The sequence below is a fragment of the Haemorhous mexicanus genome, chromosome 5, assembly GCF_027477595.1.
Source record: "Haemorhous mexicanus isolate bHaeMex1 chromosome 5, bHaeMex1.pri, whole genome shotgun sequence".
Taxonomy (NCBI): domain Eukaryota; kingdom Metazoa; phylum Chordata; class Aves; order Passeriformes; family Fringillidae; genus Haemorhous; species Haemorhous mexicanus.
The window spans coordinates 68,410,237-68,532,339 of NC_082345.1; the positions used below are offsets into that span (position 1 = coordinate 68,410,237).

The following is a 122,103-nucleotide window of genomic DNA, read 5'->3' on the forward strand; positions in this document are numbered from 1 at the left end:
ACAAAACTTTAAAGTCAAAAGTGTCAAGAAATAATTTTACAGATAAAGTGGTGTGCTGGTTTTTGGACACAGCAGTTTTTCTGTTGAGGCCCGTGAGGAACAGCTGCCATCAACCATAAAGAAGCAGGGGAAAGGACAAAGTAGAAATATGTTGCAATTTGAACTACCACAGTTTCAATCCCAGACTAAGTCAAGTTGGTGTGGCCTCTCCATTCCAGCAGGAGGATCAAAAAAAGGTCTTAAGATAAGGTAAAGGAGTACAGTAGCCTCCTCCTTATCTTCTTTGTTGATTAGATATCACTATTAAGTTCCCTGATTTGATTTAAACAGTATAGTTCTTGTCTGCAGGCAAAAATAGGAACTAAAAAACTTCTGAGGTCACTTTGGAGCTTATTGTCTGCAGGATGTTTCATGGCTGTATTTCCACTTGCCCTTCATACTAGAAATATTTGGGATATTTAGTCTCCTTGGGATGCCATCTTGTCACACTAATTTTTGGGTAATTGAGTCTCCTTGGGATCCCATCTTGTCACACCAATTTTTGAGTAATTGAGTCTCCTTGGTATCCCATCTTGTCCAACTTGCCTCCACACACACCTGTGGCTAAGAGAATGAGTTGAAATTTTCTTGCATGTGAAAACTAAAAACAGGCTGCTACAGTGCAGCAGCACATAAAGACTGTTTACTTACAAAATACCTAAATGTTATATATCCTTTGAAAGTCTGTTTAGCCTCTGGGCCAGATCTAGGAAAATGTTTACCTGCTTGCATTCCCTCTGAGAGAAATAGAAATCGGGCATGCAAATACTTTGATGTATCCATTGCTGTGTGTGATCCACTACTTTATATAAAAGAGCCATTTTTTTTAATAGTTCTTCCACCTCTTGTACTCCTTACAGTGAAACTATGTTTCCAGGCAATCCAAGGGGATTTGAACTACAAGCAGTCAAGGCTTAAGTTTAAAGTGCCAGACCTGGAAGGCAAGCCCCAAAATTCTAGGTTAAATTGGATCATCTTGGGACAGATAAGGGAGGAAAGAGGACACCAAGGTCCAAGACATCAAATCAGACATTGAAAAATAGTTGCATCTGAAAATTCAGCAGCTGTTGAATGGCTAAGATTTCTGTGCAGTTCTCAGGTGACTCTGAGGAAATTGGAACTACCACACAGAACCCTAGAAAGGTTTGTGCTGGAAGGGGCCCTAAAGATCCTCTGGTTCCACCCCCTGGTTGTGGTCAGGGACAGGTTCCACATGTTCAAGCTCCTCAGAGCCCCATCCAGCCTGGCCTTCAACACTTGCAGGATTTCCCCACAACTTCCCTGGGAAATCCTAAACACAGCAGAAATGAGCCCATTTCTGGAGAGAGGGGCAGATCTGCCTGCCTGCCTTTGCAGGAAGCACTGATGCACATGAGGAACCCTGAGCCTGTGAGCAGCCCCACAGAGTGACCCACAGACAGAGAAGAGAGGGAATCCACCTCTCCTAATCCTGCAGAACAGACTTTTCACCTGAGCTGGCTGCCTGAGGCTGCCTTTGGAAGCAGTGGAGAGGAAAAGACACCCTCAGAAGTCTCTTCACCTCATCCTTAGGTAGACATCTAGAAAGGAAGATTCAGGTGGGTAGCTCACAAATATGCCTCCATTATAAATACCTGTCTTTAATCAGATGAATCCTGCCTATTCTCACAGTGTCTTCAAACAGAAGATCAAACCAAGGACCCAAGGGAAATCAGATTTTGCCCCTCTCAGTGGTGTGGGAGCTGCCATCTCTCTGTCTGCAGGATTTGCAGGTGCAGAGTGAACATTCCACAAGCTCCCTGTAGCATCCATCGGGTGTAAAAAGCCCTGGGGAAATGGATTTGTGAAAGGTCACAGGCAAAGCAGATTTGGATGAAGCTTCACAGCTAAGGCAGGAAATGTTTAGCAAGCAGATAATTATTTCATTGGTGCTTCCCCAGGAGGTGGAGGCTGGCTTATTCCACACTGTGCAGCAGCAGGTTCCAGACACATCCAAAATGAGGTGCAGTGAGATGAGATTTTATGAATAGCAGAGGAATTTGCATTAGATAACATTTGTATATCTTCAAAGCCCCAGTATCTGCTTGCAAATCTCATCCCCAAATCCCCAAAACACGCAAAATTAATTTCATTTGAATAAGTCAAGGCCTTTAAAACCTAAATACTTAGAAGTCTCCTATCCTAAAATAACAGGGAGTGATGCAGTCACCAACCCTGGAGGCATTTAAAAGATGTGCAGATGTGCATTTGTGGACATGGCTTAGTGCAGGACTTGGCATTGCTGGGTTAATGGTTGGACTCTGTGATCTTAGAGGGCTTTTTCAACTTAAATGATTCTGTGGAATAGTAAATTTTATCACAACATCATACCATTTTGCCATGATTCCCATGGTAGCAACTTCCACATTAAATAAGTATGAAACTGGAAGGATTTGTGTAGGGGAGCATATGTAAATAAACATAAATAGGGTAAAATGGGGCCATGCTGGATCTCACTGTTTTTATGTTTGAGAAAACTGTAATTCTGGGGGCAGAGAAATAAGTGAAGAATGCTTATTAAATAGAAATTCACTTTTTTTTGAGATGAGTCCAGTTTTATTTTGCTGGGTTTGCAGCCTTTCACTTGCACTGTTTCCTAATAAGTTTCTCTCAGACACTAGTACTATAAACCTCTGAGATGCTCCTCATACAGCAAAGTTCATTTTCCATGCAGTCACCTGCACCCTATCCCACTCATCTTTTATCACAGGTATGTATTTAACATAATTATTTGACAGAGTTTTAGCACTGTAATAAATAACATAAAGAGAATTTATTCACAAAAATATGTTTTTGCTGAGAGAATGGCCGTTAGCAACATTAAAATTTGAACATGTATGTGTCAGTCAGAGTAAAACAGTATACAAAAATATTTTCTGCTATTTCTCTAGCACTAATAAAACAAAAAAAAAAACCCTCAAAAAAAATTCTATCTGTAGCTTTTATTTCCCATTTCACTGTTATTTCTCACACTTCCTCTAGGAATATCTACTGTCACATTTTAGATTTTCCAAATCCTAACCAGACATTTTTTTCACACCTCCTTTTTTTTTTTTAAATTAGGTTTATAGGTATACAATTCAACTTTACAGTGCAGACTTTTACACCTCCAGTTGGCACAAAAAGATTAAATACATGAGAACAACTAGGATGCCACTCTATAAATCAAGGTGATGCTGGCGTGTCCATTCCTGCAGTCCTCTGCTGCCCCGAGGCAGAAAGCAGTAGGGATTTTCTTTATTCTTTCCTAATCCTCTCAGTTTCAGTGACTGACAGTGCTGGCAGCACTGCAGAGGAAAGGAAGGTTCCATGGCTGTGCTGTGGGAGCTGCAGGGCTGGGAACCATGGGGCTGCTGAGGTGACATGAGGGAAGGATGAGCATTGCCACAGGGACCCTTCTGCAGACCTCTCTGACCCCCCACCAGGGGCATTTGGGGCTCAGACACTTTTGGGGCTCAGACAGACATCATCAATTACAACATCTGCAGAGGTGTTCATCTGGCCAAATGTCTGGGGTGCAACCAAGACTCATTTCACAATTAGCAGAGGGAGACTGGCACTTTAAGGATGTGAGTCATTTAACGCCCTACATATAAAAAGAGTTGTCAAAAATGGGTAAGAGCAATTGTACATCTTAAATTAAAACAAAGAGGAAAAAAAATTGTTACTTCTCTCCTTGGAGTATAGCCAATGATGTGCAAGTGGCCAATCCACTTTACCTGCTTATGCCATAGACATTTCACACTCTTGAGGTCTCATTTTCTGTGCCACCAATCACAGCTGATGTGTCAACTGGTTTCAGACCTTTTTCATTCTGTCTCAGTTGCCTGGATCATAATCTACAGCAAGTCAAATCTTTCCTTTGCCTGTCTCATCTGCTTCATCAGTAGCAGGTGTTTATCTAGACTAGCAAATTCAGAAAGTTAAAGTTATTCTGACAGCCACCCTCTGAGCATGGGGCTGTCTCAAGTACTTAGCAAGATGTGTTTACATGCTGGGTACAGGTAGCTGGGGTTTGTAATAAATCTGCCTGGCCTTTTGCAAGCACTTGGTGCCAGCTTTCTTCTTTCTCTAGTTGAAATATGCCAGCAAGTCCCATTGAATTGAAATCAGAGGGAAGTGTCTTCTCTTTGCAGACGTTCTCAAGCCTTTTTACTCTTTAGTATGCACAGGTTTCCTTTGGGTCTACCTAGACTGAAGTAAAGAAAGTTAGTTGTAAGCTGAGAAACCACCTAAGCCAACTTCATCTTTCTACTGTAGTGTAAAAAAAGACCTATATTGATCAGTCAGATATAATAGGTTAGACATTTCACTTCATATTTTCCTGTTTTGCTCCCATAAAAGCAATTCGGGAAATATGAAACAGAGAGAGAATCAAAAAAGGGGGTTTTTACTGCAAGGGTAATATCTCTGACTCTTTTAATGTTTAGAAGCATGACCAGAAAGGTGAAGAAGTCAGAAATGAAATTACCAGTCCAAGAAATGAGAGTTCTTTTGAACAGTGTCAGCAAAGTATTTCCCATTTACTTCTCCACAAGACTTTCCACAGCTAGCCTGGACAGCCAGGTAAGAATTGATGAAGTAAAACCTGTGTGGCTGCCTGATGGAAGAGGTAGCTGCAAGGGTACTTGGATATTCCACTAAACTGAACTTATGAGTCCTGGCATCTACCTCACACTTACACAAGTCACTTCAGATGCCACCCAAATGCCACAAATATCCATGTCTTCACAAACAGCTGGGAAGTTCATCTTCAGTACAGCTCATTTACATCCCTCCCTCTTCTGCAGTCAATGGCCTATTGGTCTTAGAGACAGTATTTAGGCAATTGCTTTATAATCTATAAAAGCTTCAGAGTCAAACATTAAACAGGAAGGAGTTTTGAGGTGAAATGTGAAAAAAAAGAAATAGCACAACTACCAATGGCAATTTTTTTTTTACTTTACTACCTCAGAAGAAAGCTGGCAGAGTTGGAGGAGCAATAAATAGCCCAGGTATAGAAGAAGCACTGAAGGATGTTAAGGCTATAACAGAAAATACAAATTTTTTTTTTGCATCAGTGTTCACCATAGCCTTTCTTTAGAGGTGATCTGTCTCAAATCTAGCTGTCAAGAGCAAGAATATATAAAAAAAAGTGATAAAATGAACAATAAAAAACGTTGAGTCCCAAGTGATAGAGAGATTCAGATATGAAACTGCTGATCTGTGATCTGTAGCCTCTTTCTTACTTCAGCCCTGTTAGCAGAGGAGTAGAATAAGTCAGCTGTTCTTTAACAGTATTTTGGGGGTGATCTGGAGAAAAAGAGATGAAACCAGAAAATTGCTAAGAAAACTAGCAAGGAATGGCCTTTAGTAATGTGAGGAAAAATCTGTTGGGAATTGGTTCTCCATATGGGGAAAGCTGTGCTGCACGTGGCTGCAGGAGCACTTTGACCCTATAAGATACAAGTGAGTTGTGGCTGGATCTTTGCAACATTTCTGACAAATATCTTCATAAAAGAGTCTCAAGGAAACTTAGCAAGAGCAGGTAGAAGGTGCCTGAAAAATGAAGAAGCAAAGGGAAGAGATTCATGTTCTATTTTCATCATAAAGGAAGACCTCCCTCCCCAGTGAGTTCCCCAGTTGTCTGCTCTGGGACTAATATTGATTAACATAGCCTGGAAAGATCTGGAAAATGGTTGACAAATGAGACACGAGACTTACTTATATAGAGAGAGATTCAGAATGGTAAAAAGCCAAACTAGCAGCTGCAAGGCACAAAAGGATCTCACAATATTGACTGACTGGACAATAAAATGGCAGATGAAAATCACTGTCAGTGAATGTGAAAACTGCAGATTAGACCAAAAAAAACCTCAAGCTCTGCATGTGATACAATGGCCTCTAAATCAGCTACTACTCCTTATGACAGTTTCTCTGAAAATGCCAGCTCAGCTTTCCTTTGTCAAAATGACAAAGAAAATGTTAGAACTTTTTAGGAAGGAAAAGAAAAAAAAATAGAAAACCAATATCATCATTATGAGACTGTAATAATAGGTATTTCTCCCACACCTGGAGGTCTCCAAATGGTGGTGTGCTGATATCAGAAAAAGGGAATGTAAAGTTCAAAAAGAACAGAGAAGGGCAAAAATGTGGACAGAAGCAAATCATGAGAAAGGAAAACTGAATAGCCTGGGATTTTTCATCTTTTATTCAGGGGAAGGGTATGAAAAATGTCTAAAGCCATGAATAGATGGAAGAGAATGAGGAAGGAAAAAGTATTTGTGGTTTCCCAGAACACAGTAGATTAGGATTCTTGCTGAGGCAGGATCAAAATTTTTTTAAAAAATGGAAGTGCTTTTCACGTATTTTTTTGGTGAGGGAAATCCCCACAGCAGGGTTTTGTAAAGGCAAATAGAATAATGGGATCAAAAGAAGATTAAAGTCCCTAAAGCACAGGTTGCTGGAAGCCATAAGTGGTATATCAAGAGAAAAATGTTCTATTTTGTCCAGTCCCCAAGTTTTTCTAAGTACATGCTACTGACCAGGATTAAACAGAAAATATTCTCCTTGATGGACATTTGGTGGGATCACAAAACACTGTTCTTAAGAAGCTACTTCTGTTCCATGGCCAGGATCTGATAACTGTCACCACATGAGGTGCTCCTTCTACACCATAAGAGAACTACCAGGCCAAAACCCATCTAGAATCTCTACTTTGGGAATCTTCTTTTTCTCCTTTTTTTTTCTTCTTTTTTGTCTCTTCTCTTCTCTTCTCTTCTCTTCTCTTCTCTTCTCTTCTCTTCTCTTCTCTTCTCTTCTCTTCTCTTCTCTTCTCTTCTCTCCTCTCCTCTCCTCTCCTCTCCTCTCCTCTCCTCTCCTCTCCTCTCCTCTCCTCTCCTCTCCTCTCCTCTCCTCTCCTCTCCTCTCCTCTCCTCTCCTCTCCTCTCCTCTCCTCTCCTCTCCTCTCCTCTCCTCTCCTCTCCTCTCCTCTCCTCTCTGTTAGAACTCCAGGATTAATACCAAGCAGCTGTCTAATTACTGAGCATTTCCCATGATGAAGCTCAGCTTACAACAGCTTACACCCTTACTAAAATTTTATTGTGGAGATTGACTTTCCCATGTTGATTCTCTGCCTCTCTAAATAATTTCATACAAAAAGATTTAGTCACTTATGGCAATGAGTCTAAGAAAACCATAATGTTCTCCTAGTCAAACTCTAGGAACAGATAAAAACCAACAGCTGGGAGCACAAACTTAATACAAGATGAGCACCAGCCATTGCTTCAAGGTATCATGTAAGCTATTCTGAAAGTGTAGAGCTCCTAAAAGTGGAAAATCAGGTATTAAGAAGTCACTAACACTTTCAGATTTTAATGCATATGTCTTACCTGGGAAACAGAAAACCAATGTACCAGCCCTACCTCAGGAGTGGAGTAATAACTAAATGAAACAAAAAAAGTTTCAAAACACTTGAATGTTTTTCTGAAAAGAAATGGACCATTCTCCCTGTAATGCAGAGGAAGATGAGTGCACAGTATACACAGGGCAAGGCAGAGGCACTGAGCAGTGCAGGGAAATCAAATTATTGACAAAACCCCATTTCTTTAGGGTGCTGAATGTGTCAGGATTTTCTGAAAGAGAAAAAAAGACATTGTTAAACCAATTGAAGAGTATTCACATGCATGAGGGAGCTGAATTAAGATTCCACTATCAATGTTGCTCTCATTGCTTTGCAACTTTAAGTTATTCTCTTAACCACATTTAATGGTGTGCAATTTAAATAGAACAAGCTGAAGAAAAACATACAGATCTCACAATCTGCCTGTGTTTCTTGTCTTTTCTTAAATTAGAGAGGACAACAGCATTCTGGAGGGGAAAGGAAAAAAAAAAAAGAAGAGGCATTTAATAAAAGGCTTTTAAACAGCTCAAGTGCTATTTTAGTTACCATCTGCTCAATTATATTTTATGCTAATAGCAGTTTTCCAAGGCCAGGTATGTCTTTCCTGTTAGAAAATGGTTTGTCTTTGTTAAGGGAAAGTCAAGATCCTTAGCTTGTGACTGATTTGGATTTCTTGGCTTTTTTGTTCCAGTCTCATTTCCAGGAACTTCATTCCTTTTATTTCAGCTTTCTAATTCTGGACTCACTGTTCCTTCCAGGGGTGCTAGCAAAATTAAATGGTTGGGAAAAAGAAATAAAAAACAACACAATAAAAACCAAAATGCCACTAACAAAAATCTAAGCCAAGATAAACTCTAGAATATCTTTCAGCTGAAAAATACAATAAACTTCCTGTTTATAAATTTATCCATTCATTTTTAACTAGCGGCAAAGCAGAATCTCAGCAGGACACTTCGAAAGTAGTATATCCAGATGGATTCTCAGTGTGAAAGAATTCAGAAATAAACTCACTGACTTAATAAAAACAGGGTTTCCATGCTTGCAAAGCAGTAGTGTAGGGACTGTGAGTAAATTTATTTCACAGGAAGCCTGGATCTTGTGCTAATGGGAAAATGTAGATCTCTTACGTTGCTCTCTATGTGGTAGGTCATAGATATGATGGGATTATGGAGGAAATGGATCTGTGGGCCACAGCCCCTGACAGCACTGTGCTACATTTCCTGGCCCTTGCCCTAATTCAGAGTCACAAGTAATCCCTCCCATGAGCCAGTCAATGCTTTAAGTGGTTCACAGCTCGACTGTGTCACATCACCCCCCAGGGGCAAGGCAAACCTGTCAATAATTCCTAAGCACCTTAAACAAAATATGTAAATGCAGTAATTCCTACAGTGAAGAGCTATGGGTGAAGGAAACTGATTCACAAAGAAATGTTAGGGGATTTTCAGGGAGGAGGAAAAGTAGTTTGAAGAAGCCAGACTGCTAGCAGCTCAGACATTAATAAAGAGAATAATAATGCACAGAAACATAAAGATGACTTAAAAGCAAAATATGTAGGAAATTCTGATATCTGGTACGCAATTATTCACATGGTAAAAGAGATAACAGTCAGTATTTTGTAGAATGGGGTCATCTGTTCATGTTCCTTTAAATATGGCAGAGAATGTGCTACTGTACCATGCCCTGTCCCCTGCACCTCCTGGGAAAGGCTAGAGTGTCCTCTCAGGAGAGAAATGAGACAAATAAGACAGATAACACCTCCTATATCAGACACATGGAAAGATGGAGTGAGGAGATGCAGAAGGGTGGTGGACCTTGGACCCATAGTCATGAGCTGGTGCAGATTTAAATGTCCTGCAAGTGTCAGGCAGATCCTGTGTTATGTTCATCCCCGCACCAACTGCAGCAGGAGTTTGGCTAGGGAAGGGCTGGAGGATGCAAGTGGAGTGTGTACACTTGTATATATTGCAGGGACCTGGAGGGACCCTTGCTGCTCATGTATTTTTATGAAGGAGCCCCATTTGGACAACATCTGGATGTCACGTGTGTCTCCAGCAGTTTGTTGGGAAACCTGATTTCTGAGAAGGAAGCAGAGGTGGAAAGAGGGCAGCTGGTTCCCACAGTGAAGCCAGACCTTTTCGCCTCTTGTAGCTGATGAAGATGAACAACAGCTGCTGGTTTTTTCCATGGAAAGAGGTTTCTTTGTGGAGAAGGGGCAAGGAGACCTTGGGGTTAACTGCAGACATGGCTAATAGGCATGAGCAGGCAGCCAGCTATCTGAAGAGTAAAAGAGAAGAAGGTGAAAAAGGCCGAGGGAGACTGAAGGAAATGGGAAAATTCCTGGAGGAAAGGTGAGGAGAAGAGACAGGTAAAGGCATTGATGGCCATGGGAAATGGAGGCAGAGGGAGAATGCTGCTGCAGACAGTGTGGAATGCAGTCTTTCTTCCTTTTGCCAGACCATACCACATGAAACACAGGTTTTTATTGTGTTGAGCTTTATAGTCAGAGTTGTCACTGTCCTCAGGCATGAAAAAGGCTCAGAATGCCCCAAAAAAGCCTGAGTATGTCATGGCATATTCTTCCCATTGGTACTAGGCCAGTATCCCCTCAGCCAGCTAAGAAAGACATCCCAGGACATCTGACAGGGAACAGCAATGTCACTGAAGGTCCAAGGGATGCCACATGAATCAGCCATGAGAGGAACAGCACTGAATGTACATGAGGACTTTCTGCACCATGTGTACTGACCTAAAATCTCTTCAAAGCCGCTTAACAATGAGAAAGGAAGACATTCCATTTTGATGATGAACTTCATGATGAAGACCATCAGTGTTGTTTGCTAAGAGAAAAGGAAGAGCCTATTTTTGTTGTATTTTCTACACCCTGCCCAGCTGAGGAAGTGGAGGGGCTTTGTTGGGGGCTGGTGTCCAGCCAGCAACCACAGCAGTGCATAATTTTCCACAGCAATCCATGAGGTCCTGGAGTAAGACAGAGCAGCACCCCTTACACTCTTCATTGCAGTAGATCTTCCCAAACTCCTCTGAAAGCCAGGTGCCACTGGATGGTTCCTTTGGAGTATGTCCATGTTCCTCACAACTGGCAGGTAGGGATGAGTCAGAGAGTGTGGGGTTTTGTAGATCCCTGCATCAACCATTATGAACATTTTGCTTTTCTGTCCCAGGAGGCAGAGACTGGCATGGCTATAGGGTTGTGGAGACACATCTAGACCCCAGTCACTACTACCACCCAAACAGGATTTTGTACCCTGAGACTGGCAGACTCCCAGGAGAGCATGGTATCATCTCTAGGTGCTCCTGATGTGTGCCCCAAACCACAGAGGTAAGCCAGGACTGGCCCTGGGGTGATGAGCACAGCTGTCAGCAGAGCCCCAGAACAGCATCCTGCCCACTCACATGTCACTTCCACACAGGAAGGAGATGCAGAGCTGCTGGAAATCAGGTGGCAGGGAGCAATTTGCTAGAAAAAGCCTCATTGATCTATGGCCCCATTCCTGCCCATTTCTGTGAGGTCCCCAGGAAAGGAGGAAAGACCAGAAGCCTCATGAATTATTCAGGTAGGCCAGGCCCGATCCATAGGTCACTCACTCTTTCTACAAGCACATTTGCAATTTTTCTAAAGCTTGCTTTAGTCTTTAATCAGCAAATAACTTGAGTGTGTCCTAAAACAGATGCTTATAGCAAGTTAGGGAACCCTACAAAGTGTTTTGCTGGAACAGTATCTTCCTATCAAATGTAAAATTGGAAAGTTCCCATGCATACAGTCTTGAAGCTCATGCTAAAATTCTGGGTAGGAAAAGACATGCATCTGTTTATTTGTGGTGATAAGCCTGTTAATCACATTCACAAATTTTATAAAAACAAATGATTCAGCTCATCAAAGCTTTCTATGAACTCAATTTGGTGTTATGTGAGATCTGAATTTGAAAGAAATAGATCTTTTACCTAGATATAACTACTATTTCACTTATAGACAATTCACAAAGGCAAGATATTCCTATTTCAGAAAACTTAATGCTGCTTTACCATCTTTGTTTCACAGGCAGGAAGGAAATAAACACATTTCATATTAAAACCCCTTCTTTGGATGCAGGCCATAGACATTGAGGGCTGTTGATTGTTTTCTCCAAGCTGTCCCCTGGCAGAAGTTACACAGCCTCGTTTCTGTGTCTGACCGTGGGTGTATCTACAATTAAGTGTAGCATGAGGTGCTCAGTTTAGCCTGAAATGAATGACTGGCCAGTAGCACCCAAACACCTTAGCCCAGAACTCCCCTGACACCTTTGTATTGCCTTGCACTGTCCCACTGTGTGTAAGCCTGAACCTCTGACAGACTGAAAACCGCCCTCAGTACACGACTGCATCCCCAGAGCACCCTACATGGATGCACCACTGCCATCCCAGAAGAGAACTGAGGCACAGCTGTGTTCCCTACAAAAATACAAATGGTTTTCTCCAGGGTCATAAACTGAAATGAGGTCTCCAGAATCCTACTTCACAAAGACAGGGGTAGGTTGTCTTATGGCTAAAATGAGATCCTGTTGTGCCAGGAAAACTGTCTGAGGAAGAACCCTGGAAGAAAGTGGGAATTAAACCCTTCTGCCTTTGCCTACATCTTGTTTGCCTGTTCAGGTTTATTTTCCTGTTTCTCAGTAGCCATGAATCATGTAATGCAAGTAGCAGCAACGTTAGGGACTGACATCAGACACTGCACAGCAGCAAGGCATGGAAAGGGAGTAAACCATCGGTACCACTGATGTTTTTTGAAGCACAGAACAAATGACTGGGTCACCTCCCCTGCTCGAAGTGACCTGCTGCAAATCAGACAACACATCTCAGCCAAATTTCACTTGGTGCCTGTGGTGGCCAATTTCATACACAGTGGGTTTTACATCCTACCCAATGAAAAAGTTACTTTCATACTCACTTTGAGGCATGATTGCTATGTACAAAGCAATGCAGAATCAGATCATTCTTTTCCCTCGTCTTTCCTGGCAATCAGCCTGAAGGACTGTGAAAAAAATTGTACTCTGAACCTATTTGTCAATTTATGGTACGATTCAAAAGGCATGAGACTGATTTCCTATTCATTCCAGTTTACCCTTATGTTCCTGTAATGTCTCATGTACATTTTTATCTAATCTGAAGTAGGGTAAACCTGAGAGAAACTGCTGTCTTTCATTCTGCTCCCTGCTTAACTTTAGCTCTTAATGAAACAGTTTTAACAGGCACATCTCTGCAAATGTCCTTGGCTTCCAAGAAAGAAAAAAAAACCTCATAGAATTAGCCAAATAGCTCAAATATAATGGTAGATCACAAAAGTAAACAGACATTAAATAAATAAACATAAAATATTACAAAGCAGAAGCAGATTATTGTATTTCATTTTCTTTTACTTTGGTTTAACTCCTTACTGGAACTGTGGCTGCTGAAACAATAGTGGCCCCATGTGAGCTGCTGGATTGCAGCTCCTGACTGCAGTGTCTCTTTCCCTGCTTTACTTGAGCACTGGTGGGGAGCTGCCTGGGGTAAAGTCCAAAGGTGGAGGGAAACATTCAGGGAGAAGTGGACAATGGGCTTCTCCCTGCTAAAGAATGAGAAATTCACAGTGTCCCAACTGGAGCTGTATGGAAAGAGAGGTGTTGGGATTTTACAGACATCCTCTCCATACTACACCCAACCAGCAGGAAGCAGCTGCTCACTGTCCCCCATAGCAGAGAATAAGCAATGAAGCCACATATAACACCAGCAATGCCCCATGCAGCATGGCTTAAATTCACCCTCTCTGAAGTCAATGCATCCATCCTCTCTGACTCTTAAATCTCACTCACCTCACAGGGTTTAATTCTTTAGGACCACAACCTTCTGTTAAAACTCCAGCAGATGTAAACCTACTGTTTTCAAATACATACAAGCCAAAAAGTAGCTTTCTTTTTCCCTTTGCATCCAGCTTTGCTGAACCCTGAAGTGATCTTTTCTCAGTAACTCTATTTCTGCTCTCTTCCCAGTTACAATATAGAGAGATAATATAAACACTATGGATAATACATATACATGTATCTGTACATACAAATGCATATGTGTATATGTGTGCATATATTGGTATATTTTCTTTGTATCTATCTATCTACCCATCCACATACATACAAACATACATACATACAAACATACATGTATACATACATACATACATACACAAATACATTCTTTTTCTAGGAGATGTAGAGCAGAAGCAAACTGACCGAGCCAGCTGGAAGCGAGAAGGCAGGAGGACTGTGCTACAACGCCCTGAACTGCCTCGGCTCTCCCGGCTGCTCTGTGCTCACCCTGCTCGCTCCCGGCTTTTTGAGGATGCGACAAGTCGCAGTGCCGGGGCGCAGCATCCTCGGAGGAGCGTGTGTGCTCCCCCCGCCCGGCCCCGTCCAATCAGGGCGCTGGGGGAGGGATGCTCGGGGCAGGGATGCAGGGTTGCCAGGCGACAGCAGCGTCCCCGTGTCCCGTCCCCCCACAGCCCCGTCCTCCCCCCGGGGCCGGGCTGCGCTCTGCCCGCGCTGCCGGCGCAGTTAAACAGCCGCGGGGAGCCCCGCAGCATGGGGCGCGCCTCCTTCCCACGGCTTCTGCCACAGCCCCGCTCCCGGCCGTGCCAGGAGCGGTAGCCAGCTCCGGAGTGAGAATTAGGAAGGCAGTCAATGAATAAATGGTAGGGATAAGGCTCAGCCTGCCCCTCCGAGCAGCATCGAGCGCCGGGGGAGGCGGTCTGCGAACGCCAGCCAGCTCCCACTCCCTGTCTTTGCAACTCTAGGTCGCCTCCTAATTTAAAGCTTTGCACCAATCCCCTTTGCCCGGAAAGGAGAGGAAATCTAGAAAGATGCCAGGCTGCGAAAAGGGACCCCAATTGACAGCGCCGGTCCCAGGCGCTGCCTGGCTAAGCAGAGCCAAAGTTGGTCAGAGGAACGGGAAGCGGGCGCTCCAGAGGAGAGGGGAAAGGAAGGGGATCATCGCTTGGTGATCACTACCTCTCCGTCCCGTTGTCCCCCTCTTCTCCTTCCCTCGCAGCTTACCTCTGACCACTTAGGAGGCCTTGATGAGCTTCCATCGGGATCCGATCCAAGGCGGGGGGGAGAAAGGGTGATTGTTCCCAGAGGAAGCGGCTCACACAAGTTTGGGGAGTGAGACTCCCCGGTGGATGTTTAACGAGCACATCGGGAGGCCCGCGATGCCCGGGGGCAGCTGGAGACCCCCACCAGGACCTATCCTCATTGCACGGTAAGAAGCTGGGCACGGCTATCCCGCGTCCTGGTCCCTGCATCCCACATCCCCCCTCTGCATCCTGCGTCTGAATTCGCGCATCCCGGTCCTCACATCCCCGTATCCCGCATCTCAACGCTCGCATCCCACTCCCTGCATCCCACACCCTGCAGCCTGGATCCCTGCATCCCGGGTCCCTGCAGCCCACCCCGCCCCACTCTGCCCTCCGGACCAGACGCAGCCGCTGCCCCGGGGGTTGCGGGTTGTGCAGCCAGGAAAAAGTTTAGAGAGGCGAAATGCAACGAGGTTTCCTGACGAGATTCGGGGGGCAGGAGAAACGGGGAAGGGGGAGCAGAAGGAGAACAAGGGCTTTTGCACTTGCAGAGGAAGAGTAGGGTTCAGGGGCACCCCTGTGGTGGACAGCTGGGGGGATTGGGGCAGTGTGCAGAAAGGAGCTGTGTCCAGATGTTGTCCAGAGGTTCCTGCTCCCACAGGCTTTGGGGGTGAAAGGATGAGATCTCAGCTTGCCATCCTATGCCCTTCCTTATCCTGGGGTGGAAAGTGCCAAGCCAGCAGCTGGGAAAGCTGTGCTGAGTGCCCAGCTCATCTCCCTGGATCTGCTCCTGGGAGAGAGGGGGAGAGAGGTGGGGAACCTTAAAGAAATTGGAAGTGCTTTGCTGCTCTGGGAATATCTCCTCTGCAGGGACCTGGCTCGCTCCAGGATCCTAAAATTGGATTATTTCAAAAAGGAAGGAGAGACTAGCAGGGATGACATAGCCATTGTAACTCTTCCTCAGATATAGAATCTGTGTGTCCATGTGAGTACACAGCCAGCTGTGCAGGGGTGTGTGTGCTTCTGGAGCTGCCTGTGCCTGTGGATGTGCCTTGCCCATGTCCCTGTGTCTCTGGGTGTGCAGGTGTGTGTATCTGTGCTGATGTGTTTGCTTGGATTCATGTGGATGTTTTACATGTACAGATTCATAGGGATGTGTTTTTTATTCCCAGACAGGGTTTATCTAACCCTCTGTAGACCTAGAGGTGTGTGGGTACGTACACACATCCATGTGTGTGCCTGCCACACTGGGACACACATGTGGGTGTGAGAAAGTGCATCTTTGTGCTACTGTATAAGAAGGGTTTTGGGGGGAGAGTTGGATTTGGGGGGCTTTATCCCCCCATGGTATCACAGAGATTCAGTGGATCATTTTATGTACACATCTGTGTATTCCAGCAATCTTGATAAAACTCAAGCAATTGATAAAAAACTAGGCAGGCATCTCACCAATACTGCATTGAGCTGAACTAAGGATTTGCTGGTAGTTTGTGAGTTCTTTGGCTTCTCAGTTTATGCCACCTGCTGAAGATGATTTTAGTTGTTGTTGTTGTTGTTGTTGGTTTTTTTAATTAGTTAAATCATCTTCAAAAAACATTCAGTTGGAATACTGTGAAACAGAACAGCCTGGGACACAGACTGGTACCTATTTCAGCTAGCATAATTATATGTCTCAAGCTGATTAAATATTCATGAAAACAATTTGAAAACCACACAACCCACCTGATCAAATACATCTTTTAGAAAAATTATGGTTTTCATTTTCTTGAAATGCACCTAAATCATTATAAATTCTGCTGTTATTTATGTTGATAAATGTATTATAAGAAAATTTAACTATTCCAGTTATATTGGGAAAAATTGCACATTAAGCTAATTTTATTCTTAGTTTAGGTAATAGAAAAATCATACTTCTGTACTGTTCATCCTTTGAGTGAAATCAGTAACAATTCATGCAAATCCTTCTTAATGAACTGATTATTTGAAGAGCAATGCAAGCTAATTTTCCCCTACTAGAATATTTCATACTTTAATTTCAGTGAGTTTTTCCTTGTTTGTTTGTTTGTTTGTTTGTTTGTTTTTATGGGTTTGTTTTAAGAATAATGCTCTCCACTACTCTCAATATTTCTAGAGCCCTCCATTACATATAAAATACATAACACACTCCAAAATAGAAAATATATTAGTTGTTTTACTGCTCTGTAACTTGAAGACAAGTAAAATGGCATTGGTATGAAGTACATTAAAACTAGACTTTCATCCTGGAGCCAAGATGCTTTTCTAATCACTGTTGATGTTTGCCTGGGTTACTTGTGTTGATGACCTACTTATAAGCTTCTACAAATAAAGGAATAAAGTTTTTTTTAGGCAAATGTTGACACCTTGTCTAGGAGTAAGATTCTAATTTTATCATTGAAAGACTGGATCTAAAGCAAGATGCAGGAAAAAGGTCTCTTTCTGGATTCACATAATGTTTGTACAGTTAAATAAATGTGACAAAGCAAAGTACTAAATCAGACTGGAAAGCCAAAATAAAAGAAATACATTACAAACAATGCTATCATTCAGTTCAGTGGTCTGTGTTACATAAGTGGAGCTGAATTTGGAAATGAAGGCAGTGTAGGGACATGGAGTGGCATTAAAGAAAGAACAGTTTGGATGTTTTTTGTGAACACAACTTGCCCATGGCAGTGTCCTGCAGAACATAAATTGTCCTGTGGCTCACAGAGTCTTGTATGGAATACTATAAGACATGTAAGATCTGGTTCTTATGTTGCTTATGCAGGGGTCAAATTGCAATTTTACCTTTAAATCCAGTGTGCTAATTTCTCTGTTTGCCTACAAGAATTCAGGTGGGTACATGAGTTTTGCACCCACCAAAAGTCTGGTTTAGCAGTGCAGTTTGATAAGCCAGCCTCAAGATTTCACATGGGTTGAGGTCCTGTCTACGAGGCTGTTAAATTTGCCAACATCCTACTGAAGAGACTTCATTCTCTGATCATTTCTGAAAGCTGTCTCCAAAGTCCTTCAAAATTTAACAGGGTTGCTGCACCTTGTTTACTCCAACTTGTTGTACTATAGTTATTGATCAGTTAGTATGAATTTTTGTTGTTGCTAAAGTCACTCTCAAGATGTCACAGAACACCACCAAGATGTTTGACACTCTCCAGGATCAGAGAGCATTACTGTCTAGGTGGGAATGTGTATAACTATGGCAAGCTACATCAGCTGTTGTGAAGGTGGTGTAGTATTGACTGTTGATTTTTCTGCTTATTGGTATAAAACTGAGAGCTGGTTTAAAGCTTAACCAAAAACTTAGTCCAGGTCAGAGAGTTAAAGGGAAAACTGTCCTCTTGCTCCCTCCTAGTGTGGAGAATAAGTCTTAATTCCATAGTGGGTAGTATTTGTAATGGAGGGGTATCCACAGCCAACAAAATGAGATGACCCGAGGGAGAATCAGCCACCCTGCCCCTGCAGCCAGCCCTGAATGTCCAGACAAAAATCCTGGTGGACCTGGGGTCCAAAGGTGGCAGGAAAGGAGGGCAGTACCCTTCAGTGGTACCAACCTCCTAAGTCTCTGCTTGTGACTGTTTCTTGCAATGAATTCTAGCTGATAGTTCAGCCCTGAACTGGCAGAAAAAAAAACTTGGAACACATTTCATTTTATGAAAATAAAGATTGACTGAAAATCCTGAGTTTAATTTAGCAGCAAGAGTAAAATGACAAAAAAAAAAAATTCCCCCAAGGCACAATGCTGCCTGGGAATAGCCTCAGTGCAATTGTCAGGTGCTTCCACTGGGACAAAACCACAGTTCATTGTTAGAGTGCTTCAGCTATTGCAGATTAGTGCAATTTCTTCAGGTCTCTTTCTTCAGGTAAGCCCAGAATGCCATATGTGATCTCAATGGATTTGCTGGTTTATCTATTGTCTTAAGAGGTTTTCAGACATTAATTTCAGGGATGTGCAGATTTTCAAAAATACTGCAAGAAATACACTGTCTTGTTTCCAGCTGCCTCTTGAGAGTAATGCAGTCAATTTTCATGGGGGATAAATCACTGTGAACCTATCAAAGCCAGAAAGTTACAAGAGCTACAGCAAATTACACCAAAATAATAAAAAAAAAAAAGGCTGTAGAACTATATTGCTTTTATCTTATATTGGTCCTCTCACATATAAAATGATGCAGTTGGAAAAACTATCATGCTCGTTTTCATAGCCATGCTGAGATTATGGGAGTATTTGCACAGTCAGCAATGATACTGCTTGGGTAGGAACATATGAGCTCCTCATGTATATCAACAGGCTTTCCCAAAAATGTAAGAGTCAGGTTAGCAGCTTTTCCAAAGTGGCTAAGACCCAACATACCCACATGGAAAAACACGGCCTTAACCCCAGTTTCTGAGGCAGCCTTCCTTCAGGACACTTTAAAGTCTAGCAAGTGGCTTGAACTTGATAGTACTGATGACCCTGACCTTCAAAGTCACTTTCCCAGTGCATCCAAAGGGATACAGCATGATCACCAAGTATAAAAACCTGATCAAATATGCATCAAGCAAGGTGCGGAGAGAGGGAATCACTGATAAACCTTTCACAGATGAAATGGGAACTTGGGCTTTTGGTGGGTGCTGTCAGACCTTGAAATTCTCCATTAGAAAAGTGAATAGAGGAGGGAGAAAAAGTTGTGAAACATAAAAAAAAAGATTGAGGAAAATATCTCTGCACAAGACAAAATGGGAAAAATAAAGAGAAGCAAATTGCTTGATAGGAAAGGCAAAAAATATCAGTAGAGATACTCAAATTACTATTCAGGCTGGAAGAGAAGTAAATTAAATGATAAGTCAGTTGTGGGAAGAAGAGATTTTAAGGCAGATGAAGGTGGTGAAGTCAATGGAGATATTGTCAGATTCCAGAGGAAAATCATGCAAGTCTGAACAAGAGAGAACTAACTCAAAAGCTAAGTGGGAGACCACAAAGTCAACAAATTCATAGGAGAGAACTGTATTAGGAGAAATCATGGGATAATTGGTTTTTCATGTGAAGAAGGATGAACACATTAGTTTAGAGTACCCTTTAAGGAACAGGGTACCTGAAAGAAGGGTTGCTCAATAGGTGAGGTAGAGTATGCCAGTGAGAAGAAACAAAAGTGCTCTTGAGAAAATGAGAAGTGCTTGAGGAGAGAACAAAGGGAGGAATAAAATAGAGAAGCAAAATGAAAGGATTGGGACTGGCATGACATCAGAGGAAAAGCTCTGACAAAGGCTGGAAGAAGGGATTGACAAAAAAAAAAAAAAAAGGAAAGAAAAGAAAAGAAAAGAGTATCAAAGGGTGTGGGAGGTACAGAAAATACAGAAAAGTCAACTCTCACTGGTACAGAGGAGGAGCTGGAGCCTGGGCTTGCCAGGAGGAAAGAACTGAAGGGAACCTGGAAAATGAGAAAAACCTTTGTCTAGAACATGACATGCTGGTGGAAGACAGAGAGAAGAGAAAATGTGCAGAATGTAGAGTCTGACAGCACCCTCAGCTGAGGGTAAAACATACATTAGCTTCCACTCCCATGAAAAGCTCCACTACTGAGCCCACACACAAACCAGGGACAATTCTTGTGTTACCTGGATGGTGCATCTGGAGAAGGGACACACAGCTACATGACTGCATGAGCTGGGGCTCTGCAGAGCCTCAGCCCCTGTGGGTTATGGTGCTGCTCCTCCAAAGGACACATTGCTGAGCTGACAGAGATCCTGCCCTGTGCTCTGGGAAGGAGGATGCTGCAGGCAGCTCACCAGGTCTGGGATTCAGCAGCAAGGGGGATTCTTCCCTGGGATGAGCCCTGCAGAGAAACTGGATGAGATAAGTGGGCAACAAGGGGCTGCCTGGTTGTATTGAGAGATTCTAAACTGCTTCCAGCAAAATTAATGTGTCAGATGCCAAATCTAACACTAAAGGGACATTAATGGCTTGCAACAGGCTCTGAACACTGTGCAGTCCAACTGATGCTGAGTTGTAGGATGGGATGCAAGTTGAAAAGGGTTTGAAAATCTTACAAAACATTGTTTCACACCTAAATTCCTAAAATTTATCCCCAAATATATTCCTAAATTTCTTTCAGCCCCAAAGGTTCCTAAATATTGTTTCATCAGTGGTGTGACTCCCTGCTCCACAGACATGTAACAGCAGGGCTACAGAAATTGTCTCTGTTTTAGGAATGCAGGTTAAACACACTCCTCCTCCCTGGTGAGGAAAGAAGCCCTGTGGGAAGCTAATCTGGGGTTCTCTGAGAGCCTCCTAGACCAGTACAGACCTTTTTGACCTTGAGCTGTTAAAAGTACAGCTCACCTGTACATCAGGATGGTTATTTTCCATAACATGGCTGTGATTAAGTCTCCTTAGATCCCAAACTGCCCCCAGCTTGTGTGTGCCAGGGCTCCACTGTGGTGCACCTGCAGCTGTGCTTGAGGGAACATTTCTACATGTGTGTTTTGTAAGAGATTTTTGGCTGAGGTATTTTTGGATCCGGTACTTACTGCCTTGCAAATTCCGTATTGCTTTATAATCATTATGTATTATATTGTTATTACTAATTTAATTCACATTGATTGCATCATCTAGGGAAGAAATTATCAGGAAAGCATGAGAAGACAAGTTCAGCTAGTGTTTAAAAATATCACATTTGTAATGCTTAGCAGGAATTGGCTGCCCTACTGTTAGACTCACATAGCAAGAAACGTGATAAAAGTCAAGAAGCAAATTTTAGGGAGGGTTCCAGAACTCAAAATGATTATTTTTCCACTTTTATTTATCTGTGTTTTCATGACAAGAGAAAGCAAATAAATAGACAAAAGGATAGAAGCAAAAAAGAAAGATATTGTTCAGTCACATATGTAGGGTTCAGTGCTGAGGTATTAAAAGAGTATGCATGGATCAGCTCACATGGCTAAGAAATGTCAAAAATTATATTTCTCTGCAAAACTATTTAAAAATTGCTATTTTTATGCAAAAAATATAATTGGTCTTGTCATAACAAATTTAAAAGTTTTCAAAAACTTCCTTAAAAATTTTGATGAGATTATGTGTGTATTTGAGTGTTCAGTGCCACTAGTCAGGAATATGACTATGGACTTCTTTGCTTTTTATCATAGGTTTTTAATGGCATTTTTACAAATCTTTAGTCAGCCAGAAAGACATCTTCACTGTATGTCAACTGAAACTGCCTTTGGTTCCTTTGTAAAACTTCCAGATGTTTCTGTAATACCACAAATTGTCTTGATTTTACCTTGTTACAGGTATATTTTACCAGTATTTAACTCTGCCTTGCAAAAAGCAGGGGAGAAAACCACCCACATGGGGCATCAATGTGGTAATATTGGATTAAACTTTGGCAAAATCATGTGAAAAGGATACTTTACAACAGTTAGTAGATTTTACAGTGCATTATTTGCATAGAGACTTTTAAGTTTCTTGTTTTCCTTATTATGAAATACTTGTCCATAAAATAATATTTTAGTAGAAAATTTGTAAAGTTTATAGGAATCTTCTTAGATATTTTCCAAGCACTGTAAGAACACAGCAAAGTATACTTGTTAAATCTATCTTGCAAGTGTTTCATTGTGTTCCCTTGGGATCTCTTAATTGTGCTGCTCATTTTGTTCCCTGCAGCCACCATGGCTTTAGAAGAGCCCTGACAATACCAGAGATCAGCAGACAATGTCTTTTATTAAACAGGTGCAAGCTCATCCTACACTGACTGATGATGAGGTTGAGTTATCAGGAAAGTCTTTGCTGTCAGAAGTTGAGGAAAAGGAGTGTGGAAATGGTAGACCAACACTCAAATCTCTTTTAGCCAAATACTCCCAAACCATACAGCTCAAGCTTCTTTATCACACCATTATTACAAAATGCATTTACCTTTAAAAAAAGGGCATTTGCTTCATAACCAAGAAAAGAAATAAACTATCTACCTCAGGTCCTAAAAGCAGAACAAACCCCACTGCTGTTCCAACAAAAGCAACATGCAGCCCATGTCTTTTTCATCCATTCACTTGCCTCTGTAGCTGTCATAAGGTGCATTTACAGATGGCAAATCCCACAGCTGATTCATTAAGATGATTTTATGGGTGAAAAGAGAGCATGACTTAATGGAGTCACTCCAGGAATACAAATAAAATCACATAATTTTCAGAGGATAATATCTTTCCTTTCTGAAGTGGACTTTAAATCTCTAAGAGAACAGCTCTGCTTAAAGCAATCTTTGCTTCTTCACTCAGGAGTGATCTCCAAATAATTGTGCAGTTTAGCTGAACTTTGCTTTCCTTGGTATCCTAGGAGAAAAGCTCTGACAGACTGGGAATTTTAACTTGTTTGTAATGTAAACTCAGTATACTGGTGGTGCTTTTCCAACACTCCAGAAACTGCTTGGGAGGAAAAAGAAATAAATAAAAAGGCTTTGATCCTCTGAGCAAACAAAGAGGGGAGAAGGAGGTTAAAAGAACCATCATTTGTTAAAGGCAGAGAAGGAAAATGTGGGAAAGGTGTTTCTATTTTAACAGTTTCAGAGACTGAAAGAAATATCAGACACTTCAACAGCTTTAGAGGGTTCTGAGGAATAAGGTTTGATGCTTTAGTTTTATTGTGTCATTGACATTTTTGAGATTTCTAAGGATTATGAAATTCTCAATAATATCAGTTGTCTAAACAAGATTTTTTTTCCCCAGAAGCAGATATCCAGGACAAAGCTTAGTGATTAATGCTAATACCTTGAGTATCAAGCTCACATAAACATATTCCTAGTGGCATTATTCAGCATGGAGAAAGGATGAATTTAGTCTGGAAGTAACACCAGGTCCTGGGAGCTGAGATTTAATTAGTATATCAGGAGTTTTGGCCAAAGGGTGGAATGTAAATTGAAGATTGCAGTAGCAAGGAGGGGTGTGTCCCAGCTGTGTCCTGCTGGATGCTTATCTTTGAGAGATGCTTCCACTCCCAAAATGTAGGTATTTTGACCAGTAGGTAAGATGAAGTTTAGTCTTTCATTACTTCAACTTATCTGCCTGTCTGTTTCACATTTTTTTAAGGAAGGAAGCAGACAAATAGTTCCACTTAGACCTAACTACCTTAAATCAATGTCCAGGGAGCTGCTGCAGTGTAATAGGGTTTCTTAGCCCTGTGATTTCCTGGCGAGGGCACAAGGTTCCAATTAGAACTTACCCTGAGAGAGTGCAGGGTCCATTAGGATAGAAATGGATGGAAAGAACCCCTTTTTATGTAAGATCCTTCATTTTCAAAGATTGTACACAGTGTTCCCTTTGCCTGAACACAGCATTTATAGTTCCACAGATAATGGCACCAGAAAGGACCTCGTCTGATCCATCTCCCCCTCCAAAGATGGCATAAACTGTCTTTAAGTGTTTATTAACTGATACTTGTTGAATGATTTCCTTAAAATCTGCAATGACAGACGTTTCACAGCCTCTTGCAAAAGCATATGTCTTAAGTGCTTCACTGCTCTTATGTACAGAAGGTCTCCAAAAGTTTAACTGAATCCCACTTTTTGCAACCAAGCCTATCACTCTTATCCTCTCTACTATGGAAATTTGAAGCAATTCAGTATTTTCTTTTCCATTCCAACCTTTTATATTGCAAAGGGATTAGATTTTGGCTGTTAAATGTTCATTTAGGTAATGTTCTCCTCAGTCATCTCCTCCTGACTCAGTGAAATAACTGGTTTTCTTTTGACATTTGCTTTTTTAAGTAGCTTGTTTTTCTTGCTGCTTTCCTTTTTGCCTTCTCCAGTAGCTTGTCTGGACCCATACCCAAAAGATGAGTACAGACGATGAAGGCCATGATTTCCCTTGTCTTGAATACAGCATTTCTCAAAGAAATCTTTTGTACCATTTCTTTCTTCTGCTCTTCAAGCCTCCCTCCAGCCAACATTTTGCCCAAAGAACCCTCAGGAGCTGCACAGAGCCACAGTGATGCTCTTATCCTGTCACATTTCAATTTGGTATATTTTTTCTTGACCTTTTGTGGTCATTCCTAGTTTGCACCCACATCACCTCCAACCAAGTAACTGTCAGCCCTCACATCCACATTAATGTTTCAGAAGGAAGTTTTTTAAGGCAGTTTGAAGAAGCTGTTGCTCTGTCTTTGCCAGAAGGGTCTGTGTGGGCCACGGCGCCTCTTGGCTCAGTCACTGCTAAAGAGTGGAGATGCTTGGCTGCTCCATTGTCTACCAAGTGTCATGTGCAGGAGGGGAATCCTCCAGACCAGCTCCAAGCATAAAATACACAGATGAATGTTACAGAGTGATGATACAGATGTGTGGTGGGTACTCCTTTGGGTATTCCAGCTGTAGGAAAGGAAGAAGCTGCTCAGCTCTCAGGCTCATAATCACAGAGCCAGGAGGTCTCAAATGAGATGTTCAACCTTGCTGCTGGCAAACCCACACAGAGTTCATCTACCTTAAGCTTGATGAATGTGGCAGTAGGCGAGAATCCAGAACTTCATGACTCCTAGACATATTTTGTGCCTCACTTGCTCAATTTATCTTCTTTTATTAAGACTCAAACTTTTCCCTGGACAGCCTAGAATATTTCCCAAAATGTCCAGGACATGGATAATGTCAGAGAGGTCCTAATGAAGCTGCCACAGGTAATTGCCCCAAAGACTCCTAAGAGAACCCTTTACATCTGTTAAGTTCATGCATAAGAGAGTATTAGTTACCACTAAAGAACAAAACAAAACAAAAAAAACCCCAAAAACCAAAAAACAAAACAAAAGAAAAAGAAAAAAATTCAGGAAGGAAAAATAAAAAGCTCATGTATCTGTAGTAATTCATGGAACACCTTAATATTCAAAAAAAAAATGTTCCCTCTAGCCTTCAAATTAATCAACATGCTGTTTTAATATACCTCAGTGCATTAAAACACATCCAGTCCAACTCACTTTTTCCTGACCATTAACTTCCAAGCCTTGAATTCCCCTGAACAGGTAAGCAGCTGCTTTGAAGATTTGACTGGCCTGACCCTACCATAGCACAAACCACCATTATGTGTGAGAGAAGTCCCTTTTCTCTAACTTGGTCACATTGGACAGCTAAATAATCACTCCTGGGATGCACTGAGTGAAAGGGAAGATTGGTGTCCATGTGAGACAGAAATATTTTTGGGATAAGCAGACACAGATAGGCATATTCAGGGAACCCATGGATGCATCTTGATGTTTTTTTTCTCTCTGCTTGTAGCATAGACAACCCCAAATGTTAGCGTTCAGGAACACATGATCACGAGAAATGATTATATGCAGGTGCTTTTATTGAAGAGCTCTGGGTGTCAGGGGTAAAGACCCAAATCTGACTCTGACATAGGTTCGGGATGGATACGCTTTTATATTCTATCGTTACATAACTTTCATGTTAATTATTAAACTTACATTGTTCTATAGTATACATAGATTTCAGCCAAGCATGGCCACCCTAGACTAGGAACATACAGTTTCTCATTGTTTTTCTTATGATTATACAATAATTATTTTAATCACTAAACAATCATTTCAGCTAGCAATTATACTACTTATGCAGGTAAAACACAAGGCTTAACATTTCAGAGTTTATCTTAGCATTTTCCAGGGCGCCACTATCACAAATACTCATCTGATATGTTGGCTCTTGAACCTAGATCATACTAAATAAATCAAGTACTTAAGATACACTGTCTGATCATGGTCAGCAGGGCCTGGCATTGTAATGCCACTTATTGAATAGCCAACAGTGTGTTCCCAAGGCCTTAAAAAACAGTTTCCAGGTAGAGTCGTCTCTATTTAATCAACAGGACTTATCTCACTAGCATTTTAGAGTGCTGCAATTTTTTGCAACACTTTTTTTAAAGTGCCAGGTAATAGGTCCTCTAGCATGTCCCATTTTTGTCCATTCTCATTTATGAGATGGTTTCCATGCCAATGATTATAATTAAATACTAACATAAGTAGTTTTCAAAAATAAAAGCACACTTGGAATGATCCATGTTTATCTTTGGAGACTAAGAGCAGCAAAGACTAATGGATTGAGAGGGATTAAACACAAGGCTAATTGTTCATTAGGCAACCTAAGACCAATTAAGTGTGCTAATCCATTCAATATTTTTTCTAGCTATTTCCATTATTATCCATGTCAAAATTATTTTGCATGTATTAATTCACCTATGCTTATTTATTAATAACAAAAACTCACTTGAAATGCAGGTCTTGCAAACTATAGCCTTTTCTCAAGCAAAACTTCCATGATAGCAGTAGCAGGAGTTCAAGATGTGACTGGAACTCTCTGTTCTGCTCTTCTCTTAAAATAAAATGTAAATTCTTTCAACAAGATTAATGTGAGTGCATTCTCCATCTGTATTGATTCCAGATACTCCCCATGTTTAATTAAGACATATTTTTATGCAAAATTATGCATAGTTCTATGCAGTGTTCAATGAAAGTGGTCCAGACTGTACCTGACCAAAAGAATTGATCTAAAAGTTATTGCTGATTGCTGAATATAATTATGTATTGGTTTTTACGTTATTTTGATGGGTAATTGGTTATCTCTTTGCCAGATAAGTAGACAGAGAGTTATTGATAGCTTACTTGATCATCATGTCTTCCAAGTTCTAAAAAGTAATTTTTTTTTCCTGCTCCTTTACACATTAATATTGTCAGATTTTGGCTTCCAAAATAATCCTTGGGGGAAAACAGACTTCATGAAATTATTCACAAAGATGTTATCACAAATACAGGAAATGAGCCACAGGCCAGGTAGCAGTGCAACAGGAATAGGTTTAAGGCTATGGAAGCTCAGAAGCAGAACATGACTCAACACTATGGTATCATATTGCTGTGAAAAAAGGAAATTTTCCACTAGGATTAATTAACAGGAATATTCAAGATACAGAATGTAAACATTAATGTCTACTCAACACCAGTAGGGCCACTTTCAGAGTATGGTGCCTGGCTTTGAGAAATATGTTTTAAGAAAGAAAAAATCCCTTTATAAATCCCTTGGAGTGCACAGAACATAGAGAATTGTGTGGAACAAATAGATTTGTCACAGGTAAGTAGAAGGCTTAAACTGTCAGAAAGACTAGACCTCAGAAAAGCTTTTAATTGTAAGGAATGGGAAAGACAGAATAAACTGCTGGGAAATCGAGGAAGTCCCTGTCACCAAAAAAAAGTTACCCAAGACATGAGTTAGATTAGACATAAATAAAATTGATCTTGATTTGGGTAATAGCAAAGGAAGATCAAGATTTTCAGGATCCCTTCTAACCCTCTTCTTCTCTCAGTGACCTGAACATAATTGAGGGTTCCCATCCCAGGGTCTGTGTTTTGCAAACCTCTCGTGGTGAGGAGCAGCAGAGGCAGTCAGAGCAGAGAGCATAACACTCCTCTTGTGGAAGAGAGGGGGAAATAGACAAATTGCAGGAGAAAACAAGGTGGTCCTGCAAGAGAGAGGCAAGCTCTGGCATGCAGGGGCAAATGACAGGGCAAGAAGGGATCACAAGTCTCTGCTCAGTTCACACGCAGACTCCTTATGAGTGGCTTCAGAAAAGACAGACACATCTTGTAAAGGCCATGAGCAGTCTCCCCTCTTACTGCAGGGGCTGTGCAGAAGCCCCTGTGTGTCTGCAGAACCAAGCATTAAATGAGTTCTAATATTAGGACAACAGAGAAACGAGAAAGGAGGGAGCAGCATGGCTTGTGCTGTCAACTTTAAAGTCTACTCTGCGTGTTCACAGGCTTTGATACCCTCATGTGTAGGCAGCACGCTATAAAAGGTTATAAACTTCTGTATGTTTTTGGAATATTTGCATAAGGAAATGAATGCAGTAAATCTGTTGACGTCGTCAATGCAGAACTACCGTAACTCTGAAGCTTTCTGCACTGCAGTGATGATTATGAAACTAGTAGGTAGTTTATGTTATTAACTCAAGGCTTCATCTCTAATATATACTCAGAAAACACATCAGCAAAAGCATAAACTGCAGGAACAGGAGGAGGAAATTTGTGACATGCCCTCTATCATAGATAAATTGTTAACACTGATGTTCAGTAATTATTTAATCAAAAGCATACTTAGGGAAAATCTGAAATAACAGAGAGATTTCATTTTTTAGACTAAGAGTCCTATCTTCATGTTAATTACTGAAGCAGGGTTACAGTATATTTTAATAAAAGTGTGAGATGGTATTGAAATTCAAATAACTCCTTTGAGGTTTTATGGCTCATACAAAATGCAAAGAAATTCAGAAAGAAAAATTTTTCCAATTTAATAATTCTTTCTTAAAGAGAGATAAAGAATTAGATGTTGTCTCCTAAAGAGACATTATGTTTCATCGTGAGTTTGTCAAAAAATATTCATGTAATGGATTGGAAGGATATGTCATGTACATTACACTCTTTCTTTTCTATCCTGAAGTTTTCCTTCCATTCAAAAGATACTGTATCTTTCATCATTCAAGGCCTCTCTGCATTGACCCTGGAGAATACTGAAATATTTCTTTTATCTGTCCTAAATCAGGTGAACAATAAAAACATATTGATTTTTCATACAGTATAAATAGTTCACAAATGTAATAAAAATTTAATTCAGGATTCAGTGGGTCAAATACTATATTGTGATAAATTAGCAACAAACAGTGGAGCTGGTCTATGTTACAGCAACTGGCAGTGCTGTTCAATTTGTCAGCAGTGCTGCACTTCCATCACTTCATAGCTTCAACAGATAATAACATCCTCAGTTTTGGGTTTTCCAAGTCAGCTTCTTCCTCCCCCTACTCTTACTCAAGCAGTACAGAGGACTTTGCAGCAAAATCTTTGCACAATAAAACATCTCACTTGCCCCTCTCATTGAGAGTGGCTGCTGCATTCTGAGCTTGGCCATCACCAGGAGGAAGCTGCTGAGGAGCTGATGGCATGAGAATGTGAGTCATGAACGTGTCCCAGTCCCCCAACTAGTGTAAATCAGTGTAACTGCACTGTTACAAGCTCCAAGGACAGAGGTAGCTTGTAAATACAGGAAATATAGGGGTTGTGCAACATAAATAAAGCCAGAAGAGACAATTCAATCTCCTGCCCCAAAGCAGAGTCAGTATTATTGTGTCACTTCTGGAAAAAAGGTTACTTTTTCTTGAAGTCTTGTGATGGCAAAGACTCCACAACTCTCCCAGACAGCATGTCCCTGTGCTTCAGTACCTTTGTGACAAGAACATTTTCCCCCAGTGTCTAGCCTAAATATTTATTTTTACAGTTTAAGTTCATTTCTGCTTTAGCTAATGACTGACACCAAAGTTCTTTCATCCCAATTAATTTCTCACACCCTGAGCTTGATGCAGCTTTGCTTACAATCTGGTCTGATGGCAGCTGTGATGAACCTGAGACTGCTGATTGGATTTGGAACACTCTGAGTCTCAGCCTGGTGTATCTATGCCTTCTCTAGAGGTCTGAAACTGGAACACTTCTCAGCCTGAGAGATCTTCCAGTCTGCTGAACTGGCCATCAAGCCATGAAACATTCATAGCCTCTGGAAAGAGCCAAAGTAATGCTCCTGAAAAAAAACAGAGTCCCAGGATTGGGTTTTTTTCTTTGTCACCTATTACAGGAACATTCTGTTAGGGTTTTTAACATAACAAATAGATACAAAGACATGTTTTAGGCTGTGTGATTAGTACAAAGGAAAGTACTATCTCATCAGTGGGATAATGCTTTCTTTCTAAGTTGTAGCACCTCTAATCTTGTGCTCTTCAGTGAGATGACAAACGTCAGCCTGTGCATTAAGTGGTTTTAAATGGCATGGAGTTTTTGTTGCACGATGGTTCCAACTAATGCTTAACATTATTATCTCTTATGCTCATTAAAAGAAAATGTTTAGTTTCTATCAAAGTAAGGACTTAGTGTTAGGTGAAGAAAATAGCATTGGTTTGAAAATGAAATAGAGGATAAGTAAAAGAAAGAGCTATTGCTGGTGAAAAGGGCTTTGATGAAAACATTATTGAGAATGGCAGAAATGTCTTTTTCTCTGATAATTTCTTCTCTATTAATGGCCTATTCTGCTATGATCAATAAAAACTCCTTCAAGGGTCACAGTGCTTCCCAACTTGATTACTGCAACAGAAACAAATTGGTTCAAAGCCTTTCCTGAGTAAACAGTTTCTGGTAACACTTTATTCTCCCTGTTCATTGCTCCTCACTAGGGCTTGGTCTTCTCTGGCAAAGCAGCAGAGACAGCAGCCTTGGCTAAACCTCAGGCTGGGGGGCATTTCCACAATGAGGAGATTCACTATGGCATTTTCCTGGCCCCTGCTCAACCTCACTTGGTACCAGGGTCAATTCTCTTCCCTTCTCCTGAGATGGAGGGAAGGAGCTGGGCATTGTCTGGTGGTCAGAGATATGTGTAGATTTTTCCAAGGCTCTTGTCCTCATTGCTGACTATCAGCCATGCTTTAGGGCCTGGAGCTCTTCCTCTGTTTGTTTAATCCTCCCATCCCACTGCAGAACCCAGGAACGGAGTTTAATGACATCCTTCTGATGTCTCTAAGCCACTTTCCTCCCTGAAATTTTCCAAGAGCCTTCAGAGTATGGACAGATTCCCCAGCAAGCTCCTTTTTGCCTCCTGCTGCATCTTTAGGGGGTGGTCCTCTTGAACTTCGAGGACCCTTGCTGACTTTTTCAGAGTGGCAGCAGGCAAGAATACCTGAAATTACAAAACACTGTTATTTTCTCAGCTCAAGCACATTCTTCTGGAGTAAAATTGCAATGTCTCAGAGGACCTTTGGGCCTGTAAGGAGGATCTGGATTGGTGCCTGGCACGTAGGCAGTGATCTCCTCACTCTTGCCCACAAACCTCCTGCTGTCTGCAGGCTGAGAACCTTGTGCCCCAAGCCCTTGAGGTCGTGTGTTTCTCCAGCCCAGCTAAGTGTGTGGAGAGCAACTGCAAAGGCTTAGCTGGTTACACAACTATGTTAATGATTTTGCCTCTGGGTCTCTAGTATCATTTAGTTTTCCTGAGAACTCCTCACAGTTAACCAAATACTTGCAGTTCATCTCAGACACTTCAGACTTACACCACATAAAAACCTTTCCTAGGCAGGCAAGTCATTCTTTCCACTTCAAGTCAAATGAATGGATTTCTGCTGGAGCCTTTTGCTTGTGATTAATACCAACAGTGAAAGTAATATTTAATTTGCCTCATGTCCTTTTAAAAGACCAAAACTGTCGACTCCCACTCAGATGTCTGGAAGAATAAGCAGTCTCTCACCATTGCCCCTTCCATGAGATACTCTTGCTTTTTCAGAAAAAGCTTGTGAACTTTAGGGGACAGGGGGAGACAGAAGTATTTGTCTTGTGAAAAGTACTTCTTGTACTTTTCACCATTTCTGTGACTACCAAGGAATTGGCGCTTCTATTGGCCATTTCATTCCATAGCCTCATTTTTTCTATCCAAATCAAGGAAAAGAAGCCTTTGTGGGTGGGATTTATCTCAGCAGATATAACCTGAAGCCACAGTGTGGAGGTCTACATCTTTGGAAAGTCATATTTCACTATAAAAAAGAAGAATTACACTTTTAAGGAGGGATTCAACTGACCTGTTTTGGACATCTAAAATATCTAGGAAGAGAGAAATAATGTTCAAATTTTTATTTTTTTTTTAATAAAGTGACTATAAAAGGGCCTCTAAATAAGCAGATCACATGCACAACCATATAAATCTGTTTCGTTAAAAAATCTCACCTAAAGGTGTAGGGTGGGACTCCAGTAGTTCAGGCTGTTTTATCCATGTTTCTCATAGAACTGGAATTTTAGTCAGATTTTTATTCATAGCCTGCTCTGTAACTGAACTCAAACAAGGCGCAATGTCAGCGAGAAAGGAAAACATGGTGCTGCTGGTTTTTCTCTGCTCCTTGCCAAGTTGTCCTCCCTCATTTATTTCCACAAGAGTCTGCCTTGTGTCTGTTCCAAAAAGAGATAGTTTTCTCTCTGCAACGCATAGGAGGAAGGCAAAATGTGTCTGAGATCCCACAATGCCATCTTTATTATTTGGAGATAAGTTTGTCTTGCAAAATGAATTTTCTCTCCCAGACTTCAGAGTTTTCCTGTCCATTGAGGTTTAACTTTTTAACCACACATGAAAGCAACAACTTACTTTTGCTGAGGGGGATCTCTTGCACTTTATAACTATGCTTCCTTAAGTGTACACAGATGACTTCTGTCAGAGACTGAATAATGACAGACATGGGCTACAGGAGCCTTTGCTTTAACCCAGTGCAAAGCTCCCTAAGTTCTTAGTGCTAAACTGTGAGTCTTGAAGTGGGAATTAATACAGGGAGGTCTTTTTGATTGCATTACACAAGAGGCCAGTCTGGAAAGCCAGTTATGGACCCTGTGCCTTTAGTCAGAAGATATTAGCCATTCATAATCTTCAGGGATGCAAAATTAAAACTCTGCTAAAGTGAGAAAGAAATATATTTGAAAACCTAGCAAGCATTCAAGTCCAAGCTCACTGTTCATCTTGATCTTGTTGATTTGAAAGATTTGCATTTCAGACCTTTCAGAAAACATTAAGTTATTCTTTCAATCATCACATAGTGTCAACACACTGGTCCAATATTAAGGTACTCATATATGCAAACTCTTCTCAGTTTACATACTCTGCATATGTGATAACTTTCATCTTGGTTATAATAAAGACTGAAGTAACAATTTCCTAAGCCAAAAATTTAACATTCTTAAACTAAAACACTGTTTCCTGTTCATAAAGTTGATTTGGGCTCAGAGCTTCTGTGGTTTGAGTGTGGAGGAGGTTGCACTGCACAAATTAAAGCAAATACATTTCCTTCCAAGTGGTGCTGTCAGAAAGTCACTTCTGCTAGACTGCAGTTTTCATGTAGAGGCGTTTGCAGTATCATAAATACCTGTTCTTCCTCCTCACGTCAAGAGCCCCTGAGACCTCGGGTTCCCTAATTTCCTTTTTGAGCACAGATTCCCTGACAGGGTTCACCAGAGTTTAGTTTAGTTTAGTTTAAATTTGGTGCCTGGTGGGTTGAGTTTTTTCTTTTCTTTCTTTAGCCTTTGCTGCCTTCTGTTAAAAGTTGTCGTGCATTTGAAGGGCTCCGATTAAAGGCTCGACTTTGCCTTTTCTGCATAAAACAGCAGGAATCTGAGTCCTGTAGCCCCCAGGAGTGGATTCTCATGATTTCCCTCATGTATTCCTTTCTCTTTCTCAAAGCTACCTTTTATTCCTCCTCCTCTGGTGCACTTTGCAGTGACTCTCATTCTGAAGCTGGCTCAATTAGAGCTAGAGGAACTCGTTCCTGGTGTTGTCAAATCATCCTGGAGATCCCAAGAACTGCAATCTTGCAGAGATTTCCCCACCTGCTGGATTTTCTCCCTGTTCACCAAGTCAGCTAACTTTTAGCCCCAAAAGACAGGAACATAACAGGATGACATCCTGGTTATGACATCCATCTTCTGTTCAATGGATGTGATTTTGGTTAAGAGTTCATTTCTTTACATATTGAAATCATCCTGCTGATTACTTCAAGATGTTCCAGGTAATAGCAACAACTACAAGGACATTCCCCTGCTGACCCCAAAAGAGCACACTACCTGCACTGCTCCAGTCTCACAGCCTGGGTGTATTTAACTTCAGGGTTCAGGGATTTGGGAAAATTTCTCACCTTTTTGTTCTCTCCTTGTACCAAGGGTCTATAATCACACACCTTTGCCCCAATATCTGTTAGTGTGGCAGAGGACTAATTACAGCACAGGCAGCCACTGCACCTTCACAGGGACTGCTCATAGCCCTGACCCTGCTACATTTTGTCCCCTGGACTGACCCACCAGAATGTTGCTGTTGCATTAGTGGTTTTGATGAAATTGAAGGATCTCCACTGATTTTCACTGAATAACTTCTGAGTTACAGCACCATAAATATCAGGGAAGCAGACCGAGTTATTCTTTTGTACCATTTGAATTCACAAATCCAGTGGTACCAACCCTCTTGTGATCATAGCTGCAGTTAAGTAGACTAAAGGGGCTGTTTTCATAGATAAACCTTTGTTTATGTCTCACCAGGCTTCATATTTACTGCTTAAATCAGTCAAAAAGTACACACATAACCAGGAAACAACTCTCCTCATGACTCATATATAACTAGGTCCAAACTGTTCTTAAACTTCTCCTGCCCAGAGTTAACATATTTGTTAAAATAAATCCCAACTGGCAGTGGATGACTTGAGGTACAGAACTCACGTCTAAAATTATTTGGTTCCTAATGTCACGTTGTGTTTAAAAAAATTGTGAATTAGGCTAGACATTTCATAATTCTGGACATCTGTCTTTGACAAATAAATGTATCATAGTCAAGCAAAACAGCCCTAGGAGAATATTAAAGATGTTACTACCTTTTTAAAAAGAGACTAGCATAACTAACTGGAAGAGTTAAGGCCATGTTTTCCACAAATACAGATGAACAAGCAGCTGAAGATTATTAAGATGACAGCAAAGACTGTAATTTCATAAAGTTTTTTTTGTAGCTTGTATCATACATCTGAGCTCTGTGATATCAGTGATCCTCCACACAATCTACTCAAAAATGTAGATTTTGCCTCATTGTTCCTGTTGATTGTGGGCTTTATCTGGTCATTTGACACTCTGTTTCCTGGATGATTTTTTCTGTAGTTTGGTTTGGTTCTGAGAGCTGAGAAATGCTGCAGATATTAAGCAGGGTAGGACTTTGAACTCTGTTCCACCTGCTAATTCTCCACTGGATATTCAGCACAAACTTCATCTCAACATGTAGGAAATGAGCAACAGAGACAACACCAAGGAGAAAGCATTTTCTCTTTTTGTGAACTATTTTTACCTCACAGACTGTTATTCCACTGAGCAAACTCAAGACAGGCAAAAGAAAATGCACTTTGCAGGCTCATCTTGGATCAGTTGGAATCCTCAATATCTTTAATGTGCTCATATTTTTACCACTTGGCTGGTGATGTTGTGTCTTGCAGATTGCTGTGGCAAATCCAGCAACATTTCTTCTACAGCCCGGCCATCCTGCTGTATAATAAAGTACCCCCAAAATCTGCATTTTACTAAAATAGATGCCATGATTATCTAAGAACAGCCTGCTGGGAATTTGCAGAGTTCAATGCTACATTTATATTTTCTGCAATAAAAGTGGCAGTCTGACTCCAGTTCAGCACTTTCTTCCCTACTCTCTGGACAGTGACAGTGTCATTGTTGACATTATCAATGATTATCACCATCTACCTTCTCTGCATTTCAATCTTTCCTTGTACAAGGGTAGGTGATATTCCATTAATCAAGGTGTTGTCATTAAAAAAAAATGCCCAGAGGAATTTCTATCAATTTTCTCATATTGAGATCAAAAACAACCCTTTTGTACTAGTGGTTTTTACTCCTTATTGCTAAAACTTTCCTATTTCTCCCTGTGGATGCAGAGTCTGCTGAAAATATATTATCATTAGGACTGTGTTTCTCAAAAAAGTGGAAAGGCATAGATATCAGGAATTTAATCACGGACCCATGAAGAATCACAGACCACAGGCTGAAAACTGAGGTTTTACTGTTATTGGGGAACAGCATTAAAAAAAAAAAAAAACAAAAAAAAAAAAAAAAAAAAAAAAAACTTTACCTTACAAGCAGACTTTGAGCTATCAGAACACACACTGAAAAACAGCATTTCAGAGGGATTTCTGGCTAATGCTTTGGAAGAACAGACAACTATATGGATTAAGTTTTTCTTCACCTAAATGCTTTTCTGCAGTACTTTCTTCTACATTATCCTATTGAAGAGGGATTTTGCACTCTTGGCTCCCTAGGAATGCACCTCCAGCCAAAGGATTTACCCAATGTCTCTTTATCATTTCAAAAACCACCATCAGCACTATTTATGATGAAGTGTATCAGTAGAAACATATCTCACTATGATCTCACACCCTTCCTGTCTTAGCTCAGCTGGTAGCTCCCATCCTTTTCCCATCTTCCTGGCAGCTACATCTCCACAATGCCTGTGTCCTGACACAGAACACAGCCTGATTTGGGATTGTTGGGTGGGATGTCCTACCATTTGTCAAATTGGTGCTCCCAAGACTGAGTTCAGCCCTCATTCCGTTTATTACTGGAAAAAAAATCAAGCAGATTTCCCTTTCCATATTAGTGTGATGTCTTCTCACATCACTTCTTGACAGCTTTTTTCAGCCTGTTAAAGCAGAATGATGAACTGTCATGAGAGGGTAAAACCCCACCAGTTTTTTTGCCTGCCTGAAGATTTGTGGCAGGTCTCCTGAAACCCCTCTGTGATATCAGCTCACACAGGCAGCTCTCCCTCAGCTCATGCAGGCACACAAAATGTTCACAAAGATGATACATGGGCTGTTGAGCATCCTGATGAATGTGTAGCTCAGCTTCCAACACCTCACATCTGGCAGAGATTTTCCAGGGCCACTAGTGAAATCCATGAGCTGCCTCTGTGTTATTAAGCCAACAGAAATGTTCTTATCTCCTTTTTGGAATACCAGAAGCTACAAATAGTTCTACTAATCTTAGGCTGGCCATAGTGACCTGAGGTCATTTTTCAAAGTGGCTTTGGGAAGGAGGAAGCTCCCAAGTGTAGCTGTTGGAATGGTTGGACATCCTGCCTACGTAAAACCAGATGAATTAATCTCCTCCAGTTCAGGGAGTGACAGTGTCCCTGCATTTTAAGCATTTTTTCTGGGTTGGGATGAACCTGGCTCCCTTGAGGTCTCTGCCTCTCTGCACTGATGACAGAGGGAGCTCTGTTGATACACATGGCTATCAACATTGATAGGCCTTTGAATTATTAAGATTAAATAGGATGAAGTTCACCCATTTTGCTCCTTTTTTTCACCTATGGTAAAATATACTGGAATGACTGAATTTACCTAACCTTTTTTCTTCTCACTAGAAGTTTGGATGTATTAATTTTTTATCACATTAAAATTTCAGATTTTTTTAGCACAAACTATAATGTATATTACCAGTGGAAATATTTTTATATAGTAGGGACTTTACCACATGCTTCAGTTGTTTTTATATCCGTTATTGCTGTGCCATTTTAATGCAATTTTCTGCAGACTCCCATGTTATTAACCTGCATTCATCATTTATATCCCTCTCCTGAGGCTTGTTGTAAGACTCTATAGAAAAAGATAAACAAATTACAGATACAGGAATTAATTGTTGCCTGACTGGAGCACCCCTCCCAAGGAACTTTGGGAACACTGCTTGGAATGAAGCAGCCCATAGACCACGCTGATGGGAATGGTAGGAAGAAAGTTGAATACAACTGGACTAAATCTTATAAAGGGAAACACAGAGATTAGGGCAGATATGAGAAAATGGAAGGCAGTGAAAGTGAACAAAATTACTGCAGGCCTCCAAGGAATGAGGCTCTGCAAATCAGACATTAAACACTCCTCCCAGCTGGGTTTGCTCCCCGTTGCACACACAGCCTTTTCTATAAGTCATGCCACCTCTGATGAGCTCATTATACAGCTCAGCCTCTTCTTTCTGTTTAGGTCCCTGCCCACTGAGGTTCAGGCATCCCTGTTCCCTCATAAGGGAGAGGAGACAGAGTGGCTCAACTCTTCCTGCAGATCCTGGGTGTCCCCTGGTCCCAGCCCCATCTCCAACCCAGGACAGCTGCCCAAGGCTTGGCAGCACAGCCCTGGAGGGCAAGGGGAGTGTGGGGAAAAGGAAGAAGGACCACAGGGCTGAGAAAGAAGACATTGTTAAAAAAACAATAGAGAGAAGAAGAAGGGACATGAGGATGAAGTGAGTTCAGAGGAAAAGGCACATCAAAGAAACTGTGCCTTTTAAAGAAGCATATGGTGCCTTGAACCTCAGGGGAGCTGTGTTGTGCTAGAGTGGGTAATGACAAAGAGTAACAGACTGTCCATTTCCCTGAAAATCATGTGGTTGAAACAGATAAAACACATCAGAGAAGAGATGAGTGACTGGCCCAGTGTCCAAGAGGAGCTCTGCACTGGAGCCACTGGGAGCAGCCAGGCAAAGCCCAGCCAGGTGTGCCAGCAGCGCTGCCCTCGAGCATGGGCAAAACCCAGGGCACAGAAAACTGCCATGAGGCAGAGGGTATGAAAAGGGCAAGGGAAGGGTGCAAAGTTTGGCTCCAGTAAGCTTTGCTAGCCTGACCTCAAGTGTACACAGAGCCCATGAGAGAGTGAGAGCATGACTGAGTTCTTTGCTTGGAGCAAAAATAGAGGCTGTGAAAGAAACGGGAAAGAGGCAGGCAGATACAAAAGAGAAGAAAGCTGGGGAAGAAAGGAAAAGAACATGAAAACACTATCCTCAAAACAAGGCAGACATGCCAACCATATTAATTCCCAGTACAAATGCCCTTCCTCCACTGCAGCTCAGTGAGGGATCTGACCACAGTTAAATTTACATGCGTGTTTTCAATAATAGTAATAATGACAAAAAAAAACCAAAGCTCAAAAATTAAAAGTCAAAGGCTCAGCTTAATTCTGAAAGAGGAACAGAAGGAACAGCTTTGCATGGAGGTGAATGTGTTTTTCTCTGTCTACAGAAGAGTTTTGTGGGTGGTTTTAAGAAGTTTCAGTGGTGGAGCTGATAGTTCTAAGAAACAATCTCCTATGTTATATTCTGCAGATATTTTTTAGCCACAGCTGTCAATCACACTGCTTTTCAAAGAAGGGAAATGTCAGTATCTCTGCTCTGTAGAGACAACCCAGAGATGAGAAACAGCTTGCCCAGAATCAGTCAGTACAGTATCTGCAAGGCAGCCAGTACCAATTAGAACCCCACCAACAGGGTCCCAGCCTGGCCCACACCTCCTCTGTGTCCCCTCTGTGAGTGCTGGGAGAGGTTAGTGTTGATGTGCTGAAAAAGTCCTGCACCTCACTCAAAACCACAGGGCAGATTCCCATTTGCCTTTACTGCTGTGTAGCCAAGGGAGAGTGGTGATTTCCATGCCACACCCCAGATTATGGGGATCTCTACTGGAAATACACACTGGAATTACTGAATGCAGAGGTGGGAGTCAAATTTTTGGGCTTCATTATAGTCACTTAGTGTATGACTGGGAGGAAGCAATTAATGTTTTGGGCAATGATCTCCAAAGTCTGAAACAGACACCTCTGTTGAATTTTTGTGCTGTAGAAAGAAAATAAATCTGCACATAACAGCAGCAGCAATGACTGGAAATTAGGGAGATGTTTTCTCCACTTGTGGAAGCATGACCTGCTCAGATGCTCTTGCACCTTCTCCTGCAGCATCTGGTGCTGGCCTCTCTCTGACACAAAATGCTGGGCTAGATTGGACTTGGGTGCAGTCCAGCCTGAAAATATCTGTGTTCCTAAAGAAGTTGTGAAGTTTTCTCACATTCTGTTCCTCAATCTGTATAGAAAAGCCCAAATAAAGCATAATCTTCTCCTTTGAGAAATCTCACATTACATACTTTCTTATTTTCTGAAGCAAAATTCCTTTCAATGCTCTCTTCAAAGCACTTGTACTCCTGACAGGGGTTTTGTAGTGAGCTTATCAAGGCTCTGTTTTCCCAGTGGAGGGCCACAGCTCATTACTACAGTCACAGAGTCTTTGCATAATGTTTTTAAAACACCTTGCCATCCTCAAAACTGTCTGGTTGGTTCCTTCTTGAAATGACCACCTAAAATAACAGTATGGGTAGAGATGCTCTGTTTGCTTTGCAGTTTTTAGTATGAGATTATTTTAGCCCCTTTCATGCTTCAAATTTGCAGTTTGTTAAACTGAAAATAAAAGAATGAGAAGATGAAAACACGGCTTTTGAATCTGAATTTCATCATGTCATTGAAAATTATTCCTTTTTGTGCTAGAAGTGGAGGATAGATGAAGAACAGGTATTTGTTTAAAAACATGATAGACCAAACAGGTGCATGAATGAAATTGTTCATTTTCATTATCTCCTAAATTCAGATCAGCCTCTTTTCATATTTTTTTTACTATTACAAAAGGGATTGAGACTTCTATTATATGCACCTTCCTTCATAGGAGAAAAAGGTCCATGTTCCTTGATGGATGCCATTTCAAAAAAGCTATGTGATGAATGTGGGAAATGCACTGTCCCAGGACAGTGGCAGACAGAGTCCAGTATCTGAAACACAACATCCACAGGGGTAATAGTAAGAGATGTGCCTGGTTTTCCTTGAGGGCCAGACACAGAGGTGATGCTCAGTATAAGAAACTGGTAGATAATGGATCCAACCTTGCAGACCACTGTGAGCAGCTTGGGATTTCAGACAATTCTGTGGGAGTGATGAGGGAAAATTCAAATCCATGTGGCAATAGCTTTAGGCAGAAAAAAACCCAACTCTTTAAGAGGACCCTTAAGTTATGGATTTCCAGAAGCTGGGAAATTTATAAGGAAAAAAAAAAAAGCTAAATGTTTGTATTTTGTGTCATTCCATGCCATTTAAGGAATTGTGAAACATATAAAGGAAGGTAACAAAGGAAAACAACCAAACCTCTAAATCCAAGTAATGAGACAAAACAGAGAAAGCAATCAGCCAGATTCATCATCCTCATTTCATCCAATTTACACCCACTGTAGAGTTGACCCCTGTAGGAAAAGAAAGACCAGCCAGTTATTGCCCAGTCATGTTGGGTATTACAGTCCCTCCCCACAGACCACTAGTGGCCCTACATTGATTTTGCAATCAGGCCAAAAGCAACATCCTTAACACCACACTGGATTATTGCCCTGACTCTGACTCAGGGAACATTTCCTCCAGCTCTTGTGTTTTCCTTGGAGACCTTTCCATCTAAACATTGACCAAGCTCAACCTGCTTTAGCTTTTGAAATATGACAAGGTAATAAATCAGAGCCACAAGCAAGCAGGCAGCTGTGCTATTGCAGTTGGAGGGAAGGCTGCCTTACAGTACCAGGACAGCATTCCATTTCACACTGCCAGCAGCACTGTGTCCAAACCATACCCCAAGGCCAACAGGATCCCTCCTGTGATCCCACACTCCAGGGGAGGGTGGGGAAGGGATACAGGTAGCCAGGCCATGGTTTCAGTGATTTTCAAAATTAACCTTGATGCCACAGACTTGCCAAACATGCCATAGGATTCTTTAGATACCACTCTTCACAGGTAAGCCCTTGCCTCAGGTTAGAAACCTGTCCTCTGCCCTGGGATGCTCCAGGCTGGAGGGAGGAGAGCAGTAAATCCTGGAGTGCAACAGCACTGCACCACTGGCAAACCTCTGGTCAGTGGGCACGCCCCAGGATATAAATGTTAGGTGTTAGGGAGGAATTCTCTACTTGAGGGTGGTGAGGCCCTGGCACAGGTCACCCAGAGAATCTGTGGACACCCCATCCCTGGAAGTGTTCAAGGCAAGGTTGGATGAGGCTCTGAGCAACCTGATCTAGTGAAAAGTACCCTTCTCCATGGCAGGGCATGGGAACCAGATGAGCTTTAAAGTCCATTTCAACCAAAGTCTTTCTATGATTCCATGAAACTGACCCCACATCCTGTTCAAAGATGCTGCAGCAGGTCCATCTCCTGCCCACCACAGCAGCCTTTCCCACATAAACCCTGTGCTCCTTCCCACACTCCTCATTTCCATTATAGGGCTTTTGAGGAAAAAGAAATTGCACATTTGGTGCCCAACACTGGAGGATTCATTGGGAGACATCCAGATGAGTGCAGGGAATTTTTATCCAGCACATGAGTATCAGACAGTGGAGCTCTGCTCCACAGCTGCCTCACTGCCAGACTCCTCACGGCAGGGCTGGCAGACCCCAGCTTCCTGCTGGAAAGAGGAATCCTCCAGGCACTTGCAGCCAGCTTACAGCTGCTGCAGCACTTTTCAGGGAAATCTGTCCCTCTACTGCCAGCACCACTTTGTGCACAATTGCAGGTGTGACAAATTTGTGTCAGATGACCTCTGGGAAGGCAAAACGCTGCCTTGAAAGTGTGTCAGTGAGACCACTTAGCACATTTTCTACTTCAAAGTGTTCTACCGACATTAATGAAGTGAGCTTAAAAATAAGAGCTGAAAACACCCTAATAACATGACAATACTGCTCTGGAACAGGTATATCAGCAAGAAGGCAACAAAGCCATTATAAAATGAGGACATTATTTTTTTTTTCTTTAATGAGCTTTCTTTACCCAATCTAATTTAGAAGTAGCTCATCTGTTTAGCTGAAACCCTCCAGTCATTTTTTGAGAGCACTGTGAGGTGGCATATAGCAACTAGGGATGTAAAATTTCAGTTCTGTGACCCTGGTAGCCTGGGAGAATATAGTATTCTATTTAGGAAGATCTTAAATTACTTCACTTACCACTCCAGACTATTTTAAGATATATGTAAATGTATGGTACAGAGTCCCTCAAAGAAACAGTCAGCCCCCATTTTGAAGCTCTGAGACTGAGGGACTCAGCTGAGATTTGACCAGGAGCTGTACACAGTCACAGGTGTGGTTTTGTTCTGAAAGCATCATCAGGACACATGTAGCTGTGAATAGATCAGAGAGGTTTGAACAAAGCAAGCAAAAATTGCCAAATCCAGGCTTCTCATAAGTTAGTCTCCCGTTGCTTTTAATAGGGTTAGGATTTTGCCTGCTGGACTGAATTCCCAGCTCTACACTGAATTCACTGTAGCAGAAATCCCTTAATCTCTCTGTGCATCCTTCTCTCTGTGCTCTTTCCTATCTCCTCATCTGTGGATAAGGATGATACTAAAGTCTGCCTCTCTGGGTATTATGAGAACTAATTAACTGAGCTTTCAGGAAAATTTCAGCAGCAAAGGTAAATTTCTCCTCTGGAGATAAAACGCATGCACACACACAGATAGATACAGACATTTCTGTGTATTGATGGATATACACAAAATCTGGTATATATATTATACCTATCACCTGCCAGACCTTTCTTAATGTCAAGGCTCCTCTTTTCTCTGCCTTGTCTTCCTTTTGCAGTCCCACTATTTTTAAATGCTGTACTTTATTCAAAGTCAGTGTGGAGATGTCAGGCAGGTAGTTATTACAAAAGAAAAAAAAAAAAAAAAAGGAAAGAAAAAAGAAAAGCCTTTGCCTTCTCCTTATTTAACAGCATTTTTGTTCTGCAGCCGTTGTTCCTGCCAGTCAGAAAAACTGCTTGGTTTTTAATGAAAAATCCTAACAGCAACAAATTGCAACCTTCCCTTTCAACACAGACATGCCCTTTGAATTTAATTCTGCCTCAGGCAATGCATTATAACGAGCGTGTGATAAGTGACACCAAAAATCTTCCAACAAACATAGCAGATATCCCCCACTGGGCAAAAATAGCTGAGTACCAGATTGCCAGGTTTGGTTGGAACTCACTCAGGGCCGGAATGTGTCCGAGTTCCCCAGCCGGGCTGGTCCCAGCTCGGTCCCGGTGATGCCGGGAGAGCGGAGCGCTCCCTTCGCAGCCCTGCATCCCCTGCGCAGCCCTGCATCCCCTGCATCCCGGCTCCAGGAGAACTCCAACTCCAGGGAGGGCTGCAGGACTCTGCCCCGGCAGGGACAGTCCTGGAGAGGTGATTCAGAGTCCCCAGCAGGAGCCCAGAGGAGCCGGGGACAAAGGAAGTGGAGGAGTTTGGGAGGTTTCCTTTCCCCCCGGAATAATTCCTCACAAGCTGTGTCAACTATCCCCAGTTAAACAAATACTTGAGATATCTATCAACATTTCCTTTTTGGAGGGAGAGGCAGCACCAATTACCTTTGGTTCTGTTGTCTTGGGAGCTGCCACAGCCAGCGAGGAGACTGACTGGGATTTTTCTGATTGTTCACAGAAGAAAACTTCCTGTGAAAACAAACACCCATGGCCCGGCCTGTAATGCAACATCAGGGTCAAACTCTGTCCTTTTGCATCCTTCTGGATGCTAACTTGGGATAATGCAATGCCCCTGTGTTATTTAGATCTTCTGGGATGGCCAGTGTCTCCCAAGAGGCAGCAGACCATAGAATCATAGGACCACTAAGGTTGGAAAAGATCTCCAAGATCATCAAGTCCAACCTTTGACCAATTGTCACCACACCCATAAGCCATATCACAAACAGACATGTCTGCTCAGTTTTTGGCAATCTCTGGCAATGCTGTTGGTGCACAATGGCTGAATCTACTTATTATTGGGATGCAAAGTATTCCTTGCACAGGGAGACAAGTCACAGACACCTCCTGACTGCTGGTGGGCAAATATCAAGATAAGTTCTATTTAACCTCAAAAGCCTTTTATGTATGTAAACATAAAATGAAGAAATTCCAATCCTGACAGAGGGTTCTGTTATTTCAAAGTAGCTGCATTGGACATGGTCTCTGTCTTCCATTTCCTTTCCTGACAGTACAGGTGCATTGGCTTACTGGTATTTTAAGAAAGGTAAGTTTTTATTTTTATACCAGATATAGCTGCTCTGGGTCTGAAGACACTCTTGCTCTTGTCAGGGAGCTGTTTCCCTGCTGTGGTACAGCTCTCTCGTGAGCTTCTGCAACAGCTGTTTTCATTGAAGTCTTAAAGATGAAAGACAGAGCTTTTAAAATAAGAGGGCTGAAATTCACAATCAAGTTATTGCAGTTTAATGTGTTTCTGTGTGGCAGCTGAGCCACACCAGCCAGAAGGGTTCACACCCTCAGCTTCAGAAAATACAGAACTTAAACTACATATCACCATGGCCTGAGTATGACTCTGGTCAGACATCCACAATAAATCATTCAATTTCTTGAGCACAATAACACCATCATGTAACTGAGTTCTCCAGATATTTAAATGATTAATTCTTCTTTTCACCACTAACTTGCCCTGCAACCATGGGCAATAGCACCTCCTTAGCTTCCAGACTTCGAGTGTAAAATGAATATGAGGAGTGCTAACACAAAAGGGTACTGTAAGAACAAAAATGAGAATCTATGAGGTACTGAGATATTCTGGATACCTGGCCTAAGGGTCATTTTAAACACCCCATTCTGCTAAGAATCGGAGTAGCAGTGCTTTTGTCACCCCCTGTGTTTTTTTTTTAGTCACCCCCAGTGCTCCTCGTTATTTATGCAGTTGTGGAGCTGAAAAATGACTTAGAGTCCTGCCTTTTTCCTGCAGTAAACAGAAGCCAACAGGACTGCACTGCTCCACAGGAGCTGAGGAGCTGCCTTGCTTTGTTGCATGTTTTATTGTGAACCTGTGAGTCACAGTTCTTGTACCAAAATATTTCCAAGTACATCTCCTTTCAAAGACAAAATCTTAGGAGCTGCTGTCATGTGTCACACATAAACAATGTGAAGCATAACATCAAACACTTGGAAAGTGTGCAAGTACACCAAAAGGAAGGAGGGTGATTTACTGAGCTTGAGTTGAATATAACCGCATGAGTTTTACACCTAGAGGACTCGGGTTGCTGTAACTGTTACCTGTGAATAAAGCTTCCCTCTGGCAAGTGATAATTAATTCTTAGATTTTAGAAGTTTCTGAATTTCAGAGACCCCTGAGCACATTTGTATGAAGATTAGACATTGTTTCTTTTCTCCTTTTCTCTTTGAAGTCTTTTCTTCAAAGATTGCAGCTCACTGTTCAGACTGCATAAATCCTCTCTTGACAGAGCCGGCTTTTCTCTGCACTCGCAGAGCTTTGAGTCTGACTCTGCTCTCCCTTACTCTGCTCTGTGCCCCATCAAAGAACAGAGAGATTGTCAGCACCACATCCCTGCCAGTGGGGAGGAGAATCAAACCCTTTGCCAAGTACATCAAGTGAATTGCTAACCCCCCGTGGGGAAAATTTACCACCTAAGAATGCAGTAATTGATATTGATGGTGTGTGTTGTTCACATTTCAATTTTTTAGAAACTTGTTTTCAGGATTGTGAGAAGCCAGGTTACAGTGATCAAAGGTCGAAGCCTTTATTTCCCTGTAAAACAACTTCCCTGGGGCTATGCCTGATGTGGGAAGAAATTTGTGGTTTTGGAACAAGGCACGTACTTAAACTAAAAAAAGACCAAAGATACTAAATTACAGGAGTGAGATTTTTCTTCTTATTTACACACCTATGAATTGTAAGCCGCTGCTCAGATGCTGAAGAAATGAGCTCATCCACGTTTTTATTTGGAGTAGTAAGTGCTGAGTCCATAGAATTGCAGCTGAATTCTTAATGTTCACACCTTAGATGAACTTCTTACTTCTCTCTTCTCAAGCTGTGCTTCTCTGACCTTGTCATGAAACAATATTTTGCTATTTCTTTTCTAATGAAAAAAAAAAAGGAGAAGTGTTTGCTTGTCTTTTCTGTCTTGCTGAAATAATTTTGGGAAGGGAAAATGGAGGAACAAAAAAAGAAAAGGGAAAGAAAAGGCAAATATTCATATAATCGAGGAATTCCTTTTTTTTACAGCTTGGGATAAATAACCTCCATTAGTGAGAAATTAGAAAACCAAACCTTTATAATTCACAGAATGCTCTAGCTGTGTGCATAGCTGAATTTCGGAGTCTTGGTGTTAAATAGTACAAATCTTCAAATATTCATACTGCTGCCTCTTCTCTCAGCTGTCCTCCCCTCAGTGACCACAGCTGATAACCTGTGTGTGAGTTAGTGAGTGACTTCCTCACCGCTGAGGTGAATAAAAGTTTTATCACCCAGTCGAATTCTTGCACATTGAGTTTCTACTCAATGTGATCATGGTGGTGACCCATGACAAGCAATGGGATAAGAGGAAACAATGCTCTACAGTCTGGCCAAATTCACACCTTTCCATGTGGTAACATCATGGTTTTAGCCAAATCACTGTGAGTCATGCCAGAAGCCTTCACACTGAAAATACATGGCTGTATGTTCAGTGATATAGATCATATTTAATTTTCACCTTGCCTTGCTCATTAGCAAGTGCCTTAAAAATACCCCAAACTCTCACAGGCATTGGAAAGTACCAGAGTAGTGAAGTGTCTTGCCCAAGACATCTGGACAAGGACAGAGGAGTAGAGAGTAGAGTACTCTCTGGAGCAGAGCCTGGAGCACACACACATCCCATCTTCAAACCACTCTTTGTGTTACTTTGCTTCCCAGTTTAGTGTCCCAACTGCTCTCGTCATGCACAGCCCTCTTAAGCACTCTTGACTTTTCTCTCATATAATTTCACAGAAATTTCCTTTTGATGCCTGACAAAGGAGATATTTCTAACACTTGTTATGAGTCTTTTTTTTCCCCCAATGAAAAATTCAATGCACAGACCTGAAATTTTGGGTCACTTCTTGGAAGTGACCATCTGAGCCCCACAAGCCTCCTTCTCCTACCTTGAATATTCCCAGCACAGCCCCGTGGTGGCCCAATGTGCCGGATACACGAGTGCAACTGCACCAGGAGATCTCTCTCCAGGGGCCACGGGCCAGATGACAAGGAGCCAGGGAAGGAGGTTCACAGCTGAATGTCTTTGCCCAAGGGAAAGCAGACCAAAGAATACAAAATGTCTGCAGAGGGCATGTTGCCCTTGATTGAGCCCCTGCTGGCTGGAAACCCAGAATTAACAACAGCAACAACAACAAGAAAATTAGTAAGGCTTGCCAGCTGGGGAGAGACATCTGGCTAGTGATCAGAGGGGCATGTGAGTCAATTAATCCATCTCCGAGCTGGATTAGCACATTGAAACATGCTTCCCTTCACTGCTGCAGAGGGACCTGTTGAATGAGCTGTAAAGATGAATGGAACCAAAGAAATTTCATTTAGATGAAGAAAAATGGCTCTGAAGTAGTGAGTGGGTGGTTTTTACATGCCTTATGTGCTGCAAGAATTAAGCACAACTCAGAGAATTTAGGGCATGAAACAGCCATTTGGATACAAAAGCTCTTGCATTTCAGATCTCATTGATTTAAAATTTGTATCTAGATATCTGCCAATTTATTTCTCATGTTTATATCATATCCAGGAAAAAAGATACTACAGCTTAGGAAAAAATAACTCTTTCAGTCCATTCTTTCACAACTGTGGTAGATCAAGTGACTGCTGCCACAGAAGCTATTCCTGGGCTCTATTGCTATTAAATGGAATGGCAGGACTGTTGCTCAAGGGTACCATGCTGCATTTAGATCTGGAGAGACTGAGGCTCAGTCTCCACCTTCTCTGTCATTGCAGATCAATGGGACGTGGTCTTCTTAAATACTTTTCAGGTTGTCAGGGACAGGACCTGAAGGGATGACTTTGTTCACTGAGTTCAGTTCTGGCTGTCATGAACCATCAGGTCATATTATCCCTTCTTTAGAATTCTTCAGCTCCCTCTTAAATTTTGCTTTTCTTGACTGTTATTCCTGCAGTCAGAAAGCTTTTCCAAAACTTCATTCCTCTGCTGTTTAGAAACTTCTTTATCATTTCCATTGTCTGTTTATTCAGGACCAGGTTACAGTCATTTGTTCTAATTCCAGAAATGTCTTTTATTCTCCTCCCTTTTGACTACTCAGACCCCTGAGGTGTCTATGGATAGCTGTCAAAAACTTCAGTTTCCTTTCACTAAGCTAAACATGTGAAGCCACATTTGCTCTCCCCTAAAACAGCCTCATCAGTCCCCTGTGTTTTGTAGGAGTTTTTCTCTGTACCTACACCTACTTCCATTATTATTTTCACAATACTACACAGATTATATACAAGTTTCAGATTATATCCTGTGCAATGGCAGCAACACCACCTTGCAGCTGCAGAAAATACCCTTTCTGTCTGTACTCTGGAAGTTGTATTCATTGACTGGGGAGCTTTCAACTTTAGGAAAGTATAAGGAATTTCAGTTAGCACCTGAAAGTTTATACTTGAGACCTCTAGGAAGAGGCACATGAGTTTTCTCAACTGGGGCATGGTGCCCAGGGACAATCTTGATGCAGCTATTAGCAAAGCAAATTGAGTGCTAGGATGCATCAAGGAAGAGTTCTCCAGCAGAAGTGGTGAGAACTTTTTGTATTACTAATGAGCTAAACAGTGCCAGTGAAAAGACATTGACAATATAATCCTGATTGCCCATACTGAGAAATTGCTTGAATGATCCCTGGAGTTCCTTTGGGATGTGGCATTGTTCTGAATAATTCATTGACATGACTTAGCACATAGTGGGGACCATTCAGCAGATACATTTACAGCATGGGCCCCTTTTCCAGAGGCTGCAGAGGAGAGCTGGATGAGTGCCCACCACTGGGGCCTATCGATCTCATTGCCTCAGGATGGTCCCACAGAGGTTTGATTTGTGAGACCAGACATAGCCCCACACATGGGGGTGCAGCACCTCATGTCAAGGACATGCACAGTTCTGTTCATCTGTACTGGCAGCAGAGGAGCTCAGAGATTGCAGCTACAGCTCCTAAACAGTGATAGACACCAGAATATGATTGTGTCATTTAATGGCTAAAAGTCTCCAGCCACAGAGTTTTGTCCACTATAACTCTCCCACACAACTCCTGGGAAGAGGCTGGAGACCATCTTAGCCCCAGCAGTATTCACATCAGATCTGTGGGATGGGACCTTCCAGTTCTGGAGCTCCAGAGATTTTCTCTGAAATGGCACAGCACAGCTGTGTCAGACAGCATCCAGATCAGAGTAGTCCATGACCCATCCTATTTGCTAAGATCATTTCAGCCAAACTGGCTCAGATATATTGAAGAACTACCTTGGTGATCAAAAGAATCCAGAATTAACTCTATGAGAGCAGGAAAAACCGATTTTGAATGCTTTTGAAAAATCTCCTTTATACTCAAAGAGAGCTTTATGTACAGAAACTGTCCACAGCCCCTGGGAATTTGGTTCTCAATTCCTTTAACTGGAGCATGTCAAATAATTTCAGCTGTCACATCATGTCTGAGAGACCGTGAGCTTTGACACAATATGTGTCAAATATACCTTCAAACGAATGCAGCACTTCTCTGGGAGTTAATGACAATTGCTGAGCATGATTTCCTTCTGAATAAATATGAAAACTCCACAGACATCAGTCAAAAAAAATTAACTCTTCTTGAAGACATTTGGTAAGAAATGCCTTCTTTCCTCTGTCTCTGTTACCTCTCTCCTCTCTCATGGAAAATGCCAAAATGGATAAGTTCAGGACTTACCTCTCTGAAAAGCAAGGGGCCTAGAGGAATGAAAGCTAAAATCCACAAATAACTGTACATAACTAGAGTTGTATGAAGTTGACAGACATCTTGTCCCTATTGCTGCTGTGTCACTCAGTGTCCATTACTGGCTAGTGACTGCTGTCCAGCAGACAGTCCCAGAAATGAAGAGGGAAGAACTCCCTCTTGGCACGTGTATGAAGCCTATTGCAGGGAGCATGTCACCTCTTTAGGTGCTTACACTGCTTACACTTACATATTCCTTACACATACACCCTGCTTACACTTACATATTGCTTAAAATGCAGTATTTGTCAGACATTCAGTTATCTCCTCAGAGGAACCAGGAAGGAGAGGAAAACCACTTCCCCCCCTTTCCTCTTTAAGTACAGTGAAAAGACTCAGACCTGGTCCCCAGCTCAGGACCTGTTCAGATCAGAGATCCCCTCTTTGTTAGGGGACCACCAACAGTTCATTTAAAAGGAAATTTAATTTAAAAAGTGGTCATAAACAGATATGTATACTTGAAAATGAGAATTTCAACATGAAATGCAGTTAGATATAAAGTGAAGACAATCTAAATTTATGGACTTTATAAATACATCCAAACTTATTCTCAAAGCCCATGAATGTGGTGAAAGGACTCCAACATTTTTCTCATCACCAGTGGGGAGTATGGGACTTACAGGGACAAAGAAATGTCCCCACAGTCACACTTGACAGAGAGCTATGATTTCTAATGAAATTTCATGATCAGCAGATGATAAGTTAATCATGATGAGAGAAAAGAGTCAACTAGGACAGCTCTAGGAGCATGAAATAGATGCAAATATCCCATTACAGCCATTAAGCAATATTCCTTCAATATGGCACAGCAAGAGGCACAGGGAAAAGACCAAGGAAAGACAAGCCTGGCTGAGCTGGTTGTCACCTATGCCAAGTGCAATTGTAGAACTCTTTGCTGCCAGCAAACACAAACCACCAGCAGTGGCTGTCTCAGAAGTGAGAAGTCCCTGATTCAAGAAGGAAAAACAAATGGGTATTTTAAATTTACCTGCAAACTGTCCTGATTTTACTCATCTCTCTCACCTGTGTATTCTAAAAAGAAAGTGCTCTTGAAGAGAGATTTTTAGCCTGTTTGATAGGATATTCAGCAGAATCTCTGGGAATAATAAAGGAGTGTTTAAAGCAGATTGCCTGCCTCATTCAGGTGTGTTATGGAGCTGATCCAAAGACACCCAGGAACTTTAAAAGGTGCTGGAGCTGGCCCATCAGTTTCTAGTATAATAGGAACCGAGCTGTTAGTGTTTTTGCATGACATCCTGTAAGGAAAATCACTGGCATTTGGCTTACTCGGGAGATTTCACCATCTGTTATTGTAGAGACCCAATAATGATACAAAACACAAATAAGCAAAAAAAAAACCCTAACACTCTGTCAAAGTTAGTGAGGTCTTATAATATTCCTGCACAGGTAGAGAATTTGCTGGAGGAGAATCAACAGAGCACCGGGCTCAATTACATCCGAGTTTCCTGTGTAAGACCTGTCAAGCAACTCCTATCATCACGTCTGTGAGTGTGAGTAATGGGTTTTATTTAAATTCATGTGGTGTTTGCTACCTACACCCAGACAGATAATGGACAGATAGCAGAACAATGATCATTAAGAGGCTATCACTTAATTCTTGTTTTATTCTGCAGCTTGCCTGCCTTCATCTGTCTTCCCTTCTGAAGAAGTGAGCACGTTCCTTCTGTCTCAGACAGAAATGCAATGGCCTATTATGCATTCATCACAAGTTTTCCATTTTCCATCCAAAATCATGAGAGTGATACAAATTTGAAAGCCCACAGAAATTGTTTCCAAAAGCATTCAGCTCCACGCATATATGTTTAGCTTTCTGCAATTGAATTTCTTATCCCCCAAAACACACAGTCAACTTCCTTCTAAGCAGCAAATATAACATTTAAGGAGTTTATTTGTCTTACTGAAAACAATAGGTATTAAGTATGGTGGTAAGGGCAGAACATCCAACAAAATATGGAAGAAATCTGTTGGCTCACTGCAGTTCTATTGATTTAAGAAACACAAAGGGAATATGCTGAACAAGATGAGATGGGAAATTAAGCAGCATCATGTGAATGTAGTAGTAAAGCATCCATCCTACATACTCATCACTGTCAGCTTTCTGCAGGACAAAAATGTGTGTTCAGCCCTGAAAACTATGTCCTTCCAATGCAAGTATGGGTAAGCATTCATTGCCCTAGCTATCTGAATTCCTTTGGGTTTAAGGAAGTTGTCAAAGCCTTACAAGCTGTGAATGCTGTTGTGCAAGTAAAATTAATGACTCCTTTTCTGCTTCCCATATTTAAAGCTTTAAATGAGTCTTGTTGCTGTGGAAAACATGAGGAGGAGCAGAGGGGCTGTCAGGATGGAATTGTAAATCTTTTGACATTTAAAATCTCAGACCTGATTGACCTCATGACGGTGCTTCAGACCAGTATTTATCTTGATGTTGTAAAGCAAGTAAATTACCTTTACCCAGGCATGAATCCCACTTTGCAGTCTGCTGTAACTAACTGGGGTATGAGGGGCAAGTGAAATGCTCCAGGCAAGCAAGTAAACATTGAAAAACAAACAAAAACATTTGCATTTGAGGAAATATTAAATGTATTCATCATCTGCCCTTTGAGTCTGTGTAAGTGCTGGAGTAAGGAGACAGTAATATGAATAGTTGTAACTCAGTTATTAAATAAAATGGAAATACATGAATAATTTATACAAATAATAACTGGTGCTTGCCCAGCTGGTGTATGCTGAGGTTTTAGCTGGTGCTTGGCAAGGCATGATGGACTAAGGGTTGCTTGGGGAGAGGGCTCCCTTGTAGCCCAGATGCCCAACACACCGTGGGCTGCAACACGAGCTCGGGGCTGGCTATTTCCAGTGCAGTGAGGAGCTCCCAGCAGCACCCTGCTCGTGGCTGTAGGATGAAGCCTGGCCTCAGAAGGCAGAGTCAGCCTGCCAAGCACTCTGCCTATGGTGTCTGTCTAAGCAGCAGCTCTAGCCCAGGGGAACTCAGACTCAATAGGTGTTATTGACACCCTCGTATTTCAGCTGGCTTCCTTACTCTTCCCCACAGCCATTAGAAAGGCTCTCCAGAAAGCACTTTGGAGCAGCAGCCAAACCCACATTCTCTGAAAATCCCATGGGATTTTCCTCAGGAACATCCATGTGCCCAGAAAGTAGAGGGAGCCCTGGAAAAAGAGCTAGCTTATGATTTTTTCTCTGTATGCTAGAAGCAGAGGTGACCCCACATGCCCTATTGAACTGTTCTTCCACCAGCCCTTTCAGAAGGGAGCAGGTGATAAAGTTCTCCAGAGAGTATCTCCAGTGTTACCAGCATGCCCCTAGTTCCTGCTTTACCTATCAACATCCTCTCCCACAACCCAAAAGCTACCTTTCCTTGCCAGATATGTCACAGCCCTGAAGTTAGGTCTGAGGCATGGTGCCAGCTGAATGAACCTGTCTGAAGCCTGGGGATCATGGGATTCATCCAATGGGGCCAAATTTCTGCTGCCATCAGAGGCACACCTAATTCACCTCCATGCAAAGAGGAACAGAGTGTACTCACTGACCTGGCTGCAGTGCACTGCGGGAGCGTGGGGAGCGTTCCAAGCATTAATCCTTAGGACACACTGCAAGGTCACAAAGTAATGTTATCTTCTGTTTTCTATAGGTACAGAGAGGTCAGCCAAAGACAGAGATGAGACTGGAACCAGATTTCAGTGCTCTGGTTTACCTGCTAGACTGAAGCCTCTCCAACAGCTGGAAGGGGATTTTGTGCATGATGTGTGAAGCCAAAACCACCAGAAAAATATAATCTCGTGTGCTTTAATGAGATTAGGAAATATGTGATGTACATGAGTTTTTCTGAGATTTGAGGAAGTCAGTAATTAAGTTAGATGATTGTCATACAGTCAAAAGTGCTGAAGGACATCTTCATAGAAAATTCCAGGGTTTGCTCCTTCTCATCAACAACACAATGAGTATTCAGGGCACTTTAAATCATTCTGACCTATTATCATAGAGTTCTTTTCTCTTGGTTTTGCTGCTGGCTATGCATTTCCCCACAGAAATTAATTATCTTTGAGAACAAATAGCTTAGTAAAGGACTAGCACTGTGGCCATGGCTGTCTAGTTTAAGTAAGGCAGCAAAGGTAAAGAGAAATGAGTATTCAATGAATGTTTTTGAGTGGAAACAAATTCGCTTTGGATGATGAAGACCTGAAAAAGTGTTTTGGTAACCTATATGGTGTTTATTTTTAGCAGCTATATCAATCTTATAACAGGAACCATTTCTTATTGTGTATGGACTGGGATGAACTGAAGGTAATACCCCATTGCCTGCAGCTTCTTGCTCTCTTCATTGTTCTTAGACATTCATGACCTCTTAGAGTTTTATGTTGACACTGGGAAATAAGTGATCTTTGCTTTTTCTGCCATTGATTCAGGCCACACTTTGTTTTCTCCACAGCTTCCCATTGCTAAAATACAGGGATGGCATTATACCCTGCAATAAAGGGAGCTGTAATTGTAGAAAAATAATCTTGTTTATTGGTTCAGCTGCTGAAAAGGAGAGAGCTGTTCATAATTCCACAAAAAAAAAAAAAAAAAATTCTGAGTGTAAGGGTTAGGTGTTCAAAACAGAGAAGTAAACTGGAAGAAATTAGTTGTGCTGTAGGTTTAGCTCCCTGCTGCCTTGCTGATCCATCTGGGACACTCTCAGTCCCCGAGTGAAGATCATGCCATTACTTTAGACTCACAGTCTGCACTGAAGCACAGCTAATGCTCTCCTGTAATTGTTTCCTGAATGCTGAAAACAGCAACAAAGCCCACATGCATGCATGCACATATATGCTCACTGCTATGCTTAGCCTGATGGAAATTTTGTGAATTGCTAACCCTGTCTGGAGCTGCATCACTTCCAACCAAACATCAGCACATCGGTTTGGGCAGCAGAGCTAGGAGTCAAAAATGGGCTCTGTGGAACAGCAGGCTTAACAGCTGAAACCATCAAAGCTCTCAGCCTCCATGCTGGCCAGATGATGAGTTTTTAATTTCTTCCCTGTGGGTCCTGAGATGCAATAGATAAAATAGGAAAGAATTCATAGAATTCATACGTCAGTTCTGTTGGCCTTTAAATGTAAATGAAGAAAATCTGCAACTTCTATCAGAAAAGAAACTAATCAATTGATATATTTCTGTGGACCTACAACAGTCACGCATCTCTTACATGCAGATATCTATCAAAATGCTCTGAATTTATGAGTATACCTACTCAAATTCCATATACTTTGTACTAGATGCATAAAATCAGAGAGGAAAGGAGGGAGGAATTTAATTTTACACTTGAAAAATTATGGATCTTTCATTTCTATGCCTCCCCACATTACACTCATATTTAATTTAAGATCTTAAGTGGTTCTAAATAAGCTTCTAAGATTCAGTTTAAGCACAAAATATCCATTCAGGATGAATGAATAATTCTGAATATCTGGAACAAGAGAACAAAAAGGGTTTTAACATTAACAATGGGACAGATCCATCAACAAGATAACTATGATTGACACAAATGGAGCCTCTTTCACTGGTACTTGATTTGGCCATTGCATTAGACAGTGTTTTATTCCTTGTGATTAGAGTCCTAACTCAAAACAGTCTGTTCATACAAGAGAACTTGTAGTTCAAGTCTATGATACCCTTGACTCACTGAACCAGTGGACCAGACAAAAGTCTCATGTTGATAACTGACACAAATTCTTGAATTTATCTTAAAAAATGTACAAGTTTTCCCTGACTTGGTGCCTCAAAAATTTCCCATCATGTGGTTGTCTCAAGCCCGAGGTGAGTGGAAATGTAGAGTGTTTTCTGCTTGAGGCTCAGTGCACCAATAACTTGGGAGAAAGAAGCTGCTGGCATGAAGAGGGGGAAGGCTTGAAAGAGGAACACAAAGAGATCACAAGTGGAAAAAAAAAGGAGTGGGATACACCTGGGAGCTGCTGAGGCACTCAGCTGAGCAGTAATCAATGAAAGCAACAGTTCACAGACTGAAGAAATGGAGCTTTCAGCATTTAAAATGCTATTGTGGCAAACAAACTTCCTGCATGCCAACACCCTGACAGCAGAGCGCCAAGTTAACTCACCAAGTTCATGCTGGACTAACTGGGGCATGCTGTGAAGATAATAAGAGCATTTATCTGTCATGAATGCAAGCTTATGGATTGATAGATCATTTGATCTGTATGACTGTATTATGGATTTGCCATTAGCTTTTATCTTGAGCCATGCTGACAGAATCAAAAAACATATTTATTACACTTGGGGGGTTTTAATCGACTTTGCATTTTTCTGTGAGTAGAGTTGGAACACAGATAATCTGCAAAACACACTGACAATCTTCCAGTTTATTCTGGTTTATTCATATTTTTTTCCAAAAAACAGCTGAAGAGCATAACACAGATGCATTCTCCTGTAAAAGCTTTACATAAGGTTTGAAGGAGAATAAACTAGCATTAGCCACAGAAGAGAGAAAGATGCAGTGCAGAAAAAGCTTATCCTCTGGGCTTGATGAAGAAAACAGCTCAAAGCCAGCAAATCAATGATCCCAGAATGAAACTGAAACACTGCCCACAGAAAAAATGGATTTGCAAAATGTGAGTTCTCCCTATTTCGTATGGTATTGCTCCTTCTCACAGAGGAGAGCTTTTAGTGCTAAGGCACAAGGTCTGATACTACCAAGGCCTGATAACATCCAAATAATGTGACAGAGGGACCAAACCTCTGCTACACTGAAAATCTGAGAATGAAGAGAAGTCCCTCTTATGGAGAGATCTTTGTTGTTGATGTGACCCCAGTGACCATATGTGGATTTCATCAATACAGTCAATAGAGTGCAGCGTGTCAATCAGCTTAAAATAGAAAGGACCTGGGGCTTCTGGGGCACAGCAAGCTGTCCATGAGCTCAACATGCCCCAGGAGTCAAGAAGGACAATGATATCCTGGGATGCCCTAGGAAAAGCATTGCCAGCAGGTCAAGGGAGGTGATCCTGCCCCTCTGCTCAGCCCTAGTGAGGCCACATCTGGATGCTGTGCCCAGTTTTGGGCTGCCCAGTACAACTGAGAGGGTCCAGCAGAGGCTGCAAAAATGTTTAGGGGACTGAAGCATCTCTCTTGCAAGGACATGCTGAGGGAGTTGAGCCTGTTCAGCCTTGCAGTAGGACAAGAGGCAAAGGGCAGAAACTGATGCCCAGGAAGTTCCACCTGAACATGAGGAAGAATTTCTGTCCTGTGCAGTGACCGAGCACTGGAACAGATTTCCCAGAGAGGGTGTGGAGTCTCCCTTGCTGGAGATAGTCAAGAACCATCTGGACACAATCCTGTACTCTGGGATGCCCCTGCTTGAGCAGGGAGTTTGGAGCAGGTGACTCACTGGTCCCTTCTAGCCTGACTGATTCTGTGATTCTGTGAAATGAATTGCATGCCAACAACTTTTGGCTATGTTAGACTAGAGGAGAGTCTGGAGAGTCCACTCCAACCAGGAAATTCCTTTGTCTAGTTCTACAGACCCTATTCATTGTCCATGGAGAGAAATAGATGTACTAGTGTGCAATTTATTTCATCCTATTTCAATGTCTAAAATATATTTGATGAACCAAGTTCTACAATTAACTGATTCCAGGAATTAAGCTCTGCCATTGGCTTACATAACAATAGGGAAAGTTTAAAAGTTAAAGCCTGGGACCCTGCAAGGATAGAGTTCTTGCAGCATGTCCTGGTCTTTTGAAGGCTGTTTTCCTAAGGAAATAGGGCTTATGCAATTACATTAACTGTCAATTCCAATAAAGTTTGAATGCCAGCCAGTGTCAACAGAATCATACAAAATACAGACTTTGAAGACATTAATTTGTTACAGGTTTCCTTTTTGGGGAAAGGAAGGTGGCTGAATAAAGGAATGAAAAACGTGATTAAAATCCCTTGATAAAGAAAGGCTGAGGAGTGAGCTCAGCCACACAGCAAACACCAAAAACCCTCCTGCAGGAAGCCACAGGCAAAGAGGCTCTCCATAGATAGGCTGTATCACTATTGTAACCTATCTTACATCAGCTGGAAACTGCCAGATGATGTATCTGTCTAGGAAAAAATAAAATGCCCTGGTCTTACTCTGTGTCAGAAAGAATACACTCAAACTGGAACACAAGTGTCACCTGGGGATAGCCTGTGTTTGACTGACATCAGGGAAAGCTTGGCTCTGAATTCAGTAAACACTGATCTCACACCTTGCAGACTTGTTTTAGACAGGAAAGTTACAGGTGGGGCACAGTCAGAGCAGTCAGCAGCCTATCCAGTGGAATTCCTCAGGTCAGGAGTATTGGCCATTTTTGACACCTTTTTATTGCAAATGTAGATGTCACTTCTACCCCTTACCAGGATGTACCCAAAACATGCAGTCTGTGATAAGAGTAGGCTGTTACTCAAGTGTTGCCTTCATTTCATATTGGAGACATGCCATAGGAGTTCCCATTTTAAATCTTGTCACCTGCTTTCACAGGCCTCCCCTGTTTTCCATGTGTGTTTTTCATTCCTGGGTGGAATAGGAAAAGGCAGGTGTTGGCTATGCTGATTTTGCTTTCCTGAGAAGAGGTAGCTGGGCCTGAGCCATGAAGGGAGGGTATTTCACTGCTGACAAACTGAGTGTGATAGTCCTAAAAAGCACATAAGGTCATTTGATTTAAAACTTAGGGAACTGCAAGCTGTCATGTAGCTTTAAGGTCTAGAATTTTGTCAAAGATATCTGCCCTAGAAAATGAATTTCAAAATTTCCCCTCAAGTTCCTTCACTTTTCCATGCTTTTTATCCCCCTGTAATTTACCTCTTCCCAGTCACTTTTAGTGAGACCCCCAGAACCTGTCCCCACTCTCAGCACACCCTGAGCAGCTGCTCAGCTACTGCTGCAGCAGAGCCACATCCAGGGCTGCTGTTTGCTTCCTGGCTTTTCTCCTTGCTCAAAGATCCCTCTGCAGTTCATCCCATGTGATGTAGGGCCCTTTGCCTCCCAGAGGCACAACACTGGCATGTGGAGTAACACCACAGCCCTGGGAAAAACAGACAATCTCCAGAGATGGTTCTTCTCCATCATCTTCCTCTCCATGAAACAAGCTGTGGAAGTGGAAGAATATGCCCTTGAGGGGAGTGCAGCCTGATTCACAATCTGGCATGTACAATTCCTAACCTATTTTTTTTCTTATGCACCTGGTCTTGTGGTTTCTCAGCTCTCCTTTTTCAATTGCTGCCTGACAGGAGAATTTGAGGCAATTATCACAGAATGCCTTTTATTGCATGCCTGCTGCCATGAAGATGGCTCTGCCTTCCTGTGGTCAGTAGAAATGTTGGCAATCATGAAGTTTCTCCCCAGTCAAAGCCAGAAAGTGCAAGCAAAGCAATGAAATCCTCACCTCTGGTTCAGTTTTGTTAACAAATACAACTAGTGACTCTTGGCCAGTTCTTGAATTCCTTAATGGGATTATTATTATTCATTCATACTGGCCTCGGTGAAATTTGGGATACAAGTATTAATCTTAGATTGCAATGAGAATTGTAATAACAAGAGAGCTTGTTTTTACAAGGCACAGAGGCCACACAGAAAGAATATCCAGTCCTGATCCTCCCAAAATAAATCAGATCTAACTCCTCCTGGAGTGAGGCAGGAGTACATCCTTACTGAGGACTGTACCTTCCAAGAAATTATAAGCCTCTATACAAACATCCACACAAAGATGTTTTAACTCTTCCTTCACCAAAACTCTTTGTCCACCTCTAGTGAGGGATGAAAGGAGCACAGTTAACACCTGGGCTCATCCTGCTTAGCTTTAGGTTCCAAAGGAGGAACCTCACTTTAGATGGTTAAAATTAGATATGAACATTTCTCTGAATATTTTTTGCCAATTTCGTGCTTCGTCCAAAGCAAAGGATCATCAGCATAGAATAACCATAGAATGATTTGGGTTGGAAAGGACCTTAAAGATCATTTAATTTCAAGCTCCCCTAGCAAGCCCCAGCCAGCTGAACACTTCTAGCAATGGGGAGTCCTCAGCTTCTGTAGGCAATCTATTCCAGTGCCTCTTCACTCTCACAGGAAATAATTTCTTCTCTATATCTAATGTAAATCCCTCCCATGCCCTCCTAAAAAGTCCCTCTCCTTGTACACCTTTCATCTCGGCTTATATTAGATGTGACCTTATATAAGAACAGGACAAAGTTTGCCCAGGCTTTAGAAAAACATGGATTCCCTAGGAATTGTTGAGGTTATTCATGCTTGTCTTTCCTCCGCTTTGTTGTTATGTCGGAGATTTGGCACCACAGAGCAACTCCTTGCAAGGAGAAGTGTCACAGACATGCACTGTGCTTCTTCCAACAGCTCAGCTGGGCCTTCATCAGAGCACTAGCACTGTTCCAGATACTCTAAATAGGGCCTGTGTCTTTCCTTCCCTTCATTAGCAAGGAATTCCCCATCTCACTACCAGGCCATGAATTATTCCGGCAGAGGGACTGAGGACCAAGCTGGGCGGACTGCAAATTCAGTTCTATGGCCAACCAGATGGCTGGAAGTAGATTTACTGTCAGCACAGAAAAGAATAAAGACAAAGCCAGTGCTAGAGAAAGCTGTATCCTGCACAGTGCTGGGCAGAAGGTGACAGAATACAAGTGGCAAGGTCCCAGGGTGTCCCAAAGCAATCAGTGAATGGAGACACAGTGAGCCATCAAACCATGCGCGGCTTTACCCAGTGTCTCATCTCTTCTTTCATAATTTGTGCTAAATGCCTCTCTAAATTCTGAGTTAAGCTGTTGTTGCCATAGCAATGGCCCTTAGAGTGAGAGGATGCAGTGTATGTGTTGGGGGTGTGAGGTTCTGGCTCCTCTCATAAAAATATATGTCTGCATGTACATACACTGCTGCGGAGCCAAGCAAGCAGCTTGCACCAGATCTGAGGGAGGGACACGTGGTATGGAAAGAGGAGAAGCTTGGTGCAGGTCGGAGCTGTTTGTTCCAGGATGCACCTGCAAAGAGCTGAGTACTAAACTGAAACTAGTCTGAGTGATAACTGACTGACATTTCATTTCTTAGCTGTAGAAGTCACCCCCTTGCTCAGGACAAGGCATCTTCCTTGGTGCCTTCACGAGATAAATCTTTGCAGGAACAGGAAAAATTTGCTTTCTCTGGTTTATTTTCATTAAAAATAACTCTTGCTGCTGGCACTTTAACAGGAAATGCTTTTAAGCAATCTACTCCCACTATTTATACAAGTTTATTTACCAGGGCACAGGCTGAAAAAAAGTCAATAAATAATGCAGGCATTATTTTACCTAATTTTAGATCCACTTCTAAGATTTTTCAACACACTTCTAAGATTTTTCAGCACTCCTAGCACTAGCATTTTTAGTGGCCACAGCAGGAGAAATTTAGAATTTGTGAGGTCTATTCCTCACTTTATGCCACCTCTCTGTTGGGTGAGGAAGCCTCTTAAATAGTTACAGCTAGGGCAAGGTCCCCTCTTATCCCTGAGCCTCTTTCCCTGAGGACTTTGCCAGAGGTTCCTCTTCCTCCAACTAAATCTGGCTTAAAAATGGAGTTAAGCATCACCTTGATCAGCAAGTGCAGGCAGGGTCTGAATTGTTTTGGGAATTCTCAGCCTGATTTAGGTACCTGAAGCACTAACTGATGAAGAAGAGCAGTCCATTTGTGTCACTGGCTGGGCCTCAAGTCCCACATTTGAAGTCCCACATTTGACTGATGGTGAACAACCTTTCTAAAGTCCACAAATTCACAGCAGGGCATCAAAGTTTGATAATGTAGCCACAAAGTTCTATGACATATCTTGTCCCTTCATGAGCCCAGACAGCATCATGAATCAGAATTAACATTCCAAGCACTTGATTTAAGCTTTGAAAATAATCTAGGGCCCAATAGAGAGGCATAAATGTATTTTTGAAGTCTATCTCTGTATTTCCCCGTTTTTCAGTAAATAGCAGCCACCAGCTCCTGCTCCCTGTTGGTGACATAAGGACACGCCTAGTGCATGGCAGACTGAGCTATTGTTTCCACTTCCAGTGGTACTTTCTGGCGAAGGTGAGGCAGTCTTGTGCCTCTCTTTGCCAACTGGAAAAGAAAAGGCAAAGAGGATCTATTAGCTAGCAAACCCACAGGCTTCAGTAGTTTACTGATTTACAGCAGCTGCAAAACAAATTCTGTAAAATTTTAGTACAATCCAGTTCCCACAAATAGCTGAGGGCAGCTTTTGTTTCCAGCAAACTTCTGAGACTTTTGTGATTAGAGCTATGAAGGCAGTAAGCACAAATCACAATCAATTATGTTTTATTAATGTTTTTTTAATACATGCCACAGCCCAGTAATCATGGAGCTGTTCAACAATGTTGATCTAAAGTCAGCTAATAGCAGGATGTAATTTGTGGCCGTCTCTGCTCACTTACAAAACACTTGCTCCGTTAATTGTGATTTCACACTCCACTGACTGCTGCTGCCTGGAGGTAACATTCATGTGATGGAAGAGTTACCAGCCTGGGCTCTGGGGGGTGGAGGAGGGAAGGATCATTTCAACAGAGGCTACTGTTGTTAAATTTTTAATCCTTTTATATTAAAAAAAAAAAGGAAAGAAAACAACTAAACATCAAAAAGCTACAACCCACTGCTAAATAGGTCTTCCTTTAAAACCTGAACGTTCTTTCCATGTTTTGATCCCTTTCTATTGCTTCGTGTTGTTACCAGGAACATGACAAAACAAGTGGCCAGTAGGTGAAACCCTGCCTGGGTAATCAGGCACGGACCTTGACCTCATATTGTAGATGCTGGGCAAACCCAAAAAAGGAGCACATCTTTTCATTAGCAATATTTTCATGCCTTTGGGGGTCCCAGAGACAACTGGTGTCTTCCTTAACCAGAATAGGCAGGCAATTCTCCTGCAGGAGGTCAGAAGTGCCTAAAATGTTGCCTTATGATAGTGAGCAAGTGAAGCAGCTGGAATCTCACCACTGAATGGTTGGTCAGTGGTGATGAGACAAGAGTTCAGCCCTGCACAGGCAAGGCAGCAGCTCCTGCTCCAAGTGCTTGCAGTGAATGTGTCAGAGGGAGAGCTATTGCCTCCATCAAATGAGAAGAACCATCTTAACCCAGAAAATTTCCAGCTGGGTGTTTGGTATGGCTGTGGCAAACTGGGAGATAGAGCTCAGACTAGACAGGGATGGGAGCACCAGCCTGGGAAGGTTTTTATTTGGCTCATCAATAGATTGGGGCAGGGAGAAGGAACCACAGAGGGAACTTTGCCTGCTGCTAGCCATCACCTCCACTATTCCAGTTTCTCCCATCCTGAGCAGGGACGTGGAGACCTCCAAGGCAGGTTTGAGTGCTGCTACTTGGGGGTCCAAGCCAGGATTGGGTCCCATCAGAGCAGGCTGGGTGGCAGCAGGAGTCACCACACATGCAGCCAGAGAGGAAAAAGGGTGCACACTGCTGCCCTGAGTCTGGTGTGACTCTGAGGCTGCCTGAGCTGCCAGCCAAAGCCTCAGCAGGAGCAATAGTATCAAAGGACTCTCTGCCTTCCACATATGCAGAGACTCAGCCATATTTTCTGTATTGCCAAAATGTGGGGGAAACATCTTGGCACAATAGCAAGAGTGAAATCTGGCAGCTCGCTCTGGAGGGAGCCAAGAATGCCCAGGCAGAGCTCCTCAGCTGGAACACAGGTTCAGGGGAGATCCAGCCTCAAGGAAAACCCTGCAGGCACTGCAGAGAGCTGAGAAGTGATTAGGGGCACAAAGCAGCAAGATCTCTGTGTGGGCTGAAAAAAATAGATGGTTAAGAATCAATTAAGAGGGAAAGGTTAAATACGTGTCTGAAGAGTAAATGCATGGATACTCCTTGGGGGGCTATACTTTGGATGGTGTTAACTTCACTTAGCTAAGCCTCACTTGCATTAAGCACAAGTGTTAAAGCTTCTCTTAGCTAAATATTTCATCCCCAGGACATGACACTGAAAACATCGTGGTTTACTCTGGTCAAGACTGCTCCTCACTGGTGCCGTCACCTCTCTCACCCAACATTTGACATTGCTGACCTTAGTCTGGTGCTGGTGCTCCCACACCACCTAGGAGGAATAATTGCAGTGACATCCACAGGTCACAGAAGCCAGCTGCTCCTTTGTCCCCAAAGGCTTTATACTCCCATTTTTTCCTTTTCCATGCCTTTCTGGGATCACAGGTGAAGGCTGAGACTAAAGTAAACTAACACACAATCAATAAGCACACAGCACTTGCCTGTTCATTGCAGTCACTGCTGGTGGGCTTTCAGCTGTCACCAGGGCCTGGAAGAAATGAGCAGATGGACAAAAAGCAGTAGGATTCATCTGAGTCCAAAGAAGACAGAAGGGAAGATGGTGGGACTTTCAAAGGTCTAACCCTGCATTACATCAAGATCATTACACCACAAATTGTCCAGATGGCACAGAGCCTCGGGCTCACGGCTGGACTTCTCAGTGCACTTGAAAGTATTCATTGTCAGAGGAGGGAGAAACTCCAGTGATTTAGGAGCCTGCATGGCCTGACCCAGAGCTCTGCCTCTGGTGCTCTGCTCATTGTAACTCCCTCTCCTGAAACCAAACTTACTTTGGAAGAACTCAGACAGTGCCAAATGCTCCCATGTATTTTAACAAATAACAAAGACTCGTATTTCCACACCATATTAATGTCTGGCAATCTTCAGGGGCTCCTTGTTCTTCACCAGGCTAAATTAATACCTTTAATTCTAATCTATAGAGTTATTTAGTATCTGGAAACTTAAAGAGTAACACGTCAAAGACATCTGTTTTCCCGTGTGATTAATATTTTAAATCCTTTTTTTCTGAAGCAGGATATCATAGATCTCTGAGGAGAGGGCTGGGCATCTGCTCTGTGTTGACATTGTAGAGAACATAAAGCATCAGATGTTGATGCTAACACAGTGCAAATAGTAACACAGTGTTCTGAATTTTTCTTCTTGTTCTAAAGCAACAGAGTAGAAGTTTTTATTTTAAGACTGGTGATTTACTCCTGCTCTGATGTATTATCTCTTGTTTTATAAGTCTTTATACTGAAATTTCCCCTAAATTTTTAGGGCTTTTCATATTCTTTTACAATATACTATACTTGTATGGTTTGTAGCCTCATGCTGCTGCTGGTGCTAATTGCAATAATTAATGTTTTTCATGTACAGGTTTTCAAGATGAAATGAAATTCACAAAAGTACCTAATTGTAAAGCCATTTTTATCATATTTCACAAGGCAAGAAAAAAAATCTGAGATGTAACAACCAATAATTGAAATTTAAAGCACTTTGATTAATTTTCAGCAAATTTATATGTCAGTACCTGATTAACATTTCATGAAGGAAATTCTCCATTTCCATAGAACAAATTTACTTGTTTTCTCCACCTCACCACATGTTCTGCAACTTTTCCCTGGTTTGTTTGTTTCTTTGTTTTCTTTTATGTCCTGATTTAAGCTACCAGATTTCAGCCAGCCAAAATCAGGGTGTGAGCAATTTGTGTGCTTGGCACAGGTCTGTCACTGAAAGCTTTGGGTCACTTAATGAATATTTCTCTCTTCCGGAGGTGACGACATCTCTAATTATAATTGGCAAGGAGACCCAAGCTTGTCTGTCACTTCTTTCTGATTAAATAAGATGTTATTTTTCAGTGCAGTTCTCATCAGGTATTAAGGTCAAGCTCTGCCAGGGCACATATAAATGTGATAAATGTGTTGGATGATCTGTGCCACTATGCAAGTTATTCATGATCTCTGAGAGAAAGAAATCTTGGCATTCAGCTTCTTGTGTCACTCTTGAAACACACACTGGAATTTTGAGCTGAAATTTGAATTGTTTTAGAAATTTGCTTCCCTAAGATGAAATTTGTAGGGCACAGCAAAGGCTCTGGGAGAGTTACTTCTCTGATGGGTTACCTTGGAGAAGGATCTATTGATGAAACTATTAGCTTCAATATTTGTAAAATGCCACAAGAGCACAGGTGTGGTGGGAACCTCCTCAGTGACCTTACACTGGGCATGGTTCTCCTCCAGAGAAAGTTTACAAAGGACAGCAGGTGATTCCGAGCTGGCATATGGCTGCAGGCACCACAGTAACACATTATAGTTCTGAATAATGCAATATAAATCCTCAACTGCCAAGGGGGAGCCACCCACAATAAAGCTAAACATAATCTTCTCCAGCACCCACGTCAGCTCTTGTTGCATCCTTTGTCAGGAAGCTGCATAAACAGATGAGCCCTGCAAAACACTGCGAGGGGGAGCAAATGTGGGGAAATTTAGGATATAGCAAGCACATGGTAGGGAGGAGAGGAAACCTCTCCAGTTTTAGCTCTGTCATGTAGATTGCCCTATTCATTAGTTAATGGGATGGAAAAATAGCTAGGCAATCTGAAGTGCCTCAGCTCTGTAAGGCTTCCCATTCCATCCTTATGACTGGAAGATTGCAAAATGCATGGCTGCTGGATGCTGATGGCCAGTACCAAGCACTGGTGCTGGTATGATGGAAGGCATGGACAAAATTGCCACTGATGTATGAGCAATAATGTTTGATTTATAAGTCATCTGGCTAAATGAAAGATTCAACTGCAATTCTCTTTGAAGTTTGACACCTACAAGACAAATAGGCTGAAAATGCTTAGTCTGTTAAGAATTCATCTCTGACCCAAGAGCACAGGTGAACCTGCTCCATGAGCTGCAGACAGAAGCCTGCAGAGTACCAGAGCTGAATGTGAATATAGCCCTGGAAGACAGATTTAGTTTTGGAGATGATATCAGTGGGATACTGAATGCAGAAACCCCAAACCTCTTTCTCATTTCAGTTACTTTCACGGAAACAAGAATGTGCCCATTCTTAGTAAATAAGCAAACTTAGACCAAGAAATAGTAAATTTGTGCAATCAACTTTTCACACACAGAGAAATAGTCCACCAAAGCTGATGATTCAGACCCAGAGGCGAGTGGATTTCCAGTGGGAGCAGCACAGCTGCTATTGTACTCAAGTGAGTTGCTTTCAGTAAGGGATGTGCTGAGTGTCCCCCAAGGGCAGATGTAGCTTTCCCCTGTGGGCTTCTTGTGGTGGAAAGAGAAGGGGCTCTGGAGTGCCAAATGAAGATGTTTCACAGACTGAGTGCTTCTGGCTCTAGTTCAGACAGAGCAATGCTGGCAGAAACCCTCTGATGCAGATATGGAAACTTTTCTCCTTCAGCCTGTTTATTTTCCTGTTGATATTTACATTGCTTCTACACCCAGACTCTGCTTCTATTTCCACCAGAGATCCAAAGGCTATAGGGCAGGAATGCAGTACTAACAGAACACCTAGAACAACAAAACCCTGCCTGTAGCTGACATTAAAACTTTAAATATAAACAAAAAATAAAAGAATTTCCACTTGATCAGCAAGCACTTCTTTTTGAAATATCCCAGAAACATGCTTTTAGCAGAAGACAGCTCTGCAAAAGCCAATAGGAGTGGTCAGTATAGTGGAATCACTTCAGGAAGGATATGATCACTGGTATCTTCACCATGTTTAAGAGGAGAAATATGGGCTGTATCAGCCTGGAGTAGGTACCAAATGTTTGTATATATAGTCCTGAGTTACACAAGCTGCAGAGAAAGCATGTGGGAGGTGCACACCACAGAGAACAGGAGATGAACTGAGCTGCAAGCCCATCTCTGCGATCTGCTTTAAAATAGTCTCCATCCCACCAAGATTTCTGTTCAGTGTCACCATATTGATGCTGCTCACTGACCACCCAAATGTGCCTCACAGCTTCCTCCAGGAGTCCCACCCGGGAGAAACCCTGCAGGCACCCATCCCTCACAACCCAAAGGGGAAACCTCCCCTGACAAATCAGCCTTTGCATGAACACCTTCACTCTGAACCTCTGCTCAGCATCCTTGGTGCCCAGCAGGACACTGCAATGCCACTACATGGACAGCAGTGCACAGGCTGCCAAGTCTGGTGAAGGAGAGAAGCACATTTTATACCACAAGCTGTGGGGTTTTTTACTGTCTCCCATTTATAAAGAGAGGAACTGAGCACATAAAATAGGATGTTTTTCCTGGGAAGCAGGGCTCTGCATCACTGGTGTCACCCTGCAGTCTCAAAGCCCCCATGACAAGCTCAGAACCCCACAGGCCCTGGGGAGGGTAAGACAATCAGTGCAGGTGGGTGGCCCCCACCCACGGACACCCCCTTACCAAGCTGTGTGTCCCCAGATAGAGCAGGGCTGTGGGGATCAGTCACCTGCATTCTCCAACCTGAATGGGGTTCCCACCACCTCCTCCTTTCACATCCCTGGATGCCTTCAGACCAGTGCTGTCAATACGAAATGGCAAAGAAAAATCAGAGAAATGGTCATTCCCAATCCTCACCTAGTCAGATTGTGCCTTGGGTTCTGCAGGGACTGATCCCTTGCTGTGCCATCACTGATCCCAGTTTCCCTCAGCAATACCACCGTAACAAGCAGAAGTGACAGAACACAGAAATCCTTTGCATTCTTTGCTGAGGAAATCAGTTGTCCATGTGCAATGTTGAAATATTTTTCAGTACCTCTCTATCCTTTCTGGCTGATGAATCAGAGATTCACACATTCCTGAGACAAAGAGGAGATGCAAGGTGAAAGGTGATTCCATTTACAGAAATCAGCACCTATAAAGGACTCAAGGGAATGAGAGCATCCTCCCTGCTGTAGCTCTAGGTATGTCCCAGGGTGGTTTTAGAAAACCTTCTAGAGGGCCCCATTTTAAATCCTTTTCTTGGGGAAATTCAGTTGTTCCTGGTCGTGTTGAAGAGCTGTTGAAAGCAGATTGGTTTAATATGACCTTATAAAAGATCACATAAAAGCCAGAGGGAGCAATAGGACACAAGGGAGGGTTATTGTTAAGGTATCAGAGGAGCACTGGGAAAGATCAAAGTTTGATTCTTGGCTGTGCTGATGACCTTAGGTAAATCACTCAAGAACAAGCTTGGGAGAACTTGGTTAGGGAGTTTTTCAGACTCAGTGCCTCAGTGGGAACCAGGGGGTTCAGGGCACAGGTGACCTTTCCAAATTTTAATAGTGAGTGTGAGTGCCGAGCAAATCAAAATCTGAATTTAGTGTCTTCTGAGAATCTTAATTCATCTCTCTTTGTCTCTTTTTCTCCCAAGTGCGAAACAGGGAAAACAAATATTTTGCCACTGTTATAAAGCTAAATGTAGGAAGGTTTTACTGAGATGCACTGGCAACAGAAGCCACAGAGGTAAATAAGATGGATATTGCATTAAAAAAATCCCAAGTCCTGTTTCTATCTAAACAGTGGATTGGTGATGAAAACAATGGAACTGAATTATTAACCATACAGCCATTTTTGTGACAAATGTCACCTTTTTGTCTGATAATGACTTCCAATGGGATAGTACCACCATTTTATAGCCCTCCATACAGTTCAATAATGTTTGGGTAAATTAGAGCACTAAGTCTGATACAGAAAGTACTGCTGAATACAGTCAACATTACCAGAAAATATATTTTCTGGATCTGTTTAATAATCCACAGGTGATAAACAATCTAGCTTACTTAAAGATCATCTAGGGATGAGGGAGCCTTTTTTCCATTGACATTTCTGAATGGAAAATTCTGCTGAGACAGTCTGCAGCTCAGACTGTTCAGATAGCAGAGGGAGACCTTTAACAGTGCATCTGACCCATTACTGATTTATGAGAGAACAATGTTGGAATAAATATGAACAAAAAACTATCCTTTCACTCAATTTGGTACAGCAATGTTGAAATTGTACTAGGATAAACAACTGCCTTGCAATAAGCATGCTCATTCATTATTCAGTGTTAAATCTTAATTGTTGCTGATTTCAATTTCTTTGTGCTAAGTGTTTCTAAATTATAAATAACCCTGCAACTCTAATAGTATATACTCTGTTAAGGAAAAGGTAAGTACAGAAATGAATTATTAAAGTGTTCTGCTTAACTATTGCCACGCAATTCATCTCAGGATTGGGAGATCAAGGCAGCCACTTTGATAAATTTGAAGAGATATTGATAAGGAGTCTATGGACAAGTCGTGCATCTATGTTGCATAAACAGACTTTGCATAAGTATATTTATTTACAAAATTGTTACATTGCAATCTTCATTCTGAGGTTTGATTTTTCTCCTTTTCAGGTCATTGGCAACCTGTCCTGACCTTAGTGAGAGTAAAATCATATCCTAGTACACACATCACTGCTGTGCTCTCCCTTTGATCTGAGCCCTGAGCTGCGATTAACATTAAAGAGAGAAAGTCCAGCCATAAGCATTTTCATGCCCTGAGCAAGCATCAAACATGAGACTCCTTCTTGTCATGTCTCTTATTCTCCTCTTTCATGTCTCTCTTACTTATTTATGTATTTACCTTAATTTTCTTAGAAGAGTTTTGTTTGCCTCAGGGAGGGATGGTTGTGTGATTAAGGCATCTCACATCCTTGTGTCTCCTTTTGCCTTTTCTAATTCTTTCTTTCTCTTCTTTAGAGGTCCAGAGGAAAGACTTGTTGGCTTGTTCTTCACTGGCTTGTTGGACAGCACTTCATATCTGGCAATGGATCAGAAGGACTGAAGAGCATTTTTGCTCCCACCAATGTTTCTTAGAGCTGCTAAAACAGGACCAATGAAGATGTTCACCAGACTCCAAGTCCTTGCGCTAGCTTTATTTTCCAAAGGAGTTTTCCTTTCCCTAAGTGACCACAGCTTTGTCAGAAAGGAAATTAAGATAGAAGGAGACCTGGTCTTGGGGGGCTTATTCCCAATCAAGGAAAAAGGCACTGGGATAGAAGAATGTGGGAGAATCAATGAAGACCGAGGCATCCAGCGCTTGGAGGCCATGCTGTTTGCAATTGATGAAATCAACAAAGACAACTACTTGCTGCCGGGAATTAAGCTTGGAGTTCACATCTTGGACACGTGTTCCAGGGATACATATGCCTTAGAACAGTCTTTGGAGTTCGTCAGGGCATCTTTGACTAAAGTGGATGAAACAGAGTATATGTGCCCTGACGGCTCGTATGCCATCCAGGAGAATTTGCCACTGCTGATTGCAGGAGTCATAGGTGGTTCCTACAGCAGCGTCTCCATACAGGTGAGTCCCAGCAGCCCCACCAGGTGAGAACTGTTTATCTGCAGTTCCACTGAGAGAACCACTGCTTATGTAAGTTTGCCAATAAAGCAAGACTTAGCTTGATCACTTTACCCTAGAGGTCAAGCTAGCATATGATTTTTACTGAATTTACATTAGTTTAATTCACTCTTTAAAATACTTACTGCACTTCAAACCTCCAGCAGCTGTCCACTTCTTCTAGTTATGGTGTATCCTGAAGGCACCTGGCGTTTCCAAAAGTTTTAGTATTTATTTTGAACTTTCATTTGATGACACTTTCTACAGCTCTAAGTGCAGATATTTGTTCACATCAGTCATAAATGATACAACCTGTGTGTCTGAATACATGTGTTCCTGCCATGCTGCATGTTCATAACATTTGTCATTTTAACAACAAATAGTTAAAATTAAAAAATAAATCCTTGTCTTTCTTCTAGTCACTAGTGAGGTTTCTCAAGGCTCAGTACTGGGGCCAGAGCTGTTTAATATCTTTATCAATGACCTGGGTGAGGAGATCAGGTGTCCTCTCAGTCAGTTTGCAGATGACACTCATCTGGGCAGGAGTGCTGATTTGCTGGAGAGTAGGAAGACTCTGCAGACTGAATCAATGGACTGAGGTCAATGGTATGAGGTTCAATAAGGCCAAATACAGGTCCTGCTCTTGGGTCACAACAACCCTCTGCAGGACAACAGGCTGGGGGAAGAGTGGCTAGAAAGTGGACCAGCAGAAAAGGACCTGGGGGTGCTGGCTGACTGTGGCTGAACATGAGCCAGGTGTGCCCAGGTGGCCAAGAAACCACTGGAATCCTGGCTTGTATCAATAATAGTGTGTCCAGCAGGACCAGGGCAGTGACCTCTGTACTGGGGACTGGTGAGGCCACACCTCACATCCTGTGCCCAGTTCTGGGCCACTCACTGCAACACTGAGGTGCTGGAGCATGTCCAGAGAAAGGCAACAGAGATGGTGAAGAGTCTACAGAGAAAGATAGTGAAGAGTCTCCTCCTGAAGGAACTGGGGGTGTTTAGCCTGGAGGAGGCTCGGAGGGGACCTTATATCTACAAATACCTGAAAGGAAGTTGTAGCCAGATGAGGGGTGCCCTCTTCTCCCCAGGTTGAGAGAAAATGGCTTCAAGCTGCACTACGTGAGGTTCAGGCTGGACATCAGGAAGAACTTCTTCACAGGAAGGGTTGTTAAGCGTTGGAACAGATTCCCCAGGGAGGGAGGTGATGGAGTCACCATCCCTGAATATATTAAAGAAATTACTGGATGTGGGTCTCAGTGCCAAGGTCTGGCTGACATGGGGGTGATCGGTCAAAGGTTGGACCCTGTGATCTTTTCTGGAGATATCTTTCTCTGGAGATATTTTCCAACCTAAATGATTCTGTGATTCTGTGCTCACATTATTTTGGGTCAAATAAAAGAAGCCAGTTCACATGACTCATAATCACTAGTGGGTGCTGTCTTAAGCCCAGACTGACATAGACTAAAACCCTGCATCTGGTATTTCTTCATGGTCAGCTGCAGGTTTCCAAAGGCACAAAGACTTGACAGGATGGTTTTTCAGACTCAGTGTGGGACCTTTCTCCAGGCTGAGCACAAACCTTAATGGCTGCACCAGTGTCAACAGCAATAAGAGTTCTTGTGTACTGCACACTATCCCAGCAGTGACAGAAAGCCCACAGAACCTCATTTGCCTGTTTCATAAATAGGGCAAGAGTTCATCCACTGTTCGTTTCAATCAGAATTTCTCTGGGGAGCTGGTTGCTGCTCCTGAGAAGGCATTAAATCCCATCAGTTGGGAGCATGGTCAGATCCCATAGGACATGCACGAGCACAGAAAAATTTAAAGAAATTGTGGTTTATTTTCTTTTGTATTCCAGTGTGTAAGTCATCTGTGTATTCATAGTAGGGCATACAAGGGCAAATCCTTGCCCATACTGCAGGAGAACAGTTTCTGCAGGGCAGAAGCTCAGCCATCTCTTGTAGCAGAGATGGCTGAGGTTCTGTCCTTTTGTGGACCAGCTAGCAGACCAGGAATGTATCCTTCACCAGTTATGTGGGTCTGATCACATGGAGCACAAAGAACAAGTAAGTTTCAGGCTGAAAAAGAGATATCTGAAGGGGGGAAATGATAGCTACAGAACCTTGGGCAGCACAAACTGTTAAGGAAATAAATGTTCATTGTCTCTTCCAATCACACAAAGAATACATCAAATGAAACCAGCAAATGGTAGGTTGTTGTGGATGCTAAAAGCTGAATGAGTTCCAGAAGTGACTAGAAAGAAAAAGAAGAAATTCTGTGAGATGCCTCCTTTGGTTCAGCAGTTCCCAGAGCTACAACTTTCTGAAGGCTGGCAAAATATTTTGAAGCATCAAATGACTGCCCTTTCCCACTGGTGGAGGAGTGGGAGATTTTTTGCTGTACCTTTGGTTTGTGGTCAGTGTGTTTCTCAGTCCAGCTCAAGTTCAAGTGTGTCCAAAGGACATGAAGATATAAGGTAGTCTGAAAGACATATCTATAAAAGTAGTTACAGCAGAGGAGGGTATTTTGTTCCCTCCCAGAAATCCAGAGGGAGACAGATCACATTTCTAAAGTACTCTCTGGCCTCTGTGGCCTCTTGCACTTGATTGGATGCAGCACACATCAAATATACATTATATATATATAGATATAGATATAAATGTGTGTATATAGATGAGTGTATATAGATGTTTCATAGTCCAAAATCTTATTTTTGGAGCAGCTGTCCAATGGAAATTGGAAGCCCTAATTAGAGATTTTCTCAATCAGTACATGTAAAAAATGGTAATATAGCTGTATGAAAATCTGTATGTCATCCACTTTTCCAAACCTAAAGAGGATGATGGAACAATACTTATAGTTGATATTACTCTATGATCTTCCCTAGACTTGTCAATAGTTTTTCAAATGTGAGATCTTTCTTAACACAGCTCTTCAGAAAAACAGTTTCACAAATCATTCAACTTGTCATCAAGCATCTTCCATTTTTTCTTTGAGAAAAAGATATTCTGTTGTTTATTTTCTCTTTACATGGATTGTGTTGGCCTTCCTTCAGTCTCACTTTTCTAGCTTTCCTCTAGATTTCACACTACCTAAAAAAAGATGTAATTAAGCCTAGAAAAGACATAATTAAGCCATTCACTCCTGTTGCCATCCTGTTAAGATAGTCAGTCTCAAGTTCTCTTTCAAAAGAAAATCCCTGTCAAGAATAATAGACATTGCAGACTCAAGCCTGAAATTGTAAAGACTTTCAAGCACTGCAGGCAAGCATTTTGGTGCCATACCAATTTCAGAGCCAGTCACCTGGACAGAGTAGCTCCAGTAACAACAGGAATCACACCACTGCTGAAAGTCAAAATATTTCACCAGGCTGTGTGTGCAAGGCTCAGCACTCCCTTTCCCTGAGTTTTCAAGCAGCATCCAGGGTGCTGGATGCTTCCAGATGTAGCCCTGGCAAGCACAAGCATTTTTCTTTTGCTGAGAGCGGTAAACACCATAAAGTCCACAGTGCAGTTTCTTAGCCTTAAAATAAAACATGCTGAGTTCTTCAGACAGAAATTATTTCTGGCTTTTTTTTTCCCCTCCTGTGAATTTGTCTTTATATTTCAATATTTTTTCTTCCCCTCCCTTCGCCCTCCCTCTCCTGCTTTTTTCTGGACAGCTGTCTGCCAAATCACTTCATGATGCTCCTGCTGTCAGATTTGTACTTCTTTCATTACCCCTCCACTAAGGAAAAAAAGATTTTGCTGGTAAATCAGCAATGAACACCTTCCCCACTGAGTCAGTATGTGAGATAGGCACTTTTTGCAGAGACTAAAAACAACAAGAGACTGCAGAATGCTTAATTATTTTCTGGTCAGACTAGGCTATTATCGTTAATGATGATCTGGATAATTAGTTTTTAGATGTTGTGTTTAAATTAGCAGTGAGCCCAATCTGCACAGCATTTGATTCTTCAAAACTCAAGCCAGGATTCTTAGTCAATGGAAAAGCTCATGTTTAAAAAAAAAAATTTAAAAAGCTGTTTTCATGAAATAAAATTCTGACTTGAGTTGAATCTAGCATCAGGAAGTGAAGAATTCAAAATTTGGAGAGTTTTCTTTTTGGCTCATGGCTTCTCATCTGAGCCAGGTTATTCATTCTTTCTTAGTTTACAACAGAAATTTCAAACATATTTTCCTTGGAAATATTGACACAGTAAAGATAATAAGAAAAAGAGGCAGCATTCATTTGCAGAGGAGCACCTGCATAGCCAATCCCAATTCCATGTTTGTGGTACTTAGGTCAGCTCTTTTCAGGAATGGGCACGTGGAAGCAAGGATACTTTTATTCAAGTGCTGGATTTGTTCTTCCCTGTTTCTGAAAAATGGATTCTTCTTCTGAAAATGAAGACTAGGCTCCATTCCCTGCAGTCAGCTCTTAGAAAAATCAAAGCATTCCTTTAGGCTGGCTGGATTTTTAATGTCTATGTATATTATATTGACATGGATGTAAAGATGGCTGACTGGCTGTCACCTGGCTGTCAACCCACAAGACTTCCAGATCACGACCATGAAAGTTATTTCCAATTTAGAGCCTCATCCAGAAAAAATGGCAGAGCAGAAACCAGTGCCCTGCTGTCTTCTCTTCAGTTCCTTGCTGTGTCTCAATAAACTGTAACAAAACCACTGCAGCAGGTTTAACGGTGCATTACTGCTAGCACAAAAGCTAAAGCCACTCCTAAGTGAGTGACCATCTGGCATGAAATTCAAAATATGTACTCATTTACTGGCAATCTTTTCCTGGCTGTCATTTCTCCTTAGCCACAAAAGTCTGCCAAGGGCTCATGGAGCCTGAAAGTTAATCACCTCCATTTCCTTCCTCCAAGAATAAACCATTTTTCAACCAGAGTCTTAACAATAGCTTCTGACTTCCATCACCACTGAAAATAGTGTAAAATCCTTAAATGAACCAAAAAATAAACAAAACATAACAGATAGGGCTCTGTCCCACGGTGCATGGACCCCACAGGGATGTGGGCAGGATACATGCAGGGGGTTGCAGAGGTGTGCCAGGCCACACAAGCCATTTGTGCTGTGCACTGACAGCTTCTGGTGATTTTGTGCTTGTGAAAGTAAGCCAGATCCTTATTAAAAAATCCATTCTGTGAGATGGACCACCTACCACCTGCATTTAAGCTACACATGCACTTGCCAGCTTCCATGTGTCTCCTTTAAACTCTCTCCTGTTTTATCTCTGTTCTTTCCCTCTTTCCACCACCCCTCAGCCAGACCCTTGCTGTTTGTTCCTCTCTTTGTGTCTATTCCACATTTAGAACCTGAGCAGCCACTAGGCTGAGATTTTCAAATGCCCAAAGAACACTGGGCATTTCTTTCCCAGAGATTTCAAAGGAATATGGATACCTCCCTCTGGTTTCTCTGAAAATCCCACAGTAACTGATTACTTTGTAGTCATTTTGATTTGGTTTTGGGATATAATTTTTATTTCTTAAGTGTGTGCATTTTGTCCTTTTGCTAAGGGGAAGCTGTAGGACTTTACAGGGATAGATGAGTAACCACTGAGATCACAGGTAAGAAGAAAGGAGCTCTACCATACAATGAGAGAATCAGAATTGTTGAGGTTGGAAAAGACTTCTAAGATCATTAAGTGGGACCTTTAACCCAGTACTGCCAAGCCCACCATGAAGCCACGTTCCCAAGTGCCACATCTACATTTTGTGAATACTTCCAGAGCTGGTGAATCCATCACATCCCTGGGCATCCTGTTCCAATGCCTGACCACCAATTTGGTGAAGAAATTTTTCTTAGTATCTAATCTAATCCTCCCCTTGCTCAACTTGAGACCCTTTCCTTTTGTCCTATCACTTGTTACATGGGAAAAGAGACCAACCCCCACCTGCTGCAATCTCCTTCCAGGGAGTTGTAGAGAGCAATAAAGTGTTCCAAGTGGGAAAGGATGTCACTTCAAGAGAAAGTGGCCAAACATAAGAACTAGCTAGGGTCACCTAGACATCCTCTATACTTATTCTACCCTTTCTGAGTAGGCCTTACTCTACACTCATTCTACCCCTTCTGACTGGGATTTACTCATCAGTTAACAAGTCCCAAATTACCATATTTATCACTGATAGCTCTTTTAACTCCAGAAGCAATTCCATGTTCCTTTAGAACCAACAGCCCCAGTTTTAGTACCTTTTCTGATCCTGTGTAAATGGGACATGAGTCACAGGCAGGTTTATGAAGTCTCAGGGAAGAGTTGCACTCTAATGCAAAGTGAGGTCTTGTGCACAGGTCCTTTTTCAGGGTGCAGGTTTGGTGCTCACCTTTCTTCTCTGCAACAGTAATGCTGTGTGGAGGCAGAGTGCATATGTGACAGCTCACTGTGCCATCCCCTGCAGGAAAAAAGAAAAAAAGATTTCCAAACAATTCCTTCAAAACACAACATTTCTCTGCATGCCCTCCGTGGTTTACTTTTTATTGCACAGGACAAACACAAATATAAAAATAAATTCCCAAGTCCTGTGCAGAAATCCTAGCTGTTATTCTGACAGTATTCCTTATTTCTGATGTTCATTTTGCAGATGAAGTTATTTCACAGTTCAAACACTGCTTCTCTCTGTGTGGCAGCTACTGAGTCCACTGCAAACATTTAGCTATATTTTTCCCAGCTTCATTGATCCTCATTTTCAGGAGAAGAGCGAGGTTAAAAATAAAGTTTCCTTCACCCCTCTTCCCACTAACAAAAAATGCCAGACATTTTTAGTTGTTTGATAGTGAATTATCTTTTCCTGATTTACCTTTTGGAAGCAATTTTGTTAAGGAGCAATACCTACAAAGTAGGAAACAGGCTTCTTAATACCAAAGAGTGAGAAACCTGGTGGAAACCACTGCTTCAGTCCTGCAATGCACCAAAGATTCCACAGGAGAACAAGCCTGGCTGGGACTCCTAAATAACCTCACTGCATCTGGTTGAGTTCCTTACCACTGACCTTTAATGATTTAAAGAACTGGGATATTGGCATTCCCAGTTCCAAGCACTGACCTTCTGGGGTCAGTGCTTGGAGTTCTGCTGAAGCCAAATTGGTGCTTTTTGCTGCAGGTCATGACACAGCTCCTGTGCAGTCACTGCCTTCATTAGTGCTTATTATGATATCCCAGAGATGGCACCCTTAGTTTAAAAATGGGCTAGGGAGGGATGATGTTCCAGGCTGGTAAAGGTTTTTCAGTTCTGAAAGCAGTGAGGCCCTTAAGGTCCTCATTTCTCTTTGAAAACAAATTAGTTTGGAGTAAATTTTTTCTTGGGTGCAAGGTGAGCAGCTGCATTTTCATCACTGAACTCTCCCTCTCCCAAATACTCCCAGATTATGTGAGTATACCAGAAGTGTCCAAACTGAGTCACTCTGGGTCACACTGTCCCCAGGTAGGAGGCTACTAAATCCCAAGAGAGGAGGGGAAATTATGGTGGGGCCCAGCTTTTCAGTATTTTTCATATTTATTGCCAGTGATACAGTCTGGCAGCTCACTGCCAGCTGGGCTGTATCATAGTCAGTACATAGATGGAAATAAATATTTCTGTTTATTCTATTCTCATTGGACCACATCTATAATATTACCTCTAACTTTGGCTCCCTTGGTAAAAGGATGATTCAATAAATACAAATATAATAATGGGGAGGAGAATCAGGAGCACAAACCCTACAAGAAGAAATTTAGGGAACTGCACGTGTTTAGCCTGGAGAAGGTTTGATGGGAAACTAATATCAGCTTTTCAGTATGTACAGGTTTGTTCTCAGGAACACAAAATAAATGTCTTTATCAATGTGATGCAGGACCAGAGGATAGAAGAAAATACTTATAAATTGAAAAAGAGGAGATTTTAACCTGACAAAAAATGTACATTCCAGTAGTTGAGACCATGGGGAGACTGCACAGGCCAGTGGAGACCGTTGGCTAGAGAGGTGCCTCATTTAGTCTCTACCTTAGGTTTCTGTCTGCCACCTACCACACACCCACATCCCAGCCCATTCAGAACCAATGTTTCTTTCCTGCCTTTCTAAAATAGTTCTTTCTGCCAAACCTTTGATACATTTTTATATTTAAGAAACAAAACAAAACAAAACAAAAATCAGGATAAAACCCCTCTATTATATACTGCTACAAATGCTTTAGATGCAGTTTGACTTCCAGCTGCCCAAATAAAAACAAAAAGCCAACAAGGTAGATTACCATCATTTAGGAACTGGATAAAGCATACACTAGCTGCAGTCCATGTTTTTTCAAAGCAAGAGCTCAGGCCCTGTGTTATAGCAATGAAATTAAGAAAAACCTTGGGACCTGGCTTTGCCATGGTCTTACTGTGGGAATCTGGACTTGCAACTTATTCCCAGAAATAGAAAGATTTTCTCGGGAGACCAAAGGCAACAAAAGAATCTTCATTAGGACAGATTGCAGCTCAGAGAGACAGAAATTTGCCCAGTTTCTCAGTAGAGAAAAAACTGCTTTACCTTAATGTTATTCTGTTCCACAGCCTAATTTATTGTCTGTTCAGAGTAGCTCTTCCCTGTCTCAAAGGAGCTCTGTGAAATTAGATTCATTAAGCCATGTTAAGTGCCATGGGACTCTCGCATGGTTAAATTTCAGAAGGGCAGAGAGCACTGTAATCTAACAAGGGGCCTCCTCTGTCCAACAAATGTGAAATACACACTTGTGAGTTGTGGTAAAAACACCCTACTTGTTCTAACACTTATGAGATTTATCTTCCCTTCTTTTCTCCAAAATATTTCCTGTGTTTTCCAGTTCCATACATATTCAAAAAAATCCATGCAATTATCTCAGGGCCATTAAAAAGGGAAATTTTTAACAAAAACATCAGAATAAATCCTACTGCCAGCAAAAATAAAAATTTTATGAAGGCTAAAGTAGGTGTTCTGTGAGATTCAATAAATCATAAGATAGATCAAGGTTATGAGACATAGAGGTGTTACCTATCTGTCCCCATTGACCAGCAGGATACTTGAGTGGCCACAAATACACCCAGAAACCAGGTTCATGTGTTTGATAACTGTATCTAATTCATGGCTCCTTGCATGTGGTTGTTATGAAGCCATCTTCAGTGTTTTAAACAAGATTGGCAATATCCCACAAGCATTTATCCTGTCCCTGCAGCTCAGAGAAGCAGAAGTGACAGATGTAGAGAGGGAGAGGGACACTGTTCCCCCCTGGCACTGCCACAGCCTCTCCATTTGCAGGATTTGCTGGTGCCAGTGTCTCCCTGTGGCTGGCACTGGACTTACTGCCATGCTCAAGTTGGGCAACAAATCACCCACCAAATCACCATCCCAGCAGCTGAGTGAGAGCCAGGTTTGCCTGGGGAGTGGGCACCTGACCACAGGATAGTGGCTGCACTAATAAGCCCAGCAGCACAAGAGCAAATAAAGGTTTCCCATCCCTCTGAATGCAGACTCCATCTACATGCTTTATTCACAGCAAGCTCTGCTAAGTGGCTGGTTCAGTTTGCAGATGCAGAACATCCAGACTTATCTTCAAAGCTATCTGCAAAACCCACCAGTTTTGACAGTGAAAAAAACCTGGCTACTATTGCTGCTTAAGTGCCAACATATGGATTTCAGGCACTAATTGCATGCACCACGGCTTGATTAAATTGCTCCCTGGAGCTTTGCCAGAATAAATTATTTCACTGAGCAAAAGCTGGATCTGCACTGCAATTTTGAAGCTGTTCCACACAAGCCAAGGCAGCATGGAGCTACACTGGAGGTGTGCCTCAGGTGGTTCAATCTCAGGGCACTTAACTCTGGTTTACGTCCCACTGTCCTCTACTACCCTGAGCAGGCATAGTCTTAGATATCAGCTCTTCTGCAGAACCTGCTAGATCCTGTTAGTCTCTTAACCAGGATAATATTTTCATGATCAAATGCTCAGATCAGCATGAAAATGGATGGGAAAAGGGACTGCTCTGAAATCAATTGCATCAGCTAAGTGCCTTAGACTTGAGCTTTTTTGAAAAATTAGTCCCTAATATCACAATGTTACAATATTCCAGAAAATCCCCACTTGAGAATTTCAAGAAGAGTGTCCTGATCTGAATTAATAACAGATACAGCTTCACTGAACTCCATGAGCAGTACTAGCTCTCAGGGATGATTGGGTCACTATTCTTTATGATTAATCAGACTTCTGTGTATTTTTTTAATTTTTAGTCCTTGAAAAATCTACCATCTGGACAGCTTTGTAATGAAGAGCTTTACAGCAAACAGCTGTAAACGCATGAAAACTTTCTTCTCCCAGAGCACAGGAAGAAGAATTGCAGGTGTTTGCAGGGACCCTGGAAGTATAGTGGCCTCCAAGGCTGAGGGCCCCTATGTAAACTGAAAGAGCAGTTCTATGGATGCTTTTGCTGCTTTGACTAAAAAAAAAAAAAAATTAAATTTAAAAAAGACACAAACAGAAAGAAAAAAGAAACCACACTAACTACAAAGCTGCTGTAGTTGTTAGAAGCATCTTTCTGTGAGTTGAAGGCTTGTCAACTCACCGACCAGCATTACCTGAGCTCCTGAAAATGGACTTCTTCTTCAGCCAATTTGTGGGGGGAAATGCAGAATGGTATGTGTGCATATCTTCATTATGGTTTAGCACAAATGAAATAGCTCCTGCTAGAATAAACTGGGACAAGAATAGCAATTCCAGCCCACACAGTTCTGCAGGAAATGTTCCAGAATAGCTACATGGAGTACATTCTTATTACCAAATCGGAGTGCTCTTGAGAGAGCACATGTGAACCAAACCATGTGGATATATGGGCACGTAATCAAAGTTGCAAAGCCACAGGGACTTAACAATGCTCAAAGCATCCATTGTACCTTGGTGACAGAACAAGCCTCTGTGCCCATCCTGTTGCTTTAAAGCTGTTCATTTCCATCACCAGATGCAAATTAAATCCCACACTTCCAGTATAAGGCGGTTTAATGACTGTTACCATCCAGCAGGGAGGTTGAGAACACAACAGCTGCTTTCTGAGGGACAGTAACTCGTTCAGCACTTCCCAGCCTTGTGCCTGTACCCACTGGCAAAACTGCAGTCTCAGCTAAAACCCAGGATACTCCTTCCAAGCACTGTAGGAAAGGTTTTGTTTTGGCTTACACTAAAATAAACCACTACCACTGGGTTTTTTTTTGTGAAAGCAAATCTCAACTCAAGAGCTACAACTGAGATGCCAGGACACCTGGTCTTTCCTGGTGTTCCAGAAGGACAGGAGGATAAGAACTTCCTGAAGTCCTCAGTTCCATGTGGCCCAGAGGTTGTGAAAGTCCCTGTACATATACTGCTCACAGCAGAGTCTGGCCCAGAGGAGATTATACCAGTTTACAAGGGCACTTGTTCAGTGTCTGCATCACAGAAAAGACAGAATCTAAATCTATAAAATCCTAAGTCATACAGGTTGCTGAAAAGCAATAAAATTCTTCTGTTTGGTTTTTGGGCTTTTTTTCACCAGACTGTCTAATTTGCTACTGATGTCTGAGCCTTCAAAATTTGCCTCTTCTACAACATTTTTTTCAAAACAGTCCTTTGCCTTTGAATTCTTACAGACAATCTGTGGTCAAAGAAACATCTGGGGAAGATTAAAAAAAATTAAAGGATTGGGCAATTTTTAATAAGTTCCCCTTGGGAATCTCAAGTACACTACTGCAGAAATCTCAAGCACATTGCTGCTTTTCAAATGGTTTAGTCAGGCTGTACTCTAAGATTAGCTTCAAATTTTATTTACTGGACAGAACTTCCAGTCACCAATCTTCTCTTTGTCATTTAAGAAACTAAAATACGAAAAAATTGCCATAACCTTTCCTCATTTCTTTCCAGATGTGATCAAGAGTTGCCCTTCTGCGAGAGCAGCAGAGTAGATTTGGAAATATTTAAGTATCAGACATAGCCAAATATGAAAAAAAGAAAAAGAAAAAGCAGGACTTTGGACCACATAAATCAAACTGGAAGGACAAATAGAGATTATTAAAAATTTTCATTTTTTATTAAAAACTGTAGGTTAACATGACATTAGCTCAGTTGGGCAGGGCATGGTGCTTATAATTCCAAGGTCATGGGTTTAGTTCCCACAAGGCCCGTTCACGTACAAGTTGGATTCAATGATCCTTGAGGGTGTCTTCCAAATAAGACCATTCTATGATTCTGTGAGTCTGTGATTCTGTGATTCTGTGAAATTGTGAAACACTTGAAGAGTACTAGCATGCAACAAATGTGCCATCTCAGCTGGTCTGCAGCCAGAACATCTCAGAAAAAAAGTTTAAATGAGTAAAAAATAGGAGAGGTGGGGACTTATCTTGAGTAAGTGAGATTAGAAAGTTCTGCAAGAGGCCTGTATATTTGTGATATTTGAACAAAACAGAAACTTATGTCTTCTTAGTGCATTTGGTCATCACACGTAATGAATCTTGAAGAAGATGAATCCCACTATGAACAGCAAAGGCATGCAAATCCCCAGGCCTTAGTAAGGAACACGGTCTGAAACTGAAATATAGTGTCCATTTGTGTCTAATTATCTGTTGTTTAAACAGGCTGAGTTTCATGAAAATAAAGGTCCATTACCGTCCCAGCAGGACCCGGGGAATTAACTGGGCAGCAGAACAGGTTTTGTGCATATGCTCAGTGTAATGCTCTCCCTGGAGTTTGTTATTAACATCCTCTATCAACACCCTCAATCTGTGATCGTCAGAACATCTCTCATTAAAAAAACACTGTCAGTGCCTTTCCCTAAATATTTCTGCTCCACTTTATAAATACCCCTCTTTAATAACCTGTGCACCCTGCTTTGTCTCTAGGTGGCAAATTTGCTCAGACTCTTCCAGATCCCCCAGATAAGCTACGCCTCCACCAGTGCCAAGCTGAGCGACAAATCCCGCTACGATTACTTCGCGCGGACGGTGCCCCCAGACTTCTACCAAGCCAAAGCCATGGCTGAAATCTTGAGGTTCTTCAACTGGACTTACGTGTCCACGGTGGCTTCCGAGGGAGACTACGGCGAGACGGGCATCGAGGCCTTCGAGCAGGAAGCTCGCCTGCGCAACATCTGCATCGCCACCTCCGAGAAGGTGGGCCGGTCCAACATCAGGAAGTCCTACGACGGCGTGATCAGGGAGCTGCTCCAGAAGCCCAACGCCAGGGTGGTGGTGCTCTTCATGAGAGGTGATGACTCCCGGGAGCTGATTGCGGCCGCCAACCGCTTCAACGTGTCCTTCACCTGGATTGCCAGCGACGGCTGGGGAGCGCAGGAGAGCATCGTCAAGGGCAACGAGCACATCGCGTCCGGGGCCATCACCTTGGAGCTCGCTTCCCACCCGGTTAAAGAGTTTGACAGGTACTTCCAAAGTCTCAGCCCTTACAACAACAGGCGCAACCCCTGGTTCAAGGACTTCTGGGAGCAAAAATTCCAGTGTAACCTGCAGAACCGGAAGCCGCACAGAAAGGCTTGTGAAAAGCACTTCACCATCAACAGCTCCAACTACGAGCAAGAATCCAAGATCATGTTTGTTGTGAATGCTGTGTATGCCATGGCTCATGCCTTGCATAAAATGCAGAGGACTCTCTGCCCAAACACCACCAAACTCTGTGATGCCATGAAGCATCTGGATGGCAGGAAGCTGTACAAAGATTATCTTCTGAAAGTAAACTTTACAGGTAATACCTCCTCTTTTGGTACCTAGAGAATGTAATTAAGCACTGTAATTAAGGAAATGTTCATCAGTCATGGTAACAGCCAGCCAAATTCCTGGTAGCAGCTATTTACACAGTTTAGATCAGGATAGTACACAGGCAAGGTCACTCCTGTCACAAGGCAGAAAGGGGAAGGAAGAAGAGCTTCATGAGAACCCTATAAAAAACAGGTTGATGCTCATCCTGCTTCCAACAGAAGGAAGAGGTGAAGGTGGTAACAGCTGGTCTTGGCAATGTTGCACTCCATCCTCTAAAATTCCACACACCAACACCCATTTCATTCACAGCCAGTTTGGGCATGTCTGAAAGCCAATGGTCCTTCCACCACCTGCTACACCAGGCAGCCGCCTGCTAATCCCATGCCAAGACTTGGCCTTCTGTCCCTCGCTTTGCCACGAATTTACATAATTGCTGGACCATGGCCAATGTCCTTGCAACAGGAGAGTAATAACTCCTGTCATAGAACCAGATGTATATAAACTATTTAAATATATGGGGTGGTGCCATTACCTGTGTTACAGAACTAGAGGCTTAATGGCAAAATATAAAAAAGCTACATTAAACACCTGCAGGAGATGGGGAGGAGGGTGGTCATTCTGGAATGATATAAGCAAACTTCATGGGGGAATGGCTGCATAGCAAATGGCATCTCTGTGGTTTTGCCACCACATAAGGCTGAGTTTAGCTTTTTTAATACTATGCCATAACAATATTACACCTCAGCAAAGCTAAATAGATCTACAGAGGAAAGAAGTAAAGTGTAGAACATTCTGTCTTTTTGTTTCTTCATGTCTGAGTTTCTTCTGAAGCATCTAGGTTGAGCTTGGATTTCTATGTATTATGAAACTGGTACTCTCAACTGCCTGAGTTGATAGTAAGGAACCATCATGCTGTGCTTTGAGAGCTGGCTCCAAGAGGAATTGAAGGATAAACATGTAGGATTGCAGCATGCTCAATCCCAAGAGAACTTCAGTAATTCTACAATGCTAGTAACACTGAAAGCTACATAAAACTGACAAATTGGAGCTTGAACTTTCCCCTCCTTTAGAGATGTTCTCAGCCTTTGGACCCAGATCACCTCTAGATATTACCAACCACATCCCTGGTGCTTCTCTAACTCCCAGTGGGGTGCAGCTGTTGTAGCCAAGTACTCAATTCAGAATGAAACAAACTTCTTGGGTTTAGACCTCTAGAAATTAAGAATAATCCTTTCTCCTTCCCCTCCTCACAGCACTTACAACATAGAAGTTCTTTTCTCGCTTGTCTGCACTTGTCCTCGAGATACTTGAATGTCTTTAAATTGTTGAAATCAATTGGTTTTAGGAGGACAGCACTTCATGGGAGCTGATTCCTGGCATGCTGATCAGGAGGAAAGGCAGTGGTGTGCTTCTGTCCCTGCCAGGGAAATACTTCACAACTGTAATGACCACCTGAAGGAGTAGGCACTTCAATCTTTTAAACTTCAATTATTTTGAAGATTTTTCTGACACTATAGGTATTTATATGATCTTAAATGAAAACACTATTGAGTCCAGTCTTAAGACTAAGGAACTTTTGTTCAAATATAGGATTCTCAAAAATTTTTCTAACATGCAGATATTTTTAAGCACCCAAGCATTTTTCCACTCAACATCTAGATATAAAGTCAAAATAACCCTGATTTTCTTTCACCAAAATCTCAGGAAAATTTTTATTTATCTAGAGCCAGGAAAATTAGCTTTAATTTTGACTGAAATATCTTTTATTTTTTTATGAATTAGGAGTTGAAGCTCTTGAAGCTGGAAAAAAAAATTGAAGTCTGAAATTTTTCAGTTTTGAAAACAGAAAACTCTCTTTTGAACCAAATTAATTATATTAAAAATCAGCATGGAAATCTTTGAAACTCTGAAGAGCTTTATTTTCCATTAATTTTCATTTCCAATTTAAAACATTAAGAAACCTGTCAAGTTCTTTTCCAATGGCTTTGTTCCATATACATTTTTTAACAGCTTACAACATTATTTGCTCATCTCCTTTCTTTCTTATTAGCTCTTCCATTATAATGTGAATCCCTGTTTTAATATAAGTTATTTTTTAGGCAGCTGAGCGATTTTTATGTAGTGAGTTATTAAGCAAGTTTTCCATCCCTTCCTCCTTTCAGAAGCGTGTGAAGAATTAATACATCTGTGAGATATTAATACATATAAGTCTTGTCATTGATTTCTATGGGACCAAGAATTATTCTTTGCTCTTTCCTGGCTGAAGAAAATCTTTGTGTGTGTTGTTAATGCAATGTGAGGACCTTGTTGCAATGTACACTTGATCAATGATGCTGTCATTTTTCCACCTCCAAACCTGAGTATTGTATTTGCGGGGTGCCCCAATGAAGGAAGGAATGATGAATCTGACTCCATGTTGTCAGAAGTCTAATTTATTATTTTATGATGCCATATTATATTAAAGAATGCTATACTAAACTATACAAAAGAATACAGAAAGGACACTCACAGAATGACAAAAAGCTAATAATTAAAACTCCTGGCTCTTTCCAGAGTCCTGACACAGCTTGGCTCTGATTGGCCAAAGAGTGAGAACAACTCACAGCAGAATCCAATGAAACAATCACCTGTGGGTAAACAATCTCCAAACACATTCCAGATGTGAGCACAACACAGGAGAAGCAAATGAGATAAGAATTGTTTCCCTTTTCTCTGAGGCTTCTCAGCTTCCCAGGAGAAAAATCCTGAGCAAAGGGATTGTTCCAGAGAATGTGAATGCCACACCTGAGAGTGTTTTCCCAGCACAGAGGGTGGCATGGAGGTTACCAGTCCAGCAGCTACACTGCAACCAAGTCAGGCTGTGGATGTTCTCTCTTCTCTAGCCTGGGTAGCAATCCAGACCCACCACAAGGAAGCAGGCAAGAAGCAGAACAGTGATAACCATATTTGCAGACACACAAGCAGCTATTTAAGCATTGCCTCCTCTGCTAAAAAAGGCAGGGCTCCACATAAGCCCTGAAAGCATAGAAATCAAGCAAAGAAATGGTGGAAGAAACCAAGAAAATGGCCCTGAATGTCTTGTCCCAGTTTACTGGAACATGAATTTCACACACACCAGTCTGAGTAAACGATCAGGTGTGTTCCTGTGACTGGTGTGGGACGGAGTAATTTTAGACATTTACCCTTCACACTCAAATTAGTTTTGATTAATCTTTGGTTGTAGTTAATGGAGGGAATCAGCACTTACAGAGTGTGCTCCAGCCCATGTGAGGTATGATTTGCCCCTGCATCTCTTGCTGCTGACTACAGATGGAGTATGGAGTGATTAAGGTTTATTTTCGCTTTGCCATTTAGCTGAAAGCCTGAAGTGAGACTCCCAGGAACAGCAATAATGTGATTTGCAAGGAAATACTCAGGGACCAGCTAACAGCAGGGTGGTTGCAGGGGACTGGCAGATTTGTGCATCCTTGTGCTGCCACTGCTGCTGACATGCTGTGTGACAGGTAATTTCACTAATATCTCTGGGTTCCTACTTATTTCTCCTTTTTCATTAAATCGAAATAACTCCACAGAACTGCAGTGTGGGATGAAGACAGGGTGAGATTTCACTCCTTATTGTCTGTGAGATACACCAGGCACATAATTTTCTTGCAAGTCAGTAAGACATATATGACAAATATCATGATATTCTGAATCTTTTTAGCAAAGGAAAAAGGAGATACCTGTGCCTAATTCCAGCTTCCAGCACCAGGATGTCAGAATGCAAAGTCCAGCCCCTAGATAAATGCGCTCACTCAATTTCAGTGTTTGTTTGGCCTTTCAAAGAGATATAGGCTGGTTCATCTTCTTGATCTTCCCATCCTCTACATTTCCTCCTGAGGGCACAAGTGCAGCACTTGACGTTCTAAATCGTGATGGTTTTCTGCTGATAGAGATGCCAGTTCAAGAGGCTGTTAGCTTCTATTACCAGAACAACAAAGAAGTGCTGAACAAAAGTAAAGGTCTCCCTGGCAGAGGGCACTGAGTAAACTCAATTTCTTGCCATACCCAGCCATTGCCTGGAGAAGGGCAGCGCACAGAGGGGCTCCTGGGAGGGCTATGAATCCAGGGATGAACCCACACATCCAGAAGCCTTGCTCCCTCACAAGGGTGGAGGGGACAGTGCACCAAACAACTTTGCAGGCTAATTTAGCTTGTTTAAGCCACCAGCACAACACAGAAAAGCAGTGTTGTCATTGCCCACAGCACTACTCCAAGCCTCACGTTTGACAAGTGCCAGGACAGTGTGAGAGAGGTGTCCATCATTTGGGATAAAAAAGTGGCAGAGTCTTGCACAGCTGTGCCCTACGTGTTGCTGCCTGATGTAGCTGCTCCTCCAGGACATTGGGCTGGAAGGGAAGGGTGAGGAAGAGTAGCCATGATAATGAAAGACCAGCATTAGCTCCAGGGTTCCTTACCTGATTGTGCAGGATAACCCAGGAGTGTGGGGCTGGGCTCCAGCTTTTCCCACTCCAGTTAGCAGAGCTGATGCTGTAACAGGACTAACCCTGCCCTCAGTCTAGTGGGGGAGCATATGGGCAGAGGGGGGTTGGATTTTGGCATGTCTGTATGTCCACACATCTCTTGCAGTTTTCTGAATCTGCCCAGCTAATGGTTGGAGGAATTTGGCTAAAGTAGTAGACTCAGAAAAAAGATCATTAAAAATTTTAGGTAATGCATATTTAAAGTACTCAGTGTCTTTTCCTATTCTTTTCTCCCTCCTGAGTTATGAGAGTCACTGTCATGGACCTTTCTGTCTTGTGCTCAGAAATACATCTCCTCTACAGCAAAGCCTGTATCATCAAAAATAGCTTATCCTGGGCAAGTCCTCTCCCCTGGCTAACCAGAATGACTACTCCAAATGAGAAAAGGGTTGTAAGTCAGGTCTGATTTGTCCCCTTTTTTCCACTGGACTTTTTGACAAAACTTCTGTTCTTACCTGATCTTACATTTTTATGTGGTTTATTTTTTTCCTTCTCTTCCTCCTCACTCTGCCCCAGTCAACAATGAAATAATATGAAGCAGAAGTACAGATTCACCTTCTCATTTATTCTGGAACACTGGTGACTTCTGTTGTGGGAACATAATTTCACAGACCATTTCTATCGTATCTGTTCCATCCAGGTAAGAAAGAGCTTAAGTCATGGTCTGCAACAAGCAGATGTCACCTTACTTCTGAGCACAGCAGCATAGCATGGTCCCTGCTCTGGGATTTAGCCATAAATATTTCCTGTCAGAAGTGCACTTCAAAACTCAGTACTCAGCCAGGCTGCATGGAGAACAGACCAAAGGAATGCTGCATTTGCTATCACCAGCAGATTACAGCTGCAGAAACTTCAAAGGCCAGCTATGAATTCACAGCAGGGAGTACCTGTGAGGGCTAGAGCCAGAGCTCAAAGCCCAAGCTCTGCAGCAGATGGCCCTGCTACTCCATCACCTCACCCAAGGAGCTCCTTCTCATCAGGTCAGATCCCCCTTGCCTTCAGCACTCAGTCAGCAGTGAGGTCCTCATGGCCTTCCTGGTGATGCTTATTTGTAGAATAAACCAGAATACTCTTTCAGATGAAGGCAAAGCTTACATGGGCAGAAGGCATCCACTACCTTGGTAATCATAAAAGTTGTAAAAGTGTAATACATGATGGATTTGTAGCTAATAAAAGCAAGGAAAATGAGTGAATTCCCCAAGATACTAATTAAAGACATACACTAAAAAGATGTCTTGGATTTATAGGAAAAAATAGCTGCCTTTTCCTGGGACCACATATGTGTCATAGTGTTTAAAACCTTGCAAGCAGCTAAGGGACAGTCTCTGAAAGCTCACTTGAGACTTGTTGTTCCAGAGCAGAGGAACAGTTGAACCTCCACAGTATTTTCCCATATTCTCTCTGTATTGGAGTCCCATTGGTGTAAATACACAGAGAGCTGCAGCAAGATTTTGATGGTCTGGTAATCATGATGGCCCCATCTACTTTCTTCCTCCTCTCTTTAGAGGCCTCATGAGATCTGCTGTTCCTCTACTTTGGATAAATTTACCCTCCAAGAGTAAATAAGCCAATCTCTACTTAGTCCTCCTGAAGATTTTAGTATGTGTGTATATTAATATATTTATATACCTATATATATATGCATTTATATCGATTTTAATTGTGCATGCTATAGATTCATAACATATGAAATCATAAAATTAAAGAATAAAGCAGATTGGGTGGTCTCTAGGCCAAATTCCTGCTGAAAGGTAAGGCAGCTGTGCAATCAGATGAATTTGCTCAGGTCTTTATAGATGTAAACTGGTTGAAAATAAAATACTATAGAACATTTTCAAAACCTAGTTTAGGTTTGAGTATCATGATGGCAAGCAACTGGTCTGCACTCTGGATATGTTGTGTGTCACTCACTGCACCCTGTGAATTGGATACCTGGGCTGGCAGAGTGGCACAGGTGCCATCATCTCTAGGGCACATGTTCCAAATAAAATTTCCATTAAAACTTCTCACACCATGATGGCAGGTTAGTGACCTACCTGTTAATGGTGTCTGCTGTCAAGCCTGAGACCATCATAAAAAGCTGCTGTTTCATGCTTTACTTTGTCTCTGTCACAGTAATTAGCCTGAGTGAGCAGGAGCAGAGGCTAAATCGTGTTTTCACCCCTTGAGATAAGCTCCAGCAGCTGAAGCCAAGGTGTGCTGGGACATTGCTCCCCATCCAACTGGGGCAAGGTACTTTTGCCTGGTGCTACCACTGTCACCACTGCCTGCTGCCACCACTGCTGGCTGCCACTGCTCTCTGCCTGGCATGGGCACTGAGCTCCCATGGACAGAAGGATGGGAAATGCAGCATTAGCAGGATGCAGAGCAGCAGCAGCTTCTCTTCATAGTCCTCAGGAAGTCTCTGGAAGTATGTTGCCTTTGGCCTTTACCCAGCTGGGTGTCATTATTGGAAAGCCTGCAGAAACCACAGGCCAGCCACAGCCCCAAACTTGTTATAGTGGCATATTTAGGTGAAAGGACTTTGGCATCCCTGAAATCACAACTGGATCTCCATCTCGGTTTCCTCTCCTTGAATATTTAAACAACCCACCACTTCAGCTGAGCTATGAAACACTGAACATAAAATTATATAGTCTATGCCTTGTATGTAATTTATAGTCAGCTGCTTATCTCCTATTAATAATGTAGCCTTTAGGCAGCCATAAATCTCTAGATTTCACAGCATCCATGGGAGTGTGTAAATGAGGATGAGATTAGACACCCTGTGTTTGTGGAGAAACACATGACTGGCAAACAGCACGGATTTTCTTTCAGAGCACATATTTGAGAGACAGAAGTCTTGGTAACCTAATTTCTCTAAATCACAGATTCCTGTGTTTGCCTGCTGCTTGGTTTGTAATAGTTATTATTTTATCTTTTGTTTTGCTGGCAAATGATGTGTGAATCCCTAACACCAAGGGTCAGTACAAGTCCTCAGAGGAGCAGGAAATCTCATACAAGCTTTTCATCCCCCAACTGTGCACATTCCCTTTCCAAATCCTACTGGGTTTTACAGTAGGAGGGCAACCCAGGACATACCATTGAATTATATTCTTATTTTTCATGCAGATTTACCTGGGAGAAATGTTTACACATAAGTAGAGAGATATCAGGTCTGCTTTTTCCTGTGATCTTGAAGGAGAAGATGTCAGGTGAGAAAGAAGACTTTGGTTCAGGATTCCTATCCCTTACATTTTAGCATCTAATTTGGCTCTGAAAAGCCCATGGAAAGACCAGATTCTTCTCTACCACCTGCTACAGAAGAGCCCTTTGTCACTCCACACCTAATGCCAGTTAGTCTCCCTTGCATGCAGAGTTACTACAATGGGGGCTGACAAAGGCAAAGGCTGGGCTCAGAACTTGAGCACAGAAATGTTGAGGATGAGGACAACACATGAGAAGGTGATTCCATTTTACTGTTTTGAGTAATCCAGGTGTGCCCTGGACTTCCAGTGAGTCTCCAAGAAAACTCATCTTTTCAAAAAGTGATGAAGAAAACTACAGAAAGTCACAAATCCAGATGTCTAATCCCAAAGACAACTAAATTTTATTTTTACAAAACCGATATCCTTGTTGGCAGAAGTGAAAGCATAATCTATAGAAAAGTATCTTTCCTCCTTTAAATAACTTTAATTTCATAACAACCCTGGAAGATTTCTTCACCCAGCAGAGCACAGTATAAAGATATTTTCAAGCTAACAGTGGTTAAACAGAAACAGGGACAAGACCAGTACAGCTGCATTAGTGAGACACTGACACTCACCCCAGCCTGGTGCTGCTATCTAGACCTGGATCATCGCCTCAATCCTACATCAAATCCACTTAGAAAGTTTGCAGACAAACTTGTGCCAAGCTAACTTCTGCATTTGTACTTGCAAACTGCAGCCCATATGAGCATGTGAATCGATTTCAGCTTTCTGCAAAGCTCTCTTCAAGTTCCCTCCAAGTTTGTCTTTTCCATTTCTGATTCTCAGTGCAATAAACCCCCAGCATTCAGTGATACAGGGCTGTTTCTCCCTAAAAAGGGACAATGGCACTCAAACCAAACTCAAAACAGCCATGGTTTACATTTTCCACTAACATATTTTTGCCAAAATTCTTCCCATTTTTTCAAAAAGCAACCATCTCTGCATCTTCATGGAGCAGAAACTCCTTTAGCATATTCATGCTTTTCACAAACTGACCTTCTGCACAGCTCCCATCAACTGCAAACTGGATGGACCTGACAAATGTATGTAACTTTCATTTCCTCATTTGTCAGAGCCAAGTTTCTGAACACCTCTAAAAGCATCTCAGAGAATATCTGCCTTGGCATCACTGCAATATTTATGGTTATTTAGTTAGCAGATATAGAATATAATGTAAAAAATATATTTCATTGCTGTTATCTGGGTGAGTCATTTCCTTTTGTTTCCTTCTTCCTGCCTTGAAAGTGTATTTGTCTGAGCACATAAGTGAAGACAAAGAATATTAAAATTCTTCAAGGCAAGGGGAGCAATTCATGCACAGGGACATCAGAGGCAGAGAAACTTCTAACAGAAATGTCCGTGAAGTCCAAGCTGTAGCATGGCTGTAGGAGCAATCTTTGATTTGCTCTTTTGCTTTTTGCTCCATCCATGGACAGCTCACCTGCTCACTGTTGGGATGAAAAGGGGTTCAGCACTAAGTCAGAAAGGACCATGTCTCCAAATAGAAATCCTTAAACTTAAGGCATGTATTTTGTAAATAAATTACCAAGATCAGTATTTTGGGATGTAGGGTCTCCACACAAAAACTCACTCTTTCCTGAATGCATGTGAAGAACAGCTCAGAGCCAGAGGCTGTGGGGATGGGAATGGTGGTTGCAAACACCCAGTAGATGGAAAGCAGAGGTCATTGTACCTCACAATCTGAAGTCCCCTGCCCTCAGCCTTGCATCTGAATTTCATCTCCTAGAGTTTTGCTTTTCTTGTACAAGCCCATCTTTCTACCTGGCAATATATGAATCAACCTATCTCTTCTAGAATAATGACACATATACATCTAGCACATTTCTTACAAGAGAAATTCAAGACCATTTTTGAAGGCAGGGAGATTTTAAATGTGTATCTGCAATTGCTCCTCAGTTCAATGGATGTTTCACGCAGTACATTTTTCTGCTTGCTGCTATACACAGATTCCAGACAATTTGATGGAATATTGCCTTAGCTTATTATTCCTTTGTACATAAGAAATATTTACCAGTTCTGTGGGGGAAACATGAGGCTCAGTGAAGAAAACACCACAGTTTTATTCAGAGAGGGGAAAGCACTGTGCTCAGAGGAAACAAGGAAACTCCTGGTGTGAGAAAGCTGAGAGAAGCCCAGGCTTGAACAGAGTCCTCATGCAGAATTTACGTGCTACAGAAATCCTATGTCACTCTGTAGCTGAGAGAACATGGATTTTTGGGGTGGAATGTGATTCCTAAGGGCTACCTCTGATATCACTATAATTCTGTGATCCAGTATTAACCACATTTTTTGTATGGGTTGGAAAACACACAGAGAGGCATGAACATGCACATTCACAGGAGCACTCACCCACTGTTCTTTAACATTTAACTTTACTTAACCCAATTCTGTAATACGAAATAATTCTTGATGTATGACTATTGAGATTGCATTTATAAAGAGTGAGCAGCAAATCCAAAATCAGTGATCTTTACACACCAAGGGGAAGGGGGAGCCTCCTGATGTTCAGGTAGCAGCACTGGTGAGTTCCAGCATCCACGATCAGGGGACATTCCCAGTTCTTTTTCTTGGAGAGGCTGTAACGGGCCTTGTACCTTCTTGATACTGCATTTGTTTATTCACCATTCAGAGGATGTTTTGCACATGCTGCAAGCATGCTCTTTTTTCTATTATTATGCCTTAAAAACCATCTTCCCTTCTTCCCAAGGCTGAATTTGTGTAGTGATCAGTAGTTAACTGTTCATGGGCAGCTCTAGAGCCTCAGGCTTCTCTGTGCTTCTCCTACAGAATTGTCCTGCTCTCTTCCTGTGGGAACACTTTCTCTGTGGCTCTAACTTTTACAAGAAGTCTTAGATTTCCTTCAAAACACCAGGACATGTCTGATCATATGCAAAAATTTGTGGGGTGGGCTTGCTTGACACTCCTAGCCCAAGCAGCAATTTTGTCATTGCCTGTAACAGCGAAAGGTTGTGCCCTTGTGGTTCCTTCCCTTGACATAAATAACTATACACCATGTACCCCAAATAATAAATTTTACCTGTGGTTTCTGTAAAAGTAAAGTTTTTCCATGACATTTCTCTCTTGCCCCGATAAGTGCAGCAGCTGATCACTGCTCCAAGTGATCAGCTTTGTGTCAAAGATTGCCCTGCTGTACCAGGATAGGTGTCTACCAGACTGTGGCTAAAAAAAACTAGTATTGGGAATGAAACTAGTATTGGGAACGGATGAAAATGTGCTGAAAAAGTTTGTTAAACTTCCTCTATTACATTTGCACATCCATTTGAATAAATAGCTAATGGCTAGTTAATGCTCCAGTAACTGAAAGAATAAAAAGCCCATCTTTAAAGGCTCTTTGGAGAAGAAATTATCTCAAGTCAGAGGAAGGTTTGAGGCAGTACTGTTAATGTCTTTTCTAGATCTCTGAAACATTTTATCAGTCTAATCCTATCAATGTGTCTCTGCTTCCACCATAAAACAGGCAAATAAATCAACATTTTCATTTTACATTTTCCCCTGAGGTCCAGCGATTGCTGCTGCTGAACTGATTCAGTGGAGAAAAGCATTAGCAAAAATGATTCTGTGCTCTCAGCTTTATCTTTTATCCCTGAGAACAGAAGAATTTGCAAGTATTAATAGGACAGGCAGGTTGTGCATTGTGGCATAACACATGCAAATGAACACTGAAGATGTTGGGAGAGATGACGTGTTACCTTGGCAGCTTGTGTGTGATATTCAGGAATAACCTTAAAAGCCAAGAGTTATCCTTTATCTGACTCTCTTTTAACTGAAATTCATTGTTGTGAGAAGCCCACTTTGCCCTCTCTGGCTGACTCAGCATTTGGTCAGCTGAGCTGGACTCTGTTGAATACTGAATTAACTTGTAATTTCAGTAAATGTGTATTTCCAGACACTGTCTCATTATATGGAAAGGTGTAAAAATAAAATCCAGGCTCATACCTTTACAAAGGAAGATGAGCACACTCAATGTGTGTGCTGGGCCTTACTGAAAACACTAGTTTTATTTCTCCATCAGTGGGGAAATAAATTATTCTTTGACACACTTTTGTAGTGTAACTGGAGAACTATTGATGGAGGAAGTTACCCACCTCCCTGCTGGCATCTCACGTTAGCCAGAGCCCACCTTTGGAGGTGCCTCTTTCTTTTCACTCTCCATAGGAGATCTGTAAGAAAACTGCACTCCCCAAACAGACACTCCAATTAAACTTCTGTTCATGAAATATAGGTCACTTCTTTTTCATTCACATATTATATTCCTGGAGAAAACTGATCCACTCCAGAATCTTACACCATGTGATGTGTGAAACATTCACCTTTCCAGCTGTACTCCAATTCTTTGTCCTCCACCAGCATATGTCAGATCTGCCAAATGCTATAACTGAGCTGCTTAACATGTCTTAGCCTAAAGGTTCCTGTGTTTCACCTAGAGGTTTCCTGTGGTATTGTGTCTTTATTCCAGCTCTGAGGCATTCTACAGCTCCTTTTTTTTCCACAAAATGTTCAATAAATTTGAGCTACAATTATTTCAAGTACATGCACTCCTTAGAATTCACTACTTAGGGTTTTATTTTCCTGCTGCAAATACAATTTCATTTTGCAAATTACCTCATTATTAGCAATTTGTAGGGTGATTGCTGAGAGTTTTCAGTAGCTCCTTAACAAAAATAATAGCATAGAGTCATAAGATTTGTAAGAAGAGGTAATACCTTTATTAGACTGCCCACATATCTAGAAAAAAAGAGAAGCTTTTGGCATAACATCTCTTTGTCATATCTTGTCTTGCATCTCGATCAGACCTTCTGTTTCTGAACTCTATAGTTCTGAAGAAGTGAACAAAAAGCTTTCAGCAATTACTCTGCAAATGGATAGTAATGAGGCTGTTTGCAAAGGGAAATTGTGTTTCCAGCAGGAAATAAAAACCTGATATACTAAACTCAGAGCAGACTTGTTCCTTCTAAATAAATGGAGGTCAAATTCATTGAGCAGTGGTGCTGATGACCTAATAGAGTGACCTTGGGCCTGAAAGCTTGTGCACTTCTTCCATCTGTGAGACAAATAAGAAATACTGCCTTTCTTAGACACTCGAAATTTTTTGTATCTTGGACTGTCACAGCTACAATATTACTACTACTAAATGATAGCATTGCAGTATGAGTAATTAAATCTATGTCAGTCCACCTGATTTGGGAGTGTCTTCATATCAAGTCAATTAGGAAATAACAGCCAGAGGGTCTATTTCATGGTTCGTTTGCTTCTGATCTCTAAGGGCAAACTATCTAACTAAATTATTCAGAGCTGTGTCTGGAAACACGTCTCTAATCCTTTAGTCCCCACAGAGGAGAGAATGTTTTAACCAACTTCCTTTAATATCTTAATAACTGAATCTATTCATATTTCCTTCAGGCTGACAAAGAAGGGCAAAAATATTATTAGGTATTTAACACTTCCTTAGACAGCTATGTATTCAGTCTGGGGGTGGAATTAGCACATCATGGAACAGTGCCTCCAAAAAGAGAAAGATTCCTGCCCCTGTGATATAACCATGCCCCAGATTTAGTCCAAAAGCAAATTTTAGCAAAATTAAAACTCAGCTTCAATCTCTTCCAGCTGCACCTTGGATGTACTGGAAAGAGAGGGGTAAAAGAAGTGGCACCAGTGCCCAGCTCTGAGGTTACATGGGAATGTCCCTCAGCCAAATGTTCAAATGGGACACAGGGCACCCATAACCCCTGAACTGGCAGAAAATCACAATCAAAAAATCAATCTTGTTCTCTGAGAGCAACATCAATGTTCAGCAACTGACAGAGAATTCACCAGCCAACTCAAATTTTCCCCTGATCAAAACATTTCAGAAGCTACCAAAGGCCAGCCCAGAACTCACAGTTCCAGCTGTGCTGTCACCCTAAACAGTGGCCATAATTCTTCATAATGGGAGTGGGCTCCCCTTGCTTCTGTGTACAAAATAGGGAGTTGGCCTGAGGGGGGACTTAGGCAGTTTGGAGTCATGGTTTAATTTCCTTTGTAATTGCAAGTTGATTGCTGGTTTCAATTACATTGCACGCCTTTTGCCTCTTGTGACAGCCATTTCTTTAAGTGGATAAACTTAAATTAAAAGAGTGGTATCAACTGAAAGGCATTTCTATGTTGGAGTCTCAAGAATTACTCATATTAATTATCAACTTAGCAGACTTGTTTAAAAAAAAAATCTTGGATGATTTTCCATACATATTTGTTTTATTTTAAAGTTAAACTTATGCAACCTTAACCGAAAAAACTGCAAGAAATATTCTTAATTTCAGGGGAGATTGTTTGTGTTTTTAAGGAGAAATAGAGTGAGTGCAGAATTTTTACATGCTTTTAACTTCCATGTCTCGAAACCCAAATGCTTCAAGAAGAAATCCTTTTTTTAATTCCTTAAATTTCCTTAAAGGGGCTAAGGGCAATTTCATAGTTATCTTAAAGGTTTGTAATTTAGCATCTGTTTCATTCTCCCCACGTCCTAAAGACCACACCTATGCCCAAGAGCACAAACAAGAGGACAACACATGCCTGGAAATGTAAAACATTAAGCTTGAGGCAAGCAATTCACAGGAAGGGTAGCCTGGGAGTTCTGTCCTCAGCCAGGCTGAGGGTAATGAGGATAATGACAAGCTGAAGGAATTCTTCTAGCTTTTCAGACCCTTCTTATCTTATTTTGGAAATGCTCGTGGGCTGTTCTCTCTGATAGCCCCCACAGCAGCCTGTGCAGGCAGCTTGTGAGACACCTGCTCTCAGGTACACTGCAGAGAGCTTGGACATGCTGCACCACCTGGTGCTCCAGCTGTGAGCCTTTCTGTCCCAGGCTTTGGTGCTACTCAGCTCACTTGACTTCAGATACAGAAATAGTGGATGTATTTCAGATAGTCACACTCCTGGTGGTCAAGAGAAAAAGAACAGTTTGGCTGGGCTATTCTAGATACCACTCTGAAGTGAACCCTAGAAATACTCAATACTCATTCTCTTTTTTAGGACACAAGTTTGGGATAACTAACTCATCCACAAATATCCCTTGATAGATCTTTGCAACAAGGCCTGAGGAAAACATTTCTGTCTCTGACCAGTGTAAAAGTTGTGGGGGTCTGTGACTAGTTTTAAAACTCCCTACAGCAAGTGTCTAGCCTAAGAGAGAAACCATAGACCTGAATGGAAAATCTGCAGACACAGATAGGAAAATGACATTTTTAGGGGACTGATCTGTCTCATTTGTCTCATTCATTTCTTAAATGAGAAGAAGCAATGCTGCCTATGACCCAAACACATCAGAGACAGTGGTGCAGAGGTTAAAAGTGCTGGTCTCTGTGGAAACTGGTGTTTTGTTAATTGTGAAGAGGTACAATCTAGTGACACCTCACTCTGATCTTTCCCCATAATAACTTCTAAATTGCCAAATTTCAATGTGCCTTCTGTCAATCAGGTATGAAACCAGCTGTGCTGTGCTGAAGTTGAAACAGGAGTGGGTGCATCAGGTCTCTGTTGTTTGGTTTAAATGTTCAGCCAAGCAGAAATAAGTCACTTTGACCTCAACAAGCCATATTGAGCTAAAAATAAAAGAGAATGAAAAGAAATGTGCATTCTCTGGGTCTTCTCTGATACTTTTCAAGATAAGGCATCATACACACAGATGAGCCTGTTGGACAAACACAACATATCCTGTTTTATTATTATCTAGGCTCCCCATTAAAGTGTTTTTAAAATGCATTGCCCTGAATATGTAACAGGAAGAGTAGGGGGGGGATCAAAAATAACTATATTTTTCTGTTACATAAAAAAATGTCTTATTTTGCAACCTTAAATCAGGAGTTTGGAGTTTTTGCAGCACCACCTAGTGAGACTCTGGAGGTTTTACTCAACTTTTCAGAGACTCCAGCCTGTTCCCTCTTTATTTTTCCATTTCTATTTAATCATGATCTCCTCACAGGCTTTGGGGCCAACAAGCTGTGGAAGAAGGTACCTTCAGTGCACCTTTTACACCTCTTTCTGAACCAGCTGAAATCTCCCAACTGCCAAGCTGAAAAGCTGCAGTGCTTTCATCAAGCCTTGCTATTAATGAATTTCCTCCCAACTAGTGAGCTGTGGCTCTGTGATCTGTGCCTTGTTTAGGAAGAATGCACTCTGCAAACAAAGAACTGAGGCATGTTTCAGTGGACATGAAGAATATTCTTAGATGTAGGGATATATGTCATCATTCCTACCAGGAAGTGTTACTGAGGATGTTTTCTACAGGATAACATCTACACACTCAAATCTGTGCCAGACGCATGAGAGACTCTTTGCAAAATATCCTTCCTGGCCCAAAGATGTTGCTGACAAACAAAATCCATCTGATTCCAAGCCGGTTAGGATGACACACATCTTTCCCTAGGCTGCTCAGCCTCCTAAAAGTTTCCAGTGCCTAATTAGGAGGAAAACTGCTTTGTTTTCATCATCTATTCATTCCTTGTTAAAAAATCCTGGAGTGTTTTTCACTCAACTGAGGCATTGTGCAGAATTAGAATTATTTAAATATATTTCTCATACTGCCTCTTCAAATAAAGGCTTTGCCCAAAAATAAATCAATTTCCCCGCCAGAACTTTCTTTCTGAAATTTTTCATGTCACCATGAGCTCTATATCACTAACACCAAAAATATTAAAGATTTCTAAATAAAAGCAACTCACCTGCTTCCAACAGCAGATAAGCACATTTTTTTCAAGTTATATGAATGCTGGAAAAATTGATCCCACTTAGGAAGATGGAAACAAATGACATAATTCCCTTCATAAAAGCTATGATGTTATTTTATGTTCTTACCCGTATCTGCTACTAAAACAATCATAAATCTGCAGTTATTTCTCTTATCTGAAGCTGAAGGAGTTTGTCCTCCACTTGCACAGTGGAATCCTCTCCTCCAGCAGGATTTCTCCAGAGAGCAGACAGAGTTGAGCTGCCTGCATCTTTGGGGTTCCAAAGATTTCTGCCTTCTCCCCTCCTGCTCTTTTAAATGCCACTGCTGCTGCACCTTCACTGCTGAAATGCAGCAAGCTGGAACACAAAGCATCACTGCTTTAGGTCTTCTCTAATTATCCTTTATTTTCCTTGATAACTTCTTTTACAAAATTCCTCTTATATAACTGCTTTACACAGGACTAATTCATTTCATGAAGTACAAGGGAAGGAGAAAATTCAAAGGCTCAAAGGAGGCAAAGTTCATATTGTCACTCAGCCTCTTAGCTAGCAGCTGATGAGATCCAGGGACTCTTGTCTGTCCTCTCCCAAGGGATGAATGCAAAAGGGCTGAGCTACAACTCTGAAATAGACCTGCCAGAAATACCTGCTGTAAAAATTGTAGGTTTCTCAGGTCTAAAAACTGAGATATATAAAAGAATTTGCAGAGTGACTTGTGACAGCCTGACATCATCTCTGGGAAAACCCATTTGCAAAAACTGTTATTTTTACTTTAAAACATAAGATCCTGCCTTCTTGTGATAAGCATCTTTCTTGCCTATAAACATCTTAATTTTATGATTATTATTGCATCATATTTTGTGAAAATATTACTTTTTGGAAGTGTTCCTACAGGATCTAGAACATGTTGATAAATGATACATTAAAATGCCTTAGTGATTTTATTTGTAATCAGTGGGTATATTAATTGCTGCCACCCAGTGGGCTCATTTGTAGGCTTTGGCTCACCATACAATAATTTAATACATCATTGTTTGGTTAAATGATTTCATCCTTTCCATCTGAAGGAGGGTGATTTATTTTCCTCTATCAGCAGCCACTAAAAATGAATGTTTCAAGCTCAAGCTTTGGTTAACTTAGAACATGTTGTCCTACAAAAATCTTTTGTTTCTTGTAGTGTGGGAACAGCCTTATGGAAGGCAATTATACTTGAGCTTCAAGCTAACTCTCTGTGAGATTACCTGCTTTGCCTTCTGAACCTACCAGCAAGATCTAAGAAAAAGACTTTTTCTCTATTTAAATGACAAATATTCTCTCAGAACTCCTATAAGAAGTTGTTTAACCTGTTATACAGAGGGAATTCTTTCCTGAAAAGTGCTGGTGTTTCAGACCCTCAGGTAACTCACACTGGGATGCTTGTGGCCTTCAAGTTATGCAGTTGACAGGAGATGTCAAAGAAGCACTTTGCACTTTGTCTTGCTGACCTGCACCTCCAGTGGTGCCAGCAGCAGTCAGAGGCTCTCAGCCCACCTCAGGAGCTGGCCTGGATAACACTGAAGTGAATAAACTGGCTCTTAAAGCTGGGCTGCTGTGTTAACAGCTTCTACAATCTATACAAGTGCTATGAATAATGAAATAAGACACTGGCAATGACAGCACATAATTGAGGAGCTGTTAAGTGCTGCATTATGATTTTGTTTTAATGCTGCTCCTGGATGAGGGAGCTTGCATGCCTGTGCATGAGGAGGAGGAGGGAGAGGAGGAAAGCTGCTTCATGTTCTTCTTGTTGACCTATACTTTGAATTTATCCACCTGTTTAATTTAGAGAATGTCACTTCCAGCAGGACTGGCCATTTGGGGGAGGATTATGTTGCTCTTGATTTTTGTGTTCTCAGAGGTCTTGTTGGACTAGAGAGTGTTACAGCTAGATGCCAAGAGTGACCAAAAAAAAGATAAAATAACATACTTACAAGTTCCTGGGCTACCCAGTCCTAATGTGTGCAGTGCAAGGAACACATAGAGCTCCTTGGGCAATCCAGCAGAGGGGTATAAAGATGATAAGGGTACTGCATCATCTGTCTTATGGGGAAAGGAGGAGGGAGTTGGGCTTGTTCAGGCTTTAGAAGATGAGAAGAGAAGCTGAGAGGGGACCTCATCAGTGTGTGTGGGTATCTGAAGGGAGCCAGGCTCTTCTCAATGGCAATAAGAGAGAAGCAAAGACAGGAACTGCTACATGTGAACATGAGAAGGAATCACTCCTTTTGTGTGCAGTGACCAAGCACTGGTAACAGGTTGCCTGAGAGGGTGTGGAGCCTCCCTCACTGGAGATATTCCAGAACTGTCTGGATGAATCCTGTGCCATGTGCTCTGGGATGGCCCTGCTTGAGCAGGGGGGTTTGATCAGAGGGTGGTCCCTTCCTACCTGAATTATTCTGTAATTCCACGATTCGGTAATCCTGCAAACCAAGGCTGTCCACCACTGTGGCTGACACAGCTGAGGTGGGGAGGAGCAGGAGAGGGCAGGGATGAGAACAAGCAGAGTCTTGACTCAGAAGAGAGCATAGGTGGCTGTAAATTATTTTCTAACTCTGCCCTACAATAGGCAGAAAGCTGGGGAAAATGCCCTCCGAGTGCAGCACCTGAGGATGTGCAGATCACAATTTCAACCCTCCAGCTGGGGCTTCTGTGCCAATACACAGTGTCCCTTTTACTGACCTTAGCCAGAGTCCTGCAAAATAAGGTAATGCTCTGCAGGAATAAAGGTGAAAGAAGTTGGCCTCAGTGTTTTAAAGAAACTAAATAAATCTACCAGAAGAAATCCAAAGTATCTGGAGATTGAAGTGGAGGAAGGTATTACACCCTTATACGATATTGCTCAAGCTCAAGCACAGTATGGGCACAGAGGCAGGGAAAGAGATTTATTCCAGCAATGACAGTGGAACCACTTCTATGGCCAAAGACACTGGGAAATAAAATCACCTTTATTGTTCATCAGTGGTAAAAAAAAATCCTTTTGCTTCCTGCCTGTAAAGCTTTTTACCTTTGATGCTACAGCAAATGACCAATAAATCACATGGTAAATGCAATTTCCTCCCAGATTTTTAATAGTTCTTCATTCCCTGGGTAAGCCTCAGCTGGAGGAAAAACAAAACACTGCAGAGTTTACCAGTTAGAAGTGTTACAATATTGATTTCACAGAAGGTCCCAGATCCAGCTTGTGGTTTTGTCATCTGTTCCCCAAACAAGATACAGGACCAAAGCAGCACGTGCTGGGGAGAATACAAGAAATATCAGAAACTGATAAAACTGAAGCAAAATAGAAGGGATTCAAAACTTCCTACAACACAGGAAGAAGAGAAAAAGACGTAGTAAGAAATTATTGAAGATTTCATAGTTATTTCTCCATCATGCTAAAATGGATCCTCTATTCAAATGCATTCCAGACTGTTGGCATCAAAACTGTCATTTAATGACCTGACTATTTAATTTTTCTTATATCATAGCAGGCAAGTTTCACCAAAAAATGCTAAGACTCAGGAGCAGACCTCTTTCTTTCAAGAGGAAATGTGAGAGGCAGCAGTGATATATACTGGGAGAAATAATTAGAGAACTAATTCGTATCCAAGACAAAATAAAGTAAGGACATTGGTCATCCTAGATTTATAAATGTAAAGTGAAATAGAGTTCCATTATCTGAGCTCTTCCTCCAAGTTCAAAACTGAGACAGATACAAACCTCTTGACTTTCCTGTTGAGAACTGAATTGGGTGTCTGTGCTTGCCAGAGGGATGAAAACAATGTCGTATGTAGCTTTGGTAATAACATTTCTCTATTTCTTTCTTGTTTTGTTTTTCCCCACAGCTCCATTCAACCCTCCCAATGATGCAGACAGTATGGTCAAATTTGATGCTTATGGGGATGGGATAGGACGATACAACGTGTTTAATTTCCAGTTCACTGGAGACAGATACTCCTATGTGAAGGTTGGTCAGTGGGCAGAAACTTTGTCACTGGAGGTAGACTCTATCCACTGGTCCAGGAGCTCTGTCCCTGTCTCCCAGTGCAGCGACCCCTGCGCTCCTAATGAGATGAAGAACATGCAACCAGGAGATGTCTGCTGCTGGATTTGCATTCCCTGTGAAACCTACGAGTACCTGGCTGATGAATTCACTTGTGCAGACTGTGGGCCTGGAAAATGGCCCACAGCTGACCTGACTGGCTGCTATGACCTACCAGAAGACTACATCAAGTGGGAAGATGCTTGGGCAATAGGTCCTGTTACCATCGCATGCCTGGGCTTTATTTGCACTTTCATGGTCATTGGAGTGTTCATCAAGCACAACAACACACCCCTGGTCAAAGCCTCTGGCCGTGAACTGTGCTACATTTTGCTCTTTGGGGTCTTCCTGTCTTACAGCATGACTTTCTTCTTCATAGCCAAGCCCTCTCCAGCCATCTGCACCCTCCGCCGTTTGGGGCTGGGAAGTTCCTTTGCCGTCTGCTACTCCGCCCTCCTGACAAAAACGAACTGCATCGCCAGGATATTTGATGGCGTGAAGAACGGTGCCCAGAGGCCCAAGTTCATCAGCCCCAGCTCTCAGGTGTTCATCTGCCTGAGTCTCATCTTGGTACAGGTGGTGGTGGTGTCCGTGTGGCTGATCCTGGAGGCGCCGGGCACCAGGCGATACACGCTTCCCGAGAAGAGAGAGACTGTCATCCTGAAATGCAATGTCAAAGATTCCAGTATGTTAATGTCCTTAACATATGATGTCATCCTCGTGGTCTTATGCACTGTGTATGCCTTCAAAACCAGGAAATGTCCAGAGAACTTCAACGAAGCCAAGTTTATCGGTTTCACAATGTACACAACGTGCATCATTTGGCTGGCCTTTCTCCCTATATTTTATGTGACATCCAGTGACTACAGAGTAAGTCTTTGGACATCTGTTTCCATAAACCATATGCAGCAATTTAGGGGACCATGTCAGCATTCACTAGAGGCTTTTTCTCACTTCCTTTGGCTCCTGGGTCTCTTGCAAACAAGTACTCTTTCAATGTTATCAAATTTTGGCTCACCATACTATAATTTCAAAAATGGTATGTGCAGTCAGAGCTAGAAGGGATTAATATTGTTGGTCTGATTGCAATAGAGGTATAACATATGGATTAAGTATTCCTTTGGGTTCATCACTATCTGAAGTCACAGTCTTAAAAGAAAAACCCAGTAAATTACCTAAAATTAGTCATAATGAGTTATTTGGCAGAAATTGAGCTTTAAATGAAATTTGTACTAACCAGTCTCCTCTGCAAAATAATCTGCTAGTAAAACATGGTATTTCCTTGGAAAAAAAAATATAAGGGTACAATTTCAAAATTTCCTATGAAACACGGTTGTTAAAAAAAATTCAAAAAACCTTCTACTTAAGTACAGGACTTTTTATTCTTTCTGCACTTTATAAAACACATACCTCACTGAGCAGCAAATACTGGTCAGCCTCCACCAGCAAACTTTAGAAACACTAAACTGTTGAAATTGTCAGATAGTGTTGCAAAGCTTCAAGTTCAATAAAATCATATTTTTGAACAGAAGGAAATTGTCTCAGAAAAAAGATTCAGATCTGCTCCACTGGAAATCTCACAGTTATTACGATGTGAGAAGTGACTGTGGGAGTTGGCCCTTGCAGCAGTTTGCAGAGAATTAGTTCAACTTTCTGCCCAGAAAAAAGGTAGATTACCTTAGGGGGATGTTATTGCCAATAGTGTGTACATGAAACAGCATATAAAACTGTGGAGTTAATAATGTCACTTAACATATTTTTGGTGTGGCCACCCTGGAATAATATATTTGGTACTATTTTACTCATCTGGAAATGTACTGAAATGTACTGCAAACCTCTAGAAAACAAGGATAAGTAACAAATGACACAGTGAGACATGCAGAGTGACAGTAAAACAGCTAAATATATTTAGTCTAGACAAGAGTAAACCCAGGGAGACGTGATCACAGACCATAAATAATTTCAAGGCAACAAAACGAGAGGAAGGGATTATTCAGTCTCAGGAGAAGTTAGAATAGCAAGTAATGGATTGAAGCTAATGAAGGAAAAGTTTAAGGAAGGCACTAGGGAACAGCTCTGGACACCCAAAGCAATCAGGAAGACAGACACAGGAGGAGGGAAATATCAGTGCAGACAGTCACATGAGTGGGCAGTACAGACAGCAATGGCCAAGAGGAGCATGACTTGATTGTTCAAGCAGAATTTTACAGCCTTATCTCCTGAGTGGAGTTTTCAAAACCACTTGAAGGCATTAAATTTATATACAAGGTTCCAAATAAACCAACTCAAATAATACAAAAAGAGCAGAAAATGCTTTTAATATCTTGTTGATACTTTCATGACAAGTCTACACTTCTGGGGTTCCTTTTAAAAGCCCATATTTAATTTTCATGCAGTGTCACATGTTGATTGAATCAGTTTGTGCTATCCTAAAGTAGCCCTAGTCTGATAGCATCACAATAAACAGCCTTAGAAACTGCCCCACTCAGCCTGGAGTTACCTGCAAATTTGGTGAGGATATGCTTGATCCCTTCATCTAGGTAATTTATGGTGATATTGCATAACACTGGTCCAAATATGGACACCTGAAGGACACCACTTGTCACTGATGCCCATCGGGACTCCGAGCCATTGTCCTCTGGATGTGACCACCCAACCAATATCTTATTCATCTAACATCAAATCCATATCTGTCCAGTTTAGAGACAATGGTGCTGGGGGACATCTATCAAAGGCTTTACAGAACTCCAGATAAATGGCATCTGTAGCCCTTGGTGAAGCTGTGCTGGCTGTCCCAGAACACCTCCCTGCTCTCCAAGTGCCTTACCATAACTCATGGTCTGGTGGGATTCCCTCCACCCTGCCAGCACACCAGTCCAGTCTGTGAGGCCAGGTTACACACTGAACCACCAGAGTGACCTGGATTAAAAGGAACCCTCAGGGATGGAGCTATTTTTAACCCAAATCATTTAATTGATTGAGTGTATAATTATGCCAGCACAGCTGAGCTGCTCCAGGCAGCACAAACACTAGGAAAAGTAGGGTGGGGGAAGAGGGCATTGATAGTGAATAAAAGGTAACTTGAAACTAAAGAAAATAAAGGTAGCTTCATTTACTCTTGTTTTATAAGAAAACTCCTTTCTTGTCTTACCCATACAGCACCCAGTTCAACATCCACCTCACCTGACAGCACAGCTCTGTGGACAAAATGCAGAGGTGAAGGAGAATGTGAAGCTAAGGCATTACTTTATCATGCAGACTCTGTTGGATCTTCCATGTTCACTCACCCTGTGAAAGCTGAGCACATTCCATGGTGCTTGCAACATCCACAATGTGCAAAGAGAGATTATTAAATGACCACATTAATTATCCTCATTGATGACAAAATATCAGTTATGCTCAGTGTATATATAAAGCACCAATGTCCATTCCCTACTCTGTTTTCCAATTTGCACCAATTATTTCTGACAAGGAGATATTTGAAGCATTCCCATGGAAGAAGGCTAATCTCGAAGAACTGCAGGAGTATAACTAAGGAAAAATGAGCCATAGATGTATAATCATTCAAATTAAGCAATAGACTTTAAAGCAGTTTAATTCAACATCTTAATTAAGGAATCTGCTTGGAAGAAAAGAATATAAACTGAAAATGAGGCAGTAAACTGGCAGCTAGTTATACCATTGAATAAAAATGATAAAAGATAGACAGTGCCAGCAAAGCTACACTAACAAATGCCCCAAGGCAACTATTCTAAAATCCTGTAGCCTTACAAACAATTCATTTCTGAGCCCAAAAATTGATGTCTCAAAAGCAGGACGCCTTTCAGACCCAGTCTGAAAACAGTCACCAGATATTATCTTTACTGCAAATCACACCTATGTTTCTGCAAGGGCTTACTCAAGGTCTTTGATTAGGACTGGAGCTAGAGACTAAACTGGTTTTCAGATAGATACTTTGGATGAGAGAACTGGTGTAAACCCCATGATGTACACTCTGGGAGAGCTGGTTCCCACTGCAGCCAACGTTGCTCAGATATTGCATGACAAGAACTACAGAGGGTTCTCTCATCAAGTTAGAGATCAAGGGTAGGAGAGAAAGAGACCAGATCTTTCCTTTCTGTACTAAAACAAGGGAGAGCACAATCAATCTCTCCCTGACATGCAGAGATACAGGGCACCACCACCTCACTCCCATGATATTGGGTTTGTGGGATGCTACAGAGGTTCACACCAGCCTGCACCACGGCAAACCCCCAGGACTGTGGTTCATGCTGTTATGTAGTAATGTTTCTAATATTTGGCATTTCAGAGCTCTCCATACTGAAACCCAGTGTTTTGTGCCCCCTCTCTCCTAGGTGCAAACCACCACCATGTGCATCTCTGTGAGTCTCAGTGGCTTTGTTGTGCTGGGCTGCTTGTTTGCACCCAAAGTGCACATCATCCTTTTCCAGCCCCAGAAGAACGTGGTCACTCACAGACTCCACCTCAACAGGTTCAGTGTCAGTGGGACAGGGACCACTTACTCCCAGTGTAAGTAACAAGTCTGCCACCTTTCTCTGGGGGTGTGCTGGGTTTGGGTAAAGACAAGGGGGGCTCAACTATGTAATAGAGTATTTGCAGGGAAAGCCCTGAGGAAGGGGAGAGATTGATGAGGAGGGCTCCAGCTTATCAGAAGGCTAATTAATTACTTTATTATACAATATTATTCTATACTGTATTACACTATATTACATTACATCTAAACTGAATCTGCCAAGCACTCCACCTCACTGAATCTCGTGACTGTCAGCCAACAGTCCTGACACACACACACACTCTTGGCCCTGATAGGCCAAGGAAACAAAACACCATCACTTTGGGTAAACAATCTCCATATTGCACTCTACTTTTGCACAAACAGAAGCACAGCAAACGATAAGATTTGTTTTTCCTTTCTCTGATGTTCAGAGAATGTGAAACCCAGAAATATTCTTGGGAAGAATTGTGCCTTGCTTTTATCTGTGAAGAGAAATGTGGTGACAATGTAACCCTGTGAAAGCATCATTTCCTTGGTGTCTGGAGAGGAAAACTCATCCCCCTCGCATGGGGGTCAGCTCAGAGCCTGCTCTGGAGCTCACTGAAGTCCGCAGGAAGTTTCTGCAGGCACTGGCTCCAGCCTGATGCACACACGGAGCAGACCCCGTGTCCCACTGTCGCTCTGGCAGTGTGACAGGAGCAGATTGCCTTGGAGAATTCCTGTCAGAGCAGCACACTGACAGGATCTGGGCCACAACGCAGCGTGCTCTCAATGGCTCATCACCTGCATTATAAGGAAAGGCTCCAAGTCTGCAGAAAATGCATCCAAGAGATGCCATAAACTGCATCTGTATGCAGAGCGTGATCAATGGCCTTTGTCAGTGCCACAGCCTGGAGAAGCAATCAGTGTTCTGTTGCAAGGACAACTCATTTGCTCTGATTCCCTTCTTTCCTTCATCTTCACTCTCTTCATCACAAGCTGTGATTTTGTTTTGAGGCTGTCACTGCTTTTCTGGGTGAGTTGCTCAGAGAGTTTTATGGATTACAAGGAAAAAAATAAGGTCATCTGTATATTGGTTTGGGATTTTTTTCTCTGTCTCACTTAACTAACTTAACTCATCAAAGATGGGAGCACACAGCACCCCATCCACAGAGTTCTCTGGACAGCATATCCACCCTGGAAATCTAATTGAAAAGCACACTACAACTGTAAAGAGGAGGGGAATAAGAAACAGAGGAAAGGGGGAGCACAGAGAAAGGCTTTTCCAGCAAGTTCACAATAACCTAGCCTGAGGTTTTTGAGTGTCACAAAATTGTCTCAAAAGCTTGGGCACTTCAGATTTCAAAAAGAGCATGGAAGTAACTTGGCACCCTGCTATGTATCACATTAGCAGGATTAGGAAGTGAAGGGATCCCAGCCATTCCTGGCTCTCCCCAAACACACGCAGGAATTCCCAGGGTCCCCTAACAAGACATCAGCCATCTGGCTCTATAGGTCCCCAGTGTCATCAGCCAGGACTGGATCCAGTCCTGACACCAGAGAGCAAACACTCCCTGCTGTTTTGGAAAATTTAATGAGGTGGCACTATGTGCCTGAAGTGCTGAACACTCCCAAATGACCAATCATTTCCCAAAAACTCTTAGAAGTGTGGTCCCTTGGTGAAATGGTAAGTCTCAGGAGATTCTTTTCATTCCTTATCAATTTTGTGTAAGTGGTCTTTCCAAGTTTTTTAACTCTCTCATGCTATGGAATGAGCTTAGTCAGAAATAATTTTGATTCATGAAGACTTTCTACTAAATTCTGGATTGCATTTTGGAATTTGATACTTTTATTTTAATGGCTGAATAACACGTATGTAAGCATACAGGCAACTGAGAGACATCCTCAGTGCACATCTTCACATTAAAACCTGCATTTTCAGGCTTGTGAACAGCTTGAGAACATTAAGAAAAGCATAAAAATCCAGATTTACAATCTCTTACAACTTCATGGTTTAGAAAGGTTGCTGCAGTTATTTACTTTTATTGCTTTCACCTAATTGAAGGAGGGCTGCTCACCTTGTTGGGCTTTTTAGACCATGGGAAGACATGGAAGTAGGGCTAAAAGGTCCATCACACACAAAGGAAACAGCCCTATAGTTTCTATCTAGGACAATTATTTGGGAAAATAACATTGCCTATCACATTGACAATGTTTTCAAGATGAAAAATCTTCCCTTACTCCCTTCCATTAATTTAAAATTATTTAAAATAAATTTCCATCATTTTTCTTAACTATTTAGTCCTTTATAAAACTGAAAAAAGGTTGTCATCCAAAGTGCTCCTAATCTTTGTCTAAAATATTCCTCTCATCACTCCTGGGGCTATCAGCTTGTCTTTATTTTGGTCTTGATGGCATTTCTCATCACTCAGAAACTTCTTAATATCAAACTCATCAGAATTAGCTCTAAGGCATCCTAGTAACTTCGAAAAGCCATCTCTTAAATATTATCAGAGCTCTAGAGGTCAGTGCTTTTCCTGACTCCACAGATTCCCACCTCCATTGCATCTCAGGGCTGCCACCACCTCTTCACTCCAGTGATCTTGAATGCCACGAGCATAGTGGCTCTTGAACAGCAGGTGACACACAGGCAGTTTTTGACACAGCTTCCTGAGCCATGAAATCTGGTCACTCTGAGAAAAGGTGGCACTCATGATGCTTTTGGGTAGTCTAAGTGTTGGTGTTGAGCTTTGATCATTTTGATAGACAAAGTCTGGACTAAAAAAAGAATATAGATTTAAGCCAAGCAGAGGCAGGGTAAGAGTGTGCTTGGGTATGTGGCATGTTTTGAAATGTATATATTTGTACACATTGTTTTGAAAATTCCCATTTGGCAGTGTGCTGCATAAGTTCTGCTGTCCCAGCAGTGCCTCCCCCATTGGGATGTTCCCCCATTTTCCTCTTTTATGGGCTTCAGCACCCATAAAACTTCATGGAGAACTCACCTTCCTGAATTCATAAGCACCTTCATGATTCAGACTAAGCTTTTAAAAACCCAGATGTCATTTATCCAAGTTGGGTCCACATGGAGAGCTGCACAGAGCTGAGCTCCTCCAGGTGGCCTGCACAGGGGTCACAAGGAGAATTGAAGCTACTGTTTATAGCCAGACTGGCAATTTTATTCCCTCTGAATTTATTTTCCTGGGCCTGGCTCCAAACTAGCCCTGACATAACAGAGATTAACTCACAGCTGTCCAGCTGTGAGCATGAGTAGAGGAGACAATGCTCTCAGGCACATGGTGTGACTCCTGGGGTTGCCCAGTGCACAGAGGGGAATTGGACTCAATGACCCTTGTGGGTCCCTTCCAAGACAGGATATTCTCTGGCTCTATGACTCCAAGTGGCACCCAGGCAGCAAATTCAGATCTGGTGTTCTTGGCTGTGTAGGCAAAGCTGCAAGGTCACCATGGCAGTTCTGGGCTCTTGCATTGCACCTCTGGTTCTTTTCCTTGGATTATCCTAGCAAAATGAGGGACAGCCAGGAAGAGGGAGATCAAAAGCATGAACTTGAGCCAAATCACAACTTCTGCTGATGTCACACTTTTGTCCTTGGTCTCAACACAGAGTGGAGGTGAAGTGTCTCTTGCATATGCAGCAGTATTCCAGGAAAGCCCTTGGTGGCTGCTATCAGACACAGAGTGGAGCTCAGAACCCTGCAGGGCCAGTGATTAACACTGCTGAGGTCTGTAATGAAAAGCAAAGTCTTTTGTTCTGTCTCAGGAGAGCTGAAAGCTCAGTGTGAACACTTTACTCCTCCCAGCAGAGTTAATAACTGCATCCCAGCACTGCAAGAGAGCTACACACTGTGCAGGAAGCCTGGAAATTTAACAGGCAAGGCCAATCATTTCCAGCCTACCACCATATATTTCTGTCCAATTTTGATATCCTCCTGACCCACTTACCAGAGTATTTGAGCTATTCATGCTTGTCAGTGTGTTGGACTTCAAAAGAAAAAGCCTGAAGCTAAAAAATTTCTGGTTACGTGACTGATGTTCATGGAAACAAAATGCTTTTCCCTGTAGCCAAAGTGCAGTAGAATAGGGATTTGGATCAGGTTTCCTGAGCAGAACTGATTTTCCTATTTTCTATCAAAAAGTAGAAAATAAGAAAAACAATGAAAAGAAGTTTAGGTCATTGTGCTGACACGTTATACCCAGTTAAAAACAGAATATAAAAACAGAATACAGAATACAAATTAAATTTTAGAAATCACAGACATGATGCCCTGTGGTCTTTTACATACAACAGTTCCTCTACACTTGTGACTCTCAGCACACATCCATGTGGTGAGAGATCAATTTCCATTGACCTAATCCAGAAGAGGGGCTTGTTCTTGGGTGTCCTGTTTCAGGAAGATGTCCTGCCCTCTGAGTAGTAGATTAGTCCCCTAAATTAGTTATTAGTTGATGGCTCTAAATTTATTTTGTTAAATTAATTCTGTTTTCCATGAAATATTTATTCAGCCAATGAAAGAATGAAAAATACCAGCTGATTTGAAGAAAGAATAAATTTTTCTAAAAATTATACTGAGCATCTTCACAGAACCAGTGTGCAACTGAGAGTGCAGCCAGCAGCAGATGTGGAAGATTGAGCATGCCCTTGTCAGCTGCATAAATTGCTTTTTTACACTGGATGATTGAGTTGACTATGTCATTGCTTGCCATGTGTTTTCTTTGATGAAGGCATCACATTTCTCTGGGTCACTGTTACCATTAACCTAATGTATCTTTCAAAAAGCAGCTTTATGGTGCCCTGAGCAGAGATGTCACAGAGTATCTCAAAACACATTCCTGATGCCCAATGGATAATTTTAACAAAGATGGGCAAAACAATTTGCTTTTAAATTAAAATCCACAAGACTTAAGCAGAATAGGGTAATTTGTTCTCTGCTCAAAATACAAATACATTTGGAAACAGATTGTTATACTCAGATTTAATTGTCACCTAATAACTCTAAAGCAATGAAAAACTGATGTATAAAATGTTATACCATGTAAACAAGTTTATCAGAATCTGGTCCTCACCTCTGGATGCATACTGAATCCTGATCCAGAGCTCCTAGAAGTAGATTTTAGGCAGAAATTATTCCAAGATTAGGTGAGAAATAATCTTGCTTTTAAATTCAGTTATTAAAAATTTTCTTCACCCAATATGTTCTTAGAATTATTATTTGAATTAATAAAAGGTGATTGACACAGAATTCTAATATGGTAGATTATCTCCTGGATTGAAAATTACATCTATTTTCTTCATGAATGTCCACTCCAATTGTGTGAAAGCTCAAAGGGTCAGACCTTAGCATTTCTTGCCAATAAAACACAAAAAATCCAAAGGTTCACTTTTTTTTACTGAGGTATTTTGATACCATTATAGCTGTATTAATTCACACTACCAAGAAAAGTGCTACAAAGTGAGACCCAGTGGTACAGAATCATCCAAAAAAAAAAAAAAAAAAAACCATGTATTTTATTCCAACACTTCTTGGAGAAGTGTAACCACCCTCTGTGCTCCCAGTGAGCAGCAAAGTGAAATCTGGTTTCTTCAGAGGCTGCTTCACTGAGGTCTGAGTAGCCATGCAGAGAGGCAAGCAGCACCTCCATCAGCTCTGCTGCTGACACAGGCAGTGATTTTCATTAGGCACCTTGGTTAAATGGGGTGAGATAGTCCAGACCAGCACAAATTCTAATCCTGTGTGTTACCCCTTTTTGCTGTGCTGAAGTCAGCTGATGTTCCCCTCTCTTTCTCTTGCAGCATCTGCCAGTATGTACGTGCCAACCGTGTGCAACGGGAGGGAAGTTCTGGACTCCACCACTTCGTCCCTGTGATTGTGGCTCGTGGTTCAGTTCTTGAGTTTTTAGACTGTTAGGCAAAATTTTGCACACGTTGTGCACTCCAGAGAACACCAGAAAACAAAACACATCCAAGCAAAATTAGTACCTTTTTTTAGAAACAGTGTAATAAATTATTTTTGAGGATTGTACAGTATATAGTGACGTTCTGGAACTTTTTAGACTGATTTTAGCCCTTCTGTTGTTAACGGTTGTAAGGGACATGTAAATAACCATGGTTCACAATGTGCATAGTCCTGCAGTAAGGGAGTGATTGTTGCAAGCACAGTTGCAATGTTAGGTGACTTCTTTCCTACGAATTTTTTTTGTAGCTCCTTGTTGTAATTAACTTAGACTGCATTTCTATGTTGTATATTACAGTTACCTTACGTGTAACAGATTGGTTTTCTCAGCACAAAACAGCAGTATTAATGTAAAGGCACCAATAATAAAAAGATAAAAGTTTTTCAGCATGGTTTCATTTTTGTTTCTTACTCCCCCAAGGTCATTACATTTTTCTAGAGAGGAGGTTAGGTAAAAAGGATAAAAATATTGGAGTGTGTGTACACAGGTATTTGTGTGTTGGTGGGTGCCTGTGTGATAAAATCCACAATATATCTGCTTATGATTAATGCTTTTCCAAAGTCACATAGAAATTCCCTCTTCTTAAAAAACTCTCACATTATTAAAGCTCCTCAATTTCATTTTCTGTTATTAAAATAGAGGGCAATTTTCAAAAGCGAAAATGTCTAATTTCATCTTAATGAGATACTAGCAAAAAATTTTTGACTCCTGGTTCACTCATTTGGCACGACTAAATGTTGTCACGCACAGAATAGATTGGTAGCATATAAAAACAAAGAGAATTTAGATTAGGTTGGAAGAAAAATCTGTCAGAAAATTAGCTAAGACTGTTTAATATCTCCAGCCAAAACAAAGGTGGTTCAGCTTGTCTGCATCAACAGTGCTGTGAAAGGTAATTGGAGCACCACAGAGACCAGAGAGTCAAAAAAGAGAAGTGCAGGAGACATTTACACACGTCTCTGGGGTGACCTTTACGTTGAAACCAAATGCTTCAAGACATTCATACCACCTACTTAAACAATTGCAAAATACCTCAAAAGTCTGGCTTTTGAAATTGCACTCTTAAAGCTGCCCTCACTCTGTTGAAACAATCTGAAATCTTCTCTTCTGCCAGGTCTAAAAAGTCATTAAGGAAACAAACACACCTTTGATTAATTTTGTCTGAGCATATTTACCTAAGGGCTTGTTCCCATTGATCTCATTCCAGCTGAGGTCAATAGCAAAATTCTCATTGACTTCAAAGGCAACACCAGCGAGGCTTGAAAGTCAGAGACCATGGATACATGGTGTGGGATGCACATGTTCTCTGGAACCCAATTCTCCTGCCCTTGCAGATGTTTCCACACATTTCTGGAAAGCTGCAAGTCCTTTAGGGCTGAACTGGCAGAGGAAGTAGCTGTTACTTGGAATGCAAAAGTTAAAGATGCAGGTTCTTAAAATTCCTACTTATAGATGAATGCTTGTATTTGCTAAACATCCATCCACATGTCCACCAGCAAAGACCTGTTGATGTCACCACTTCCATGATAGAGGCAGCCATTTAAGCCTCTGCATCACAGAGCTGTCCAGAGCAGGAATCCCTGTGACTTTCCCCAGAATGGGCATAGATCAGCCCACCCTACCTGCAGAGCTCTGCATTCTGCATTCAGCTTCTTCCTCCCCACAACCTCTGGCATGCCTGATGTTTCAGGCTTGTTTCTCACCTTGATGCAGGGCCCAGGGTCAAGTTGTGACAGGCTGGGAGTCTTCCTTTCCAATCAAGACCTCTTGAAGCACCTCAGGTTGGGCAGCTACATTCATTTGACTTTGGTGTGCTCTTTTTTAGACTGAGAGGCTGGTCACATGTGACAAAAGGTCAGAATATCTGACCATAATTCTGATGTCTCATCTTTATGGAGCTCTTAAAAATGCCCAGGCCAATGAGAGTTTCTTCTTAATTTTTATGGAAAGCCACAACCAGGGTCAAATGCACCTCATCTAACACTCACTGTTTACAAGGACTAAGTAAATAGCTACATCTGAGATTGTCAGCCCTTCTCCCTTTGTGCCCAGTGGAAGGAAGTAGGCATAATTCCCCTGGCTTCTCTCAGGCAGACACTTCAGGCAGGGCTGAGACTCTCCAAATAAAGGCGAGCACAGCTTGCTTAGACCACAGAGTTTGCACTGAAAATTAAGGCATTGTGTCAGATGAATTCCAGCCCCAGAATCGAAACTGACATCACTGAAGTTAATTTATAGCAGGTGAGGATCTCACTGTGCTGGAGTTTTCATTCATTTTGATAGCACTATTGAGAAAATGACCCAGTGTCTGTGTCTGACCACCTGCTATGAATACTTAGTTGGCTTGAAAGCCACTTGCATATGGTGTTTTCATACAAAAAACCCAACAACCAAAACATGCAGAGCCCTGGACTTCCATCCCCATGGAATGTTCCTGACATTCTTGTACTTTATTTGGCTTTGTCTTGAAAGCCTTTCACTACTTTCCATTGGATGTCCACGGATGCAGATTGTTTGGTATTGCCTGATGAAGTAATCCAGTTTCAAAACACAGCAGGACAGAAAAGGAAAATGACAAAGCAGATATGGGCATGAAAACCTTTTAAGAAAGGGATTTTTTTATTTTTCTTTGCTGTTGTTTCACATCACTATTTTAGTTTCTGTATTTATAATAGTTTATAGTTTTTGCAGCCATTTATGTAAAACTTGAATTTAGAGTACAAACCTTTTCCAGTATCTTTATTTTCCTATCATATTTAAAGATTTGAGCAATTCACCTGAAAGCAGAAGGGGCCCTACCACAGTTCCTCCCAAGTACCCTGACTGTGAGCCTTGAGAGTAATCACACTGCTCTGAGCCCTGAACACTAGGGAGTAAAATGCTGAAATCAGAAGAAATGCTGTGAATGAGAGCAAGGCTTAACCCAGCATCTACCATGGCTAACTGGAGGCTGAAGAAAACTTCAGTCTTTTACTCAGAAGTCATAAGTTCTAAGTACCTCAGCTCTCTGATAAAAATCACAATTGCAGAAAGGTTTGTGAAAAACTGATCACTTTTTATTTCTTAGCTGAATAGAAAAATAAGACTCAAAAAGTTTATTACAGGCCAATCTGAAATAAACAAGGTTTGTTGTGTTTTTGTCTTTGTTCATGGGTTTGGGTGTAGTTTTTGGTGGTTTGGTGTTTCTGGAAGAGTTGTTTGGTTTTTAAATCTTGAGTGAATTTTGAAAACAAGACCAAAGTCTACTGTGGAAAACCAAAATATTTTATTTTTTTTCTTCCAGCAATTGTTTTTCCTTAATTAATTGAACACAGATGTTTTCATTCATAACTAAACCAAATTAAAAATTAATTATCTTTTCAAATTGAAAAATCAAAAGCTATTTAAAATGTATTATGTTCCCCCAGAATGAAACAAATTCTGGAAATCAGAAAAAATATGTCCAAAATACCCTGACCACACCCATCAATTTCAGCTCTAAGGACATTTCCACTGCAATCTTTTACTCAATTAGCACAATTAGAGTAAGAGAAACCAAAGCAAACCCTTAACTCATCACCACATGCAGTCTGATGTCCATGGTGCCATTGCCTACTCATCAGTGCCTGCAGTCTGCAAGACAAACAGCAGAAGCTGTTTATCCAGAGCCACCTCAGAGCTTCTCAGCAACACAAACACAGGCAGAACTGAGTTTTCTTACTGCAAGAAGAAAAGGCCAGGACCAGGCTGGGCTGGTTTTGCAAGAGGAAAAGGATGAGGTAGAAATACACATCACAAAACCCTGCTGTGGCTTTTAGGTGCTGTCACACAGTTACACAGACCTTAGAGAATTCTTCCTGATGAGCTCCTAATGTACAGATCCTGAGGACAACCAAAACACAATGGCAGCCCATGATCACCTCTATTCTCCTGCCTCCCTTGTTCTTGCTACATGAATTCAGTGTGGGCACATCCAGCCAGGTGACTGGGGATGTCACTGCACACTGTGACACACACTGCATATTCTAGATGAGCTGACTTCCTCTTATTCCTGTTCTTCTCCCCTTACATCTTACAGCACAGTTCAGAAGTCCTCAGCAAGAAATAAAAACAAGGGAATTCAGTGAATGGAGCACACAAGGGGAAAGACTAAGAGAGAACACCACCAAAGATAAGCAGGACTTCACAAGAGCTCTCTTGAGGATATCACTGGGAAGAGAAGGCTCTGGGGACACCTCATTGCAGCCTTCCAGTACCTAAGGGGGGCTTATAAAAAAGTTACTTTTTACATGGGGAGGCAGTAACAGAACAAGAGTGAATGGTTTTAAACCAAAACAAGGGATATTTAGATTACATGCTGGGAGAAAACACTCTGAGGGTGGTGAGGGAGTGGAATGTGCTTCCCAGAGAGTAATCAAATATTATCTGGAATGGCTATTTAAATCCTCCATGCTTCATGATATGGACCAACCAGCAGCATTCCTTGCTGAGGAGGAAATCCCCATTGGTGTGTCAGCATGAACTGTGGCAGCTTCCATGCTTTACACTGAAGTATCTGTGTTGGTCACTGCTGGAGAAGAGTCAACAACCACTGGCTCCTAAATGGTGACATCTGCTGCTATCAGATTATAATTAAGTACCTTGATTGTACAGGTACTACTGGCTCTGGAAGGACAAAACCTGCAAACTTTCCCCTCTACTATCAAAGAATCCCAGAATCTATTTTTCAAAAGCAAATAGTAAAATCCTTTCTTTGAACAAAGATTATACATCGTTGAAGCTACTCAGTAATTTCCCTCTGTGGCTCTAAGACATAGTTTTCCCCTAAACCTTAATCAATTGTATTCATTATTACAAACACCAACTAACACAATCAGAGCCAAGCCAGAACACATTCTTTGTGCATTTCCCCCCTAGCAAGCACTGTCAATGCTGAGACAATGGCATTCTGCTAATGTGCCAATAATTTATACAGACACCAGTAAAATGTGATTAATCCTCAAAGAGATTCAGTTGCTTGACTCCAGATTTCAAAGAAAAGCATGCAAATGCAGCAATAAAATGTATTCCATTTAATCAAGTGAACACATAACAGACTGATTCACATTGTTTTATGGCATCAAATAAAAGTTTTCTAATGTGATTCCATGAGGAAGAAAAGGGGGGAGTTTGCTGTAAGTATATTTTGGCAGAGCACTGGAAGAGGTCACACATAGCTGAACTGTTAAAGGCTTCCAAAATTTGTCTCTTGTGGGAAAATGGAAACTTCCCCTCTCTACTACATCTTTAACAGAAAGAAATGAATAGCAGAAGTCAGCTCAAATATTTCAGTTTACCCTTGCTTAATTCTTGGAAAATGTAGTTTTCTTATTTTAAGGTAAATAAAGTCTACAGCACTGGTTTGCTTCCCACTGTGTTAGCACTGCACCAGGTACACCATTAGA

General features: G+C 41.8%; 1 protein-coding gene across 1 annotated transcript; it reads left to right on the plus strand.

The window, feature by feature from the left end:
- Nucleotides 1-14,035: 14,035 nt before the first annotated feature.
- On the plus strand, nucleotides 14,036-117,066 carry GRM3 (glutamate metabotropic receptor 3). The gene is made up of 7 exons (XM_059847459.1): nucleotides 14,036-14,719; nucleotides 52,119-52,222; nucleotides 71,299-71,902; nucleotides 84,792-85,647; nucleotides 106,017-107,083; nucleotides 110,569-110,743; nucleotides 116,520-117,066. Exons 3-7 carry the CDS (start codon nucleotides 71,405-71,407, stop codon nucleotides 116,591-116,593), a joined length of 2,670 nt encoding a protein of 889 aa, XP_059703442.1. The 5' UTR covers nucleotides 14,036-14,719; nucleotides 52,119-52,222; nucleotides 71,299-71,404; the 3' UTR covers nucleotides 116,594-117,066.
- The last annotated feature ends 5,037 nt before the right edge of the window (nucleotides 117,067-122,103 follow it).

What these genes read in the sequence shown, in the direction of transcription:
- GRM3 (XM_059847459.1), top strand. Translation starts at nt 71,405, where the DNA reads ATGTTTCTTAGAGCTGCTAAAACAGGACCAATGAAGATGTTCACCAGA. An exon ending in TCTGAAAGTAAACTTTACAG is followed by an intron (nt 85,648 to 106,016) that starts GTAATACCTCCT and finishes TTTTCCCCACAG; the next exon opens with CTCCATTCAACCCTCCCAAT. An exon ending in AGGGACCACTTACTCCCAGT is followed by an intron (nt 110,744 to 116,519) that starts GTAAGTAACAAG and finishes TTTCTCTTGCAG; the next exon opens with CATCTGCCAGTATGTACGTG.